Source organism: Salminus brasiliensis, chromosome 6 (genome assembly GCF_030463535.1).
Source record: "Salminus brasiliensis chromosome 6, fSalBra1.hap2, whole genome shotgun sequence".
NCBI lineage: Eukaryota > Metazoa > Chordata > Actinopteri > Characiformes > Bryconidae > Salminus > Salminus brasiliensis.
Window position 1 is genome coordinate 14,147,168 of NC_132883.1, and position 115,951 is coordinate 14,263,118.

The 115,951-nt window shown below is 40.2% G+C and overlaps 4 protein-coding genes across 6 annotated transcripts; 1 reads left to right on the top strand and 3 right to left on the bottom strand.

Moving 5' to 3' along the window:
• Window positions 1-1,600: 1,600 nt before the first annotated feature.
• ampd2b (adenosine monophosphate deaminase 2b) lies at window positions 1,601-33,301 on the bottom strand. The gene is made up of 18 exons (XM_072681757.1): window positions 33,014-33,301; window positions 14,719-14,840; window positions 12,917-13,047; window positions 11,704-11,772; window positions 11,496-11,604; window positions 10,088-10,274; window positions 9,521-9,662; window positions 9,243-9,332; window positions 8,866-8,995; window positions 8,388-8,582; window positions 8,119-8,250; window positions 7,445-7,608; window positions 6,759-6,885; window positions 6,246-6,409; window positions 5,285-5,405; window positions 4,406-4,579; window positions 3,649-3,759; window positions 1,601-2,779 (listed from the first exon to the last, which is right to left on the bottom strand). Exons 1-18 carry the CDS (start codon window positions 33,096-33,098, stop codon window positions 2,564-2,566), a joined length of 2,469 nt encoding a protein of 822 aa, XP_072537858.1. The 5' UTR covers window positions 33,099-33,301; the 3' UTR covers window positions 1,601-2,563.
• A 7,250-nt stretch (window positions 33,302-40,551) lies between these two features.
• Window positions 40,552-47,993, top strand: gnat2 (guanine nucleotide binding protein (G protein), alpha transducing activity polypeptide 2). The gene is made up of 9 exons (XM_072681761.1): window positions 40,552-40,669; window positions 43,145-43,187; window positions 43,774-43,915; window positions 44,691-44,848; window positions 45,154-45,282; window positions 45,591-45,720; window positions 46,056-46,209; window positions 46,512-46,725; window positions 47,198-47,993. The coding sequence occupies exons 1-8, from the start codon at window positions 40,552-40,554 to the stop codon at window positions 46,700-46,702; spliced, it is 1,065 nt and encodes a 354-aa protein (XP_072537862.1). The 3' UTR covers window positions 46,703-46,725; window positions 47,198-47,993.
• Window positions 47,127-70,333, bottom strand: gnai3 (guanine nucleotide binding protein (G protein), alpha inhibiting activity polypeptide 3). Of its 3 annotated transcripts, XM_072681760.1 has the most exons (9): window positions 69,624-70,333; window positions 59,444-59,486; window positions 59,164-59,305; window positions 58,892-59,049; window positions 54,590-54,718; window positions 54,337-54,466; window positions 52,834-52,987; window positions 52,017-52,229; window positions 47,127-50,468 (listed from the first exon to the last, which is right to left on the bottom strand). In XM_072681760.1, the coding sequence occupies exons 1-8, from the start codon at window positions 69,739-69,741 to the stop codon at window positions 52,039-52,041; spliced, it is 1,065 nt and encodes a 354-aa protein (XP_072537861.1). In that variant the 5' UTR covers window positions 69,742-70,333; the 3' UTR covers window positions 47,127-50,468; window positions 52,017-52,038. The 3 variants fall into 3 exon arrangements, with proteins under 3 accessions (XP_072537861.1, XP_072537859.1, XP_072537860.1); XM_072681758.1 differs by having other exon boundaries at window positions 54,337-54,718; XM_072681759.1 differs by having other exon boundaries at window positions 47,127-50,508; window positions 54,337-54,718.
• Window positions 70,334-79,160: 8,827 nt separating this feature from the next.
• On the bottom strand, window positions 79,161-90,844 carry gpr61 (G protein-coupled receptor 61). The gene is made up of 3 exons (XM_072681762.1): window positions 90,575-90,844; window positions 90,098-90,330; window positions 79,161-83,657 (listed from the first exon to the last, which is right to left on the bottom strand). Exon 3 carries the CDS (start codon window positions 83,415-83,417, stop codon window positions 82,035-82,037), a length of 1,383 nt encoding a protein of 460 aa, XP_072537863.1. The 5' UTR covers window positions 83,418-83,657; window positions 90,098-90,330; window positions 90,575-90,844; the 3' UTR covers window positions 79,161-82,034.
• Window positions 90,845-115,951: the final 25,107 nt, after the last annotated feature.

Consider the following 115,951-nt stretch of genomic DNA (forward strand, 5'->3'; position numbering starts at 1 on the left):
CTGTTCAATAATGGTCAGCAGAAAAGCATCTCAGAAGGCACAACACATTCAACCTTGAGGGGATTGGGATACAACAGCAGAAGACCTCGTCAGGTTCCTCTTCTGTCAGGCAAGAACAGAAAGCTGAGGCTGCACAGGGTATATGCTCACCAGACTGAATAAAACCTAGCCTGGACTGTTGAATCCCAGTTTCTGCTGAGTCACTCAGGAGGTCAAGATAGAGATTGACTCCAACCGCATGAATCACTGACCCAACCTGCCTTGTGTCAACAGTCCAGGCTGGTGGTGACGCCTCAAACATTTGAGGCTGTTTTGAGGATGCCCTGCTTAGTATTAGTGTAGTGATCTCAATATATGTATATTAGGATTTCTAGGATATAGCTAAATCACATAGTAGCACCAATCTATTAAAACGTTAAATTGCGTTTATCACAACAATATTCTGTGATTAATTATGATTAATGCTTGTTAAAATTTTGGGCAGGAGAACAAATAAATGTACCTAATAAACTGGCTAATGAACTTTAGCCTCAAGTATGATGAAACCCAGACAAAATAGAGTAAAGGCTTCAACAACTTTTTAAGAGATATATGGATAATCAGTCATTGGGCTGGATTAAGCCAGCTAAGAAAGGAGCAGCTGTGTGTGTGTGTTTGAGAGGGGGGTAAAATGAGGGAGGGGTAAGGGAATAAGAGTAAGTTATGAAATTAATAAGTTTATGCTTTTATTTACTTTAATCTAATACAGTATACATATCATGTGTGTGTGTGTGTGTGTGTGTGTGTGTGTGTGTGTGTGTGTATGCAGTTACCCAAGCTGGGTGTGTCTCACTATGCACACATGCATTTGAAAATGCTCCATTTTTCAGTGCAACAAGAGCAGAGGAAGCCTAATCCCATCCACATCTACCTTAACCGCACCTTACACAGGCATGAACATTGAACTCTCAGCAGGGGGTTCAGAAGTAGAAGTTTAAACTGGGTGTTTAAATCATGTTCTGAGAGGCATGTAAAGATGACTTTGTAGATTTGTCAAAACGTCGGCCTAAATAACTGGTTAAGATGCAAACAGTCATTCAGAGTGGTTTAATGAGAAATGATTTCTTCTAAAGAAACATGCGGAGTCAGAATTCCTCTCAGTGGAGGTGATAGGACCAGCAAGAAGAGTGAATAAAGGAGCAACATTCATGGCTGAGGTACCCATAAGCAAGACCTAGCCCTTTTGGGTCATTTTAGATCAGAGATACGTGTAATGTGTCCCTCTGCTGGCCTTAGTGGGGAGTCCATGCACAAGGGCTGGGCTCCGACCCTCACCTGAGGATCAGCTCAAGTGCAGTTGATTTACTGGACTAATTAGAACTCCACCCCTGTTTTGTGTGCTAGTGTGGAGTCTGCATGCCTGTGTTTTGAGCCCTCCCTGTCCTGACGTTGTGTTTTGTCTTAGCCCAAATAAAAACCTTTTGCACATGCAGCCTGCCTCCACCACTTCTTCACAGTACAATGACAGCTCAACTACTAAATTATGCATAAATGTAGACAAATAGCTTTAATTCCCCTTCAAGTACACTTTTCTGAACTGATAAATGACAAAGGGTCAAGAAACATCTCAAAATTCTTTAATAATGAGATAACAGACCAGAGAAAAATAAACTTCTCATCTGATATGAACTTCTGATTTGCAATAAATAACAATGCAATGACAATTAACCAAGTACACACACATATACAAAAAGACCTGATTAGGTAAATCCACCAATAAAACATACATAATACAGTAAAACAGTAAATCCAATAATAAACGTTGGGCACTAGCAGGTCAAACCAAGATAGGAATACAACACACATTTAGAAACGAAAGATGAGGGAGGTTGAAATCACAGACACAGTGCAGAATAGCAGCCTTGCAGCATGGAGCGTTTTCCATCCCAGCCATTTTTCATTACAAGTGTCAGTGATGCACTTTAATATGTCCATGATCTATTACTTAAGTCTCTGTTCAAGCTCTAGTCAGGAGTTGCTATAATGATAATGCAGTAAACAAGGACTTGAGCAATAGCAACAACACAAAACTGTGCCAAAACTGCAAAAACGTACATTTGCCATGCTTGCTGGAAGTCAATTTGGAAGAAGTTCTTGGGCCATGGTGTAGGTTTGGCAATTCCTGACTGGAGCTTTAAATTATATGTGCAAAAGTCTAGTCTGATCACTAGTTGTCGACACTATGAGGCGTATAACCTTAGGAATAGCATTTCTGCAGGTAATACAGATGCTAGGTTCAGCTATGTAATTCCCAAGTCCAAGTGAGTTCCACACTGAGAATAGTAATGCTCTGCATTTACTAATTTAAAATGCACACATTATTTCCATAAGAATGGCATACATTCCATCAGCACAATTTTATCTTTCAGTTTACCTGCTTTTGGTAATAACCATTGATGTACTATATTTATATGGAAATGTAGTACACGCTGAATCAAATTAACTCAATACATCACTTTTTTGCCATTCTTTGCGTTCATTCAATCTGTCTTTCTAACACCCAAAAGGATCATCTCTAACGTGCTTACTGTTCACTCAGCACTGCGCTCATGCACAGGGAGCCTTCCTCCTCGATAGTCTCCAGCTCCTCGCTCCTAACTGCCTGAGTGATCAGATTCAGCTCCTCACACATGGTCTCGAAGCGGTACGCCACACGGATGTCTGGCACGTTGGTCCGGCGAATGTCATTGCTTTCCTGGCCTTCTTTGATGTAGCTGGGCCCCAACCAGTAACTCTTCATCTAATCAGAGAGGAGAAGCAAATCACACGTTCTAGATTATACACATATACACTGATCAGCCATAATATTAGTACCTACTGGTGAAGTGTGAAACATTGACATCATCTATAAGGGTGTCTGTCAATGGGTGGGATATATTAGGCAGCAAGTAAACAGTCAGTTCTTGAAGGAGGTGTGTTAAATGCATAGAATCTTTGACACTTTGACAAGAACTAAAGAATGGAAAACTACTCTTGATATCACTGAATAATGAGAACTCAGTACATGGAAGGGACAAACCATGAACCTTAAACACGGTTATCTCCTCATTGAATAGAAACATAACCTTATATTAAATTATATATCAAAAAAGATCTTAAAAGTAAATGCATTCTGCACCTCTACCATAATGTGATTTGATGCGAGTATGTGAATAATCCAGAGTATATAATACTAATTCATGCACAGAAGCTAGTTAGCCACATTAGCACCTCCAAAGTTGGGTGAATTTGATTTATTGCCAAATTATAGTTTTAAAATGTAAGCCAACAGGCTTAGGCTACTTCACCCTGTGTTTATCTGTTGTTCCCAAACTGAGCTGCAATGCTCTGTACATTTATTTTTTGAACTTTGTTCAAATTCTCAGCTAATCAGTAGTTCAGTAAGTCAGCAGGGAAAGATGATGAAGACAAGATGATGCAGTCACCCGGACTGACGACCAGATATATAGAGGAATATATAGAGCTGCATATGCCACACGCCATGACATACTGCACATAGTAGCTTATTGTGCAGTCACCATTATTATATGCACTCTTGGCTTAGGCTGTGGGAGTGATAAATGTAGATAAATGTAGAGTGTGTGTGACTCTGTCTGAATGGGTTAGCACCTTGTGGGAGAAACCACTCATAAGGACGCTGTTTCTGGCCAGTTCACACATATCGCATGAGCTAAGCTTCCACACTTGAGCAGCTATACTGTACTCCTCCATTAGTGGCTCCTGAAACACACAACCACACACACATTTTTTTGTTTACAATGATGTAACATGGTAAATAGAAAGCTGTTTAGATCTCATGCCCACACATTTCAAGTTCACAGTATCTAATATTCAGTGACTCTTTGCTGAACTATTGGGCGATTATAAATCCTGTTAACTGCAACTGCTTAATTACATGAAATGGAACGAACAGCTCCCTGATCCACTTTGGCCATCAATTATTTTACTTTTCTGAGTGCTAGGCAGCTGCTTAGAGGAGCCCATGGCTGCCAATTGCTGAGACAAATTTGAAGAGAATCTTTTAAATCATCTCAAAGCTTTGAAATCACCTGACCTTTACAAACTGTGAAAAAGCCAAAGCCCTAACAACGGACTTTCTCAGAGTGCCCAGACTTCTGTATGATGCTCCTTCACTTTTCAACTCTGGATTTGTATAAAACAGAAATAATACACTAATCATTTCATCTTTAACTTCATGCCTTTGGAGATCAGTTCAGCTTCTACTCACTTAACTAATGACAACTGCTCCAAGAATACTGCTGTATTATTCGTTGAAACTGTATCTGCACTGAAGACACAGAAACCAAAGTCACCAGGAACAAGCTTACTCTATGTCAAGGTGGAAATAGCTGTTGGAAGTGCTCACCTTTGTGAAGTGGAACTGAAGAGGGTCATCAGTAGATAAGGAGACCATGAGGCCTCTAGACAGGTACTCGGGCAGCGGGTTACGGTGGTAGCTGAGAAACAGGCTGTTGTTGCTGAGAGGTGACATGGCAATGCCGATTTGAGCCAGGTAATACAGATACTGCAACACTGGAGCCTATAGAGAAACACACACATGCATGTCAGTAATGCTGACTACAGACAGGAGAAAAGAATATTTAAGGGTTTATAGGAGAGGTAAATAACTATCTATGAAGGTAGGTTTGAAGGTTATGTATTGTTGCTGCTGCACACAAAAACATTGTATGGAAACTTTACAGGAGAAGGAAAAACATTAATTTTGGAGCATTTCTATTGGTCCATGCATAATAAAAAAAGAAACTGACAGATTCAAATTATGTCAAAAAGCGAGAAGGGGCAAGAATGGAGATATGTCAACAAGTCAGTCAACAAGTGTTGGTATTTTTATATTACCTGCACAAAAAATTAAATGTAATATTTAATATGGCTGAATTTCTATTTAGTTGCACACAACTGTAAGCAAATCTTGCACATTATGCGATGGGTTTCAAACATAAATTTGTTTTTCTTAGAGCAGTTTTTGCACCCTTTGTGGGCTGTACATGGTACCTTTTTATATGCTGGCTTTTTCGGCCATACATTTTTTTCCACCCAGGCTTTTTTATGCAAATTTTTTAAAATTCACATTAAACAAATGAATAGTATTCAAATCAATACAGCATATACTATGGGAGCATATACTAACAGAGTTTGAGGTTGAAGTGTTGACCCACTGCTCAGGGTTAGCACAAGTAGCGTTGACATTTCCAAGTCCTATAAGTCGAAAAAGTTTATTCCATACCTTTCTGAGCAGCAGGCCATGGGAGATGTTCTCTGAGAGCATGAAGCCAGACACCAGGTGGTGAATGGGTCCTGCCTCGCCACAGTGCGGCCTAAGCACAAAGGTGTTGAAGTTCCTTTTCCTATGAGAAAAGGTGGGTAGTTTTGTGAACTCCATCAAAAGAATCTATATACACACACTGTTGCATTCCAAATGATTTAACCCCCATTGCAAATTAGATTTATTAGCAAAATGTACAAACTTTAGCTGTTTGAAACAAACCAATCTAACAAGAACAATTGAAATATCTCAACACATCTAATATAAAAAGTGTCATCTCCAAACTCAACACTAAATAATTCTGTAACATCCTTTTTTAAATCCCATCAAAAGTTTTGGTGATTGTGATGGTCACTCCTGAACCTTCTAGGACTTCTAAAACCACACCATTTTGAGGTGTACTCAGGATACCTGTCCTGTTGGAAGGACCAGCTTCCTCACAGAGGACATGACTTTTCACCTGATACTTGATTGAATGCATCTTGCCCTCCAAATGCTGCAAGTGTCCAGTGCCAGAGGAATTTTTTGAAGAGAGCACTTGTTCTAATAGCTGTTTTAAGCAATTTAAGTTGATTCTATTTGATTGGATTGTTGTAAACTAAGCTAAAGGTGTGTCTGCATATGCAAATGAAACAGATTTTTCACCATTTTGTTTGGCTCATTCATTCAAAAGTATTCATGCAATGGTAACCATTATTTTGCAAATTGTGTAAAAAAAGAATCCTGATTTATCCTGACTTAAATATACAGAAAGTAATATGATTGCTACCCTGCTGTCACTAGCTGTTAATAGCCTCAACATCATATATTTACCTCAAACATGTCTTGGCTGACCCACTACAGTACATCTGAGGAAACTGCAAATTAGACTAGAATTACCCCTTTACCAGCCCTTCTGACAATCAGTACATCAGAGTCTTACCTGCGCAGGTGGTTAAGGACAGTCATATTGGCATACATGTAATAAAGATAGTAGGAGTAAGGTGGATTATCCTCCTCTATCCAGTTCACAGGTAAAGGACTGTCCAGGTTAAAGATGTGCTGCTCTGGTTTGGACTCGTCATCCACACTGTCAAACCCAACCACCTGATGGACACAGCAGTAGTTAGTCACAGAACACAGGGCTTTGTTAGTGAAAAAGAGTGGTCCTCATCAGTGTTATGCCCGCAGCATCACTGATGAAGCTGCATGAGATCAGTGGTAATTTCTGCCATGACAAATTACCAAGGAGTAAAACACATATTCTACACTGCTTTGTTGCAGGGGGACATTCGAAATAGAATTCAGTTAATTTGCTGGTCATTTTATAACATGCTTTATAAAATCAACCATCAATATTGTTTTTTTAGGACCAGTAGGAATTGCATCTGATTGGACAATGTCTGATCTGTGCTAATGTACAAAGTAGATTTTTGTCAGGAGAGGCCATACTTACGTGTTGAAGGTAAAGGTGCAGGTCTGGGTGGCTGTTTGGGTTGATTGTGACTTCAAACAGAGGCATGAATATGTTCTCCAGCATCTCCTGGAAATTGCTGAGCTGTTTCTTGGTGTGGTAGACATCGCTGTAGAGAAGGAATACGGCCAACACTCATATTATGAAAAATAACAATAAAACACATGATTTGTACTCCTTATTATTTGCAGCTACTTATGGACACATTCAACCTCATCTATGGTCATTCAAGGATCTTATTTAGAAAAGGCAATGACTTGACATAGAACTACAACAAATAAAAAAAAAACTGTCTGACCATATTAATCTCACATCACACATGCATCTAGTGGTCCGCTCTTGGAATAAACTTGACCCCGGTCATGTTGGCAACTGTTTTAAATGTTCTCAACTTGTAAATTATTTTGTGGACAGCTAATTTCTAAGTGTTCTCAAATACATCTACAGCCTTCTTTCTGGAGGCCTCATAGAGCTCTTTGGATGGATTGTTCCTTTGAAAATGTCCCTGTGTTTAAATATGTTAAAAAAGATTTTCAAATGGTGTCCTAGCTTTTCACATGACTGTATATGAGTGTAAGGACCTGAAGTGCAGACTCATATCTGGAGCATTTTTATAAGATTTTATAGGGTCAAATGAAAAAGTAGGAGTACTCTGTGTGAACACTCACAATAGCCGAGGCACCTGGACGAGCCAGCGGACATTGTCGGAGTAGACCTGGTGTTTGACGGCCCACTGGGCAAGTTTATCCCATTCGTCTCTGGAGCGGCCATAAATGGAGAGACGCAGCTCAACGTTCTGATATTTACTTTCCTCAAGGTCTGCCATCACCTCCTACATGCACCGACATGTCATGGTCAGTAGAGGGAGACATGCAATGGTTCAGACAGATTGCATGTAACACAACCAGGTATGAAAACATCACATCAGACAGACTATTTATGTTGTTTGCTAATGCTGCAACTTGTTGGTGGACACAGGGATCAGAACTGCCTATTTCCTATTGGAAGGTACACATAAATATTTGTGGACACCTCTTCTAATACATACATTCAGCTATTTTACGTGCACTCATTGCTGACACAGATGTCTGTGCTTGTCTAGTCCTTGTAGAGAAGCATTGCCAATAGAACATGAACCTATTGACACCATGCTTAATTCCAGATGTGGGCTAGACAGGTATAAAAACCCTCAGCATTAAGCTGTGGATCAGTGGAAAGTGTATATTTATTACATTTAATTTGTACAGTTTTTATCATAGTCTTTATACACAGATTTCAGTCCATTAAAGAATACTTTTTTAAAAGAAACAAAACAACTAAAGTGTTTAACTACAACACATACCTTGATAATGTGTCCAAAGTATTTCCCTTCAATATGGTTGTCTGTTTTTATAAAGATCTCTCGAAGGATGGACTCTCCAATGGGGTTGTATTTGGCATTGAATTTGTCAAAGCGATGGAAAGTGTTGCGATCCTGTGCAGACAAAAATGATCCAAACAATTGAGAACTGAGATTAGCCTTGTGTCTTTCCACTTTCCATTGTACTTTAACTAGTTCATGTAAGAAGCCTTTATTAAATCAGCACTGAGGACAGTTAAGGAGCTCCTTACTGCATGCATGTCCAGGGTGTCCACACTGAGGTCAAAAGCTGTGAGGTTCATGCTCTCAAAAACTTCCATAAGTGTCTGTTCTCTTCCTTTCTCCACGTGGACAATCTCCTTAGGGCACTTCTTCATGGCCCTCTTAATAAAGCGTAGCAGGTGCTTTTGATTCATGCAAGATGAAGCATGGATATGTGTGTCCACCTGAGGAAAAAAAAAACAAAAACAGGGTACAATGGTACAATGATATGGTGAGTATGACAGCTAAGTCTCCTATAATGTATATGGCTCAGACACCTCTTCTTAATCTATGATACATACAAATAACCATGCACTGTACACTGTACCCTGCAAAACTAGCTTTAAAGGTACAGTAAAAGAGCAATGGCGGTAACTGTATACTACATAGCCTTTAGGTGACATATAACAAGTTACAGCCGAATGTGTGGTGCATGTGTTATTAAGACTGAAAGATAGAGAATGTTACCTTGCGTATGTTGTAGAAGTCTCTGTGAGGAACTTGCTTCTGTGCTGCTAACTCCTTCATCTCATTTAAGAGAATGTGCATCTGAAACTTTGAGCTCAGGTACTGTAGACGACGGTAGCAGAACGATTTCCTGTTGGGAAATCCCATGGACGACAAGCCACAATAAAACATAAACACCAGAAAATCTGGAGTGTCATCATCAAAGAGATGTTTCAGTTTTCTTAAAACACACAATTAATAGAAATAATGAATGCATATTTGTGATTTAAACTTCATATTTAGGCTTAGTTCTGAAAATTGTTCATGATTGGAATATTTCAGAATGCAGCTGTGTGCTTCTCACACACAATATTTAAACTGGTCTGTGCATCACTTACACAGGTCCATTAATGATGAGGGCCATCATGACGTTCATGTCAGCGATGTACTCCTGCAGGTCAGGATAGGGTAGATCCAGCTCTGTGGCCCTGGCAGATAGAACAGGAAGGGGTTTTAACAGGACAATTTTTTTTACACTATTTGTGTCCTAAAGAATAATTTCCAGAATATTTGCAGTTGGAATGTGGACCATGTTGTAGGGAGTATACTGTGGTGTGTGTTTTACTGACAGCTTTCAAAAGGTGAAAGTGTACAAAGCAGTAGGAGGATTTCTCACTTTTCCATGTTGCTTTTGTGAGTGTACACATGCACAACACCGTTCAACATCTTGCAGCTGTAGCCAATGTCTGGAGGAAGGCTAGAGAAGTTTAGGCTCTCATATGGGTGTGTCTTTGACACTGGCGGGTGAACCGAGGCATCTAAGGAAAAAAAAATGACAATACATTTTCTTGTTTCCTTACACAACATGTCACTTACTTAAAGGCCTATACTGTGTATATTTCTTGGATTCTATTTGTTTCTTTAGTTAGTCCACATATACTGTTTGTGTGATTTTTATGCACCAAAATTACATGTAATTCTTTTCATGTGACTGGGTGGCCTCTCTAGAGAGGACGGGTCGAATTTTTCTTGACTCTGCATGGCTGAGTCAGATTTGCAACATGATTTGAGAATGGTAACTGGTCATCCATGACTACACCAAGGCTTCGTACTTCTGTACTGTAGATGGAGTGACCAGTGAGTTGTCAATGGGATTTAAATAATATAGACACTTCACACTTCAGTCATCATTATTTCAACACATTTCATTATTACTCAACAAAAAGTAAAATATTCCTGTTACCTGCGGTGACAGCAGTTTCAGGCACCTCCTCAAACACGTTAAGGTCCAGTTGCCTGTCCCCCAGCTCCTGCAGGTACCTTGCCGTGGTCCTGCAGAAACTCTGCAAGGACAGAGCCATGTACTTCTCTCTGATGAACAGCGCCTTCACCACACACTTAGCAGCATCCAGCAGGTCTGTGAAGGGAACCTGGATGAGGGGTAAGAATGAAGATGAAGTTACATCATTGTATCCTTTATAATAGGATAAAGGCACCTTATCAGCTTCTGCTAATGTTTTCTCGGGTAACATTTTATTTTGATGGTCCACTGAATAGGCTTCATAAATACCCTAAACCTTACACCTACTCAAAGGGGAAGATTTTTCTAAATTTCTACTTGATTCAATTGGTTTGTGTTATATTTAATGCTTCTTATGGAAAATAGTGGTAAAAAAGCTGTTCTTTGGGATATTTAGAATAGAAAATAGAAATACAGTGAAATCAATGTCTTTATCCATTCATAACCATTTCATGTAATACCTTTCTCTAATGCAGCTTTTAGAGGCATTAAATGTTTAGGATGTGCTATCACCACCACTATGAACAATTCGGACTCTAGTTTCTTTAGAACGGCACATTTCACATCAGACCACCCTAAATGATTTTGTTTTACTTTCAAGATAATTAGTTTATTATCCATTTGGATCCTAAGGGACCTGTATGTGGCCTGCACTTCAATCCACCACTCTCATAACTTATATACATATTGCTTTCACAGTAGGCACTGAATAATTATTACTGAATAATGAGCCTATAATAATAAGAAGAAGAATTTAAGGAGTAAACAATTTGAGCATGTATGGATCGCATTTACATTATATGTCAAAATGTTTGTGAACACCCCTTTTAAAGAATGCATTCGGCTACTTTAAGCTGCACCCATTGCTGACACAGATGTGCAAATGCACACACACACACAGCTTGTCTAGTCCCTGTAGAGAAGTACAGACACAGAATAGGACTCTGTGGAGCAGATAAACATGAACCTATTGGCCCCATGCCTAATGCCAAGTGTGGTCTAGAGCGGTATAAAGGGCCCCGGCATTGTTCTCTGGAATGATGGATGGTGCTCAATCCAATACTTTTGTGATGTGTTGGGAAGTCGGGGATGATGTGGGGTGGTGATCATTTATGCAATCAAATCCTCACAGCAATGTAGATTTCTACAGCAAAATAGAAGGTAGAACACTTTTCCAACAAATGCAGGATAAAATCTTTTTTTAATACCTTTGATTTCAAAAGAAACTACAAATGAGCAGGTGTCCAGGTACTTTTGTCTATATATTGTGTGTCTCGTGAGCACCAAAATACAGTGTGAGTGCTTTATCTTTTTCATCAAGCACGAAGTATGAAGCTTTTCTCTCACTCACTCCACATTTCTCTTCTCCAGAGATGGTGACTCTCTGGTACTCTCGCTCTGGTATGAGCTCTCGTTCCGGGTACATATCTGTGGGGACCTGGCTCTGCTCCTTCAGGTACCTGAATAAACACAAAGGGGAAAAAGGGAATTTCTCAACAGATTTCAAGACACTTCTGCGTCAAGTGTGCTCGCTAGTCAAGCAGAAGTAGCAAACTCACTCCAGATCCGTGGCACTGTCAGTCTTCATAAACTCTTGCTTGGCTCTGAGAAGAATGTCAGGCTCAAACCTGTGGGTGATAAAAGGGGATGTGACTTCAGAAGGGAACGATTGAGTTCAACTCAGCACTGAAAACAGATAAGCTAGAGTACTGATGTTTTAATAGGCTTGAAGAAGACTTGAATTAATGGATGAATCAATAACGGTAACACTGTGAACTGCGGTACTTACGACGGATGCATCCAGTACACGGTCAAAATAGCTCTTTCATTCATGTGGGTTAAAGAAAGTCACCGGATGCGGATCAACAGACAATCGGACAGGCTTGACTCATAGATGCCTACCTAGACTTAGACAAGTTAGCTAACAGGCTAAACATCATGAATATAAATAATCGAAATCGCTAAACCTTTTATGTCTATGAAACTACGTCCCACGTTTATGTCCCAGTAGTTAATAACTCTGTATTTTGCGCATCCAAACATTATGGAAACATGTGCACAGAGAGCAGCTGGACGGTACTGTGTGTATTACTGACATTCAGACGGCTGACTGTTAACGTCTGCCTAGGTTGTTTTCAGTCAGTGGCACGCCTGTGCTTTTCATTGCTAAGATAACAATACGCCAGAAATGTACCTGAACACACCTCATTTCGCCCATCAGTGTAGATATATTCGCAAGCACCTTTGCTATATAAACGAAGCAGACGAAGGGCGTGGAAATGGACTGTAGGATAGCAATGAGCATCCAGACGCGCCTTGCGTAGGGTGTAAGATAGGGTCCCTAGTGACGGATGCATCAGTCCTTCACTAGTTTACATAAAAACGATGATTAATAATCGCACATTGATTAATGCATTGCAATTCCCAAAATCACAAAATGGAATTTCACTGAAAGTTATGAGATATGAGCTATGTAATGTATATAAGTTCACATGCTCTCCGATATATAGTCAAGTATTTTTCACAGTGACTGTCGTTGTCCCATACAATCCATACCCATTTGCTGACACTCATTTCCAGAGTGACTTACATTTGAATTCTGTTACACAGGTAGGGGAATGTCCTACCCAAGACCTCTCATTGGTGTAGTGGGGTGTGCCTGTTTATTTGTATATCTTGTGCATTTGTTAGTGAACCAGTGTTGCTGATGAGGAGCAGTGGTATGTGTGTGTGTGTGTGTGAGAGAGAGAGTCATGGGACGCAGTGCTTTACTTCACATCTTGGCTGATCTGTCTCTCCAGTCTCTGTCTGCGCTCCTCCAGCTGCTCTATAGGGCTGTCCTCTGGAAACTCATACGGAGCACTGCGCATTTCACTCTCCGCCAGGCTGCGCGAGAACAGCTCCTACACACAAACACGCACACACACATTCACACATAAACAAACACAGGCACGATGTGGCGATAAAACGTTCACATACAAACAAATACACACCTGATTGTATACGATTACGTCTCAAATGAGGTCTTTTATGGTAGTGTTTATCGGAATGAGTCTTTCATGAATAGACATTTGCCAGTCAAAAGTTCAGGGACATCATACATTTTTATATTTTAAGAAAATTTGGAGTTTTTTGGCAGCTTGCAAAGGCTATTGAGATTTATTCTGAGAAAATCAATGTCACGTGTAAATATTTGTGCTAGAGATGCACTGATTGCAATTTTCTTGGCCAATTCCATTTTCCTGAAGTCTGACCTACAAATTCGATTTTTGTCTGATAGCATATATTAAACTTCTCCTATTAAATATAAATAACTTTTCTTAACGGTAAAGGTTTCAATTCTCAAATTATTTATTATTTATTATTTTATTAGACAAACCTATTTACAAACCAACTAAAAAGTGAGGCCAGCTTGTAGTAGGCCAGGACACTGGATCGAACAATTCTGGTATCACAATGTTTAAGACCTATTGCCTATTTCCTCTTGTGTGTCTGGGCTAGAGTAATATATCAAGCTTCTAAAACCTACAAAAACGGCATCCAGTTCTATAAATGTCATCAATTTGCTTGAAACAGCTTTAGTCTTTTTTTATTCCTGAAGAAATATAAAGAGCCTGCTGGCTTGTGGTTAACTCTGAGCTCTTGCTAGCTTTATCGTCTTTGCTAGCCTCTTCAGATTGGGCATATTCAGTGAGGCAATGGTGTTTTTCATTTTTTGCTGCAAATATTTTGGCAGTTTTTTATTCATGACTTACTTTGGTTGTGCAGGTATTGCAAATTGCGAGCTTGTTTTCGTCTTCACTCACTGTGAAGAACTTACTTGCTTACTACATGTTTTGTGTACGTGCGTGTGTGTGAGAATGGCTGTGCCTGTGTCACTGTCGCATTAAGTGAACCGGAGTCGGATATTTGAGACTGGTCATAGCTGATGAACCTGAAAATTGTCATATTCTGGTCACTGATATCTTAAATTTGTGCCAATCTTATGCTGCATTCAAATCCAAGTTCAAGTTCCCAAGCTGAGGTGACCTTTAACCTTTTATTGTGGCGGAGAAGAAGACAGAATCTGTATCGGATAGTTCATAATTCTGTATTTCTTTAACAGTGTTAAAATGGTTGTTCATGCACATTATCATAATCTGTAGTCTATGTGTGTTTATTCGCTACATAACACTGCTATTTATCATTGTATCCAGAGCAAATGGACTACTCTGAAGGCACAGTGGGTTTTTTTATGTTGCTCCAACAACACGGCATTCAATTTATGTGACATGCTCATAATTCTGACTTCACAAGTAGCATGTGAACGCAGCATAAGAGTCAGCCCTGCCCTGAGAATACTGCTGAATTCCATGCATTTCATCTCTCATCAGCATTCAAAAAAGATTCTCATAACATCCCAAAAGGATACAATCAAAAACAATGGAAATTAAGCTGAACATTGTAAAATACATCCAGTAGTTCTAGTAAACAGTCAATTAATGCCAACTCTATGCTAACTCTTGAAGGAAATGCAAATGAAAAATCACATCATAAATGAACCCCAAACTAAGTAAGCAAGCTGTGGTTATCACCTCTGCGATTTCTTTGTATTTGCCATCCATGGAGGTCCGCAGGTCAATAGGTCCGTGCTTAGAAACCGGGATACCAGGCAAGGAATACTGGGATGTTAGGAGATGACGACCACCACGCAGATCTACCAGAACGAGAGAGAGAAAGAGAGAGAGAGAGAGAGAGAGAGAGAGAGAGAGAGAGAGAGAGCAAAAACAGTTGGGAACATTTTTCTGATTTATGTTTCATGGTATGACAAACATGTGCAGAACAGAAATGTCCCTGTTTTTGTGGAGATTCCTGTTGTTCCAGGAATGAGAAAGTGGACAAAAAGGAATGAGTGAGACACTGCAGGCTAGCCAAAGATCAACAGCTGCTTGTGTCTTCAACACAATGGAGCATTTGGGTGGAAGAACACTGTGTGTGTGTATGTGTGTTTATGTGTGTGTGAAAACCGACCACAATCTCTAACTGGCCCGACAGCTCCAATTCTGAGAATCATGCCTTAGGAAGAGAAAAACATCTGAACAGACACTTAAAGCCAATTAGCCAATTATCTAGGAACTCACAAATAAAACAAAACTACACCGATCAGCCATAACATTCAACCCACCTGCCTAATATTGTGTAGGCCCCCTCATGGCCCTTTACGGCCTTGCTTTGTTGTGCTATATGTGAGCATTCCCGACGGTTTAGCCTTCACTGCCCAAGAGCATCAGTGAACCCTTGGCACCCATTACTCTGTCACTGGTTCATACAGGAACACCTCACAAGACCTACCTGATGTTTTGGAGATGCTCTGACCCAGTCGTGCTCTTGTCAAAGGGGCTTAGATTCTTACGCATGTCATTTTTCCTGCTTCTAACATATCATGCCAGATATGGACATTCTACCCCTAGGTGCCACTTAACATGTAACTCATATCACTTTACTTCACACCTTTTTAGAGCCTAAATTTCATGATTTAAGAGATTTCTGCCAACATTTCTGTCTCTGTGAAAGCACTGCCTCGCAGTGCTTTCACTAGAGTATAGTGCTGCTCAATATGCATTGTTTGATAATCGGTTCCACAGTATAGACCCTTCATCCCAATACGGCTATCACAGGCACCTGCAATATGCCAATAACATTCTTTTTTTCTGTGTTCTGTGAGCATCCCGGCCAATCACAGATGCTCCCATTAAATTTAATAAACCGCAAACAGCAATATGGTACCTGGTTCTACATCGTTCACCTGAGCGTGAACTTTTCCTCACCCTTCTGATCTTTGCCTTGGCTTCCACTGCTCTGCTGTGTGATATCAGCCTTCATACACTGTACTGCATAATCAACTATTCATGGGGCTCATGAATATTACAGCAGCCCGCTCTTGCCCCCGTGCCACGGAGACACAGGAGCTGCTGCCCACCAGCCAACACACACTCAAACGCGTAATTACGATGGATAAACAGATGAGATAGAGGAGGAACGCTCAGGCAATGACATGAAGTCACATGAAGACACACCATTTTAAACCATTTGTTTGGTCCATAACACAGTGAGAGGTGATCCACTGCACGGCTAACTACCCCGGCACTAAACTTGACACTGCTGTTTATTTTTATTATGGGCAATTTCTTCTGTCTAAATGTATTTCCTGCAGCTTAGAGTTAAGCGACTGTATTGTTGTTAGCTACTTGGAAAATAGCGGACTGCAGAATGAGCCGTTGTGGGAGGGGGAAGATTATTTTCTTTTTACTAGATTTAGTATTTAGTTTATTTTAACTAAGATGTGTGTGCACTTTATACAGATGTATTAGCTCTCCATTAGTTCAAAGTACTTTCAAAAAATGTAATAAAGCGTTGTCTAGATAGCTAGCTGGTAGCTGGTTTCGGATGGTCTAAACTGGTCCTTGATGATAACACACACTATATTGATAATCTAGCTGCTTATTAAACATAGTGTAGGTTGTCGAGCTTGGTCACGCTGGTCAACCAGCTTAGCTGTGCTGATCACCCAGCTTGGTCTTGCTTGCTTGCCTGCTCAAAAGCTAAGGTGGTAAACCGGCTTGACCATCTTGAGCTCGCCAGACTGTTTTTACAGTCATTCTTACATTAGCTCTTCATGTTAGCAAGACAATAAATTAGCTTCTCTGTTCTGTCTTGTCGTGATGCTGGAAGTGGGAGGTGTCCTCGTCATCACCAGGGGGGAGAGGGAGGGTCACCCAGAGAAAGTGAGGCTAATTATGCTGTCTTAAGTCCTATTCGTATGGGATTAGTTTAACATGAGGAGGTGGAGTAATGACACTTCACTACAGGACATCTGTACAGGTAAGGTAAGGTGCACGTATTTGTCACTGTATTATGTACAGCAAAACGTGTCCTCTGCATTTAACCCATCTGTGGTAGTGAACACACACACACTAGTGAACTAGGGGCAGTGAGTACACACACAGTGGGTAGCCAACTCCAGCGCCCGGGGTGCAGAGAGGGTAAAGGGCCACGCTTGCAACGGTGGCAGTTTGCCGAGCCCGGGAATCGAACCCACAACCCACAATACAGTGGCAGTGGTGGCTCAGCGGTTAAAGCGCCGGGCTATCGATAAATAGCCCGGCGCTCTAACCGCTGAGCCACTACTGCCACTGTGCAGTTTATGAACACTATGAACAAATGTATAAATAATATAATCCGGAGGTTCTTTTTATGTCTTGTTTTACAGAAGATAAAATGTGCTGAAATATTTACTGGCGCTGGAGTATGGCTGATATATCACAGAGAAATGACACTACTCCACCTCCCGGTGTAAAACTTATCTCATCCACAAAGGTCTTTAGACCTGTATACACATGGTCACTTTATGTGATTACTATATGGATTGTGCCCTGATAACATTTTAGCCACATGCATTTACACTTGGCAGTCGAATGTGTCTCTGGTTAGTCAGACTAAAATCTGATCACGGTGTGAGACGGAATATGCAAATTTCCCTGTTGTATGGCCATTGTTACTGTGTTTCAGTTGTATTGGGAGGGTTTTGGTTGCCGAATGCATCTGGAAGAGATGGATGCTTTCTCTCATGACATATTGTTCAAAACTTGTATCAAAACAAATAAAAAGAGAAAAGGTGGTATAATAAATGGTATCAATAAGGCTCTGAGTTTTTATACGCCACGCTTATCCTCTTCTAACTGTGACTTTGCCACCCACTTTTATACGTTGACCATCCAGTAGTATAATTCTTAATCTGTGTGTGTTAATCCTGCTCTGCAATCCTGCTGTATGGTTCTGCATGGCCAGTGCTGGCTCAACCAGATTAAAGCAAACTACTTGGACTATCATCGTCAAAACCAGTCACTGCACTGAGCAATAGATAGAAAGGTCAGTAGCAAATAATGGTGTTACAGCAGGGTGAATCAGAGCAGTTACAGAGACACAAGGACAGTAAAACACAATCTCAAGCAACTGCTGTGCAATTTAGCAGTTTGCCGAAATCCTCCTACATGTTAAGTAGGAGCTACATGTTAAGTTCTTCAGTACTAAGTAGATCTCCACTTTTGAACAGTTTTTGTATTTGCATATTTATATAATCTGCTTTTGGAAATAGGCCCTGGCATGAATAAGCATTGGTCATGTAGATGGAGAAAGTTTTGCCCGTTTGTATTTCTTTGGTTGGAAGTGGGTGGGACAATATTGGGAGATTCGTGGAAGCAGTCAAAATTAGGGCATTACCAGGAATGACTGGCCCATTGCACTGAGTTAACAGTTGGACACAGCTTTATCATAATAACAAATGTTATCTGTAATCATTCTGTCCTGAAAAATACACGCTTAAAGAAAAAAGCCTTCTGCTGTGGGACTGTTTGTGCTGCCATCGCTTCACCACTGATGAAGATCATGCAGTCTAAAGCACCCTCACAAGTCTGATTAGAGTTTTTTAAAGCTGTTGACTCTTTCCCCACATGTGATGTTGGATACTTTGAAATATAAAGTCATATCTTTAGGATCATTGAGAATTTAAATACTTGCAATTGAGCTGACAAGCCTTTAGGGCACATTTCATTTCTTTGCTCTCATACTTGTCTGATAGACAAAGCTATAGCATTTACATTTACAGCTTTTAGCAAAAAAAAAACGAATTCCATAACTTATGTAACTACGTAGTTTTAATGTCCACAGTACAAAGTTTATTAATAACAGAATAATAAGCCTAGATTTTACAGGGTTAGGGGCATATCATGTCTGACTGAACAGATAACCACTAACCCTTGATCCACCACACAAATCACAGGCAGCTAGTGCTAAATTTGGCTCTTTTTGAGTGGCACCCTGGTCAAATTTGGTGCATTATTGAGAGGAATGGTTCGGTCAGTTATGCTAAATCTGTCAAGTTGAATAGTCACTGATTATCATTCCTCAAATGGCATGAATTGGTGACTGCTAGTTTCCATTCATCATGAGGAACATATTGCTATATTATTATATATTTACTGCTATTTCATAATTTAGCATTAATGCTGAAACATTTTTTTTTTACTACAGGGTACTTATGTCAGCAAAATTACACACTATGCAAGTTAATCACAGAAAATGTATGTCCATTAGCATACATTAACTAACAGTACAGCTACAGTGCATAACAGCTGTTTCGCAGCAACATATAAATAGCTTCAATTAAATCTACTGCAGCAATGTGTTGTTGAGATTTTCAGAAAAGCTTGATGACCAGACTCATTGTCAGGCGGCTCCATGTTAATGCTACAGTTTTGCTCGCTGATTTAATTGAACGTGATTAACGGTGGGGTTATGAGGACAGCGCTTAGCTAGTTAAATGAGTGGGCTGACGCTATGGGCAGATGGAGAGGATAATTATGACGATGGTGGTCAGAGTACATGAGGAGACAGGAGCACAGCAGGTGAGCGCAGATTCTCCCTCACGATCTTTCTCTCTTTCTTACTATCTTGCCCTCCCATTCTGCTCTCTGCGCTAGCATTTTCATATGCCACTATAAGCTAAATGTGTTATTAGTTAACGCAGGCCTATTATTACACTTCAGTACGCTCTCATATTATTATATCACTCCCTGGGACATGGAGCAGAAGGGAGTAAGATAAGAATATGTCTGTATGTGTAGGCTATATGTTAGTGTCTGTGTGTGTGTGTGTGTGTGTGTGTGTGTGTGTGTGTGGACCAGCTGCAGTGGGCCAGTGCTGGGTTAGCCTAACGCCACAGACAGATGAGCCTGCTGGGTTATGTCTAATCTCTTAATGGCTGCTATATTTGGAGCCATGGCCTCCATGGTTACGCAACACCCATCCCTTTCACACACAAGATCACCACACAAAAGCCAGAAATGAAAACACACTTCACTCACTGTGACTAAGCTGGCACCATACTATAAACATGAACAATGGGGACCACAAAAATGGAGTTACTCCAGCTCAGGTTAAAAGAAGAAGTTCAGAATGGTGGCCTATAGTGTCATAGGCCATCTTCTTTTTAAACAGCATACAAATGTTTAGGCAGTGCATGTCCAGTCAACCCTGAGCATCATCTAAAAAAAAGCCAAGGAGGAAAGGATTCATAACAACAGTAGAAACCTTCTGGATGTTGTATAGAACCATCTATAAAGGTATCACACCAATGCGAAGAATTCATTAATTCATCCAAATGGTTTCTTAAATTGCCATGGGTCTGTATAGAACCATTGCCCTTTGTAAAACAAAAACTCTTAAAAAGCCCTATAAAGATTGTACAGTCTGAATTAAGTTATTCTGACTCTCCAAATGCCAAAGGCCCTTGGAAAGATTATGGTTTCATTAGCCTTGCTGACCTGCTCTTGCCATGCTAGCAGATGCAGTCCACAGTTTTAAGAGTGAAGTCAAAGATCAGGCTGGCTCCTTACATAGCATTGTACTGTCGTAGCTAAGGATGAAAATCTCTGCACAGGAAAGAGAACTTAGCCTAAACTCCTCACAGCCCATTTATTAAAGTGATATAGTTTGCCCCAAAAGCCAGTTTTCCAGTAAGTTGCTCAGTGAATACATGTTTGCTGTACCAAGTTTGCTTTTCAATTGAACCTAATGTAGCTCACAAATAATAGCAAAAAAAAAAAAAAAAGCAAAATGTTTCATTGCTCAAAACACAATTAGCATAGCCTAGCTAAAACAATCCATTTAGCATAAACACTGCATTTGGCAAAATTAAAGAGGAATTATAATTTTTTTTTCAATCTTATTGTAAGAATTATTCACAGCTCTGGTAATAGGAAGCAGGCATGTGAATTGTTTAATTCCTATAAATAGGGTGATCAGACTCTTTTCTTGGACTTTTCCCTCTTTTTTTGGATGTGAAAAGAAATTGTTTGGATATTCGCGTTAATTTCCCGTCTGCATTTGCTTCTACAGACTTTTACACCTTTTAATACAAGTCCCGCTTCTTACTGCCACTATTGGTCTACTCACATCTACATGCAATCATTAGTCAAACTGCTTCCCACCACAGCCGATTGGCTACATCCAAAAATAATATGAGTGTAAATAAACACGATCAGTTTACCTTTGCCCGACTTTTTAATTAGTTAGTTGATTTAGCAATCAAGGCTATTTATTAGCTTTGGTTCATAAGTAAATGTTTATGTATGGATATTGCATGAGTTCAGATATATTTAACTCCTCTTACCCTCTCTCTCTCTCTCTCTCTCACACACACACACACACACACACACACACACACACACACACACACTGCCCCGGTTCTACAACTTAGACCTACTTCTTTTTTAAGGGTTAGGAAACCCAGGTCAAGCCTTGATTCAGTGTAGAAGCTGTGATCAGATTCTTCCCCTGTCTAGACAGACTCTAGTTTCAAACAGGCTCTGGATCAGCGCTTACACTATAAACCCCACAATGGCATCCTGAGGGTAACAGGGCGTTGGTAGTGTACCGTCATTCTGAATAAGTCTGTGCATCATTGCAGTGCCGCAGTCACTTAGTCACAGTGTTGCACTGTGTATTCTCCCACATAATGGAAAAAAGATATTACTCAAATGCTGCAACAAGGATGATGACCCTAGGCCCTATTTCCAGACCTGATGATGAGGGTGCTTAACTATAGGATTTCAGTGCCTTCTCTGTGAGAACAAAAATAGGGCCTATAGCCTGTGGTCCTCAAATCCTTCCTATAATAAGACCACAAGGCCTACACCCTATTTCTGCTCGGGTCAAGAAAACATCAATGGTCCTCTGATTAAGAATTTCCCAGTTCAAACATATTGTTTATGCAATGTTCTGAACAAAACTATCAAAACACAAGTAATCAGGTTTATAAAGGGCACCATTTCATACGGCCACATACACAGTGGCTTACCATCCGGCTTTGATGTGTTTACTGATGTTCCAGGCTGTCTGACCTCAGAGAATGTTACTGAAGGCCACAGGTGACTTTGGTTGCTAAAAGTGTCTCATTGATTCCTTGCACTCCAATTTATCATCAGCATAGGATGACAATTGGCTTCTCTGTTTCACCATAAAACACAAACAAACCCCCCAAAGGTGTCATTGTGGAAAAAAACTGCCCCCTGCACCTGCCCTATGGCTTAGCTCAGCCCAGGAGGATGCAGACAGCTTGTGATGAATGTGTAGGCAGGGACGACATGAGAAGGTGCCCTGTGGTGAACAAAGAAAATCCAAAGCCGATACGTTTTGATGGATGTACATTTTTCCTCTGAATGTCACTGGATCCTCTGAATTACCAGGTTGCTACCGGGTCGAACTGAGAATTTAGCTGCATGTGAGCTATCACTGCTTTGCATTGTAGTGACATTATTACTCAAATAGACCAGCAAGCTTTGGTGATCAGATTTTGTAGGTTTATATAAAATAGTTAGTAGGTACAAGTAGGTGTTAATAAATCCTTAAACAAATGATATATTTTTTTGTTTTTACCTTACCCCGAAAGTAGCTGATTACTTTGCAGCCTACAATGACTGAGAAACTCTTGGCTAATAACCTTTCTACCTTCTAGACCTTAAACATTTATTGGACCAGAGGGGTTTCAAAGCTTTTCACTAAAGCAGCTATGTGTATGTTTAAAAAATAAAAATTATAATTATAATTATAAATATACATATTTATATAAATTTAATACCTAAGATAAGTATTGCTAACCTGAATATATTACATGAGCATATATGTGCATGAACTTCCACACACAAGGTGCATTTTGACTGGCCATGCCCGCCATTAATTTCAGTGGCCTTTGGTGGTTTGGAGCTTGAGAGTGCCTTTCCAGAGCCTGATGATAAATTCACATGCCTTATGTTTGGACTGTACAACCTTGATGAGTAAAACACACACCTTTCCTATTTGCATACTGGGTGTGTCTTTCCCCTCTTACTTACAGCCAGAGTGTAGTAATTCCCCCAAGGCTACCTTCCCTTATGCATTAAGTTGTAATCTAGTACAATATGTTGTACTTGTTTGGCCTCAATGTTGACGGCTGTAAGAGCTAGTTACTACTTTCTTTGCTATCGAGGTGGGCTGTATGCACTTATGTGGAATCATGCCATCACCATTTGTGAAGATGGAGACATGTCATTGTGAATATTATGTCTATGATATAACTTGGCTAAAAACAAGTAAAACTAATAGTGTATATGTGGGCAGGGAGTTTATTTTATATATATTTTTATATTTTATTTTAGTACTGGCCAAATGTAGTTGTGTTTTTGTTACACAAGGGTTTTGTGTAGTTCCAAAAAGATATTTTCATGTTGAAAAGACACAATTTAGCTGTGTGTAACCACTGTCCACGATTACATTATTTTTTTTTGAGTGTATATCATCATCTCTTCTAACATTTTCGCACATCATGAAGGCTTTTATACAAATTATCCAACACATTAATCTGAATGAAAAGAAGGCCTATAATTTTGCATACATTGTGCATAATGCTTAAAGTTTCAGCACCTCCAACTTAAACCCTGGTTCTGCTTCCCTGAATAGAGGAAGCATTGCAGTTCCCGAAATGCAAACATTTTATGGGCAAGCTGTGAACATAATTAAATACTTCACAATCGCTCAACACATCTGGGACTGTACATCTGGCAAGTGCTATAAAATCTATTATTTTCTTATCTGAAACCACACACACACACACACAAGATAGCACTTTATCACTTTCCCCTCATTGTCATTCTTTGTTAGTGCTCTCTACTCTGCTGTCACACATGATCAACTGATTGCCTTTTAATACACACATAACTCTACTTCACTTCACAGAATAGAAAGAGCAATGCTGTGGACAATCTATACACATTACTATGAAGTACTCCCTCTGTCTCTCTCTCTCTCTCTCTCTCTCTCTCTCACACACACACACACACACACACACATCTAGTTGTCTCCCAGGGGAAGAGCATGAGCTGACAGTATCACAGCTGAGGGCTTAGAGAAAAACAGAAAAGGGGGAGAGAGCATAGCGGGATAAGCAGAGAGAGGGAGAAAGAGAGAGAGGCTGCTGGAGAGGAGCCATCTCCTTTAGGCCTGAATGACCCCAAGATGGGCTACGTTAGTCGCTCAGGGAAGGCTACTGTTTCTCTCTCTTTACACATTGTAACTTGAGGGAGAGGGGAGAGCAAGAGAGGGGGGAGAGAGAGAGATAGCGAGAGAGGGAACCATATACCACATTAGACATCCAATCTAAAACCAACACACCACAAAAGACACCTGCAACAAAAGACATTTCACCTCACACACACATACACACGTTCATCACTGAATGTGTCCCTCATCCATCCGTCCATACATACATACAGTAAACACAGCTGATGGGACCGATGCACTCCACTCCCCCCTCTCTCCTCTTCCTGCTTCCTGCCAGCTGTCTCAGGCAGCCTCTGTCGTCCCCCTTCTCATTTAAATATCCTGACACACAGCCGGACTGTACCACCTGAACACCGGGCCAGGGGGGGAGCTGGTCAGCATCTTTAGTCAGAATGGCCTTTGTTGCTGCCTCAGTCCCCCCTCCTCCATCCTTCATCTCCTTAATGCATTCTCTGCTGACTGCAGTGCATGTGAAAATGCTGGCGGTTGTGTTTTGATACACACACACACATCAGGTTATTTTGTACCTCTGATCCGATCCGAGTCTCTTAATGCTGAGTATCAGCCGATACCAGTTTAGATCAGATGAGCTGCTGATTAATACTGAAGTAAAATCACTTTATTTCTAGTGACGGTTTCTAGAATGAGACTTTCTGGACTGATTGGTTTAGTTTAGTAGAGACCTTTCTTAAACTGGCTGTTTTATAGTGTGTTTCATATCTTATAATCCAGTCTGACTCATCTCTCTGACCAATCAGCTCCCAGTTCCTTTAAAGCACTGCAGTCAGATCACTTTTCATATGTGTGTGTGTGTGTGTGTATGTGTGCAGTGGAACACACTCTGGACTGATATCCGTGGTTGTTTGTCGATTACTGATGTTTAATAACTGTTTTATAGTGGGTAAACAAGCTGTGATTGGGTTTCCATAGCGTGGGTGTATTTGCATTAGCACTGACCTCTATTCTGAGTGCGCTCTTCAGAGCTGGTTCAAAACAAAAGAAAACAAAAGTTTCTGCGTGTTTCCGCTAATGTTCCACTGTAAAATAGTTCCACACTGCAGACTCTTTTATATACCTTTTAAGAACGTCCGCACTGCTGCCATCTGGAAATAATGTTCATTAATAAAGCCTTAAAGACACCAGATGTTGCTCAAACAAAGAATCGGAACTGATTTGGGTTTAAAATCGCTGATACTCAATCCATTAAACAATGCCTGGATCAGCCCCAATCCCAATTCACTAGATCAGATCAAATCAACTTCTGTGTAAATGTGACTGTAGTAACAAAGGTGAATGGCTTCAGCTATGAATGCTAATAAGAGATCGTTCTTATGTAGGCGTAAAATAGTATGTGTAATTGTCCTGGACTGTCACCATATGGATGTTGCAGTTCGGTGCGTGCAGAATGCATTAATGAACGTAATAGGGAACCACATTTCAGCAGTTCCACCCAGAATCCTTAAGATGTTCGCAAGTTAGCAACATGTCATGCTGAGCTTATCTCCAGCTGATTGCCGTCTGACTATGGCGAGTGCAAACGACGCACCGGAGATAGACTCAACTGCTTCTTTCGAATCAGCAGAGGGTTTTTATTTGAGAGGGCTGAACTATGACCTATGCAAGAGTCTGTGTATACTGTTTACATGTTACTGCTTTGCTCACTACGGATTGTACACACTGTCTCAGGGGGGACTATGCGACACTATGTGAAACAAACTTAGCGGTACTGAACCGAGGTGTGAACCAAAGTCATGTCATTTTGTAGTCAGTGATAATGCCATTGACTACAAAATGGTTTTGACAATGAGAAAAATGAAGCAATTTTTTCAATCTCTTGAGCTGTCAGGTTCATAAGTATTTGGACACACTTTTTGTAATTTGGCCTTTGTGCAACACAGTGAATTTGAAATGAAGCAATCTAGATGTGATTGAAGTGTGGACTTTCAGCTTTGAGTCAATGGATTTGCTTGATGTCTAGAACCCATGAGCATCACTAAATGCTGAGTTTCCTCCCTTGAGATGCTTTGCCAGACCAGTACTGCATCCACCTTCAGCTGCTGCTTGAATGTGGGTCCTTCGGCCTTCCGTTTTGTCTATGGTAAGTGAAAAGCATGCTTATTTGGGTTGAGGTCAAGTGAGTGACTCAGGCTTTCCTCAGCCTTTCCATTTCTTTGCCTTAAGAAGCACTTGGGTTGGTTTTGCAGTATGTTTGAGTAAATGTGCAATTGTACTGTGAAGTATCATCAGTGTTGCAGCATTTGACAGAATCTAATTTGACAAAACTGCCAATCAGTCAATTGTCCAAATACTTTTCAGACTATGAAAATGGAGGGACTGTGTAAAAACAGGCGTAATCCCAGTTAAATGGTTAATGCAGTATTTTTTCCAATTCCTTACATTAAAGCTGAGAGTCTACACTTGTGCCAGACTGCACTGCTCAGGGGTTCTCAGTGGCTCTGGGGTCATTTAGAAGGATTGTATGTAACCATGTAACCTAGAAGGTATTTCTGCTCTTACACTATATACACTATGTGTCCAACTGTTTGTGGACACCCCTTCTAATAAATGCATTTAGCTGCTTTTAAGCTGACACAGATGTGCAGATGCACACACACAGCTTGTCTAGTCCATGTAGAAAAGTACTGCCAATAGAATAGGACTCTCTGGAGCAGATAAACATGAACCTACTGGGACCATGCCTATTGCCAGATGTGGGCTAGAGGGGTAAAAAGCCCACCAACATTGTGTTGTGGAGCAGTGGAACAGTGTTCTCTGGAATGATGGTGCTCTATCTAATACTTTTAGAATGAGTTGGGCAGTTGGAGATGGGGTGAGGTGCTTACTCCAACAAGAGCAGTGTCCCTATACTTTTGTCCATATAGTGTATGAATGAATAATGAATAATATGAATAAGTAAATGAATGAATAATGATGTGCTCACACCTTTTAGTAGGAGTTCAAAGAGAAGGCCTTTTAAGAGAAAGTCCATCTCCTGTTCAGAAGATCTGAAGATGTCTAATCAGCGAGAACAATAGGCATTGTATCCCTCGTATCTCAAAAATAAGCAGGCTCAGATACAGACAACAAGCAGACATAGAATATGCACTCATCTCCCTGGAGAGCAAACACTTTTATCTGCTCTAGTTAACCTGTAGCTGATGCCTGGTCTACTAAGAAGGCCGTGCTTCTGCACTGAATGCTGAACAGTCCAAAAAAGTAGTGGAGATTGAGCATTCTCTGTGGTACAGGGCCTTTGCCTTTCTCACGATAAAAGTATCTGTTTTTTAAAACTTTTGCCTGATTGCTTCAATGCTCAGCTTTCTGTGTTTCATTTACACTGTAAATAAGATTGTTAAAGGTCCCATTTCATAAAAATGCACATCTTTCTGGGAAATTAAACAGTGCAAATTCACTGCCCACTTCACACATGCCATATGAAAGCTAAGCTGTGACAACGGGACATTTTCAATTCACTGGAAAACTGAATTACAAAAAGCCCAGACTATTCAGCCCACTGCCGTTTAGCCCCTTTCATTTACACCGAAGTTATTAGGAGTGTTTCAGCCAAGATACAGGGCAATATAGTGCAGCCAATCACAGTGGAGGTCATTTACATACCCACATCAGTCTTAAAGGCACAGTAAAACAAACAAAAACAGCCTAAGTAATAAAAAGAGGTTGGAAAAAACAACAATATGTCCAAATGTTTGTGGACACCCCTTGTAATGAGTGCATTCTGCTACTTTAACTTATGAATGCCTTATGATTGAACTGTGTTCTATGGAACGATGGTCCTCCATCCAGTACTTTTAGGATGAGTTGTGGAGTTGGGGACGAGGTGGGGTGGTGATCATCCAGCATTCTTACCTCACTACCACTCTAGCTGCTCCAAAGTCTGGACAGTAGAGACAGTTGAAGAGTAGGTGTCCTGAAACTTTTGTCAATTTAGTGTTCTTTGGGATTTCACCAAATTAATGTGGATCCACACCCACTGTGGCTGAGGAACATCCATCCAAAAGTCTTTTTCCAAGCCTTTTTCAGATTATTTATACTTTTCCACCTAATTTTATTACTTCACTTTAGTTGCAAAGTTAATAGCATGTTGTGAGGAACTGCTACCTAGATGTTCACATACAATATATCTAGTATATAGTTTAAAAAAAATGAAATAAAAAATAACAAAATTAAACTTGAACTAGCAGCATAATTCCCTGTTTAAGGCAATGGCTCTTATAATGCACAGTTTACACAGTGTCAGTGTTTCCAGCCTGTCTATAACCCCACCTAGTGGATATCAACATATATCTTATCCACACAAGCAAAGTCCAGTTCATTGAGATCTTATAGAACCAGTTCCTCTATGAGAAACCCACCAGATCCCAACAATAAGAATTTTCACATTTTATTTTGTTGTGTTTAGGATTAGAGAAAAGCACGGCTTTATGCAGTACAAATTTAGAAAATTTAGAAATGTCAGTTAAAGACAAGGTGGGTATCTGCAAAGCATCTGCTGTTGACCACCTAATTAAAGTGTCACCAAAAAAAGAGTTCTTATCTATACACAATAAATGATGGTTCTTTATTAGGTTCCTACCTTGTGTGGATCGCCAAGGGGTTTAGTTTGCACAGGAGAATGTGAACTGCTAGATACTATGATGAGAGGCCAACCTTTGAAGCAGAACCGTTATGAAATCTCCCGGGAGATTGCGAGAAAGAGACCCAGAGACAGCCTTTAAAAAGTCCACTCCTCCAGCACTGCGGCAGAACCGACAGAGGAGGAGCCTGCTCAGTCATTCCCACAGGGGTCAAAGTCTAAAGGTCAGCAATAAATGAAAAATCATTGAACTGTTATACATGGAGACTGGATGATATGTCCACTGGCTCTCCTAAAGTTCTAGGATCTGATGTTCACGCCAAAGCTCTGATCTTAGCAGCCACAAAAAGCGGTAGCTGGCTGGTCTCACATTAAAGCACTGTAATGAGATTTGTGGTTATAAGAGAGGAAGTATCACATCCAGTCCTACAAACAACAGGTTAGGATTGTAAAGCTGAAGGACCATAACCAAAGCCTTCTGTGGTTCACTATCCTGCGTAGAGAATAAAAGGCAAAGTTCAGGCTGTAGGCCACACTGGCTTAGGAAATTAATTACTGAATTGTTTATTATTTGAGTTACTTTGATTGAGGGAGTGGAATGTTTGAATGTCCATATAATAAATAAGCTACATCAGAGCTACAGGGAAGTTGATTACGACACTGTTTGTTGGACAGGGACAAGCTATTGATTAGTTACAGTTGGTCCACCTAATACCTATGATAGCATTGTTGAGGTTTTACAAAAGTGACATTAAAGGAAATCTCTCTCTATATCTCTATTCTGCTAAAGTGCACTAAAGCGTACTTGTAGCCACACTAATAATTAATGCACCTAAAAAGTGTACAAAACTGTACAAAAATAGAACAAAAGCCTAACTTTGTGTTACGTGTTCTTAACTGTGCTAACATGGAACTATTTTACATAAAGTAGAATTTAAACATACCACAGAATATGTATTTAAATCCATATTTTACATACTGTAAACTTAAAGTGAAAATTTAAGGCTGCGTTATTAAGTATAATAGAGTATCAGAAACATGCTAAAATATACATATAATATCATTAAGACACTCTTGTCACTTCAAGTTTATTTAAGATTAGCATCTTTTTTAACACTGATGGCATAATTCTGCTTTAGTGCATGAGTGATCCGTTCAGCATTCAGCCAACATGCAACCACAGTTGCTATTACAGCCTTCAACACTAAGGCAAGGCACCTACAACAGTAGATAGATTCAAAGAGAAAATATAGGGGAAGGTAGCTTGGGGCGAGTAGCTTCACACTGATGGTGAGTGAAGAGGGAAAGACACAGCCTATATGCAAATAAGTTGTGCCAGGAGCCAATGGGAAAGCTGTGAGTTTTACTTAAATAGGTTGTATTCTACACCCAAACCCTACTGTATATTACTGTCCCAGCACAGCTGACTCAGTTACTGGACTTCTTGATAAACATTGTTATGAAAGAAATGATTAAATCCAACATCAGGGCAGTTTATTATTTGTGTGTGTGCTGTTTTTAAGCTTGCATGACCCAATTACTGTCCGTTTACTAATGGCAACTGAATAAACTTTACTATTACAAGTTGATTTAACATTTAACTCAAAAGATCTGTACAAATGATCACAAATGTTCACCCAACTTAAACCAGAAACAACTTTTGGGATTACAGTATATTTACATTTTTATATTTATGTGACATTTGTGCTTTAAGTGAATTACAGTAGTATCTGTTTTTATTACACTTTGCAAAAATGTACAAACATCTATTTAAGAAAAAAAGTATTTAAGTAGTATATGAAATTAAATTGAATTTAACTAAAGGTATACTTCATAGTAATTTATTTATTAAATGTATATATATATATATATATATTTATTTATTTATTTTTTATTTATTTATTTTTTTTTTAATATATAAATTATATATTTTGAAAGTGCAATCAAAGTCTACTTGCAGACATTTGATGGAAGCATAATATTAATGTAGGCATGGTCTAGAGTTTACAAAGCCCCATCAACATTGAGCTGTGGAGCAGTGGAACTCTGCTGTCTGGAATGATAATGCTTCATTCAATACTTTTGGGATGAGTTGGGGAGTTGGGGATGGGGCGATAAATGCAATTAAATTCTCCAAAATTCAGTAGAAATCCCACCTCCCTGGAAGGTAGAGACAGTTACTCCAACAAAAGCAGGATAAACTCTTTTTTATTTTCAAATACCCTTGATTTCAGGAGGAAACAAGCAGAATGAGCAGGTGTCCTAATACTTTTGTCCATGTTATGTATCTTGACTACACCTGAGGTGTCTGCTGGACAACTAATTTCAAATAAACAGCTTTAACAGTCAAATGCAAGTATTAAATTCGTAGCTGTGTGTGTGTGGGGGGGGGGGGGGGGGGTGCACTTGGACAGCACAGCGCAGCAGCAGATTGGTGTCTACTGAAAGGAACCATTTTGTCCACCTTGTTCCTCTTTTTAGCCCTGTGATTCACTTTGCCTTTGGTCTGTAGACAGTTGCGGGGCCATTAAGCTGTCAGGCTTGCTGTGCTGTAATCACACACTCGGGAGGAACCTCCTACGCAGTAATCAGCTCCTCATTGTTGATTGTCCAGTGGGCGTTGATTTATTTAGTATCTCTAAACAGTTGCAGTAAGAATTAGCATCTATGTTTCTTTGTTTATTATATTTGAGGAAGTCTTTGATGAGAACCTTTGTCTTGTTCTCTCGCAGAATGGCCTGCAGAGTTACAGTTCAGCAGTTTCATTTTCTCTAATGCCAAAGAAAGGCAATTTGCTCAGCATCCCCACCACTCCTAATCAGTTATGGAGCTGAACCTTTCGAATCAGCGGCTTTAGACTTTCCTCAAGTACAAAACGCAGCCGCCTTCCGTTTCATCATGGCTTAGATAATCACTCCACCTCTTCACCAGCACTGCGGCGTGTTCAGATAATTCACGCCTGGGGACTGCAGACAGCATCGCTCACGAATGCGAATGCGGCCAGACCAGTGTTTATAATCCTTAATCAGGGAGGAGAATGACTCTCATAGCACATCTCTAGTTTTTTTAGAGCAAGGGCAATAGTTACTGCATTGTGGGCACAGGCTTGTATGCTTGTAATCTGGTAAATCTTTGGATATTTGATACCTAACTGGTGTAAGAAGCTTTAAAGACAGAACAACTGCAGTCATCACTCTTCTCTTTTAGGGAGGGGATGTTGTCATGTTGTGTAAACCTTATTTAATGCTCACTTGATGAGATTAAGCTTTATAGTGGTGCAGTCACATATCTCCAAAAATGGCAACTTTACAGGGGAGGAAAAAACCTTCTTAGCTTTGAATGGAAGTCAAAGTGTAACATTTTTTGGATTTCTATTGGTCCATTTATCATGACATTCTGACACATTGTAAAAAGCTGACAAAACTGAAAAGGTTCTGTGGTTTGTGTGTGTAAAAAACTGCCAAATATAAGGTTTACTCCACCAGGTAAGGCTTTACACTGTGTTATCAATGGCAATCTGAGGACCCTACAAGTATATCATGTGTGATAAACCTGTGGTTCCAGCAATTACATTAACCAAGACAGTGTGCTCAGAGAGGTCGACATCGTGATTTTGTGTAAAACACATCACCACCAGAAAAGGTGCAGATAAAAACAGGCACAGTCAAATCCTGTTACATTACCACCGGGGGCTGCCCACCATGTGCAACAATTAGCCACAGCTCTCTCGGGAAAAGATTTACAACATACTGAGGTATGCGTCTGACTTGCTTGCATGTTTACTTGATTATGTTGCCCGTCCCCTCTGCAGATACAGTGCAGGGAACGTGCACTAATGGGGCCAGATGTCAATTTGCTCTCAGTATTGCCTATTTTCCCCCCTAATCAACAGGTCTGCTCTCTGTAATGCTACATAACTACATAGACAGGGCCTGCTGTGGGTTTCTCAGCACACAGCACCTTTCCACGCTTACTTACTCTACATCCTGATGTGCCAAAATGAAACTCAGTTTTGTATTTAGAAGCTGTTTCCATTCATTCATGCCTCCTATATGAAATGCATGTCCAGAAAGCCATGCAGCAGTGCCACAAGCAATGCCAATAAACCCCTCTATATACAAACGGTCAGCCGTCAATCTTACCTGCACTGGCGGTGTACTGCAGGCTGCCCCTCTTTCTGAAGGGGGACGTGGGTTTCTGTTTACCTGGGGGCAGTTTCGACGACATTGCTGCCCTGTGTTTGTACGGAGAATGCCGAGATGTTGGTCAGCAGGCACAGAGGAATCCTCAGTGGGAGAGGGATGGAAGGAAGCAGAGAGAGAGAGAGAGAGAGAGAGAGAGAGAGGTAGAGTAAGAGACAGAGAGAATAAGAGAGAGAGAGTCTGCAGGGGATTTCAATGCAGTAAGGGGGTGGAGGGGGGTGTTCCACAATGAGAGAGTCCCCCCATTCTAGGGTTGTGGAGGGGCATTGGCTCCTCCCCCGCCTCTCTTTACCCACTCAAAGGCTGGCGCACGCTGCAGGCATGCTGTCACTCCCCTGTTTCCTTGGCAACCACTGAATCAGGTTATACAAACCTCCCTGAATTAGAACGCTGCTGATGGTATTAGTGGGTAGTAGTGGGCGCACTAGCTTTTGAGCAGTAGGTACATGAGAGTGTTGCACGAAAGTGCCACGGTTGACAGCAGCACTCTTGGTGACACCAGCGACAGCGCGGTGACGCGAGAGAAGACGTGACACTGAACATTTTCCTCACAGCGAGAGCTCAGGAGACAGGACGCTGGCACAGAGCTGACCGCACAAATTAGTCAGGCCTAGAAGAGATGGTCTCAGTTTGCAACCGACAAGAACTGCAACTAGTCTGCCAGACTGGCTGGTTTTGTACACAGGCAGACAGCCATGGCTGAGTGTATTCCTAGACTTTTAGCATATGCATAGATTACATAAGAAGGAGAAGATTTTCATGAACCATCTTCAAAGCTTTCACCTGATAAATACGTACCTACCTTCTAGCAAATGGTAAAACACAATGGTGTCTGTGTTTTACCAGGATATGGTGTCAGGAGGATATGGAGACTGGAGAGCAGCAGATCACCTCCAGACTTCACTAGTTATGGGAATATAGGTTGCTTTGTGAACTAGGCTTGTGTGCAAGTGTCAACAGAAGGGGAGCTTAAGCTCAGCCCACGATAAGGCAAACGCCAGGGGAGCAAATGAAAATCCACTCTAGGTTTAGAAAAAAATGTGTAGACAAAAGCAAGCACAGCTAAATGAGCCTGTTACATTGCCCACAACAGTTAGCCACAGCTCTTTCGGGAACAGATTTACAACATATTAAACCCAGTCCACCAGTGGAAGCCCTTGTTAAAGTTGGTGAAATGGTAAAACACAATGGTGTCTTTGGGGAGATATGCTGTCGTTGATACCGGAGAGCAGCAGATCACCTCCAGACTCCAGCCAATTAAGGGAATATAGGTTGCTTTGTGAACTAGGCTTGTGATCGTGGCAGCAAAAGGGGAGCTTAAGCTCAGCCCATGATAAGGGGAGCAAATAAGGATCCACACTAGGTTAAAAGCTAACACTAGTCAACCTGTCAACTAGTCAATCTCCTCTGTCCATCACCAGTTCCCTCAAAAACAAACCGGACTACCTCAGCTGACCATCAAACTGGAGCTAAACACACATCAGGAAGGAAAGTACTGACTTCTTTTTTCATGAGTAGGACTTGGTGAAAAAGCCAAATCTAGGGAAGCGAGTGGGGGCAAAGTTAAACCCTGCCTAATAACCTTGCTGCAATCTCTTCAGCATTTTAACTATGAATGGAAGTAAGTGTAGCACATTTGGTTTACACATCAAAAAGCTGCTCTGTTTTATTCCAGTAGTGATATTGCATTGGCTGGTTGGATTTTGACATGACTAGAAGAACACTGACAACCAGGTCTTTTTGAGCTTGTTCGGGGGATCAGAGACATGCAGATGCCAGCACATATAGAATCTCTCCGGTTGTTTTCAGCTAGAGGGCTGAACAAAAGCATTATTCTCACTACTGTCTGATTGGACAGCCAGTGGCAGTAACAGTGACTGGCTGAAAAAAAAAAAAAAAAAAAAAAAACATGCTCGTGCTGAGAGCATGAGAATTAGCATTCAACCCCAGGAACCAGAGGGGGAATGCGGCTCGCCAGGCATTGTGAAGACAACCAGGCACTTACAGTTCTTCTGATAGCTGGGATGACACTTGCTTTCTTTGACTTCATGCCATGAGCTGAGAAACCTTTAAATGTCTTAAATGAGCAGAAGATGTATGAAGATATATGATAATATGAAGTGTAGTGTAAATGTACATGGAAACAAGACATTGTTCAAACAGTGACGCTATCAGTTACAGACACCTTCCTCCCAAGGTTCACACACCGAGGAGCACATTTGGGTTGATATAAGAGGTAGGCAGTGCTGCTGACGATGTGGCTCCCTCTTGTGGAAGGTAGAAAGAGAAAGAAATTTAGAGAGAGAAAGGCAGTGTGTGTGTGTGTGTGTGTGTGTGTGTGAGAGAGAGAGAGAGAGAGGGAGAGAGGCTTGAGACCGCTTATAAATCTGCATAATCAATGGCTTTAATGAATCTGCTCATATCCCATTCAAAGTTATGGCGTTAATTAGGGCAGCTTCTGCTGGTTAGCGAGGTCTACTGTATTTCACTTCTGAGGTGCACAGTCATTAAATGATAACACTAAACTATTGAAATATTTTTGAGGTATAAAAATGATTTCTTATGAAACATTGTACAGTCAGAGACATCTATAATAAAAGTGAATGTGTTCTTCAATAATGAATCTGTGGAGTTCAGGATGTTCTGTGTTAAGTTATTTTTTTTAAAAGCTGTTTTTTAAAAACTTTTTAAAGGCCGTTTGTGGACACACTCGGGTAAAGTACAAGTGAACATATTAATAATAAAATAAAATCATTTTAAAAAGTAAATGTGCAAACAAATTGAAGATTTTTCTTAGTTTGGTGTGTGATGTGGTGGTGTGTGATGTGGTGGTGTGTGATGTGGTGGTGTGTGGTGTGGTACTAATCCTTGGTACAAAGATCAAGTGGCATGGTTGTGACCATAATCATTTTACAGTGACATCAATTTGGACAAATTATTAAATAAAAACAATACATTCAAATGCATGAAAACGGTTCTACTTATCTACTATGTGCTGTAATTACATACAGTAATTGTACTTCACTACTGTACCTAAGAATTATTGTGAAAGATTTGTACATTAACAGAGTATTATTTCAACTGAATACTTGTACTTTACTCAATTACTTTATTTGAATACTTGAGTACTTTACTTGAGTATCCACAGTACAAGTAGTACAAGTATTTCATACTTAATACTTGAGTAAAGCAAAAAAAAGTTATGGTATAGTAACAAGGTATATTTTTGTTCCACCCATGGACAAACAGAAAAGAGGGACTAACATATTCATATTCATCTTCATGATCATATTTTTACTTCAGAGAAACTCTTACGTTAACGTATTAAAACGTACTCCAGTATTAAAAGCACATTCTGTGTGAGGTGTGGTGTGTTGACTAATGGATGGCGATACAGTAGCATAGCTGTAACAGTAGCATTATTCAGTTCTACACTTAAGAATTTTTTAAAAAGTTACATTTAGTTTAAAATAAACTTTTAAAAATGAAAAAATGCACTAGATGGAAAAAAAAAGGTTTTGGGACACCTGCCCATCCCCCCTGCTGTTTCTTCTGAAATCAAGGGGATTAAAACAGAGTTTATTCTGCTTTTGTTGCAGTAGCTGTCTCTACTGCCCAGGGAAGACTTTCTGCTAGACTTTCTACCACTTAGACTGGACATGTAATGTAAGTAATTAAAATGTGCATGAGAAATAAGATAAACATGGCCTTTGAAATTTGTGCAAATAAAAAGGAAGTGCAAATTATCTGTGAGAAACATTTCTTTTGGATATTACATTAATATTTGAGTATTTTCTCAATGTTTGATTAAAGTACAAATCCATAATAATACTTCAATACAACAAAATCCAAGCATTTTCAATTTCTGGATATTTTATTGCTCTTCTGTAGATGCTGTGTGGATGATCAGATCTTTAACTAACATTAACTCACATTCACCTAAATATCTAGTAAATGTAGCAGAACTGTAAATGAAATATAATGGGTTCTATTATACCAAACTCTAAAACTTCTTGTCACCTTAACTTCTACATTAAAAAAACTAAATCCTACACCTAACCCTGTTTAGAGTTTCAGCAGGTAGTTTGTAAACAACTGTTCATATGATTGTTCTTAAATGCAATTCTCAAAAAATCTAAAGAAATTCTCAAATATTCTATAGTTTAATATATAGTAATATATAACAATATATTACTATAACATATGATACATATATATATATATATATATATATATAATATATATTCTAATATAGAGTTGTTGCTTTTTTCTTAAGACACTTGGTACCGTTTTCTTATTTTATATCCTTTTTAACATCGTCTTTTTGCTGCAATTTAAAGTTTACGAACAATACAATTTTCCAGTATTCAGTTAAATCCTATGACACAAGTCTGAGGCTATCATAAGTTTAAGAAAGTACCTGTTGGTCCTAAGTAAAATTTCCTTAAGTGACAAGAAATAACTAAAACCTCTTAGGAATTACAACTTATCGAACAAATTATCATAAGAATTCTTTCGTAAGACACTTTTGTGAATCCGGACCCTGGTTTCTTTATTAAGCATCATTGGAAATGCAGCTTCAGAGAAGCACTATAGGCCATCCTTCACCTGCCTAGCATCTAAGAGAGCAAACACACTTCTAGAAAGTCCTGGATCTCAGCTGATCTAAAATAGTGCAATGTTCTGGAGCTGAACTGTTACACAGATTGTCCAATATTTACGTCCTGCAACCTCCCTTTCTCCGGTTCTCCGAGCTCCAGCGTCTTGCCTATATTCTGATCTAATGCAAGGAAGGGAAGCAAAGAACCATCTGCCATCATAATTAGCCTCTTTGGCTCTTCCTTCCTCTATATGGGACTCGGCAGATAATCTCGTCAACAGCTCAGCAGCTGCGGTGTGGTGCAAGAGGCGGGGCTGGGACAGAGAAACCTTAACAAGATTGGCTGTGAGGGAGAGAAGGAGACCATGGTTCGTTTGCTATATTCCTCTCCGGAGCATTTAGGGATTTGAGTCTCCTGCAAGCTGTCACAAGCAATAAGACTATCTGCTTACAGAAAGTGACGTGGCTTTAAATCTCGCTCTCGGAGCAAGTCGCCACCCACGGGAGGAGGGGAGGTGACTCTGAACTACAGAGGGAAGGGTATCTCGACAGCTACGGCTGTCGTAATTGATGTAGATAAAGGGAATCTGTAACCTGAGTTAATTTGCTCTTCTACTCTCTGCATGTGGTCAGTGTCTGCTCTTCTTTCTTTTGGCCTCAGATGACAATCACTTTAGAGACTCTCCAATCAGAGCTTTACCTCCCTGCACACTTTGCAGAGGTTTTGAAGGATTATATCAATATCCCATGTTGAATGAGACGACCAGTCTCTTCATCTTCATCTTTATAAGGCTGTTGAACACAATATTTTGAGAAATTGATCATCTTACAAGCAACAATATTGATTGAAAGTGGTTTAAGTGGTTTAAAGGCACTTCTGTTTATTTAAAAATAAAGTTTTTTAATATTGGGATTGCTCATTCTCACTTCAAGAAGGTTTCAAAACTAATGTTTTAAAACTAATGTTTTAGGGTTTTCATCAAATATCTAAAACTAAATAAATATGTAAGTTTTTGGTTTTAGTTTATTACTATTTTGTTAGATATCATTAAAGTATTATTAGATTATTAGAAACAATGAGTTATCTACATATAGCCACAATGAAATATTCACTAATTATTATGAAGACTATTTTTTTTTTGGTATTCTAAGACCTTGTGACAGACAGGGGCCCGAAATATATATTAATGGAGCATTTTGGGGAGTGTCTGTGGGAATTTTTGCCGATTCATCCAAAAGAGCACTTGTGAGGTCGGAAACTGATGTTGGATGACGGAGCCTGGCTTGCAATCTTCATTGTAGTTCATCCCAAAGATGCTCCAGTCCCAAAGTTCTTTCACACCAGACTCACCCAACCATGTTTTTCACCTTTATTACAATACCAGGCTGGAATTCAGTGAGCTCTTTAGAATGACTCTTGCACTGATGTTTGGCAAAGAGCTTGATTTTATGCACCTGCGGCAATGGGACTGAATGAATCACGCACCTCTTGATCAAGTGAGTTTGATGATTAAGAGGTGTCACACAATATATATATATATATATATATATATATATATATATATATATATATATGGATGTAGTTCATGACCACACTCTGTTCTCAACATACTTAGATCACTTCCAGAAAAGCTTACAGTTGTAGTAGGATTTTTCTGTGACTTCTTGACTTGTCAATGATTTTGTAACTGAACAATTTCCTTAAGTGCTCTATAACAGCTTTTATAAACAATTTCAGTAAGATGCAAGAAGCCTCTTGCTATAAATAACTTCACTTTCAACCAATAGCCAGGTCAGCCTCTAAATGTTGGTCTAGGTACTGTAATCCTGTCAGTGAGAGAAAACCCACTAACCTCCAGGCCCTTATCCATTTACCTTCAATTTACAAGGTTACATAACACATGAATCTAATGCCTTGCAGGAAGTGTATATATTTAAAGGGGGTAGTGGTGGTGGTGGTGGGGCTCATAACCTCCCTCACACACAACATACCTTTCATCCCTTTACCTTGATCCCTTTCTGAAGCCAAACGGCTGTGGTTTTCTAATTGAGGTAATCACGTTTTTGTTAATTGATTAATAGAACAGCACTTATTATGGCACAAATCTACAGTGAGGTATATCTCTGAGGAGTCTCTGTATTTATTGCTGTCTTTCTTCTAAAGTGGGAAGTAAGGCATAATCGTCTTTACCTCTTTGCCACCATATTGGTCAAGCAAATCTGTTAATTAAGGTCAAAGCTTTCTTCTTCTCAACTTCAGAAACCCACACTTATAATACACAAAAGAAGAGAACATCGTGGCAATGCACTTGCATGACCTTAGGAAGTCAGGGTTGTGTCTGACGAAAGTGTAGATCTGACATAATTGGATTCAGAGCTCTGTGCATATGTCCAGTGATAGATGAAAAGCCATCTTTCCGCAGTCATCTTTCTATGGCCTACAAAACCAAACACCAGCCATCTAACATGTCAGACGTGCACGGGCCCAGTAAGTATCACTGATACAAGGCACCCTGGTTTTTCTTATTTTAAAACCTTCACACATGCCCTCGTTAGCCAAGCTAATTGGATTGGCTGGTTCACACAGGAAGATTGGTAAAACCCTCCCCAATCCCAAACTAAGGCATTAGGCTTGACAGGGAGGAATTAGAGGATAGACCTGCAGTTCGCTTTTGGCGTTTCAGCACTCTCCATCTGATTGTTCATCCTTGAGGAGAGTCAGCCTTACCTAAAGCAGGTTTACGGACACTTCGCACAACCCTCCCTCGGCCAGGAGATCAGGAGCCCACCTAATCAAATCCATATCGCCGAGCGCAGGGGAAGCCGGCAAAATTTCTGACCTTCTGGAGTTTGACAGGGAAGGGGAAGAGGAAGAAATATGGGTAGCGGAGCAAGTGCTGAGGATAAGGAACTGGCCAAGAGGTCCAAAGAGCTGGAAAAGCAGCTCCAAGAGGATGCAGATAAGGAGGCAAAGACTGTCAAGCTCCTGTTGCTGGGTAAGTGCTCCACACTTGGAACAGCTGAGCAAGACTGTCATTTGATGTCCATTAGGACTGTGATTAGCAATTCTCTTGTGAAGTCACTGCTGTGAGAGATCAGACACTTTCTGAACATCAATAGCTGACAGATCTTTCAAAAGCATCATATACCATCTGAACGCTTGCAGAAAAGATGTACAATGGTGCATTTCAGACTGAAGAAGCACAAACTCAACTCAACTGAAAGATGTTGGACTAAATGAATCCATCCATGCCAGCACAAACCCACAAATCGTACTTCTGAATAATGTCAAATTCCAGAATTTTCACTGGAGAACCACCAGGAACAAGCATATATTAGTCTTGGCTTAATCAGGATCTTGACGACCAGCCAAAGATGCACCGGTGGCACAGATTGAGGCTTAAACAATTCGTAAGCGGTGCGATCTGCTTTCAGTAAGGATTTCGTACAACCAGATGTCATCTAATTTTCACATATTTTTATTCCCATTTGGCATTTTGAAAGAGAAAGAGAGAGAGGATCTGTAACAAGCATGGATATTTCATGAGAATCACATGACTCACATATCACTCACAACATTGATGCCCATGGTGAATCTGTTCCTCTAACACACGGTGTTACACATATTGCTTTATACAATACAAATGACTGCAATTAAAAGGAAAGCAGGCTGATGTATTACCCACCTGCAATATTTCATAACTCTATCAGAAGATTAAAGGCTTTTAGGATATTAGGGGATTTATAGAGGATAAATCTTGTGTAACCAGAGAGAAGATGCATAGTGGCTAATAAGAGTAGGAGCTCAACCGAATACTTAGGCTAATTATACTTGGAGTGAAATTCAAGCACATGTTTGCTAAACTAAACTGCTGACAGTTATTATAATGATTAATATACACTCCCTGTATTACTCTAAGTTATAGCTGGCATTCTATTCGAGTTCACCTAAAGCTGTGCAATTATTCATTTTTGAGAAATGAATACTTGCTCTATGCAGGGATTGGTGGTTTCACAATTTTTGATTTGTTCACATCTGCGTCTTCACAAATACTCCACACTGATGTCCGCTTAAAAGATTGCAACCTGAAGGGCCATGGCACTCTGTCAGTGAGAACAGAATCCGATTACTCTGATGATTTAAGCCAGGATCCTCTTAAGCTTCCGTTTAGCCGGTCTCGCAGAAGCCCGGTGTAAACCAGGAGACCGGTGGCGGTCTATCGCTCATAATTACGACTCTGTCATGTTGTATATTAACAAATCGGTCAGTGCAATGACTATGGTTTGTTGCAAACAAGAAAAGAACAGAGTGTATGGAGAGCTGCTTCCTTTCTGGAACTGTAATCCTGAAGACAACTTCAATGCAAGAGTCTGCATTCGAAACGAAAAACAACACTTAGTATCATTAGTGTTATAAAAGGACGGCAGTACACTGGGCATGAAGCCATTGGGACAGGATTTACCTGGTGTTTCCCTATATGCCATTTTACCCCTATAATCCCTGTGTTGGGATTCATTTCACTGTGACTGTGCTTTTATTGACTGCCTTGTAACTGTCAAACCCTTGCCATGATATAAACAGTACAACATCTATAGCACTTCACTTGCAAAAAATAGAGAGACAGAGCTTGGAAGAAAAGTTTCCAGCATTTGCGAGCGTCAATTCATGTAAACATCTTAAATGACGAAATTGAGTCTTGCAGACGTAACACAAGTTTCATCATGTAACCATCTGTGCATCAGCTAAATTCAAACTAGGCCTTTCCAGTGTCAGACTTCAGCACTTCCAGATAAATAATCATCTAGAGCAATACGACCATATAGGTAAACAGGTTTAACATTCAATACTTGATCCTGTGCTTTCCTTCCTTCCTGTGCTTTCTGTGTCATAAAGTTACAGCAACAGTAACAGGTCTCAGAGTGTGAAAGTCAAGCAGTGTGAAGCCATTCCCCAGCTAATCTGGACAGTGAACTAAGCCGGTGAGCAATCACTGCGCTAGCAGCGATGACGCAGTTCCACTTAGCATATCACCAAGGCTACCGTTCCCTGAAGAAGCCGTTTGAGAGTGACAGTTGCCCAGAAGATGCTGGAATCCCGCCCCTGACCTGGCCCGACAGAGGCACCCAAAAAAATCAGAAAGTCAGTGATCTCCTGAGAGGCTTTCGGTACAACAAATCCAATTAGGTTATTTAATAAGCAGGTTAGCGAGTCTTCCTCCTGACCTAAACATCACTGACTATCCATAGGTGCTTCCTTTCAAGGCTTAACGGACAATTAATAATGACCTAAATATGGCCGTCATTGTCATCTGAACATCCATGAAGAATGAAATGGAAAGACTGTGTGTTTGGGTGCAAAAAATGATTCCAGTGTTTATTAAAAACACTACTACAATCAACAGTTCTGTCAAAGCCTTTAAGATGTCAGAAGGTCATGACTTCTCATTGTCTAACACTTTTTCTGCATGCAGGTGCTGGTGAGTCAGGGAAAAGTACCATTGTAAAGCAGATGAAGTGAGTACTACACTAAAGATGCTAAATATGACAAATTTGACTTATTGTCTTATTATATACTATGGTTTTCATTTATGGCATGTATTACATATATGACACCTATTACACTCCATAATTATACACCCATCTCACAATGCAGATTCCGTGATACATATTTTCACCACCACTAGACAGCCAGACAGCAGTTAATAAGTCATTAATACCCAGCCAACATGCTCACATGAGTGGAATGTGGGCTAGGTGGTTTCCAGGTGGGCATGTTTAGGTGTTTGTACATGATCTTTTACTGGGACCCAGTTGGGCTTCCCAAACTTCCCAATGTTACTGCCCACCCCCCATCTAGGTCATGTATGCAGTATACAACCCAGATGGGGGCCCATGTTTAACCCCTCCTGGTCCCATTATTGACCCGGGGGGGCATCCATATGTGGAGCCAACGTGGAACCCAAGACCTGGTTCCCAGTTGGGCTACCCATACAGGCCCCGCATGTTTTGCTTGTGCTAGGTAGCATACAAAACCATGAAATACTGAGCTGGAATGAAACTGTTCATGGGGAAACTCAAACTACGATTGGCTCTTCTACAGAATTCTGCATCAAGGTGGTTATACGCCAGAAGAACAATTGGCATTTAAAGCCATCATCTATGGTAACATTCTGCAGTCAGCTCTGGCCCTCATTCGAGGCATGGAGATGCTGGGCATCAACTATGGAGCACCATCATCGCAGGTTTGCATCTGAACTCAAACACATATATAAGATACAGTTTAATGAATAACCCAATGCACACAACCACAGTGTCACTAAACACACAAGAAATGGTGACTTCAAAAATGGAATGGAAAATGGAAAATTATTTAATTCCAAATGATTGTGGATCATTTCTCTCAGTTTATTATCATAATATGTGCTCACAATGTAAAAGACATCTGGTGCGAACTGAGGACCAGAGTGCAGTACAGATGGGTAATTTCCCTGCTCCTGCACACCAACTCCATTTTACATTTACAGTTAAGACATTTGACTGACGCTCTCATCCAGAGCCACTTACGTTCAAATCCTCTTACACAGGAGGTCGGCACATGTAATGTTAGGTGTCTTGTCTTATTGGTGTTCAGTAGTGTGCTTGACCGCCCAGTCTGGCAGTTCCAAACCCTGTCTGCCATGGGGAAGGTGGTGTTTATACCCCCTGCACTACACCAACTGCTAAATCAGGATATTAGTGAATCAGTTGGTTCAGGTATGTTTAAGCAGGAAAATCACCCAGTGGTGCTGGAATCTGGCCCAAAATGGAAACAATTGGCTGTAATATATTAGAGATGACAGGGACACAGTGCCACAGGGTTGCAAGACTCTCAAGTAGGCAAATGCATTAGAATATAACATTAAGAACAACAATAATAATGAGAATACAACTTTATAATACATATAACTTGTAAAAAATCTCGCAGGCAACAACTTCATAGATCCTAATACAAGTTTCCCCTTCCCTCTCGTTGTGCAGGAAGATGGTCAGAAGCTGCAGAACCTGGCAGACTCCACTGAGGACGGTTCCCTGCCCCCTGAGCTGGCGGATGTCATCAAGAGGCTGTGGAAGGACACAGGGGTGCAGGCTGCCTTTGAGAGAGCAGCTGAGTTCCAGCTCAACGACTCAGCCGGCTAGTAAGTACAGTATGATATTGAACAATCTATTCCACTTTGGCACTGTTGGCCTTGTATCCTATGTGTCCTTCAGTCCACTGCGCATAAGACTAAAACGTGTCAAAGTAGTAAAGGGAAGTAAACTGCTTACATGTTTTAATAGCTCAAACAAACATACTGATGCTCACAGCTTTGTCTATTCCATTCGGACATCACACATAACTGGCCAACTCCTAACCACATGACCTCTGATGATATCTTTACTTTCCTCAGTTTTTGACATCAGTGTTGTGGGACAAATGCTAACCAAGATGTCCATTTGACAGCTACCTGAGTGACATGGAACGAATCTGCAACTCTGACTACCTTCCCACAGAGCAGGATGTGCTAAGGTCTCGAGTCAAGACCACCGGTATCATTGAGGAGCAGTTCTCCTGCAAAGAGCTGTATTTCAGGTAGGCCAGGCATATAAAGGGTGAAGATTTAATGCAGTAGTTCCAAAACCAGGTCCTGGCATAATGCTGCCCTGACCATTTTAGTGCTTTTCAATTACAACAACTTTTTCTCAGGACAGGCTTGTTAATTAGCTCATTTCGAGGATCAAGTGTCTAAGAGCAGGAGAGGCACCAGAAAATGTAGATCAAGGCTATTTCAGGACCAGGATTGGGGACTACTGTTTTAACATCATTCAAATGATATTGTGGTAGCTGGTCCCTTCCAGAAGTTGTATTTACGCACTGACATAATGCCCTTTTTATTCCAGGATGTTCGATGTGGGTGGGCAGAGGTCAGAGAGAAAGAAATGGATCCACTGCTTCGAGGGTGTGACCTGCATTATCTTCTGTGGAGCTCTGAGCGCTTATGACATGGTGTTGGTAGAGGATGACGAAGTGGTGAGTACATTTTAAAAAGGTCAGAATTCAAACAATACACAATGTGAACCAAAAAAAGGAAGAATAGCTGAGGACATCCTTCTGAAGGTAATCTCTTTCTGAGAGATGATTAAGGAGGGCCTGTGCAGTCCCTCCTCTAACATCGAGCGGTTATCGCTATTGTTTCTGTGAAAAATTAAATCACAGAGGACAGTCTAGGCCACTGAAAGTGGCTTACTAGAAGAGTAAGGGCCAAAGCCAATTGAACCTGTTTTGACATGTTGTATCTGTGAGGTTGAACAGAATGATTCACGACTCATTTCTGCCCCATCATTTCTCTTTTTATCGATTTGCAGAACCGCATGCATGAGAGCCTCCATCTATTCAACAGTATCTGCAACCACCGGTTCTTTGCAATGACCTCCATTGTGCTTTTCCTCAACAAGAAGGATCTCTTTGAGGAGAAGATCAAGAAAGTCCACCTCAGCATCTGCTTCCCAGACTACGATGGCAAGTACAGGCCTTTGTTTAATGATCTTTTGACATAGTATTAGGGTGGGATGTAATGATTAGGGTGGGCTGTAATGATAAGCCCCATTTGGGAAGCCCAACTGGGTCCCACTGACAACACATGTACAAACCCACTCAGAGACCATGCTCACCTGGAACCCACCTAGCCCATGTTCCACCCATGTGAACCCCTACATGAGCATATTGGCTGGGACATTGGTAGAAGGTACGAGCCAGGGTGAAACACAGCTATTGAGTCATGGTCAATCATGCCTAATGAACCAACAACTCTTCCCATGCAGGTCCAAACACATACGATGATGCCAGCAACTACATCAAGAGTCAGTTTCAGGAGTTGAACATGAAGAAAGGCGTAAAAGAAATCTACGCCCACTTGACCTGTGCCACCGACACAAAGAACGTCGAAATTGTGTTCAATGCCGTGACAGACATTATCATCAAAGAAAACCTTAAGGACTGTGGTCTGTTCTAAACCAATAAAGGCCACTTTTTAAGGCAAGTTCATCTTCTTGCAAAGAAAACTTTTTCAACAAATTACAACATTTACAAATTAGGTTTACTACCATTCAACCATTCAAGGGTATGTAATCAAGGCATTTAACCAGTTTGTTGAAGATGCATATACAAAACCAGATGTGATGCTACTGCTTTACATCAAATTGTGTTGATGAAATCTTAAAGCAGAAAAGTTCTGTAAACAGATATTCACAGTATTTTATTTAGCATGCAAGAACATCTTAAACTACCTTCCTGGTGTCTATGTCTTTGTAAATATACAGCGCAAACGTCTTCCTGAAAATAATACCAGCAATTATTCATAAGAAATGTGATTCCAAGCATTTGAATGGCAGTGTAATGAAAAGTAACGAATCTCTATAAACAGACACTGCCTTTAAATGGTTTATTCATTCAGTCAAACAGTGAATCACATATAAACATCTCTCCCATTTCTGTCATGTTCTTCTAGAACTTCCTCCCAACCCCTTCGTCCTTGACCTGAATGACTGACATTGTGCGGGTGATTTTGCCAAGGCAGGAACAGAGGACTCACAGACGGCATGACAGTGACCTCGACTTTAGAGGCCCCCAGAGGTCGGATGCCCCTCCCAGCTAAATGATATTCACATCATTATCATCATCATCATCATCCACATCCCCAATATCTTCATCATCACTTTACTGGACCTGCAAGTCAAGAGTGTAGAGCTAACAAATATAAAAAAATCTGTAAAATTTGAAAAATTCTGTAAAAAAAACTGCTTTCAAAGTGACTGTGAGGGGCATCTGCAAAAGAACAGGAAAACAAGCTGGTTTGAAGTTGAAGCTGCTGGTACAGACTGCGAGTAGATGCTTTCCTCTGTTTTAGTGTCAAAACCTGTAGCACTGACTGCCAGATCATTTTTCATTCATGTGTCAAGGACATAAAATGCAAATTTTACCCAATTTAACCACAGCCATATAGCAATGAGACACCTTTCTATGGCAACACCACTTGGACTAGCTTTATAAGATGGTTTGTTTATGTAATGTACAGTCTAGGGTTTCAATTTCTTTTTGAGAAGGCTGAGAAAGTTAAACCTGCATGTATGATAACTCAGATTACAAATCAATTGCATGATATACGATGTGATTTTTTTTCCCATAATAAAATTACTAGGGGAGTGTATTTTGTAAATAAGAATAGCAGAGTTAATCTCTATTTCAGAGAAGATTCCATATAAATATATTTGAAGAAACTATATATTTATGAAATTCAGTAAAGACAAATACTCTAGTGGCCTGTTGCTTTGCTCTGAATCTGAGGATTAAATCTGGGGAGATGTTCTGGACTATAAATATAGGAACATGAAATAAAGACTTGCATCAATTCCACTGGTTGTTGGTGTTATCTTATTAAACAATGCAATAAACTCATGTGATGTGTGCTTTACAAAGAAACCTCTTAACAGTGCTGTTTACTGGATGACCACCCAAAGGTTTAATAGACCTAGATAACTAGCATTGAATTGTCCACTTTTTTTGTCAAATCAAGACACAATATCAGTGTATTAGGAGTTTTCATTTTATTAAAAAGGATTTCAAAACATTAATGGATCACTAGGTATGCCTGTCTATCCTACAGCATCACCATCGCCTGCACCTGAAACCGTTGTGTCTTTTAGGACACCAGGGAATTTCCCTCACTTTCCCCACCAAAAACATCTTCAAGACTTTCAAGTCAAGAATTTCCACATTCCACATGTTACAGGTATACAGCATAGCACACCAAGATAACCGCCATAGACCAGGCACAATATCATCCCCCATTTAGCCGATACCATCTCCTCAGAATGTATAAATGACATGCACATGTCAGGTTAGGTCATTAAAGTCATTTTTAAAAACACTGGTTCATCTAAATGCTTTACGCTTTTTGTTTTTTCATTCACTATCCAGAAAAAAAAGCTTGTGACAAAGCTTTGGAGTTTGTGAGTCAGTGTTTTAATAGATATTAGTGGTGCATGGTGGAAGAAGAAAACCAACCTCAACCCAAAAGCACTTTGTTTAAAACTGTTTTTAAGCAGAAAGGGGCAAAGTGCTGTGCACAGAACAGAAGCAGAACAGCAGCTCAACAGAAAACAACTGGAAATCCACCTGTGAAAATGGGACATGTGTTTCCAAAGATGGAGAATCATACCTTTTTACACACTGCATTGTACTGTGGATTTGGCTTGTGGCAAGAAAATGAACCTGTTCTATGCAGAAGGCAAGCTACAGGCTTAATCGAAAAACATGACAGAACATGTTACCCATATTACCCAGTTAAAACAGGTACAAATTACAAAACAGCTCTTGGTGTTTAGTCAGTATTACAAGACAAAAATCCACAGGATTAAATGAAGTACATACAATAAAAAGACCTTAAAGGAGAATTACAGCTTTTCATAACACTAAATCAGTGAATATGAGAATGTTAACTGCTCAGTCAGGTAAAAACATCACTTCTTAAATCTAGCTTTGTTGTGACAAGCTATGACTGAATAGTAGGGCTTTCATATCTCTATGACAATCCGTTTTTGTATTTTTAGTTTTTGTATTTTATATAATGGGTGATAACTGCTGTTTGTAGCATGTTTAGACAGTTTTGTAAGAGAAGCAATTATATAAAAAGGTCATGACTATCTACATAAGTTAAACACATCTGAAGTACTGTTAAAAGCTCAGGTGTATTATAAAGGGCCCAGTAGTTTATAAAGGAAAATAGAAGAACCATAGAATTGTAAGGAAATAGAAGAACCATAGAATATCAAGCAGTGAATGCAATTTTTGCCTCCATGCAAGTGTCACAATTATGTTCTACATTATTTACTACAATGTGCTCAATCTTCTCACTGAAGTCCCAGTACCATGCAGTCTTGAATTTATTATTTAACAATCCTTTATATATATATATATATATATATAAACACCCACCAAAACAACATATGTTGTTATGAAGTGGTCCGTTTCTATTTTGTGAAAAGAAAATGGAAAAAAAGGAAAATAAGCAAAAGTATTTTAGCGACAGCTTCCTTTTTTGCAGTTCCAATGGTTGCTGTGATGACTTAAAAGTCAAAAGAAGACTTTGTTTTGTTTTTTGTTTTTAACTAATGTTACTTACATGATGAAATAACTGGATGCAAAACATTAATATCAATATCCTATATTGATATTCAAATATACATATAAAAGTTGTGAAAAGATAAGATAGGAAACGTGTGCTCTCACAGTAATGTAGCGGATGATTATCAAATATTCCTCTTTTGACAAAGAGTTGATGCATCTCAAGGAAAATGTGCTTCCAAGACGGTAACAGTCTAACAGATGTTAACATGTTAGAAGTCGATGCCATCCCTTCGTTTGGATTTTAGTCAATGTGTGCATAGAACTACTTCATATACTGTAATACCCAGAGGAAATTCCATGGCTGGAGTGGACCTGGAACTGTACTTAAAACATAGACAAGAAAATATTCATCCTTCTTGACCTCACTACGTTGCATCTGGCAATTAAAGAAAGACGACTGACAGGACTGCCAATAGCGGAGTGTTTAAAAGAGTCTCTCTGAAATGCACAGGAAAAACTAAGATGTATACACAGCACGATAGCAGCAGTCTGTAGCTAGTCATCGTTCCCCATTGACTGGAGTCCACTACAGGCAGCACCAGTGATCTCCATCCAGTCAGGCACGCTCCCATTAGTCCCACTGTGTTCAGTGACTACAATAACGAAAGGAGAAGAGAGACCATCATTCGGATTCTGTAAGCAAAAATCTGATGTCAGATGTCACAGTTCGGTTCACACCACGGTTTGGACTTGGTTTCTTTACATTTCAGACATCAATCCGCTCAAGCTAAGCTAAGAATGGCGTGCTGCTAACACTGCTTACAGCTCACAGCTAACTCCCAAACCTCCTATCCACTTTTACTCAGTATACTGTTCTTTTACTCAACAATAAATTAATATTTAAAAAAAAATAACGTTCTGTAATTAGATCCATTCAGCACTAATCTTCAGTGTGATCACATTAAAATAGTTCAGTAATAACTTGTTTTTCCCTCGTCACACATTAAAGATGGTCGAGCAAGCATCACCTGAAACACTCTCTCTACCATTTAAGATGATCTTAATACTGTGGTAAAGCTGCTGAGAAACTGAGCTGGGGTCATTCGGCTTCTCTGTATCTGATCACCCTTACAATCAGCATTCCTTTGACTGGTCATTTCACAGAAACAAATCAGTGACAGACCAGTTCTTGAGTGGAACTTTCGCTTGTAAAATTTGGTTTGGTATTATATTCAGCAATTTTTGTAAACACTTTCAGGCTACTCGAACCGTTTATTCTCTGTATGACATGCACCTAACTGTGGTGCCTGCACTGTACCACTGCACCTCTATCTGTAAAGTATTTTTACATGATACAAAGCTGTTTAACAATAAGAATGAAGGGATAATATGACATATCCAGAATGTTTGAAATACGAAATATTATAAATTCAGCCTAGATAATTACATTATACTGTTTATCATTTTGTCATTTATTTATGAACTATATGGTATATATGGTAATATTTACAAGTGCATTGTATTAGTGCACTGTATAACTGAATTACTGTATACTGTGTATATACATACAATGCAATGGTAGTGCATATGGATCACAAACACTCTTGTCCCTCACTAGTACACACCCAACACACTCACTCACAGATAAAGCTTATTACTTTTTTACTATTATTATTATCATTGGTAACAATGATGTATGCCATGGTCTGGGACATATTACAGAGTAAGCCCTCAAAGATGATGTGTTGGATGCAGTGGAAACTTTAGTTTGAGCTTTGAGACAATGTTCATTATATTACACATCAGCAGCCTGTGTGCTTGACCAATACTGTTGAGTTACTAAGAGTTGTACCACCTGGCACCAAATACACAGCATCAGCAGATTCCCATGTAGTCAGCTTACTTTTGTATGAATTAATAATTCATGTTAATCATCAATCCCTTAAAATCTAGGTTAATTATTTAGTACTTGCTATCCATTATTCATACTAATAGGCATGTGCATAAATTTAGGTACCTTAGAGTATATAGAGATATTCCAGTATTACAGTAAATGCTGGTTGTAAAGTAAAATTGCAAACTTGCTCATTTTTCTGATGGTATGCAAGCTTAATACGAACATTTACTTATTTATTGTCAGCAATAAATTGCTATTGCTACAATAACTACACCGAACCCACCGAGTTAAGTATGAGGCCTACCTTGGCACTGAAACCCGATGCTTTAGTAGAGTCCACACTCAATTAAGTTGTTCTTGATGATGACATCAGTGACTGCATCAAAGACAAACTGCACATTCTTGGTGTCCGTGGCGCAGGTAAAGTGGGTGTAGATCTCCTTGGTGTCCTTCCGCCTGTTCAGATCCTCAAACTGGCACTGGATATAAGCTGCTGCCTCCTCGTACGTGTTGGAACCTGAGCAGAGAAACCCAGGAGATCCCAGTGAGTGTCATCAGTGAGGACGCTAAGCATGAAGAACTCCTAACGCTTTGAAATTAGTGTCATTTCTGAAGAAACCACTATTTCTGGAAAACAACAAGTAATGACATACAATATTTAAGAGCTCAGCCATGGCAAATGGCCAAAGAAAAGACAACTCTGAAATATCTGCTTCAGATTTCTGGTTTCTGGTGCTTTCTGGTGGTGCCTTCTTCTGCACAGCCAACGTTTGCTCAGTTAGAAAAGCAGCAGGAGCCCACTGCTTGAATTATCTGTGGTTCTTCCTTGTCCTGACAGTTTATTTAAAAGTACACTCAAGAGAAGTAAACTGCAATAAATCTTTGATGTTTACAAAGATGGAGTGAAACGCTAAACCATCCCCAAGGAGAAACGCAGCAAGTATGAGCTTCCATTCTAGGATGAAGGATGATGACTAGCAGACACAAACAGACATTTTTCCACAGCATGGAGCAGCCCCATGATCTGCCATATACCGGTACACTGTTAAGACATGAGGGCGGATATTTACCCTCTGCTTTATTAAAGGCACTTATTTGAAAGTTACCCAGGCTTATCTCACCAGAATACTCAGGATAACAGATAGTAAGAGGACTTCTCTTGATCTTCTCCTCAAACAGGTCCTTCTTATTGAGGAAGAGGATGATGGAGGTGTCTGTGAACCACTTGTTGTTACAGATGCTGTCAAAAAGCTTCATGCTCTCATGCATACGGTTCTGTGGGCCAACAAGAGAGAAAGAGAGGGCAATGTTTCTGTAAAACCCAAGATAGATGAGTTTTTCATATCATGCATTACATGCAGGGGTTAAAACATACTAACAACTGCTCTTTGCTTACTTCATTCTTTTGCCATAAACTGAATGTTGGACTCATAGCCTACATTTATTTAAATGGTATCAACATAATGTTCATGGGAAATATTAGTAATAGGAAAAGGTGACACAGAAGGCCTGACACGGTGCTGTTTATGTGCAAGATTGCCTCCTACACTGCTAAGACAACCTCTGCAGTGGATTCACTGCAGCAGCAAATCACTCTGTGCATTCCTAATGATCAAAATTCTAAGTTACATAATAGCACAGCACTAAGTCTAAAATTAAACCTCATCATTATTAAAACACCAGTCAAATAACTATGGAAAAGTTCATCTTAGACTTGTGACTTATAGCTTTAATATCTAGATCATATCATATCAAGGGTTAACATATATTTAAGTTACGCTATTTGCTATAAATATTGCTAATAAAACGTAAAAACTTTAAAATAATATATATTTTTTAATTCCTACCTATTAGTCTTACGAAATCAGTGCCACAGCCATAGTGCTTTAAAAAAGCTATTGTACTGCATTTGAAGCAAAGTAACTCGACTTGTGGATTAAGCCAAGTCAAGTCTAAGGTACAGTATATGTCCACATGTTTGTGGACACCCCTTCTAATGAGTGCATTTAGCTAATTTAGGCTGCACGTATTGCTGACACAGATGTGCAAATTCACACACCGCTTGTCTAGTTCCTGTGGAGTAAGAGGAGTATTGCCCATGGAGTAGGACACTTGAGCAGATAAACATGAACCACAATAAAGCCCCCCAGCATTGAGGTGTGGAGCAGTGTTCTCTGAAATGATGCTGCTCCATCCAATACTTATGGGATGAGTTGGGGAGTTGGGATGAGGTCCAACATCCTGACCCCACTAACACGCTTGTAAATATCGTAGAAAGCCTTTCCTGGACAGTAGAGACAGTCCAACAAAGCAGAGTGAGCTATTTTTTTAATACTGTTGATTTCAGAAGAATAAATGAGGAATAAATAAGAAGGTCACAGACTGAAGACCCAACTCTTCTGAGAGTACTTGAGCGAAGTGTAGTGTTGAGTATTCTGGTCTCCATATTGACTTGTGTTTAGTAGTGTCTAAGCTTAGAGGTATCTTTGAATTCTAGTCTATTCAAACTAGCTGAGGTTATTCTTGAGTAAACAGCGAAGCACTTTTGTAAGTCGCTCTGGCGCTGGATAAGAGCTTCTGCTAAATGCCATGAATGTAAATGTAAATGATTGAAATGTCTGTACCATCTCCTCATCCTCGGCCAGCACCAGGTCATAGTCACTCAGTGCCACACAGAAAATGATGGCCGTAACACCCTCAAAGCAGTGAATCCACTTCTTCCTTTCAGAACGCTGGCCACCTACGTCAAACATCCTGTTCACACACACACACAAACAAACGTAGACTTGTATGACCACCAGTGAACAATGTACAAGAGTTACTAAATGTATTAAAAGGCATGAAGGCTCAGGAAGGACCTGTGAAGTATTAACTAACTTGAAATAGAGCTCTTTAAAGGTAAAGTGCGTCTCGACGATGCCAGTAGTTTTGACTCGCGTCCTCAGGACATCTTGCTGCGTGGGCATGTAGCCCTGCTGAGATATCCTCTCCAGATCGTTCAGATAACTAAGGAAGAAATAAATCTGGATTACAGCATTAATCACACTTAGAAATCTTACAAAATACATATTATGTAATGTCTAAAATGACAACATGCAACTTCACATTAAAATTGAGACCTATTGTTAATCGACCATGATGGTACATTTGTTCAAAAATAAATAAATAAGAATGGTTAGATAAAACTACAAAATTAGGGATGACATTTTTCTAAAAAATGAGAAAGGAAAGAAAAAGAAGAGAGCACAAAAGACTGAATGATAACAGTGCATCAATGGATTGAACTGAATGGATTAGTCTGGCATAAATCAAAATATTCTCTTCCTCTAGCTGTTAAAACTATAAGATACTTGAGGATCTATTGGAGGTTCTTCAGTTTGAAACTGTGGAACCTTTCAAGGAACCCTTTTCTTCTAAAATCCTTTTCTTGAAGGTTCCTCAAAGCACCTTTAGGGGTTGCTCCTCAGTTTCAAATGGAAGAACCACCAAAGGTTCCTCAAGGAACTTCTCACTTTCAACAGTGTAGTCAGGCAGCCAAGTTGGTTTGCTTCTGAAGTTTTGCCCAGAATATATGAAGCTTATAACCCGCCAGCAATACGCAGTCTGACTAATTGCCATGGAGTCGTGTTGGGCATTTAAACAGTGACACAGTTTTTTGTAATTTTGTCTCTGTGCACTACCTCAGTAACTAAAAAAACTCTTGGGCTGTTTTCATGGTATGTTTTGGGTTATTATCTGTACTGTATCTGTACTGTAAAGCTCCTTCCAAACTTCTGAATCTGAGAAAGAATAGCTCTGTACGCTTCAGAATTCATGCTTCAAGAACCTCGTTCTAGAATAGAATGTTGCTGATTTGGCTTCTCCTAAAGTTTCAGCTCTCTTTCATATATTCTCTTTTTGTGTTTTGTTTTCAGCCTAATGAAGGCCTCCTTTACTTGCATCAACATCTCTTTGGACTTGGGGTAGGCAGTATAATGATATTTTATTGATATTGTGATACATTTTGTTATCCTGTTACATATTGTGAAATTGTCTTCAAATATCAAGACATAGTATTTTATACATTATCTCCCACCCCTTGGACTACTTATTACGTTTTCCCATGTACAGCCACCAAATACATATTCAGAATACAATATTCAGAAGATAGATTTGTAATGAATGATCAGTAAATTGTTTAATTCCTTTTAAAATGTGCACAAATTGAGGGAATATGTAAAAATGGCTGTAATTCCAGTAGTCACTGTCCTTTTCCAAATACTTTTGGATCCGACTATGAGGAAAAACAATTGATTGCTTACTTTTTAAGATTATAGTACTGCTCTTAAGAGGCAAAACATTTCGTAGCACACCAATTTACCAGCACACAGTGGAATATAATAGTTTTATTATTCCAAAAAAGGCATGGGAAAACTGTTTAGTGTCAGATAAGTAATGCAGGCTTCCTCTTCAGGGGAGCTAATGAATCAACATAGCTAACCTGTACAGTGTTAGATGCTAATCAGGACTTGTTGTCTTCTACACAAGGAATTTACTCCTTTGTTGGTCAAATAAATCTACATGTTACCCATTTCTGAGTTAACATCTAACTAACATCAGCTACACTGGTTACATCCATGTTGTCTCTGCCTTTTCAGTTACATGCATAACACCATGACAACATGCTTACAGTAAGGCACTTGTGTATCATAGTGTGATACGATACACATATTATTGCAAATCAGAAAAAATAGAATAACTTTGTAGAAAGCCTGTAGTAGAAAGCCTTCCCTGGACAGTAAAGACAGTTCAAAATAAACTATTCATCACTCTTGATTTTAGACAAAACAATGAATGAGCAGGTGTCCCAATACTTTTGTCCATATAAGTCCATATAATGTCAGAAACCACTTAAGAAAGCGAATGAGAATGAGATTACTTAACAATTTAACCCAGTTTGAAAGTGTGAAGATTTAGACATTAGGTTTGCCTGAGCAGGTAGGTTCAATGTTTTCATGATATCCATAGTATCCATAGTTCCAAAAGAGAAAGTGGGAATGAAAACACAGAGTGAAGAAGACTGAAAGAGAAAAGAGAGGGAGAGTAAAGCAATGGGGATAGGCTACTTGTCTTCCAAACGATGACATGACTCCTAATCTCACCAGTCACCACAGACCAATGCTCTGCTTGTACGATGCCAACATAAAGACCTGCTGTTCACAACAGGAACATTCCTAGCATCTGCTCCTGTGGCACATAACAGCTCTCTGAGATGAACTTGGTGTGTAAATGTAAAAGAATGTATGAATTCATTCAGTGGTTACAACTGTTCTCCTCTGATTATTATTACTGGAAACACTACCGGCCATTTCAAAGCCAAAAAAGAGCAAGGAGGGCAAGAAGAAACCGAACCAAGTCGAACTGGAATGGTGAGGACAGCAATGGAAAAGAGAAAAGGCCTGGTATGCAGCTGGGAAAGCTCTCTTCTTCCTGTAAAACAGCTAGCTGGATCCTCCCAAACTAAACCCTGTAAACCGCTGCTCTTGGGACTCCGATGAACAAGACAGATCTTGTCTTAGTCGACCTGAGCGACTCTGTATCGACTGCAGAGTTGTGTCTCAACTTGACAGGAAAATAAAAGGACAAAAAAAAAAAAAAAAAATCAGCAATGTTTCCATTCACCAATTATTCTCTCAAGACAGGCGCTGGTCTAAGTAGCAGCTACTGAATCAGCAGAGATCATATTTGTCACGTCCATGTATAGGTTATGTTTTTCTCATACAATGTGAATTTAAACATACACAGACTTCCTTGTTTATGAACACAGTGTAGCTCTAAAGTAGGGCTGAGAAGTAGCTGAAAATATTTTTTTTTATTTCTTATGTATTGATAGTTATTGATACATAGATACTTCTAGATATTGATAGCAACTTATTTTTGGAAAAGGTCTATAACAGCAAGAGAGCTACTACTGGCAGAAACACAATATACACCCTCACTTAGTTACATTCATATGCTGGAAATGCATTCACGTAAAAGAAAGCAGCCAGCTGAAACAGGGAGGTCAGCATATAGTATTTTAATAATAATATTTTTTGTTAACTGTCAGTGGAACAAAGAGCCATTTGGGAGCGGAAACAGTTGGCTCTTACTGGTGAAATGAGCTGCCTGTTCGGACACACTGAAAAGAGACAGAACACCCAACGCTAGCTGTGTGAGTGAGCAGCTGCTTTCCACTGAAGTTACCTTAGTTCTCAGTACAAACTCACATAAAACCCTGTCTGTTAGCCACTGTCTAATGGCTGACTTTTCCAGCCCTCTTTGTAGCCAGTTTAGCTGTCAGTGCACAAACTCAGCATAATTGGCTTTAATTTGAAGGGATGGTGTTAGTTAGTTTAATACCACTACAAATACATAGCTGAGCTCGGGTTCTGAGATGACGCTGTGCAGCACACAGGTGCAGATTTCTGTTCACGGCTGTGAGACTGCAACAAAGAAGGCAACATACGCAACAAGCGTCTTATCAGACTCTTATCTGACCCATAAGACTGGAAAGTTATGTCAGTTTGCTATTTACAGGGAGCTGGGAACTAAATTCAGACCTGGACTTTTGTCCATATTAGCCCTCTCCTACTGCCCGGTGTCACTTAAGGCCCTTAAGTGAAGAGCTGTTGGCACATAGGGGTAGAGATAAACATCCTCCATTTCTCATTAGCCTATTAGGGATTGTCCCAGTTCTCATGATGGCCAGAACATCCCAGTTTACCTGGCTAGTTTGGCTTCTTGTGTAGTATTCTGTTTTTCCAGATGCACTATTGAAAACAATCTGTGGGTTACTGAAAAGTGGTGGGTTAGTCAGGTCAACATTAGTTCTCACACTGGTGCTCCTAATTCAGAATTCTGCTCAGATTTTTTTTTTTATGAGGAGTAAATGAGGACATTTTACTTGTACTGTGGAGCCCTGTAAGTTCTATACATGTATAATGAAAATATTATCCAATTATTTTTACTTTCACACCAGCATCACTACCTGATGTACTGTTTCATTGCCCAGGCCTACTCTAAAGGAAGGGACATTTGTCCACCCCAGATTAGGATCTCTTCATCACATGGATCACTGGATATTGTTTCAAATGAAAGCACAATAAAGGGTCTTCTTTTTGTTTGTTTTTATATGTTCGGAAGAGTATGTGCTCTTACTAGGCGGCAGAGTCGTTGAGCTGGTATTCTCTGGACCTGGCAAAGCAGCTCTGGACTCCCCCATCCTTCCATAGCCTGCGGATGACCCCTGCCAGCTCAGGGGTCATGACCCCTTCCTCCGCTGTCCCGGCCAGCACAAACAACTGACGGGCGTCGTCCTGAAGATCAAATGGAAAGCGTCAGAAAGCAGCATGGTTGCTTAGGTCGCACTAATGAACTAAATATGCTGAAGAACACCATGGCAGGCTCCTGTTTCAAAGCAGGAAACTCACTGCTCTCGTTGGATCACCAAAGTCGATCTTTAAACGTCCCATGGCTCTGATGATGGCGATGATAGACTGGATAGTGTTGCTATACACTACCACTTTGTACTGCTTGCATTCTTCTTCTGAGTAGCCATCTTCATGGATGATCCTGCAACGAACCCAATTATGTTATGGTTAGATGAATATTATAAGCATAAGAAGACTAACTGTAATCAATTAATACATATTCTTACTTTGTTATTTATTTGTTATTAATTATTTACAAAAAAAAAAAAAAGTCACTCACTTCATCTGCTTAACTATTGTGCTTTTCCCTGATTCTCCAGCACCTGGGGGAAAAAAACAACAAGAAGCAGTTTGTCACACAAAGGATTGGCAATCTAATTTGTAAATACAATATATCCCTCCAGCCCCAGATCACATGCTCAGGGTAAGCTCTGCTGAGAATGAATAGGATCTTTCAACTCAAGTCTCCGACATCACAAGCCCAGCGTGAGCAGGAGAATGAGGTGGTCTATTTTGGGTTGTGATTGCCATTCGCAGAGATTAAATGCCAGGCAGATGAAAGGTTCTTCTGATGTTGGTATCCTGAACCCCCCATTGCTCCTGAGGATATGACAGAGATAGGGCGCACTGTACATGGATCTTTTAATACCAGGTCTAATGACTCACTCTGAAAGGCAATTTAATATTTAGATATTTAGTCTGGAGGAGAAAAAAAAGAGATATGTGATGTATAAACAAGCTTGTAGTAAACTGATTTTTGATTCTGTAGACCTGCACAATATGGACAAGTTAATAGAGTAATTATGTGAGAAAACTTATGCAAAATGACTAGAATGGCAGAACCCATTTTTCTCTTTGCAGATGACGTGGATTTATAGTATATAGATTGAAGGCAATACATCAGAATCTGGGCTTTTATTTCCTGATATTTACATCCAGATGTGTTAAACAGCAAAGTGCATTTGGTGTCAGACTACCTAATTTGAAGCTGAGCAGACTTACTGGAGCAGAAAGTCTTAAAGTAAATGAAGGTTTGCCTTGCTGGCAATAACTGTATCAAGCCGGCGATCCGCTGATATCACAAAACCAAATCATGCTTTTCCAGGCTTATAAAACATGAGCCTGGTTTTCTATTTTGAACAGAAACAGCTTTATGAGAAGGGAACAGCAACTTTATTAGAAGACTTATAAACTTATGCACGCTATTAGACAGGCAAGGCATGGAGGGGGTTTAGCTTCTATAATTAAGCTCAGTTATAACAGCACTTTTGGAGCCTGCAACTTTGAAGATTTTTACTTTCTACAGTGCTTTTAATAACGGTATATGGACCTCCTACCAATAATGCTTATTGTCAGGTAGAATTCCCTGAACTAATGAATCTTTGCTGGGAATTTTCAACTGCATGTAGATAATCCCTTAAGCATTAGAAATATTCAATAGCCTAATGCTACAGCACTCATTAGAATCTTAAAGATAGAGGACCCACAATTTTGGTCCTAACTAAGGGCTGATAAGTGTGAAAACATTTTCACAGAAGACATTTTTGCAAAGAACAAAACAGATTTTACCATAAACACAAAAAGAATTAAAATCGATAGTCTTAATGTTTTGCTTAAAAGTAAGTTAACATGCCACTCAACATTTAACCATCTAGAAGCTGCAATGAGTTTCCGAGATAAAATAGCACCAATCAGAGAAAACATAATTCAGACACCCATAAACCGTAATGGCATCTTTCTCACGTACAAGTAATCAGTAACTTGAAACCATTGCAAGTCAACTAAATTCTCCCACATGTGAAAGATGGTTTACCTGCACATGTAATAATGTGCTAAATACTGTAAACTGTTCTTTGTCAATGGGCGTTGTCCCAGATGCTTTTGAAACAGCTTGGTAAAGCCGTTGATGAAAGAGTAGCCTATACCCTATGGTACTTACTCATTATAGACCTATCTCCCATTTTTAGGTACGTAAAGATGTAGAGAAATTAGTTTTTAAACTAAACTAATACTGGATACTTCTACTGGATTATTATTTTATTTAATGATCTACTGGAAACATCAGACCAATCAGAACAATTCATCAAACCACAGCCTTTTTAAGGTTCAGTTTCTGCCCTTTTTATCCCAGACTAATGCAGAAAAACTCAATTTAGGCATTTCTAACAATCAGGACTGATCGATTACAACACTCTTTACAGAGGGCTTGCTAAGAAAACTATATACCCACTTTACCTTTGAAATGAGCGTATATCCGTAAGCGTGATCTTAGATCATCAAACACGGGTTTTCTATCCAAACCCATGGGTACATTCCTCAAAACGTGCAGAGGCAATATTAGTAATCACATGCTTCTAAGCCTCTGGAACCCAACAGTTTAAGCTAGGCAGTGACACATTAAATAAACATATTTTTAACTTGTCTTTTACTTGCCGATTTAACCTGATTTTATTTTGTGTGATTTTTAATTAGTGTTACTTGTTTTATTACAGTCATACATTCTATTTATTCGAAGACAATTTAATGTATAAAATGTCTCTGTTTCTGTGTATGAATGTATGATGTACGAAACCTTGTGGAATCTTCCTATACAGAGGTGAAATGCACGCTATGTACTTTATGGCCCAACTCTATTTGCCTGGTATGTAAAGTCCATGATAACAGTCCATCCACTCACAATGTACTTATAGCATGTCATACTGAAGTGTATACTAGCTAATGTACATTGGAAATGTACACAGCAATATAAAGTGAAAGCCTGCGTGTTCCAGGATGGCCATGCAAGGCTACCAGAAAGCATTAATAAATCATATCTACGGAGTGACTCTCTTTGCCCCCTCCTCACTCCCCTTAGAATCGCAGTCCGAATTACTTATTCATAGAAGCACATGGCATTACCTTGACATATAGCGCTTGCTTTAAAGTGCCCCAGAATGGAAAACTGTGTTTATCTTGGCTGAGTTGAATAATGAGAGCTCAATACATGGTAGTTACATATCATAAACCTCAAACACTGCTGTTACTTTACTAAAGACACTTCGGTACAGGCAAAATGGAGTTAGAAAACAAAGCTAGTTTTCAACATCCAAAAATGGTTTTCATTTTTACTGTCCCCAAAATTTACATACACTCAACCAACCAGCAAAAGCCCTAATTGTCCTATGCCAAGCTGGTGAAGCGGTAAAACGCAATGACCACTTTGGGGGAAATGCGGTGTTGTTGATTTGTTGTTGACTTGTACATAGGTTTCGGAGACAATCTTTCCACGGAATGTGCATGACTAGCACTAAAGAGCATACACACCACTGCTAAATATCAGAAAAAGGATTGCTGCAAGAACCATGCCTCATGACCGAAGCTTTTCCAGATGGCACTGTAAAGCCTGGTCCACACTACATGTTTCTCAGGCAAATTTCCCAATTGGAAACGATTTACTGGTGAATCGGAAGAGATTGTCACGCAAATAATCTAGTAAGCTAGCAGTTAATCCAAAACCTTCCGAACGAGCTCCCAAGCTGATCGGTGGCTCCAATATTTTCAAACATTCAATTATAAGCGAATTCTCCAGAGTGAGATAATCTGCAACAGACCATAGAGGCCTAGTTAAAAACGGCAAAGAGAGCAAACCCTTGTCATGTGCCATGGACTCTGGGAATGGAAGCTCACTCGTAGAGCTCTGCGAAACACATGAGTGTCTCTACAATGTGTCAAACAAAAACTACCATAACACGACGGACAAAGACAGAAGCTGGGCTGAGATTGCGACTGTAATTTTGGCACTTTTCTTAACATATATAAGCACTGACATCAAGGGCAGACAGGTGCACAGTTTCCATATCCATGTTTGCATGCACGTGAAAGATCACACTGGTTCAGGTGAGATTTGGAGTGTGGGAGATTATTTCAGGTCGTTGATTTTGATTTGCAACCCTGTTAGGGTTTCAAAATAACAACATGTGTAAATCTGAGGCAAAAACACAGGATTGACAGCAACACAAGTATGACATGTCAACTCAAGAGAGAAAAGCCCACTAAACAATATATGGAATAAAGGATAATAAGTTCAAAAGTATTAAAAGTAATAAAAAACTGATGGAGCTAAGAGGAAAAAAAAAATTACCATATGTAGCCATATATAGCCAACAGAGTAGACATATATACACTAACTATTATGTACAGAACGTTACAGATAGTATAAACATTTACAAAAGATGAATATCTGTACAGCTGTCCGGTCATTTTCTGACCCAACCAATATTTGTTTACATGTACAGTGACATAAAATACTTAACAAATGCTTTCAATGGAACCTTTAACAGCGTCACGTAAGACATTTCTGCACTGGCACAACTTAGCAACGTGGCTGTTTCACTGAGCCTTATTTTGTACAGAATGAAAGATGAACACTGGGACTCTGGATTGAGGACTCATGTGGAAAATTCCTCTGTGAGAGCCTACACCACAAACACGCTGTCCACTAAGTACAGCTAACTCAGTGCCATATCTGATGAAGAACTGGCCCAAATCAAATGTCGTGGGTTATTTGAGGCTAAATTTAAAGAAAGTACAGGAGATATGTTTAATAAAAAAGAAAATTCATCAATCAGAAATAGTAAAAAAAATGAACAGAATGTTGTGACACAATAAAAGAAAAATATTCATTGCAGTGGATTCAGTATTCAGTGCAGCTTGTTTTAACAGAGATTTGTCCTGTTTTTAAGCAAATCAAATAACTAGAGCCTAGATGACTTTAGGTGCTGTCACTCAAGCCATTTTAACTGTGCTGCACCATGTACACTACCTGCACCATGTGTTCAGATACAAGACACAAATATACACTATTTGTCCAAATGTTTGTGGTCCCCCTTCTATTGAATGCATTACGCTACTTTAAGTTACACCTGTTGCTGACACAGATGTACACATTGTAACGGTCACTTTAAGGTGGGGTACAGTGCGCATGTGCATGGAGAGTTTGGAGGAAAACGCGGGAGAGTGTGTGCGTATGGTGAACTGTGCTGGGTTGTAGCCTGGGTTCTCCAGCTGGTGTTGTCTGGGAAGTTGTGACGAGCGAAGTCGAGGTGCTCTCATTGCTCATTAAACTCTGAAACCCCTGCACGACGTGTTCCCTGCGTGTCTCTTAATAGAGCTAAGTATTCACCTCTCCACGAGAGCACCCACCTAACACCATACTTCCAGTTGTTACAACATGCATACAAACAGCTTGTCTAGTCCCTATAGAGTAGCACTGCCAAAAAAAACAGGACTTTTTTGAGCAGATAAATTCGAACCTATTGCCAGACGTGGGCTAGAGGAGTATAACCCATACCCCAATCATTGAGCTGTGGAGCAGTGGAACTTTTCTCAGGAATGATGATGCTCTGAATGATGATGTCCATATCAGTTTGATCAATGGTTTAGCAATATATTTAATCAATCATGAGCATTATAGCCATGACACAATGATTTTTACAGAACTTAGGAAGCATGGATTTATTAACTTTATTAAAATTATGTATTTACCTTGCCAGAACATGCTAGATGCATACCATTAACCTCAAACACTGTTGTGTCCTCTTTCAAAAGTTTTTTGGGGTTTATTCTCCCAAAATTGATATTACTGCCCATTAGTGAAAGCTTTTCAAGGCACAACGTGGAAACAGCTGCTTCAGGAATATAAGAATATCTAAGAAGACACCAAAGAATTGTATAATGCATTAGTTTAGAGAATAATTAAAATGAAAAATTGGTTTTAAACAAACCAATATATTGACAGAAATGATCAATATATTGATATATACTGATATAAATGACTGAAAACCTTGATCCCTAACTAGGTCCAAGTGTTCTTCAAAAGTAAAGATAGCTAGAATAGAGGCTTATGTTTTTTACATCAAGGATCATCTAAAGCCCACTCAACTGAGGTCACACTGACTAGTGTATTACACTGCGAAAGTTTTCCATCACCCACTCTATGCTGGAATATGATCTAGGCCTGAGTCTAAGCAAATCATTAGGCACTCTACCTACATTTTTCATGGAAAGTAACCACATGAGGGTATAACCTGAATCAGAAATAAAAGAGAATGTAATATGAGCTATATATAGAGCCATCCCAGGACTCAGATGGGCCGCTGCACATGCTGTTTCGGCGCGTACCTCTGGGCCAAAAATGCTATTCCAAGTTCTATTATGGAGTTCTTTTTTTTAGCATAAACTTGTGGGAGGAAAAATCCCTTGCTGGTTCAGCTACACTGATGACAAAGTATTTGTGAGACTGTTTAAGCAAACCACTCCAAACCTATTATACTAGATTATGCAAATTCCACATCCAAGCAGCGGAGAAACTACATTTAGTATATGGTATATGAAGGATTGTGAAGAGCTGGGACACCAAGCATCGAACCTTTGAAAGTAGCAGTTTAGAACATCAGGTAAAGTCAGCTATCTTTAAGTAATTGGTGGCTAGTGTCCTGCTCATAACACACAGGCACGCATCGGAGGTCCCTTACTGTGAGTGAGCGCCCTGGTCACAGTACATTAATTTCCATAAACATCTGTGAATGGTTTAAATGGGCGTGTGAATAGCCTCGTAGCCCCTGTAATTACATGGTGAGCAGCAGTGGCATTTGCATTGCGGTTTAGGCCCCTGTTATTATAGAGATCAGCTGAGGAATTCAGCCCAGTTTGATTTACAGAGCGCTATTACAGTGGAGAGATCTACAGGGCAGCCCAGTAGACCCCTAGGGCTGGACAGAGGTAGGCCTAATATCCTCCTATGAACCATGAGAGAGCAATATCCTTCTCTAAACCATGGTACTACAGACTGAACAAAACGTTGATGCTATATCCATCCTCCTTTTGCAAGCAGGCAGTGTTTTGACGTGTCTAACGTACCTTTTGTTTTCCGCATTACATGGACTGTGTGTATAGTACAGCTGACAAACGCAGACTAAAGCAAAAACACAGCAAGAGGTTATGTGTTACTGTGTGCACATACAGGCATATATACATATATATATAAACCAAAGACAACTTCAAAATATGTGATTAATTGAAGGCGTGCTCAATTTAAGTTAATAATAATAATAAGCAATTATTTTCACAGTTTATTGCAATTTATTTAGAGTAGCTGCTACTGTTGATCAGCAACCAACAGACCGTTGAAGTAGGACAAGGACATATACTGGATAGGATTCAAAATAAGGAATACTCAATAGGTTGTGGCATTGAAGTGATGATTGATTAGTTTTAATGGACCCAAAGTATGTCAAGAAAACATGCCACCACCTCCACCAGCCTGGACTTTTGGGTCCATGGATTCATGCTGTTACCACCAAATTCTGACCCTACCACCTGCGTGCCTCAGCACAAATCGAGACTCGTTACACCAGGCCACATTTTCCAGTCTTCCACTGGCAGCTGACAGACCCCACACGGTCTTCTATCTTAAGGTTTGATTTCTGCTCTCCGCAACTGTACGGACTGGTTGTCTAAGTTACAGTAGCCTTTCTTTCAGTCTGAACCACCTGACCTCTCTCATCTGTTCTGCAGACGTTTCTGTCTGTAGAACTGCCACTCACTGAAATCCAGGTGAGATCAGCAGTCCTAGAAATACTCAACCAGCCTGCCTGGCACCAACAACAATGCAACACTCAAAATCAATAAGATTACATTTTATTTGTCATTCTGATGATTGATGAGGACATTAAGCTTACCTTATCTGCATGATTTTCTTTACTGTACCTCTTCCACATAACTGTCTGATTAGATAACTGCATGGATGAGTAGGAGTAGTGGTCTTCCTAATAGAGCGATGGATGAGTGTATATATTAGCCCTAAAGGCACAGTGACAAAAACAACCCATTTAATTCTGAGAAAGAAAGGGAGCTTTGAAAATGGTCATGTAAAAATAAAACCCACACAAACATTATAAGTGAACCTCGAGGGGAAAATGTAGGACATAGGCACAAACAAAATAATAAAAAAGCGAAATAATTGATGTGCTTCTCGGTGGGCCGCTTTTGCTGCAGTGCCCAAAAACAGACTTTCTCCGATTTTTCCACAGATGTTTAACATAACATGGAAAACATGCACTTCTGTTTCAGAAATTAAACACACCTTAAACCAAAGAATACTCCTCGAAAATGTATGCGTCCAGCATCAGCACTTGAAAAGCAATGAGTTAGCTAAGCAGGGGTAGTGGGTTGTAATGAGGAGGGGAAAAAAAATCATTTGAATTCTTTCGAAAAGCTGGATGTGGCTGCAAACCGCCCCGCAAACTGAGCACGGCACATTAATTCCAGTCCAGCGGTAAGACTGAAGCAGCAGCAGCAATGGGCCTGAAACTGCTGATGTCAGGAGAGCGATAGAGAGCACAAAAGAAAGAGAGAAACACTCCACAAGAATTGTGAGAATGAGCCTATTCCCATAACTAACACCAAAGAATATCAAGAACGGATCCTAAGCTGACAGTTATATCACAGACATGGTCACTGCTAGCAGTGCCTTGCTGTTGTCAACAGAGATTAGCGAGTGTTAACGGTGTTTAAACAACACAGCAGCGTCAAATAAAGAATTAGACTGCAACTGAAATGGCCCACAAAGCAATGGCCGTTCCTCTAGAGAGCTGATCTCGAGCCAGCTAGGCTCGGCTCCTCTGGATAAACGTTTGGACAGTACTTTCCACATAGGCTTTCATTTATGAATCACTTTCTGGGCTAAACGGGGAGTGCAATATTGGGCTCATTGAAAAGCTCACCCTGCTTCCAGCACATGAGCAGTCTCATGTATTCAGAGCATAAGCCAAGTGCCCTGACATGCTCCAATAAGCTGCACAGTTTAAACTAGAGCCAAAGAGCTGAAAAAAGGCCCACAATGTCCCCGTTTTGGGGTTTTTTTGTTTTTGTTTTTTGACCAAAGGGTGAATCCGGAGCTGCTCAGTATTACAGAAGTGTTCAACTTTGATCCAGAAATGATAACTTTGCATCCAGGATAAATGAATAAGTTCTTGTCTTGAATCTGGGCCGCAAGCAAACAACCAAAGGGCGCCAGAGCAGAGAATGGGACAATGCATTACTAAGAACAGCCAGCACTGTGATAAATACACAGGATCATAAACACTGAGTAGCTCCTGCAAGGTAGGTAATCTGTACATAGTCTGCATACCACAGGAAGAAGAATGCAGTTTCAAGCTGCTCACAACATGTCTCAGTCGAAGATATGCTTCTAGTGGCAAAAAGGTTTGGTTCAACAATGAAACGTCACATATATAAGACTGACTATGGACACAATCCACTGTAATGAAGGGACGCAACTGCCAACCATTGTCTTGACCTCCTGCAACCATGTTTGGTTATTTTGGGCCTTGAAAATACTTGAAGTAGGACTTTTCATGTGTTTCTTGCAGTGTTGCAAAAAAAGAACACTGGAGGTCATCATAACTTACAAAAGGGTCTTTGTGAAAGTACAGATTTCCAAAGAAGATACCTCAAAAAAGCAACATAACCAGTCCAACTCATGACCTGTTCGTTTTTTTGTTGTTGAAATACTGCCTCTGCAGTTTGACTCCAGAAATATTCCCAACATTTTGCTAAAATTCAATATTATATGACTTTTTTGCACCAACATGTCCAGCCTCTACTTTTATCTTTTAGTGAGTTTATACCGTTCACAGTGAAGGTGGAAACAGTGAGTTCTGAACACTCTCACAGAGCCGGCCTTAGACCAAAGCCTCAGTCAAATAAACAGAGAACGCTGATTCTGGTCCTGCCCGTCTTCTAACCTTCCAGTTAACCAAGCAAAAGAAGCCCTGCTACTTTGTGGTTCTCCAAATTATGGAGTGTGGCTTCACAGGCAGCCCTTTATTGTAATTTCGGCAGAGCAAGCTACGTCTACCCTTGAGAACACTACAGCTGGCATTAGTTTGAACACTGAACAGTATATATATATATATATATATATATATATATATATCTCAGAGATCTGGTGACATCAACAGGGATGGGAAAAAGCAAGCACTACTTGCCTCCAACTGCCCCGTTCACTCTCATACACCACTTTCACTTGCTCAAAGGCTGTTATACAGACTGTTCAATTACCAACGGTCCAGTTAACTTTATCTATTCTAATGGGCTACTGACCCAGCAGCTCGCCCATTCATTCAGAAAGTGGGCCTCTGCCATCCTCCTATGTAAATACCCAGTCAAATGCATGGCAGAAGTTCAGCATTCTGCTCTGCAGTGCAGTTCCCCATTAAAAAGGCCCGCTGACTGTCACCAACGATAATCCCCCCCTTCTGCCTGCTACTCCAGACATTCAGTAGTGACCATCAGTGGCTGGACACGACTGCCATTGTCCGTTAACTAAACATATTTAAGGCACATTTGCGCCAGCGCCTTAACTTAAGTATGGACATGGTTATAGCTGAAACACACACACACACACACGTCGCACTTACCGAGCAACAGTAGTTTCACTTCTCGGGATGCCTTCTCTCCATCTTCCCGCAGATTGCGATCAATGGCTTTACTCCTCTCCACCGCCGCCTTGTCCTCCGCGCTTAACGTGCAGCCCATGTTTCAGCCAGCCAGCCAGCCAGCCGCCTGCTCTGCGTGGCTCGGTGTGAGGTAAAACGCGAACCGACACTGGGAGCAGAAAGCGCGATGCGGCGCCAACCTCGCCTGCTGGTTTTTGCAGAATAGCAAAGCGTGTCACCGAGGGGGGAAAAGGCGTTGGCACGGCTCCTCACATGAGATGGAAAGCGAGGCGACGAGCTGCCATACAGCAGCAGCAGCAGCAGCAGCAGCAGTGAAACACACCACCAGCCGCCTGCCTAAACGTCTACACGCACCTCTAACAAGCGCGGGGCTCCAGCGTCCACCTCGACGGGCAGCTCCAGGGAAGTCGCATGTGTTTGCTGTTTGGAGGAAATCCAGCAGCCCAGCTGGATGAAAAAGTGGCCAATGCTGCGGCTCAGCTCTTACAACAACTACAGCGCGCGCCGGGAAAGAGCTGAACGCTCAAACGAGGCTATGTGCTTTACATGCACGCGATACAAAAAAATAATAAAAAGGCTCTGCACGGTTGCGAGCACGCTGCGCGGAATTGCTACAGAAAGTTGGTTGTACGCAGCAGCTCGCCTTCAGATCGCGCGCTCCGTCCACGATCGGTGGCCGCTTGGAAAAATGCAGAAATGCGTGAGGAAAACCTTCTTTCACCGAATGCTGGGAAATGTAGTTTCCGCTGGGACCGAGCGCCACCGCTGTGTTCGTCTTTCAGACCCGCAGTTTTATCCACGAGACACTAGTTTGGTGTTCTTGATCATTTTAGAAGCTGCAAGAAACTCAAAAGTTTCCATTTCAGTTTTGTCTTATATTTAAATGACAGAACACATAAAAAAAAAAAAATATATATATATATATATATATATATATATATATATATATATATATGTAAAAATAATAATAAATTTATTTAATTTCAATAAAAGCTGTGAAATAACTATAACTATGTGTGCATTTATGTACAGTTATATCTGCTTATATATGCTGAGCTTTCCTAACCAATTCTGGCTGATCTGTGGCAAAAAGCAGTGTTCAATAGTTTTGTAATTCATATTATTTCATATTACATATAGCATTACATAGCATTTCATATTACATAATATCATTCAGTATTAATACAGAAATAAAGAGAACAGGAACTATGACGTATCATCCACTTTGATGAACTCCAGTGTATTATAGAGGTTTCTGACCAGAGTTGTCTCCCCACAGGCTTGATATGTCTCGGCCCAGTGCAAAATCCATCTATAGAGAGTAAAACCCTCAGTTTCTCAAAATGAACATTTTCTGAAGCCCTGAGTGAAGCTGAATTGACCCCCACCCTCATATTTCTCTTACTACACAGTGCAAAGGAAGGAATATTCCGAATCCATGAACAAGCAACCTGATACTTTTCAGTACAGAGTGGAGGTAAAGATCACACCACTGTTAGAAGGTTACATGCCCCTGCCTTTTTATGACTCCAGACACTGATGGAATTAAGCTGTCTTCTGCTAATTATGGGTGAAGTCTAGGTCATTTACTCTCTTCTTAGAAACTTTGAAAAAATATGTTTCTTCCCTAAGCTGAATTGGGACAGGGTTGAATTTACCTGGGGTAATTTAGCTTTCAACATTTCCATCCAGGCCAGTCTCAGTCCTTCTCCTCCACTGAGAAAATTACACACTAAATTACCAACAGGTTTTTACTGAACTCAGCAGAGGCCTGATCCAGGCCTTCAGTCCTGTCTGGATTCATTTCAGGCACATTTGACCTTGCATTGGGGAAAAAAATAGTTTTTGCAAATGCTGTATGTCATATTTACGTCGCCTTCACGTCATGTCGCCTTTGACCAATCCGTGCAGTGAGCACACGCCCCCAGAGATGGGGTGGGCAGCTGGGGAGCAGGGAGGGTTAAGGCCCTGGCTCAAGGGTCCATAGCCTGGGTATCAAACCCACAACCCTGTCATCAACCACTGAGCCACGGAGCATTGCTGTGAGGATTTGATTGCATTCAGCAACTAGACTGTTCGTGAGGTCAGGATGTTGGATGATCACCACTCTACCTCATCCCCAACTCATCCCACAAGTATTGGATGGAGCATCAACCATCATTTCAGAGAAGAAAGTCTTGTTCTATTAGTAGTACTTCTCTACAGGCTCTCCAGACAAGCTGTGCAACTTAAAAGTAGCTACATGCATTCATTATAAATATTTGGACATAATGTGTATTTACTAATGGAAAACTCACATTTTTAAGGAGCACCGATGTTTCAAATGAGTTATATTTTAACATTTCAGTCTAAACTCTTTTGTAATGGTTTACTTTTATCTGTATGCAGAAAACACATGAGTACATGCCACTGTTGCTTTTTCACTGCTCGCCTGTTTCTCATACCACGCTCCTTGCTCTTTCTGCAGCAAACAGAGAGGGGAAAAAAGTTTTCCCAGGGTATGTTCATCTTTGTTTCCGACCAAAAATACTTCAAATGAAATCACATCATACCTCCGAGCTGCAAAGTCATAAGTAGGAACTCATGTCTCTGAGCACGCTCCTGTCTGAAACACAATAAACGCTGCCAACTCAGGCAGTTTTCGAGGGCAGGAAGGTACCAAGCCGCGTCTGCTAACACACCTTCATCTTGTCAATTTGTATCCCTTGCTGAATTACATGCATTACATACATTGCATGCCCGCTGGGGTCCCCTTTACCTGCGTCAGACCAGCTGCCACCTACCAGTCCGACCAGCAGACCCGCCCCCCTCACCACCACCCATGCCAGAACAGCGGCACACCCTCCTACCACTGCTTACCTGCATAATGACCATGTTAAAACCTAAATAGACTCTTAACTATCTGCCACTATTAATATTACCACTATTAATAAATAGGCTTGCTCCCTAGGGGTCTTAGATACCATAAGGGGGAAGCTGGTTTATAATTCAGCATATTGCTATTATAATTTATAATTTTTCTTTTCTTAAAAACTAAATGCATTCATCAAAAAGGGGTGTCCACAAACATTTGGACATATTGTGGATTTACTAATGGGAAACTTTGCACCGTTTACCTTAAATAGTGCAAAAGTTACACTCTGGTTCCCCTACAGGCGTCTGTATGTAACTGCTGCACCATTTCATGTGGAATGGAAATTCCATAGCCAACCACAGGCTCATTCAAACACTTAGGCTGTGGTGTTTGCAGGAGGGCCACAGATGTTCATGTCTAAGATTTGTTAATCCATCATCGGGTGCATATGTCAAAAACAAGAAAAAACATTAGAACAGTACATGCTGTTCACTTAGTTGAGTTGTTAAATATGGGGGTAGCACAGTGGTGCTGCAGGTACAGTGTGTGTTGCACAGCTCCAAGTGCCTCGGGGGTTGTGGGTTCGATCCTCACTCTTGTTACTTGTCTGTGAGGAGTTTGGTGTGTTCAGCACTCCTCTGGTGCTCAGATCCCCTCCTACCTCCTCTAAAAACACATGGCATGTGACCTGGCTATGATAAATTGTCCCCAGTGTGTGTGTGTGTGTGGTACCCAACGATGGAGCGGCATCCTGTGCAGGTTTTTTTTTTGCTTTGTACCCAATGCTGTCGGGAAGGCTCCATATCCACTGTGACCCTGACCAGGAAGAAGCTGGCTAAATAAGAAGATATGGTGGCTAAATATAATGAAGGGACATCTTGAAAAATATGCCACTGTTACAAGCTAGGTTTATATAAACATCTAAATTTTGAATAAACTTCACTGCAATTTACCCTAAAATTGCATTTCATAACACATACACACACACACACACACACACAGATATTGTGGCCACCGTGACCCACACAAACACTGGGTCAAGTGACTCACATGTTCGACTGAACAGCCACAGGTGAGTGGAATTAGGGCGGTGTGGTGCTGTGGGCATTACGCACAGCCACAATATATGTCCAGTATTAAATATAGAAAATTATTAATTATTAATTATTAAGCTTAAATGAAATTCACTTCATGCAGAAGGCTGCAGATAATCACATACGTGCTACTGGATAATACTTCTGATTGAGAAGAGAAAATAAAAGCATTGCTTCAAGCGTTGGATGGATGCTTGTTAGACATTGCTGTCATGATGGCTTGCCAATGGTGTACAACCCCTCAGTTTCCAACTCTAAGTAGCAGACAACACCCGATTGCTTCTGATGCTTAATGCTTATGATTACTGTAATGTCATGCTCTTCAGAGATATGAAATTCAGCGAGATTCAGTTGGTTCTCTTCTAGCTACGTAACAGGGATATATAAATATCCTCTCCACACTAAGCTCGCTATCTAATCCATACACCACAGCTAATTTAGGGACCACTCATATTTTTAAAAGTTTTAACTTCACGGATGACTTTACTTATCCTGTTTGTCTAAATGCACTGGAATCGTGGCGCAAGATTACTGTTAGCTAGCTAAAGTTAATGTTACTAGCTGATGACATCTTAAGCGACATCAGCTTAAGTGTATTTTAAAATTCATGTAAATTTATTGAACGTATAAAGCTTATCAGTCTGAGTAAGAGTGACTCGTTGTTCTAGGTAGGTTCTAATGAGCACGTTCTAGAACAATAACAATGTATAATAACTAAACAATTTAGCTGCCATAGGCTAGCTATAATGGTAAGAGATGAATGCCGTTGGTTTAGGCTTGCGCCACTGATCCGTTCATTTTTCAATTTGAAACGAGAGCGTGTGCGCGAGAGCTGAACCACAAAGCCATTACATGCCTGCTAGCTAGCTAATTAGGGGTTCGATTTCCAGTCCTTGGGTAAGACTCCTAACACCACATTGGCCTACCTCTGTAATACGAATAACCATGTCAGTCACTCTGGATAAGAGCTTCAGCTAAATGCCATAAATGTAAATGTAAATCTAATAAACTACAACCACCACTCACACCCTCTGTGTTTCAGTTACCCCTCATGCAAACCATGTCCTTGCCCTCCGAGAAAAATACGTCCGGTTTGCACTTGAAAGCGGGTCGGTATATGCTGTGTCAAATACAGACCTGTTAAACCTCACAAACTCACCCTGTGCATCATTAGTGGAGGAAATCCAGTTACATTCCAGCTGGTTTTCTATTCCACAGATAGTACTGCATAAGACCTAACAGGGATTGGCTACCTTACAGTTGACATTTGTGATGGAGACAAAAAGGGGTCACGGGTCATTTTGAAAAGCTGTTAGGGACATGTCCACATCATCCCTACAGTACTTTGGACAGTATTTGGGAGGAGCCCACAATGGGCTTTGTTTAGGGCTCTCAAAAGAAACTCCACCTCGGGAGGTACTTCATTGCTGTCATGCAAGGATTTGTCTCCAAAATGGTCAATTTGCAGAAGACATAAGATTCAAAGATACAGGTTCTTTGAGGGACAGGGGCAAATTGTATGAAAGAGCCTTATTTTTTGTCAAAACAGCTATTTAAAATGACCACTTTACCACTTTCACACACAAAGGCCTAGTCAATGTCTGACTTGCCAGTTTCTGCAGGAGGCCTGACAGACTCGACCTTGCGGTTGACAGTAGAACTGGTGTACGCATCCTGGTGGGTTGAGATGCATGTTTTTCTTATTATTTTTCTGTGATTGTAACACTATGAAGCTATATAGAATGTTTTTGCAGTGTTTTGCAGTGTTTGCTGATGAGTTTGCTGATGAGCTGTGAATGCTGTAAGCGTAAACAGTACGAGTACTGATTGCGATGACGTATACCATGTTGATTACATTCCGTCATGATGAACGGTACAGGAAGTAGCCTACTGCAAATGGTCTCTACATATACCCTACATGCAAACAGTCCCTCTGCCGGAGAAATGTCGCGCAGGATAGGTTACCATGGCAACACCAAGTTCCTCTATGGTTAGAAATAAATCCATGCTCCACTGTTCAGCTGAGGCTGGATGTGTCTAGCCTGCCCGTGCGGCTGCTAGAATGGGATGAAATTTTTACATTTCTTTTAATATTGATGAAGGTTTTTGATAGTTAAAGGCAAGGTAAAGGTTTTATTAACCTGCACGATTGGGAACTGTTGAAGGGAGCATCTGAATCTTGTTAGGATTTCTGGTATGTGAGAGTGGGTGAACACACACAGTATACACACACAGTAAAGTTCGGACACCTCTGGTTAAATGACATGTTTCAATGATTTTCTAAGTAAAAATAGGTAAAACTACCCCAACGCAATGGAAACAAATGTAAATATAATATTTTAATGCAAATTGTAGAACACCCTCTCTGTGTATTCACTGTGCTGAAGGTATTGAAATAAAAAATACACAAGTAAAATGAAGCGTACATAATTATATTATGCTATTTACACCAGGTGGAATTGCAGATAGTATATGCAGGTTAAAAGTAACACTAAGTGTAAATGACATTGTGCTATTTACTCTATATCTACATAGAATAAGCTTACCAGTTAGAGTAAATACTGCAGTTGACATATAGGTTATATGCCAATTACCTAAAATTACATGCAGTTCCACAACATGCTTTTTATATAGCTTCCCTATTCTGATTTAGTCATAATAATATACCTTCAGTAATATCAGTCCACAATACCCAACAATAGGATTGGGATTGACAGCTTCCTTCCCCTCATTAGCAGAGGTTTAAAAAGGCACAGAGAAACTGTACATTTCAAATATGCCAAATTTTACTTGTGGAAATCTAAGAAAGGATATAGGGGTTGTCACAAAGCAGTGAGCAAGCCAAAAGCGACAGTGGCAAGAAAAAATCTCACTGAGCGCTGGGGGACCCATCCGCCTCTGGTCTGAACTATTTATAAATGATTGACAAAAAGTCACCAAACCACCTATACTGTTGAACTGCTCAGGTGTACAACATATTCTTAATCATAACATAATAACCATGGTGTAGTATAGCTTAATATAGTCATGGCAGTGATGGTAAGAGTAATGGGAGTAATGATAGTTAATAGTGGTACAGGTTCTCATAAGGACTTCTGCCTCGTTCGGTTCATGTGTTTGGTTCTCATGTGTTTCACTTAGGATCTGGGGGTACAGGGGGTACGCTTAGTTCGAGGCCGAGTATTGCATGTTTGAGGCAGCCCTAGAGGGTCCCATTACTGCCCACAGTGTGTTAAGGCCAGCTTCTGATCTACGTCCTCATTCATGAGCAGGCCACACATTGGATCCATCTCTGTGAGTGTCCGTCCCTCTGTGACTGGCCTAGCACGTCATGACAATTGTATTCATTTTTGTGTGGATTTTTATTCAAATGTATTTTTTAAAAATTAAACACAGTTCGATTAAGGAAGGCGTGTGTTCTGACATTTTTTTTCAAATAACACACAGTTTGAAGTTTTAGTGGTTGAGACTAGGGGTGCTGCTGGGGATTTTGGGGCCCATGAAAATATATTAGACTGGGCCCCACAACCATAATTCTGACAAATTATTCAGTAAACTTACAGTAACAGTAAAAAACAGTAAAAAAAAAAAAAAAAAAAAGGGCTCCTGACAGTCACAGGCCCTTAGAAACATCCTAACTTTCTCAACCACACAATCACAATCAAATGGCGGGGGTCCCAAATGGCGCTCCTGGTTGTGCTGCAAATCATTGAATCATTGTCCTCCACAACAGGACTGAAACTTTACTGAGAAAGAAAGGAGAACTATAGTTTAAGGCACTCTTAGCAAATGTATTATGAATGACATAAATCAACAGGGTCAATAGTTTGCCAAATCAAGCTTTTAACTGATGTATTGTATGTGTGTGTGTGTGTGTGTGCGTGTGTGTGGAAATCCAACTAAAAAGCCTCTCACTTCTGATTCTAAATGCTGTAATAGCATGTCGGAAAACTTCAGAATCCTATCTTACACATTGCTTTTTTAGTCATAATGGACAGTGGTTGTCATCACTCTGTTCCTTCTCAGGCTCCTAAAAAGCTGATCTGTCCTCTTCTGATCTTTCACCTTCCTGCTCAACCATCTGGCTCTTCTCCACCTCATGTCCTGAAAGCTCTAAATCTAACTCCCATTCCAAACCCAGAGTAAAATCCTATCTGCCTCACTCAGCCCTCTGTTTCCTGAAGTATAGAAATTAGTCAAAAATGGGAGTTAGTAAGCTAACCACTGCTGTCTGCTGTCCACTACTAGTTTCACTAGAAAAAAAAAATTCAGAACGTTTAGTAATTTGAAGTGAAGACTCTGAAAGAAAATGTTTAAATAGTTGATTACTCACCTGCCTTCACAGCCATTAAAAACTGTGAAACTGTAACGCCCGACATTTTGGAAAGAAAGTCCATGTGGCCTGCTAGCCAAACGCCTACAACTGTGGCATCACTTGGAGGGTTCTCTGTAGAGGATCTGTATAGTCATATATGTATAGTCACTGTCCAATGTAAAATATGTATCTCCAAAATAGTGACTTTACAGGACAAGCCAAAAATGTTCTAAACTTTCATTGGAAGTTGTTGAAGAATGTAAAATTAAGAGTTTATTCATTTAGAGCATTTCTATTCTATTGAGTCATTTAGAGCATTTCTATTGGTCCATTCATCCAGACCTATTTTACACAGTTCACAGAGCAGCTACAGGGTTCTAAAATAGACAATAAATGGAGATACAGTACATGGTTTTCATTGGAATATATTCTTTGCCTTGTACTACACTGTGCAGGTGACTCTATCCATCTCCTTTGGAAAACCTGTTGTAGCCTACATAGTTCTTATATTCATATTTAAAAAGAGTAACCTATTTACTAGACTGTATTGTATCTAACTAAAACATACAAAAATGTAATGTGCATGTTCATTTTTAGGTGTGAGGAAATAAACTAAACATCCTCATGTCCAAAGTAGAATTCCATTAAAGTGGAATATTTTCTACCAGAATTTCTTTTCAGTTGGCCTAAGCAGTGTCAGAGAAGCAGTTGTTCCCGCTTGTTCTTTTTAGACGCTGTCAAATCAGTAGCAGCAGCAGTTTTCCAGTACTGAATCAATTCTGAAAATGACTCACAAAGCTCAGCGAACACCTTTATCCCCCGGCTCAACTGAAAGGTCAGAGTGTTTGAACTTCACCACTAGGAGCCTCCCTCTCACCTACTCGCCTACCAAACATCAAAGCACAGAAATGTGAGTCAGTCTTTGCCAGCATGTGTGTGGGGTGGCAGTGGGGGAATAATTCTGTCCCTGCACTTAAACACCCTCATTATAACATTGAGAATCATCTTAACTTTAACCATCCCTTTTTAAAGTGAAGTTTAGCCATTTGTTGCCATTGCAATTTATGTATTTACTTTCTTTCTTTCTTTCTGTCTGGAAGCAAAATCCTAACCCCTTATGAACTACAGAAGTCACATTATTTAATAACAGGTCTGAATCTTGTAATATATATATATATATATATATATATATATATATATATATATATGGACATAATAATGACACCAAATGGCCTCAATAGCTTTATTGCAATAAAAACATTCAGTAGAAAAGTTTGTCTGTTATAATACAGTATAAGACTTACAGGATGCACAGGATGTAGCATAAAGTTCTGTTGCAGCAGGACAAGAGAGGAATGTAGGCTACTTACTGTAGCATAGCGTGATTAACTTTGCATTTCTGTTGTTAAATTACAGAGTTAGAAAACTAGCTGCTGAATTCCAAATATCCCCTGAAGCTAAAGAAAAAGAAAGAAAATGAAAAGGAGAAAGAAATAACACTGCAGTGTCCCCAAATTCAGTATATTTGAAAACAATATTATGTTTAATACAGTATCTTCTCTGTGATCATTTTGTTTTTATTTTTACTGTTTAAGCATTTTTCTTTAGCATCAAACCAATAGGAGGCATTACAAGCATGATAGAGCATTTGAGTGGGTCTGTTTTTTTTAAGAAAAACAGAAAAGTTCAAAATTCAGTACGTCATCGTATAAGAGTTTTCACAATTAATGCAAAGTTGACTTTTTTTGGGGTAAATTAAACATTTGGTAATGTGACAGATTGCTCATACAGTGTTTTGATATAATGAAGGCTACAGTTACACATAGGATTAGTGTTCCAGTGAGTTCCACTTTTTTTTCTAAGACCATTAAAAAAGGCCCAACTGCAAAAGAACAGAGAGCCCTGCTGTGGGATTTCACGGGAAAACCAGGAATCTCGTGTCTCAGGCTTCTGTAAAACTTTCTGCTGTATTTGTAATATTAATGGGCCCACGTCATAGATGTTCCACAAATGTTCCACACTTTTTATTTTTTACACACAGTTTCTAGTTTATTATGCAAGTACGGTCAGTTCTAAAACAATTTATCCACTACACAGCCTATTCTGTCTGTTCATCACCACTTGTCCATTTTGAAGCTATAAGGAACGTTTCCGTCTGGACGGCTTTTTCCAATGAGGCAAAATATGGGGCAGGCAACCTGTCTTACAGACAGAGCAACAAAAACATCTAATTTTAAAGCTGTTTCATTCTAAGAGCTAAAGAAAGAATGGAAAAAAAACAGTCTATGTAGTGTTTGACTGGACATAAATAGGACATAAATATTCAAATAAATAGAAGGATACAATACAAGTAAGGAATTCCTTCAGACTCTTGTAAATCTGTTTCTGACATTCTTCGAGGTGGCAGAGCTCAGGAGACGTGAAATGTTATTATCCAGTTTACCAGTAAAGGAGGGCAAAAGAAGCTATGGACATGTATCAGTAATGCCTTTATTGTGTGCTGTAGCCACAACAAGTTGAGTCTGCTTATGGCAAAACACAACAGTTCTGTACTTTAGGGAGCGGAATAGGGTTTACCCTTAAACAACAGCACATTTATAGTGGGAAGTGTCTATTTGCAATCACAAGAACTGCCACCTCTCTAGTGCAAACCAAGCTACAGTACTGCTCACCTTATGAGACTGTTAAGACGTTGACATTTGATTATCCAATATCAGAGTTTTCCCGAAGCAAGCTGATGGCAGCCCAGATATCAGCAGTAAATTATCTCTTTAATCTGTTTTTTGGGTTTTTTTTTCTCCATGGCACAATACTCCTTAAACGTCTTACCAGTTGTATTGCATGTATTCAATCCAAATGGTCTTCTTTATTCATTAGGTATGTTTATATCATATTATCACATCATGTCTCATTAGCTTTAGTTCATTTGTGTATTCCCTCTTTTCCTTTCCTAGAAGAACTTAAGACAAATCCCTCAAAAGACATAAACTCCAAAAAATGTAATTATGCCACACATTTCCATTCAAACATAGCAGTACCAGCATTTAAGGACCTATTTAACTCAATGTAAAATGCACCTGTAATTAAAGTTGATATTTTTTAGCAACCCGATTCCCCGTTTCTTTGAGTGTAGTGCCTGCTAAGTAACCAAAGAACTTTGTGAATGAACTTTTCCACAGATTAGCATAGTGAGGTATTGATATTGAATAGAAAAGATGCTATAAACTCACCCATTTAGATATGCCAAGAATCAGGGCTAAATATTGCAACTGGTATAAAAGAGATGGCAAGATATTCCGCTTTGCCTACAGGGAAAAGCAACAGCTGCATTGCGTTATGAGCGTGGGTGGAGGGCCAAAATGAACTGACTCTTTGATATCAGTTGTTATAAAGCTAAATAAGATCTTAGAGCACATCTGTAGTGACCAGTGTTCACAGCTGCCCCAATGTGACCCTTTTATCTGATTGTTCCACTGTTCTGATCATCAGGTGCTTCATAAAGCTCAGAGCCTGGGGGGGGAGTACGCTGTGCTAACCATGTCACAAGGTGTGGAAAGCGTGACTTGATAGGCTGCAGCGATGTTTATTTTTTTCTTGTTACAAAGAGTGGCCCTCTCTAAACAGCCAATGGAGTGAACTTCATAGATGTTTATCCATTAGAACATTTGGAATCATCATGCATTGATGCTTCCATGAGAATCAATATCTGGCTCTTCCAATACACCAAAACACCGGCAAGGAAATATCAAGTTACAAGCCACCTTTGATAGCCACACAGGTAGGCCTAGACTCCTAATGCCACATTTAATTTAATTCATCAACAATGGCTGAACAATCCTGTAACAGACAACCTCTCACGCTCTCGTTATTGGTGGGTCAATAAATAAAGCATTAGTAAATAGGCGCATTGATGAGATTATTTGTTCACCAGTCGATCATCGACGTTAATCTTCCGTAGTTCTACCGTAGAAAACACTTTCCATAGAGTTGAATTCTTCAAAACCAAACTTCTTCATACAAATTGTTGGGCAGAGTATCAAAAAGAATGAACAAAAAACATGGCAACATGTAAAAAGATAAATAAAATATATATTATACATCTTTAAACATTAACCCTGCAGCTCAGGTTTCGCTTTGATGATACAGTTGTCCGATATTTTGAGGTCATTCAGCTGTTGCTGCTCAATGAACTCCGAAGTCTCTTCTATGATCTGTCCGGGAATGTGGAAGTCGGCAGAAGGCCCGCGATGGGCAGAGAGAGTGTCGTCGTCCTCCTGGTGGGGGACGGATGTGCTGTGGGAGTTCCTGGGCCCGAGGTTGCAGCCCGTGCCCTGGAGGAACTGCAGGAAGTTCTCTTCAATAGAAGCCTCCCTGCTGGGCAGCTGCTCCTCCTCGTGTGGCCGCCCCCACTTAAAGATGCAGGCCATGTTTCTCGCCAGTTCTTCCCTGATCTGCCGGTTCAGGCAGCCATAAAAAATGGGGTTGGAGGTGAAACAGAAATAGCCAATCCAGGTGACCACATCTTCTAGTTGAGCCAGGGAGCCAGGCGACGAGGATATGATGGCAGAGTAGAGGTGGAAAGAGAAGTAAGGAAGCCAACAGCCTAAGAACTGACCCCCCACAGCCACCAGCACGACGGCAGCCTTGCCCCCACCGAAAATCCTCTGTGGCGTGTTCCGTGTCCCTCCGAGACTGGCTGCTGTGCTGGAACGGCTACTCAGAGATTCTGAGCGTGGTCGTGGAGTTTCTACCCAAGTAGGTACGGGACCTTGCTGCATTGCTGCCACTCTGGCCACCTTGAACATGTTACAGTACACCACCAAGATTATGAGGACTGGACAAAGGAAGTATATGAGTGTAAAGAGGATCATAAACACTAAGCGGTGGGACCCCCGGTTCATCAGATGCAAAGAGCAGCATCGCGGTTCTAGGACCAGGTTCGTTCGTGCTTCGTCCCTCTGCAGTGTCCATCCCAGTAAGGGAAGAGCAGACATGAGCATGGCTTTGATCCATATGCCAACAAGAACCGAAACCACCAGCCCCACGGTCATTTTCACCTCATAGCGCATGGGATGCACCACGTAGTAGTAACGCTCCACATTGATGGCTGAGATGGTGAGGATGGCTGCGCTAATGAGCCCCACGCTCAGACAGAGGTATGCCTGGCAGACGGCTTCGTTAAAGAAGGCTTTTTCTGTTAGCATTCCCAGAGGCATCAGCACCAGAGCAGCTAGAAGATCCACCAGGCACAGGTGGAAGACGAAGACGAATTTGTGCAGGCGTGGAGCCCTGGCGATGACTGCCATGATGGCCAAGTTGCCCACCACAGCCAGAATGTCCATCAGGACCATAGAACAGAGGGCCAGCATCTGGAGCAAAGCACCATCACTGGGTGGGATCACTCCTGAGCCATTGGCCTGGGTGGAGTTTGGCTGCCATTGGCTGGCATGGGAAAGGTTCCACAGAGTGCGGGGGGAAGCAGTGGGATCCATGAGAGGACAGGATGAGGATAATGGGCAGAAATTATATTCATGGGCTTATCACCCATCCTCTCTTTCCAAAGAGCAGCCAAACTGCAGGGCTTAGGGGGGTCTGTATAATTAGTATAACGGCACTTTATGTAGATGTAGCATATAGCTTCAACAGTGCCATACACTCATTCTCCTCAAATCCAAGCAAGTCCCCATGCTTGAACTGACTCCATCCTACTCTTCTGGTCAGATATGTTGTGTCTGTTGAATGAGAGAGGACAAAATTGTGTCAAAGAAACAAATTTATGACCATTTTCTCTATGCATATATTGTTGGAACAAAACCTAGATTCTCCAAAATTTAATGAAAATGATTCAGAAACATTTCGTTTGCTTCATTCACCATGAAATCTTTGTATAATGTGGCTTATTTAAAGGCAAAAAAGGTTTTGATCGTATAGCAACATCACTTTAATTATATACACTTTAATTAAAATATTTTAAGTGATTAATCAACTTTATTTGGAAACTTTTAGAAATAACTCTCAAATAAATCTTTTTTATGTACAGCTGTTTTGTATTTGCTAGAGATCACACTTGAAAACCTGAGAACCAGGAAGAGTACAAACATTAATATAAGAAAAGAGCAGGGCACAATCTTTTAAGCAGTCTGGTTCTTGCCTAATTTGAGTTTAACAGAATTTAAGAAAGATGAATCCTTTTTTTTATTCAACCAACCTAAACATTTACTTTGTTTCCAGCACCAAGCATTCATCGACAATTCAGGCAAAAGTAGCATGAGTGTAAATGTTACCCCCGCATGGGGCCAGTTCAGTGTTGTACTGTTCCAGGCACAGGCTGACTACGGTTCTCCATTTGTTGTATCGCTAAATCAGGACCAGCAAGTGCACGGCGCCTCATAATAATTATGCAACAGTTTCGTTCTCTAGTCTTGCATTACAACTACAAGGCTAGCGCTATCTAACTTACTGAAGCTGTAATTCATCTGCTAGCACTGTGTAATTTGCATGCAAAATCACACTTGTCTCAAACCACCTTTTATAGATGTAGTATGCCAAATAATTTTGGTATCCACTTAACCAAGTCTGTCTGAAATGAACTCAATGGGGTTTGACGTGCGTATGTGACAACTTCAGCATTCAGGTAGCACTATTGTAGCCACACTAGCAATACTGGACAAGGTCTGTAACGATGTTGGACAAGGCCGCTGTGCTAATGCTGCGGTAATGATGTCGGATGACTAAAGTATGCTAAACTTTATTATGCCACAGTGCACTAAAGCGTACCTGACGCCACACTGATGATCAGTGCACTACTTATTAGTACAAGAATACTATATTTATAACTGAGTATTTCTAAAACTGCTGATCTCCTGGGATTAGCAGGGACAACAGTCTTTAGAATTTTCTCAGAATGGTGCAGTAGGCCTATATGAGTTTTGTTGCTGACCATGTGCATCCCTTCATGGCCACAGTTTACCCATCCTTCTAATGGCTACTTCCAGCATGAGGATGCACTGTGTCACAAAGCAAACGTCGCCTTAAACTGGTTTCATGAACATGACAATAAGCTCAGTGTTCTTCAGTGGCCTTCTCAGTCACATGGATCAGAATCCACTAGAACACATTTGAGACACGACCCAATATCAGTATAGTGTTCTTTATGAAGATCTCAGTGAGTGTGTAAGTGTGAATTCTGTGACTCACACACAACTCAGAAATCAGTGATGACAACAGCTACTTTCATGGTACAAAAATAATATTTTTGGATGAATCCTGAGAAAGGTACACACAGTGTTGCTGTCAGAATATGACAAGTTTGACTACGAACTTGTTTAACTACACATACCTGTTACATTTTAGTTTGTGCCCTTCTTACAAACCTTGGCTCTGCGGAACACATGTGACCGACTATTTCAAATGTGATTACGCTGCAGCTTTTGAACTGGATTTTCTACTGGGACCTGACCAACTCGCCTAAACTCCTGAGACTTCACTGCAGATCTGATTACATCATTACCTGCTGCCTGCATTCTGTCCTGATGCTTACAGTCCCACACTCTACATGTGTAACCTTTTTGTACTCGACTGAAACGAGAAGAGAGAGGGACAGAAAAGAAGGTGGTTCACTCACCAAAACTGCCAGGCTCATGGGCAATGTGGTCAACGACGTGACCAGAGCTCAGGGAGATTTTTCGGCTAATCTGGATGTAAGGCTTTCTTTGTTTGTAGATATGGGAACTGTATTACAGCCTGAGGCCAAAGGTCACATTGATCTAGAGATTAATTGATAATGACTATGTGTGTACATGTGCTCCCTGGCAGTCTTAGTGACAGAACGTACTGCACTTTGGCGGAAGATGATTATTATATTACATCAAAATACAGGTACCGGTACCACTATGTGTTGGAAGTAATTAAGACTCGTAGTAATGTCGATAATCCTGCTCTGCCATTAGTTTTTCAAGTAATAATCTGTGGGCTCCAGATTATATATAATATATAATATTTATCGTCCAGCACAATTCTATTAGTTAAGACTATTAATACTATTAAAATGCATAAAAAATAAATAAAAATGTTCTGTCTTTATATATGGATTCTGTCTGATTTCTCTAGGCAAAAAGCTAAGACTAGGCAACTGGCTTTTATCATCAATTCTGTTCTTTGCATTGTCCACTTCCTTTGAAAAACAAACTGGACTACATCAACGGAAGCTAAACACACAATATTATTGTTTTACCTGTCAGACTCAAGACTCAGGAAAGCCAATCCTGGGACGCAAGTAGAGACAAGGTTAAAAGCTAACTGGCTACAATCTCTTCTGCTTGTTAACAAGACATTGCGCTGAGAGGACACAATGAGGACAGCCATGTTATCCAGTAAAACAATTACAGTAGTTTTGTTGCAGTATTAAAACTATGCCATAATATGTGGGTTTAGCTAGCCTTCGCCAGTGCTGTAAATCACCCAAAACAAACAAAGCTTGTCTTTTTTTCATTAAAAGAGCATGTGTTTTCCATTCCGAGGCATGATAACTGGGTGGTGAATAGGGTTTGTTAATCCACATCGGAGCATTTTTTCTTTTTTTTTTGCATTCTTTGTTACTTTTGCTAATTCAAACTGAACCATCCAGTCATATCGTGATATACAATATCACTATATGGAATTTATTTCATACTGCCCAGGACTAGCTTTCAATTTGTACAAGAAAGTGAAAGAGCATTTGCAGCAAAGTGGAGCAGCGTCTGTAGTTAAGTGGACACCTTTTTGAGGAAACTCTGTAGTTCAATCATAGGCTAATGGCGAAAGCACTACCCAGCTAGACAGCCATCTTGACCCACTTTGGGCTTGAAAAGATGGGCACTAACCCATTACGTTCACATTTACTGCACAACGACTTGCGCACTGTGACTGTGAGTCCTCAAAGCACCGATTCCTTAAAGGTGATTAGTGGTGAAAAGTGGACCGGCCTCCATCAGCTCGAGTCAACCTGCTGTAGTGCATTTTTGCTCTTATGTGACACAGAAAGCACACAGCAGTACATCGTTGTTATATAAAAGAACAGCTTCTTCTAAATCAAAATACAAAAGAAACCTCCTTCGCTGTCTTTTACCTGAGGCTCGAGCTTTAGCGGCCTCGTAAAGCATGTGCACCACAGCCCAGAGAAAAATAGGGCTCATCACAAGAACCCCCCCGATAATTGGTGCGTAATAGCAGACAATTCTGGAGGCCCTTCTGAGCTGGATTTCTTCAGCCTGGCTATAGTGCTCTACACAAAATGCACTCAATCCATCAAAGATATATTTAATGCAATCTATAATAATATCTATAATAAAAAACTGTAGAAACTAACCATAGAGGTGTTTTTAATGTTGTATGTTGATATGGAAATTGTGCCTTATCCTTATAACTTATAACCTTATAACTATCAACATGGTCGGCTGATTTTATATATATTATGAATACGCCATATGGACAAATGTATTGGGATACCTACACATTACACCTACAGGATCTTTTATGACATCCCTTTTTAAATCAATCCATAGGCCATAAAGTTGGTCCCCCTTTGCGGCTCTAGGCATGAACTTAGTGATCCCACTCTGTAACTTTCACTGATTATGGAATATCTAGGAGGAAAGAAATTTCACCAACTGACTTGTTGCAACATTGGCTTGTTATTATAGTACCATGTTGGAATTCAGTGAGCTCTTTAGAACCATCCATTTTGGCTAGATGCTTGGTCTTATACACCTGAGGCAATGGGACTGAATGAAACACTTGAATTCAATGATTAAGTGGTGTGTCCCAATACTTTTGTCCATTAAGTGTATCAGACATCAGCCATGACATGTTTCATCTCCAAATATTGCTTCTTTAGTGTTGCTAATAAACACTACAAGTCAATAGTCACTAAAACATATAATATATATTATGTATAATATCTAATATTTTTATGCATTACTTATGGTAACTATATATATATATATATATATATATATATATATATATATATATATATATATATATATATATGCAAAATGTAAAAATGAAAACTGCATCAGAACAAAGCTTGTGTGTTTCTGCGCTCTGTCTCTCTGAGCAAGTAAGAATGTCCCCGCCTGCCAACTGAGTAACATATGACTCTATAATATGCACATGACTCAGTAGTTACTGCAGTGAAAACCAGCCCTGTTGTTCAACAACTTCTTTACCCCTTTCTTTTTCCTCACCCCCACCCCCCAGAGAAGAGCCATGCCAATCGCTGTCAATACAGTAGTGCATATGTTTATGTGTTTTTCCTCATCACAAACAGGGGGGGGCTGTCATCTGGAGAGCGATCATGAGGATCTGAAGCCTGAACTTTTTAACTTCAACGTTTGAATGTTGCATCCACTATCTATTGCATCAGTGTTTCCCATCACTGGCTATGTACTGAGAAATCCTGCATGATTTAGAGTTCTCCTGCCAGAACACACCCATTTCAACTCAGAAAGCCCTCTTAATTAGCTTCTTACGCTTCCTAAATAGATCCTGGACTGCACGTTCAACCTACAGTTCTCTGAAAAACACATGTTCTAGAGATCTCACATTGTACCCACATATCATTACATCTCAACTACAAACATATAAACATATTTTATTATTTTATTTTATTTTATTTAATGTTCTGCTAGTGGTTCTTCCAGTCTCTTTAAAGAGACATCCATTGAAAGGTTCTGCAAGTGGTTCTTCTACAGAATCGCTCTAAAGAACCCTTTTTCACACCTTTATTTTGAAGGGAGTGGTAGAAACAGGGGTGTTAGAGCAAGGGAAATGTTACAACATGAAGGGCACGATTGGAAACCGCTGCTCTGAGCACTTCTACTGGCCAAATTCCTCTAAAGAGACATCCACTAAAGGTTCTGCAAGTGGTTCTTCTTTGCTGCACAAAACCCTTTTTGGCACCTCTATTTTTAAAGAAGGGGTCGAAACAGGTGTGTTAGAGCAGGGAAAACAATTTGCAGGGCAGGGTTGGGAACCAGTGCTCCAACTACTTCTACTGTCCCTGTCCCTTAAAAGAGGCATCACTTGAAAGGGTCTGCAAGTACCCTTTTTTAGGCAGCTTCATTTTTAATGGAATGGCCAAACAGGTATGTTAAAACAGGCGATATGCAGGGCAGGATTGGGAACCACAGGCTCCAAACACTTCTACTGTCCCAATCCATGTTCTGCAAGTGGATCTCCTATACAGTCCACAGAACCCTTTTTGCACTTCTATTTTTTAAGGATGTGGTGAAAACAGGTGTGATAGAGTGGGGAAATGTTGTAATATGCAGGGCAGGGTTGGGAACTACTGCTCCACACACTTATTTTGTCCCCATCCCCTTGTAGAGGCATCCATTAAAAGGTTCTGCAAGTGGTTCTTCTGCGGAATCGCTCTGAAGAACTCTTTTCCACAGCTTTATTAGGGAAAATGTTGCAATATGCAGAGCAGGTGTTGAGAACTGCTGCTCCAGCCGCTGCTGCCCCAAACCCTTTTAAGTGACTTCCATTGAAAGGTTCTGCAAGTAGTGGTTCTATACAATCACTTATCAGATTTTTTTGGCACTTTTATTCTTAAAGGTCGAAACAGGTGTGTTACCATCACAGAAAACATGGGATATGTTTGCATTATGTTAGAAACCACTGCTCCACACGCTTCTTCTGTCCCTGTCCCCTTCTAGAGTCATCCATTAAAAGGTTTTGCAAGTGGTTCTTCTAAGCAACTGCTCTGAAGAACCCTTTTAGACCCTTTTATTTTTAAAGGAGTGGTCGAAACAGGTGTGATCGACCAGGGAAAATGTTGCAATATGCCGGGCAGGGTTGGGAACCCGTGCTCCAAACACTTCTATGGTTCCAGTCTACGCTGAACTGCAAGACAATTCGTGGAAAACCCTGTTCATCAGTTATGTCTTCAAGACTCGTCATAAAGCCTTGACTGTTTTGTCTATTTTGCTGCACACGCAGACTTATAGCACTTCAATGCAAATGTGGGACTTAGCATGTTTACATCAGTGTGGTCACATGAAGCCTGTTCCACAACAAGACTAAGCAAATCTCCTTGCACAGACACAGACACACACATACACACACACATACACACAGCCAGCAAAAAAAAAGTGCTCCAGAGCAAAAGTTCAGAGGAGTTTCAGATTACCTTGCTATGACTGTGCAAAAGCTGGCCGGAGCCTTGTGAAACAGGTGAGCCTCCGGACGAGCGTGGATCATTCGCCCCGTCTAGCAGACCCGCTGCAGGTTGATGAAAGAGCTGGAAGGGGTGGGGGTGGTGGTGGTGGTGGGCAGCGGGGGAGGACGTGCCTTCTCAGCCTCCAGAGGGTTGCTATGGTGTAGAGGTCCAAGAGGCTGGATCTTCTTCAAAAGCTCCTAATGCTAGCGGCGCACAACAATGGAGAGAGAGAGAGAGAGAGAGAGAGAGAGAGAGAGAGAGAGAGAGAGAATGAGAGAGAGAGAATGAGAGAGAGCGAGAGCCCGACTCCTCTTCTCACCTGGCCCTTTCATCTCTGCCCTCCCCGTTCGCTCGCTCGCCCACCCACCCACACACGCGTGTGCACATACACTCTCTCTCTCACACACACACACACACACACACACACACACACGCTCACACACTTACATTCCGCCGATCCTCCGCTCTCAGCTCTGCTCAAGGCAGGTCCAGGTGGTCAGGTTGCTGCTTGAGCGGATGGAAGGGAGCAAGCAAACGCTCTCTAGCACACACCCACAGTCTCTCTCCCTCTTTCTCTCTCTCTCTCTCTCTCTCTCTCTCTCTCTCACACACACACACACACACATACACACACAGTCGCTCTAGCTCCTTTTCTCACACACTCACACCCGCACGCACACACACACATCCACACATAAGCATGTGCTCTCGCTCACACGCACACAGGGCAACTGCAGAACAGTGTGGAGAGTGGAGACAGGGATGCAGGGAGGCAGGCAGGCGGCTTTTCGCTCAGCACAGGGTCCTAGTGCCCCTCCTCGATATGCCCAAAGACCCACACAGAGAGAAACACACACACACACACATAGGGGCATGTCCTCAAGGGGTCAAATAGGCTCTCCGTGGGAAAGGTGCAAAAAAGACCAACCCTGGAAATTAACACTTTTTTTCCCCAAAGTTAAATAGCTCTAAGCCACAGCTTGGTAGCCAGACACGATCCAGACAAATCCTTCAAAAGCCTGTTCACAAGGAGCAGCTTATTTGTGGTTATGGAGAGGGAAAGGGAGAGGGAAATAAAAAAGAAAAAAAAAACACACACACACACAACAACAACAACAGGTATGCTAATTAAGGACCTTATTTGGTATGAACAGTGAATCAGGCCCGGACAGCATCTCTCAGAACAGGATAGATGAGCAGGCCGTTTATCCGGATCCATCTGCATCACACATCTGAAAGAGTGCTTAACAGATTTTGCTGTGAATGAATAGACGCTTTTTTCTTGGCTGTAGTCGGGCAGGATTCACAGATCAGTGTCTTGTGAGATCTGGCGTTAGTAAGGTCAAATGTGTAGATAACATGCCTTTTTAAAGAAATTAAGGGTCTTAACATTTCCTGACCCAGATGCAGTACACTGAGTGTACAATGGGTTCTGTATAGTGTCAAACAAAGGTTCTTTACTTAGAACAAGAAAGATGCTATATAGTAACAGCTCTTTTCTATAGAAAAGACATTTAAATATTGAACATATTTATATATAATCTTATATAAAATATTATTTTATAAATATTTAAATATTTTATATATTTTTTATTTAGCTGTCATGGTTGCATATCATTAATCTCATTTAAAAACAACAACATTTTTGACATAATCAGGCTGTTTCATTTACAATCTATCCAAACTGATGATGATAAATGGACCAATAGAAATGCTCCAAAATGACCCGCAATAAAATCGTTTTACATTGACTTCAATGGAAAGTTAAGATGTTTTTTCCCCATCTTCTGCAAAGTTGCCATTTTGGAGATTATATGTCACATTTTTCCCTTTTTCTTCCAATTTGGTACTGTCAATTAATTCCTCGTCTGATACATGCAAAGCCAGCCACCACCTCTTTTTTTAAACTGCTGTCACACCTGGTCCCCAGCTTTGCCACACCAGCTAATAGACACCAGCGAGATACAAGCCAGATACAACTGTTGTCTCTCCTATAGAACCACTGAAGAGGCCCTCTTTAAGGGTGTAGACAAAAGTAGTTAGCAGGTATTAATTTGATCCTAAAATATAGTTTAATAGTTTGTATGGCTCTCATTCTTCTGAACAGCATTCTCAGAAGACATTTGGGCTGGAGTTTGGGGTGGCTTTGTGGTTAAGTTTTCATGGTTTTATATATAAGCAGAGGCACTGCCAGGGATTTTGTGGCCCACAACTCCAGCAATTCTGCCAAAATACTCAATACATTGAGTCACATGGCCTTAGAATCTTCCTCGAGTAGGTGCACAAAGAACCTTGAATAACTGTTTAACCATGAAATGTCCCATGTTTTAATAACCAGAGTTTTGTAGAAAATAGGACTTGCACAGAGGATTCATATACCAGAAGTATCAGCAAATTAAGTAATTAATGACAGGATAATACCTTTACTTTTATTTATAGAGAAGAGCATCACTTATTCTCCATCTTAGAAGATTTAAGGTATTCTATTGGCTACTGCAGTGGTTTTCCAAGTGCAGGAATAGCATGACACAATCATATCAACATGGACCAGAATCTCAAAATAGTGTTTCCAACAAAGGCTGTTTTAAGAGCAAATCCATTATCCAGAATTAGTATTAGTGTTTCTAATAAAGTGCTCAGTGTGTGTGTGTGTGTGTGTGTGTGTGTGTGTGTGTGTGTGTTTGTTTGTTTGTTTGTTTGTTTGTTTGTTTGTGTAATTAAATGACTTTTCACAGTTCATCTATTGATTGATTATTGGTTTATATTAATAGCAAACTATCCCACTAGGATCGTTTTGGTGGATTGGTGGATTAGGATTTCTGCCTGTACATGTATTTCTCTTGGCCCCTAAATCATTTGTTTCATTATGGACTAAAGGTATGAAAGTTACAAAGCTAAATTGCTTACAGTAGCCTTAACCAATAGCTGAGAGTGTTTAATAAAAGCAAGGCCATTGGCATTGCCACAATACTGAAAGATGATTCAGGGTGAAGGTTTCCATGAGAAAAATATTCCCCAAAACATCACAATATTAGAGTTGTGGTATATGACTAGCACCAAAATAATTAGCATACATCAAAATGCAACATTTAGACTCAGCTGGAACCTGTGGAATAACTTTAACTGTTAAGTAGTAGAGTAAGATGCTGTTTGTCCTATTTGAAGGCCGTCTGAATGCTGCAAAAGTGCAGCTTGGTGGTCCTCATGTGTAAGAGAGGCCAGTTGGAGTGTTTGACATTTGCTCATGAGTGAGTCGTGCCATTGGGGCAGAGTGATGTGGCACGCTCCAGCCAGGGGGTGTGAAGAGTGGATCATCTGGCAGTGATACATCTCCTCTCTTCCTCACCACTGCTCCGCTCCTCCAGGGGGAAATTCATTAGTGCTGATCCTCCTTCGCGACGGACAACAAGGACACCATGATTGAGGCCCGCTTACAAACGAGGGCAGCACTGATTTATCAGCAGATTAACACCGGGCTCCATCTAAAGGCCCGTGGAACTTTGTTGATTTGTCATTAAAGAAAGAGGCTAATTTACTGCAAAAATGTCACCGTTTTAGCCCAAATGCAGTCAAAAACATGCCTGGTGTCTTTAGCTTAAACCTTTAGGTTTGTGCTGGAGCTTCAAGGCTAATGTAGTGAGCAAGTAATGATCTATGTAAACTATGATCTAAGCAAACTTGGGATATCAAACAGCTTCAGCTGCAAGAAATACTAAGTAAACCATTTGTACATATTTGGATTTCAGCATTTATTAGTCCTCAAACCTGGCCTGTTTGTCATCAATTATAGACAAACACAATTTAACAAAACTAAGAGCACAAACAGTTGTACTGTTCACACTTTCATTGAGCACATTGAGTAAACATGCAGGCTAGAAAAAAGTAAGTGCAGGCTAGAAAAAGCAAGTGAATATGAACGATTGTGGTAAAATGGCAAAAGCGTGGATTCCCCAGAAGACGTTTCAAAGGCGTGACGCTGAAAAAGGCCAAACAAAAAACTGCTTGTCATTGTATATCGAACTTCCAGAAGGCCCAAAGTGACCTTTTGTGGAATAGAACTGGTGACACCAATTGATTTATTGGTCTGTCATTTGTGTAGGCAGTTCAGTTGGTAAAATCCTAACCAACTGGGGAGCTACTTGTTTGTACCTAGATACCACTAATTACCAAAAAAATCTGATTTGACCATTTTTCATTAGGCATTTCACAGTTTTAACCCTTTTAAAATGTATCAATAGAATAATACAAGTGTTGTTGTATGTTTAGGTCAAATGCTTGCTCTCACACTCCCTTATCCACTGATTGAAGAACATGAATTTAGCCTTTTTTTAGCTGTACATTGCTCAAGAGACTAACTTTACTGACTTTTACTGTCTTATTCACATTGGACCACTTTAGTGATGTGACACTGTCCTACTGTGCCAATGATGAGCTACTAGTAGGTTTTTATACATCATATTTTAAATTATATTGGACATGAACAGTATTTTATAGCATACAAGTTCTAACAGTCAACTTTCCTTTAATGACAGTCACCCCACATCCCTTCAAGAGACTGAGTTTAAAAATTTGACATGAAATGTTTAACACCAACACCACTCATTCCTCCTTGAGTGTGTGTGTGTGTGTGTGTGCTGAAGGTGTTGAATAAAGACAGAAATAGCACATACTTGCTCACCCCAGCAGCGCCAATCATGGAAGAGGCAAAATACAATGGTCTCCATGACAACCCAGGAGACCATAGACTCTAAGCTGCCACTGAGAAATAACAGTTCAACCATCTCCCTGTGCAACCGCCGCTTATAAGAGACTATAAACGTAGCAAGACAAACCCAAAAATAAACACACACTCACACACACATAAACACTGTGAGAGAGAAATATGACTCATACTATATCAGAGGCGTGAAGCGACGGGCTATTGATGCAATACTGATTCCTATCAGTTTCTCTAATTTTATTTAAAAAAGAAAAAAGAAAAAAGAATATATATATATATATATATATATATATATATATATATATATATATATATTAATTTAAGATATATAAATATATATATATTTAAAAAGTAGAATATTTTTCAGTCTTATTAGAGCATAATAATAAAAAGCACTAATTTCCTCCAATGTAAGCACTTAAATAAAGTGCACTTGCCCCATCTCCACTTTCTCTTATTACATTTCCCTACATCCTAGTCGGCTGCTCAGCTTCCATATGACCATAGGGGGGCGCTGGTACATCAGCCCTCAAAGGTGCTACAGGGACCGAGTCCTTTAGAGATCACAGAACACAATGACTTGTTTTGGCTAAATGTACTCATCATGGGCAGGCAGACACATTGCAGCCTCTCTTTTCTCATTTTGCAATAAATGAATGAATCCAAAGCTCTGGATAATATTAATTTGTGTTTCCGAGTGATTCTTTAAAAGCTTGTCTATCACAGTATTGAAAAGTCGCAGCAGTCTTTATAAGGGCCTTTTATAATGAAACAGAGACAGAGGTCAGTCAGTAATGATAAATCAATGACTGTTGGTCAAAACATCAGTACACTAATGTTAACTTTCAGCAATTTGATCTATTTTTGAAATTTTAAATTTTTAAAAGTACAAGAATGACATGCACTAACCGGCTGGTTTACAACACTGGTGAAAGCTCACAGAAGCCATATATTATATCATAGACTTAACACTGTAACAAAACACTGTGGCTAATTATTCCTGGATAGGAGTCTTACTGGATAGTGTTGCTGGCCCCTCGTTGTGTCTGCTCAGCATTACGTGCTTCTAGCAGGATGGAGAGATTGTAGCCAGGTTAGCTTGTAGCCTTGACCCCACTCGCTTCCCCAGTTTAATTGAGTCTTGCGTCTTACTGGTAAAAATATAAACCTGTACTTTCCACCTGACATAAGTTTAGCTGCAGCTTTAAAGGGAGTTTTGGAGAGAAGAGATGGTAAAAGCTCCCAGTTTGTTTCCCCCAGCTTTCACTTTTTCCATAACTAGTGTGTGGAAGTGATGTGTTGCTCTCTAGTATCAACAACACAATATTCTTTGATACCCTTTGCTGTCACACTTTACTGTTTCACAAGTTTTACCAGGGCTCTTGCTAGATGGCTGGGAGCATGTACATTGAATAGGAGTAAATATATATTTACTCCCTTAAAATGATCCTGGTGTGTTTTGAATAGGGCTGTTTTCCAGCCCTGTTTGAGTTATGGAGGACTTTCTTCTGAAAGAGGACATAACAGTGTTGGCGGTTCATGGTAGGTCTGAACTCATTAATCAACCACACCTAGGAAAATACAACTTGACATTCAAGGCTTACAATGAACAGTATTGGAATATCCCAACAAAAGACTATTTCACATTTGGTTGCTAATGCAAAGCACTACTTTTCTATAGTATCCCTCGTGATTTTTTGCCTGTAGTCATTTCTATAACCCCAACACGAAATAAGGCATGTGATATTCCAGTATGGTTGTGAACTGTATGATATTTTTGTCATACAGTACATTAATTCACTATCTGTGTATTCCAGCATAACTATCAGTCTTGAAGCCCCCAGCGGGGCAGTATTGCTGGCCTCCACACAAACAGGGCAAACTTAACCTCAACCATACTTTTCATCAAACAATGGACACAACTGTCTGGAGGCTGTGCTAAATATGGTCACAGTCCAAGAGGCCTAGACACTGTTAAGGCCTACTACCAACTTTCATTCGATCAAATTTCAGTCAATAGTGGTTCTTCTTAATGACAGAATATATGAGATTAATTTGCTTTAATTATGACATTTACAAAGTATGTCTAAATCACTTCATATTCCAGTAATCAAGTAATCTAGTGAATTTGCAAAGTTTGCTTTGCACTGATAATACAGTAAATTTACCTGTCATTGCCACTCCGGGCTGAAACACAACCTCTGCACTGGGTAACTTTGGTGTAACGCTTTGTAACCCGAGTCATATTCCTATAAAAACCTGTAATTTGACTTTCCAGTGTTAGTCTACTTGCTTTTTCCACTACCAGTGCCAGTCCGTTTCTCTCAGACTGTCAACAAATGCACATATCCAATGATATCCCATATCCGATTTGCATTTCCTGCAGTGGTGTAAAAGTGAATGACACTCTGCAGCTATAGGGGGGTTTTGTTGGAGCAAAACAAATCCTATTTCTCACCCAGTGCTGCTTTAAAAAGGCTGTGGGGGATTCTCAATAAAAGTACGTCAAGTTGGGACTGGTGTATTTGGTAGTGCCCACATGGCAAGTTCGACTCACAAGGACAGGAGGACACTGTATGGTAATTTTGCAATTGGAATAGCATCGTGGTGCATAACGCTTTCTGGGATATTTGGATGTGCCAAGTCACGTCCTGATGCATCTTCGATAACATGGGTAAAGTTTTGCATGGAACAGTTCTTGGGCTGCGATGACTGATGAGAATCGATAGCTAGCTGAGTTGATATTTGATGGTCTCTGAAACCGTATCACCAGGGCAAAAGAACGCCTTGTGTTGTCGTTATCCATTAGCATTTTATTTCATGTTTTTTTTCAAGTTATAGAGTTTACTTGATTCATCAATAAACAGATCCCAGAAGCCATTCTCAAACCAAGTGCCATTAGAAGTCCATTAGAAGTCTCTGTTTCCTGCATTTTGAGTGCACTGCTGTGGGGTTTCTGTGGCTGATGCTGAAGGCTTTTTCTCCTCTGTAACAGTGTGGAGAGCAGCTCCAGTCTCTGACCCACTTACAGCTTCTGCGGCAGAGAGAGATGTGACTGAGTCAGTGAACAGCATTTCAACACACACACACACACACACCCAGCACAGCACTCAACCTCCTAGCTCTCCCTAGGGTATAAAATCTTGTAACCATGTTAGTTACTTCTTATCTTAACTTTCCTCTCATCCCTCTAACTCCAGCTTTAGGAGTGTAACAATACACAAATCTGATATGTGGATTTTTTTTGCATGGATACAATAAAAAAAAAATTATACAGAAGTAAAAAAAAAAATGGCATCATTTGTTTTGGCTTTTTTATTGCTGCTAGTCAGAGTGCAGTGTCAAAATGAGGCTGCAGCCCCTGAAAAAAAATAGCCAAATTTAATATTAGGAGAACAGCTGGGTTTCAGAAGCATCAAAGAGGAGCTTTGTGTCTCTTTGACCACGTTGACACCTAGTCACTTGCATCTTGAGTATCAGGATTATATCTGGATAAGGCTAGGCCGCATAAAAATGCAAGTGTAAACACACCCAAGACTCATTTAAACCACATACAGATCCGGTCACTCAGACCACTTCAGGAGGTGGTTTGAGACTTATCCAGGTAAAATCCTGACATGTAAGAGCCATGAAGTGACCAGGTGTAAACATGGTCATGTTATAGCAGTGTAAAAGCATCCGTCTCTCCAGGACACATTCAACAACCGAAATCCCTCCCAGTACAACCAAAGCACCAGTAATAACTGCTGTGCAAGGATCGAATTTGCATATTCCATCCCACACAGCAATCAGATTTCAGTCTGACCAACCAGAGACGTATTTGACTATCAAGTGTAAATGCATGTGGCTAAAAAAGAAAAAGAGGGACATCATGGTGTGTGTTTTTGTTAATGTTTACATTCACAGCATTTGGCTGAGTCTCTTATGCAGAGGGAATTACGCTATACAGGTAGGCGAATGTAGTGTTTGGCGTTTTGCCTAAGGACCCTTACTGGTGTAGAGTGGTGTGTTTGTCTAGCTGGGAAATTAAATCCTAAACTATTACATTGCATGAGTTGTTACCCACTACACTACACAAACCTATTTTTTATTATTTTTTTTTTTTGCAACAGCAGACACCATTATAGTTTTTGCCACAGTCCAAAAAATACCATAAAATCGAATGGAATTTGATTTATCAGAATGCGAAATGTTTAGCAAACCACATAGAAAAAAAAGACCAGTATTATTATGCGTAACACTCCTATCCTGCCTGCTCTCAACAGCCTGCTCAGTGATTCATCACCCCTTTAACACAGGAACAAAATATTCCCTTACAAGCTAACAGCACAACAAATCCTCCCTCCTGCCTTACCTGTGTGGTAAAGACTAGGAAGTCATTTATATCAGCACAGATGTTCCTGTTCACAGAATTAGTGTGTAAATAAAGACCAGTGATTAAAAGAACTGGAACGACACACAGTGTGATACTGAACAGTTACTATTACTAGAAGTTGCCTTGTCTAGCCTTTTTAGTGTAGCCTGGAAACAAAAAGGCAAAGAAATAGGAATCATTAACTGATCACATCTGCAGCTACACTATATGTCCGAATGTTTGTGGACACCTCTTCTAATGAATGTATTGAACTACTTTAAGACTAGACAGCTTGTCTAGTCCTTGTACAGAAGCATTGCCACTAGAGTATGACTCTCTGGAGCAGACAAACATTAACCTATTGCCACCATGCCTAGTACTATAAACCCTTAAGATTATCCAACCCTGACCCTACCAACACTCTTGTTGCTGAATGTGGTTCTTCAAGATCTAGTAGAGACAGTTAATTCAAAAAGCATGATCATTTCTTTTTTAAATAGCCTTGTTTTCAGAAGAAACAATGAATGATCAGGTGCCCCAATACCTTATTGTGTATGTCTGACACTGCCTGCTCAGACTTAAAACAGTAGGCCTATGTCACATGCCTCAGAAAGCGTGTATCTACATTGCTATAGTCTCAACTGCAATTGGCGATTTCCGAACTTGCCACCAGTGTATGATAATGTGGTAGGAGGCTGTAAGAGGCAGGAAAATTTCTCCAGCTTCTAAGTGGAGCTATAGAACTGAGAGCCATGACTGAGTTCAAAGGATGAAACGGGGCGGCGGTGTGGTGAGGAAGCTTTCTTATGGGCATGAGAGCAGAGATGGAATTTAAAGGATTGGAGAAGGAGAGTTTAGGCATATTCCTCCACGAAAAAAAAAAAAAAAAGTTCTTTCAGAACTCCACTTTAATTTTGTCTTTTTGGTTTTCCTGAACAGCATTAATATTTCTGAAACAGGGTAAATGTTTATTCATGAAATGAAATCGTTGTAGAGTTGGAAAAGGTAGGCAGAGCTAGCATAACCAACAGTGTTACGATGACCATAATTTGGTTGCTAAAAAAGCTTAAAATAGGCCCAAGTTGTAGGACCATGGCAGTGTGTGAGGTAGTAGGTTAAATATCTCTAAAACTAAGAAACTATATTAATAACCATTTCCACATAATCATTTTCTCAATTAAATTAACTATTAAAAAATATCTTACAAGTAAAATAATAATTTAAACCTTTTAGATCTTTTTTTTACATTTTAATTACATTTCAAGCCAATGTAAAAAAAAAAAAAATTAACAAATATCTCATTAACATCAAAATGTCAGGTAAAGTCAAACGTTGTGTTTACATTTGCGTTTAAGTATATTTAGGCTGTGGCCAATCAGCTGTGGTGTTAAGCAGTTTGACCAATGGTTGATGTAAACAGAGGTACATGTAGACCAATAGTGGTGGGTAAAAGGCGGGACTTAAACAGTTTGACCAATGGTTGATATAAATGCAGGTACGCATAGACCAATAGTGGTGTGGAAAAGGCGGGACTCAAGCAGTTTGGCCAATGGTTGCATTCCAACGCAGGCACATGTAGACTAATAGTGGCGATAAGAAAGCGGGGCTTAAACGGCGAGTTAAAGCTGTAAACGCAGTCATGGAATACTTGCGAAACCCCGATATATCCCAAAAAGAGGGCTCTTTTCCCTCGTTTTCGGGAAAAAGATGGATATTCATGAACCTTTTTTTTAATATAGCTATATGTCAACATACCGTCTAATGTAGAAATGTTCGCTTTGTAAGTATCCAGTTAATGCTAGCTAGGTATTTTAGTCCCAGCAGCGCAATACAATTCATGCTCAACTCATAGCAGCATGTATCTTTTTACTTTGTAGGTGTTGTAGTAACTACTTAAAACAAATTGAATTTTTCTGGCACTAGAACAAGATTTTGAATATTTTTGCCAGCGCCTATTAGCCAGTTAGCTATCTTTGAGAGAATTTGAGAGACATTTCTAGCTATCTTAAATAAAAAAAAAAAAAAAAACTAATCAAAACATAATAATACATGTTTTGTATGATGTGGCAAAATACAATACCACTTGTAGGTCAAAACCCTACGATCCACTTTCAGCATGGTGACTGACTATGTGAGAGTATGTGGGACACACTGCATGACATCCCTGGTCACAGCACTGGTCGTGGTCGTACTGTGCGCTGTTTTGCTGTGCTGCTGCAGAAAAGCATAAGTGCTTCACTCTCTGCTGCCAGCTTCACGAAATTGGACGCTATTTTGTCCGCCCACAGAGATAATGATTGCAAATTAGTCGCAAAGGAGCAAACATGAGCCTAATGTGAAGCCTATGACACCGCTGCTTTCTGCTTAACGCTAGCTAGCTTGCAAGTGAGCTACATCTAAATGTATGTACGGCTGCTATGTGACGATGAGCATTTATCGACACTATCTGCAACACTACATGCTCATGCCCTTTTTAGGGCCTTTATGGGGCCCTAAGCACATTTTCATTTGGGGGGCCCCCCCATACCACCACCTCAGAACCAGATGCTTCATCATTCCATAGGCTACACAGTGTGTGTAACGTACCCACTATCAGTAGCATATCTGCATTTGCTTAACAGTGGCAGCAGCCAACAGCAGGAACTGATTAACCTGCCAACTATGAAAATAAATGAATAAGAAAATGCTTTTATCTGTGTAATACAATTTCGTTTTGCTACTCAATATTCTTTTTTAAAAATTATATATTTTCATCATGATTTCTTGGTGCTCTTGGGGGCCCCCTGGTGGCTTTTGGGCCTCTGATGTTCAGCAGCTATTAGTTAAATCTACAAAGTTCTCTTTCACAGCATTTCCAATTAATTGTAGCTACAAACATATAAAAGCTTTAAAGGTAAAATAAATGTACAGGGTGTTTGGGATGATAGATGATAGAGATGAGGGTCTGCCCTGACAGAAGGGCACCAGCAGACTTCTGAAGTAGGCACTGGATTTAATTAGGTAATTGGGTATTGATGATGCAGGACAGATTGAATTGAATGAGCACAACAGTATTGTTGGAAGAGAAAACTGGTAGAGGACTTCAGAGATGTAATTTAATTTTAAACTGATTGCTAAATAACCTACATGTTTTATGCCATCAGACTCTGCTGGGTGTTTCTTGTGTGTGTTTGTAGGGAGTGCTGGCGCAATCCGTTTTTTGATAATCCTGGTGTTGACGCATCATTGTAACAATTATTTAGTCGTTTCTGGCTCCAGGCCGGTTGCGTTCATTCAAAGCTACAGTCTGAGGCAAGAGCAGAGGAGAAAACACCTGAGGGGAAAACACACAGGCATCACCACACGGCCTCGTGTCCACAGTAGGTATCAAGCATCCTTCATTAACCAGTGGTAGGAAGCTTTGTAAATCTGTAGTTCTTCTAGCTCTCTTCTTCACTCTTCTTAAAGCGTTAAATTCCACTGCCTGCTACCTTCTACTGAATTTTCTTGTGAATACCTGACTGAGAGAAAAGATTAAGGCTAGAATCTGTACAAGATATTGCACATACTGCAATACTATAGTAACTACTGTGCATGTGCACATTGCACTAATGATGTGTAAACCATATATTGTGCCAAATATGGCCATAATATGCCCTAATATGGCCCATTTAAGGCCACAAGGTCCGTAATCCATTCAACTGTTTAATACTCACAAAACTGCCGCAATACGTAAGCAAGAGAATAGTGCATTCTGGCTTTGCACATAAGAATGTAATCTCTAGTATTAAATTGAATGGTTGGAGGTTTTAGTGTTGCAGTCCTAGACAGAGTGTAAAAAAACACTGGCTTGTCATTCACTTGCACCATTTTGGCATTTGGAAGGAGGAAAAAAAGAAAACTGCAGTATGAGCCAATTGCTCTAAATAGAGCACCATTCCAAAACAAGGGGGTGGTGGATTTACACCACTCCAGAGCAGATTCCACCATTCAAATGTAAAACCCAACAGTTATCAATGAAAGCGCGGACGAGGCGCGTGTGTGTGCACGAGTAGGCGTGCTGTGTATTTGGTTTGTTTACTGGCCTCAAGCTCTCCTAGACCGTGTTCATCTCCGGGGAGTTAAAATGGCGCCATTAGGTGAAAAAAAAAAAGAAAAAAAAAAAGATGTTAGTGGACCATGTTTGAGAGCACGGCGGTGAGAGGACGAGCTCGCCTCTCTTCTAGCTGATGACAGTAATGGAGAGAAGATAAGAGGTATGGCCATTAGTCCTCCTGGGCTCTGGGCCCGAGATTCAGCGGCTTTAACCCAAACCCCAAAAGCCTTGAAAGCTGAGCATGATGAGAACATTTGCTGTGATTCACAGCAGAGATGACAGACGGGCTGTGCTGGACAAACACACTTCCCAGCTAATGCTGTCTCAGCTGAGGTGTGATGCAGCACTGGGTCATTTTGGTTTGGCTTGACACGAATGAACTCACCGGAAGATGCTAGCAGGAAGGGGGGGGGTAGTGACAATATAGTTATGTTCTAAGAGAAACAACTTTCTTAAAGTATCTATCGATACTTTCGGGCTATTGATAACAGGGTTGTGGGTTTGATTCCCGGGCTCTGCAAGCTGCCACTGTTGGGCCTTTGAGCAAAGCAAGGCCCTTTACCCTCTCTGCTCCCTGGGCGCTGGAGTTGGCTCTGGGTGTGTGTGTACTCACTGCCCCTAGTTCACTAGTGTGTGTGTGTGTTCACTACCACAGATGGGTTAAATGTGGAGGACACATTTCGCTGTACATAATACAGTGATAAATACGTGCACCTTTACACTACTGGCATGAATACATACAGTATTCACAACCAGATCCATGAAAGAAGCATGTCACCAGAACAGTAATATTACAGGATTTTACACAAATATGACTTGGGATATGCATCTTAAATATCAGGACTATATCTGGATAAGGCCCAAGACGCATTTAAACCAGATACGAGTCCAGTCACTCAAACTAGTTCAGGTTGTGGTCTGAGATGCATTTGAGCTGCACGTTATGGCAATGTAAACACACATGTCTCTCCAAGACCCATTCGACAAACAAACCCCCTCCCAGTACAACACAAACAACTGTAATAACTGCTGTGCAATGAGTGAATTTGCATATTCGAATGAACTTGCCGGAAGATGCTTGCAGAAAGGGGGAGGGGGGGTAGTGACAATATAGTTATGTTCTAAGAGAAACAACTTGGGTTCGATTCCCGGGCTCTGCAAGCTGCCACTGTTGGGCCTTTGAGCAAAGCAAGGCCCTTTACCCTCTCTGCTCCCTGGGCGCTGGAGTTGGCTCTGGGTGTGTGTGTACTCACTGCCCCTAGTTCACTAGTGTGTGTGTGTGTTCACTACCACAGATGGGTTAAATGGCATAGTACAGTGATAAATGAGTGCACCTTTACACTACTGGCATGAATACATACAGTATTCATAACCATTTCCATGAAAGAAGCATGTCACTCGGGATATGCATCTTAAATATCAGGACTATATCTGGATAAGTGATTTCAAAGCTATTTGGAGGTAAAATTGCTAAATAATGTTGCTTTAACTCCAGCACTGTCACCTAGGGGGAACCCATGTTCTCAAATATGCAAACTGAATTAGTACATCTTATTTCAAATAGAAATGAATAAATGCAAATTCCACTTTCTGAATGTAGGGGGAGCCCAGGAGCAAGAACCTGCAATGCTCTGCTTTAATAATAACAAACTTTGCCTGCCTAATGGGGACAAGGTTTAGGGTGCTGTAAAACAAATATTATGCAGACCATTAGCGTAGGGGGGTGCTGACTGACTTTTTCAGAATCATTGCAGTTGCTATGTCCTTCTATTATAAAGATCTGCCTGAGATGTGACATTGCACTGCGGCATGCATTGCCCTTCAGACGGGAGCAGCCTGGTACATGGGCTTTTATACACTCTAGAGTCAGTGTGACTAATGAGCAGGTCAGGAGAGGCCAAGACATGCCCTCAGGCCACTGGTGCATCAATAACCAGACTCGGCAGCTCCACAAAGCAGAGACCCAGCACATTCTCCCGACGGAAGGCAAACCAACACAGAGCCTCGAGGCTGGTAACTGTCATCTCAGACAGGTCATTTAGAACACAGTAAGGTAGTCAGGAGATATACACTCACAGTAAAACATACATAACAAGCTGTCCCAGTCAGTTAGAAATACAAGGGATTTACTGTATGCTGTAAGGAACTTTAATCGAGGACAGAGGTATTATTTTAAGTCTAGGACTATTATCTAACACTATAAGGGGAAGCATGGATAGAGGTAATAGAAGTGGGCATATTTCAAAGGGAGCCAAACAGCACATCATTGTGCCCTCTGCTAGAAAATCAATCTGGAAAAGCAACGAGGGCAAAGCTTGGCTTAAGACTTGGCTGATGAACTGAGCTCTCGGCACAAAGACTCAAGGCCACTGGCAGCCTTTTGAAAAGTCTGGAATACATCATCACCTGAACAGCAGCGCTGCTTTATTGTGCAGCGGTGGCTACTGTTGCCTACTGTGCATGTTTTCTTAGATGTGGTGGGCGGCTTATTAGTGAAACGTTTAGTCAAACTATTCTTTATTGAGAATTCAGGTCCTTATATGGGGCATTAAGCGAGAATTGGAATTTCTTGCTCCTGAACGTCCCCTAAAGTCGGGAAGTGTAGTTTGTCCCTCCCGACTAAAGCAACCACTAACGGTTGTGCTTTTTACGTAAACTTCTGGACAAGCTGAGAGATGTAGAACCGTCACTGTCCAACCAGACAATGGTCTTAAGCCTACCTCAAAGTCCACCAAGGCTTAGTGGGATTTGAAGAAGGCGAATGTTAGAGTACTGGAGGCCACTGCCCATAAGGAATGGACTAAGATTCCTAAGGAACACTTCCAGAAGCTGGTGCCTGGCTATGCATCACTTTTGCAGCAGGTCATAATAACAAAAGGCTGCTCTACTAAGCACTAAAGACGCTTGTCTTTCTGTTGTATCTGCTTTGGTAATTTTTATCATTAATGTTTAAAACAGTCTGGCCAGAGGAGGATGGGTCCCCCTTGTGAGTCTTGGTTCCTCCCAAGGTTTCTTCCTCCAGCTCTGAGGGAGTTTTTCCTTGCCACTGTCGCCGCTGGCTTGCTCACGGGGGTCTTTGACGCTTCATGTTATTCCTTCTTTCTTCTCTGTCTCTGTTCTTTATTAAGTACTAATTATGTAAAGTTGCTTTGTGACGAGAACAGTTGTAAAAAGCGCTGTACAAATAAATTTGACTTGACTTGACTTGACTTGTCATGAAGGGGTTGAACAATTTGGAGACTGTAGACGTCATTAAAAGTGGCATTTTGTGTTGAATTTGGGGAAAGCACTTGTTCTATTAGTTGTGTACTATCGGATTATTACAAGCAGTTTAAAATGTTGTAAAATGTGCTATGGGGGTGAATCATTTGGAGTGCAACTGTAACCAGGCCTGCCACGATAATTACCTTATCGACGTATTGTACAATACATGGACATGACCTTTACCATTTTGTCCTTTGTGTTTACATACATGTTTTGTAGCAGAGATGTTGATTTTAAGCAGGTGCGCTAAGGCTGTGGTGGGCGAGTCTGTAGTGGCGTCACGGACAGGTTTCGGGCCATCACACTGTCTTTAAGATCGAGCAATGCCCATTAACATGAACAAGCCGGTTTTAAAAAAAGTGTTTTAAAGTTTTATTTATAAGTTTTTACATGTATGCTCTTTAAAAAAGCGTAATCAAATTACAAAGAGCATCTAAAAATGACAGTAATATTGTTTATCGCAAATATTTCTAGGACAATATAGCTATTATAGCTATCTAAAAAAAATTTAAATGATTGTGACAGGCCTAACTGTAGCTCTATCCCAGCCTTTGTATGCCTTCACATGTTTGACAGAAATGGCGTTAGCTGACATGCTGTGTTTGTGAACAGGGCTTATACCACATCAATAATAAAGGAAGGTACAAGTTGAACATGTGATGTATCTTGTGTTCACAGTTTGACATTTGCAGGGCTGCACAGTGTATTCAGGTGGAGGGAAAACTGCTTTCTCAGTAGCGCACACACACACACACACTTACATAGCCTCTGTTATGAAAAGGTTGCTATGAGGTGAATGCCTTGTGCTATGTTATGAAACTGTCCTTTGATGGCATTGCTGATTGTGATTTTATTACTTTTTAGTCTCTGTTGTGCTTCCATTGGCTCTCAGGAACTATAAACATTTATGGTGAATTAAGTTTTAATGAGGTTTGTAGGCCACAGTGTGTGGTCTTATATGCTAATACAGCTTAGAATGGCATTAGGATATTTACATTAAAATAGCACTGTGCTTGTCACACTTTTCCACACACCTCTCTTAATCCTTTATGTGTGTGTGTGAGGAGAATTGTGGTTCAGGGCAGGGCAGTGGTATTAACCTCAGGCAGATGTTGGCAGGTTAATAATAACACTAGGGTTACCAGGAGTCGCAGAAACCAGCTGTTTCCTCTCATGGTACTTGGACACACTGCTGACTTAAACCCCAAACGGCAGCACCCTTTAAAGGAAGATACTGTACTACATGCAAACAGTGATTAGTTGTGTAATGGTACATGTATGATGATTTGCCATCTCCACCGCACACATGATGTAATCTGGCTGCGAAATGACTTGCACTTTGTGATTAGAGGATTTAACGGAAGCTTGTTTACTGTACCATTATAAAGCGTAAAAAGGGGATTTTGCTATGCAATATTTCTGATTGCCTCCAGACAGCAGTGCAGATTCCTACATGTTATTACTGTAAGAGTATTTCTAATCTAGTTCTTTCCCAAGCAGTGCATTTGGATAGTAATCCCCTCGAATATCTCCCCAGCAAAGTTCATGCAGCTTTTCGTTGGATGTATGCGTCACTCAGCCATAACATTAAAACCACTCACCTCATATTGTGTAGGTCCCTCTATTGCTGACCTTGTTGCTGTTAACTTGTTGTTCTTTTGGTAGGTACTGACCACTGCGTACCAGGAACACCCAACAAGACCTGAAGTTTTGGTGATGCTCGTACCTAGTCGTCTAGCCATCACAGTTTGGCCTTTGTCAGAGTCACCCAGATCCTTACACCTTACGCCCATTTGTACTGCTTCCAACACATCAACCGACTGTTCACTTTCTGCCTTATATAGAAAACCAGAAAAGATAGATGGATAATCATTGTCATTTGCTTCTCCTGGTGGCACATTATGCATAACTGAATTGTTCTTGGGTTTTTGTTTTTTTTTAAAGAAAGATTTTGTAAATAATGTCACTATATTTCAAAACATAGCAAAAAGTGCTGTTTTCTATCCAGAAGTGCTACACAATGGACTATTGAAGCAGAAAAGTGAAAGGGCCCTGTGTGTATATTCATAAACTTCCTCTTGCACAGAATGTCTAAGTAGTCCAGGGCAGCAGACGAGATTAATGGAGAAAGCTCTCTCCGCAGAGGATGCTGCTAAGTCCCTTAAATCACACCACAAGGCCCTGCGGCCGAGCACGAGATTACTGCAGATGACTCTGGTCTTTCACCAGTGCCCTGAAACAAATCTGTTTAATTTATTCTTTATTGCATTAGGGCCAGATGTGAGGTTGTTGTCTGTCCTGTTTTGCTTAGCTTCCTGTGACAAATGGGAGATTTTGTAAGTAAAGTGAAAAGTAATCTTGTCAATAAATGAAAAGCTATTATTGTTATTACTATTATTATTGTATATTAGAGTTGTGAAGAGCATTGGCAGTTAGATTCGATGCATATGTTTGAATGTGTTATACAGATACAGGAAATAAATGATCTATTTTTTCTCGCTTAGGTATGCAGACTGTTCCCTAAATCCATAAATCCGACATGTCCAGTCTAATGATTATGTCAAAGAACTCTACCTAAAAACACAACATTCTCCCTAAACAATCTGCATCCGGATTACGTAAGCTCGGCTAGCAGCCCAGGGACAGATTGTGCCCTTCTCCTGAGCTCTGAGCGGATTCTTTTGGGAATAGATTTTTAAGGACACTGAGGAATGCTGACATTAAAGTTATGAGTGTGGCTTAAGGGCAGATGCCTCAGCATGTGAATTTGGATCAGACAGACAGTAGTTTGAATTTTACATTTTAAACAGAGTACCTGAAAACATTGCATTTTACTCTAACATAAACATATGCAAATTATTCACCCCAACCATTACCACCACCATCAATATTGCAATGCTAGGTTTATTAGCAAGATTTACAATCGCCCAGCTGTTTGCAATAAACCAATCAAACAAGATCAATTTAAATATCTTAACACGATTAATAGAACGAGTGCTTTCTCCACATTCAACACAAAATGCCTCTTTTAATCATGATAAAAGTTCCTTTTGTTATTATGACCTGCTGCAAATGTGATGCAGTGTTCCTGAGAAGTCTTAGCCCACTGCATGAGCAATAGCCTTCTTCAAACCGCCTACTTCAAATCCCACCAAAGACTTTCTATGTGGTTCAAGTTCAGTTCAAGCGACTGTGATGGCTACTCTAGAATCCACAACTGACTTTCCTGATACGTTTTTGAAGCCATCTTATTATATTATTATATATTATTATTTCATTTGAAGTGTTTCTATTTGATGGCCAGGTTTCAAAATGATGAAGACTGTCAATAAATATATCAATAGAGCACAGACATCTCTAATCTGCAAAATAAGAACAAAGGAAATGGACCTTTCACCTGCCCTCCAAAAGTACAGGACTCATCACACCCTTTGGAGTATTACTGCACTACTTGTGTAATTATCTTACAGCTGCACCGTACAAATCACCCCTAACGAGAGCATTAAGTGGTTTATCATTAGTTTGTATGTAATGATCAATAACGCCTTGGCTGACAGTTTGCTTTGTCGGCTTTGCAGCTGCCCAGACTAACAGCCAGCTTGGCATCAATTACGGCAGTGATGTGTGCTGTGAGAGAGGACAGCGAATACTCATGATCTCTCTTGTATAGGTTTTATATCAATTGTATTACTTTTTATAATAATAATAATAATACAACAACTGTTTCATGATTAATAGCTAATAACTGCTTGAATGATGGCAGCTACTCAAACAGTAAGCTACGATTGCCAAAGCGGCTTAATTCTCACAGTAGACAAAGCTTGCTGGAACCTGGAAGACCAGCTTGGCCCGACACCTGCTTCCAACAGCTTGACAAGCTTGACAGTGACCGTGTTACAGGGTTGAATAATATTTAGAAATTTTGTGAACTTTATTTTTTGTACTTTAAATAGTCAAATATGATGTCAGTCAATAGGGACATGTCAAAGTGGTCAAGAGTTAATGAATTAACTAGCCATTAATGAACATTTAACTTAGTATTAATTAGCATTTAGTATTATATATATATATATATATATATATATATATTTAATAATGTGAGTCAAGAAGAACTGTGTAGATCCAGGGCTCCTAATGATGTTGGAACGATGACAAATCGTAATCTAGGACTGCCACAAAGAGATGTGTAATAAACGTGTGCTTTAAAATGTCAACATATTCTAAATGATTAAGAAGCAACATAATTTGTATTAAGATATTTTTAAAAGCAAGGTGTGCCTAAACATTTGGTCGAAATAGCCATTAGCAGAGGGGGTAGCACAGAGGAAAAAGGCTCATTACATAACTGAATTTGCCAAGTCATTAGCTGAAGGGGTGAAGCAGAAGAGCACAGGCTTGAATAACATTACAAGAAAAGCATCTGGAGGTTCAGAATGGATGCTGTCGGGCATCTGGTGAACTCCAGGCCAGAGCCCATCTGTTTTGGCCTGTGTGTGGCAGCTGGGGAGCGAGCATGCAGATTACAGCAAGAGGAGAGAAGTAGTAAGTGAAGGAATGAGAAGACTGAGTTGGCTGATTCCAGATCTTAAGTTCAGCAGGTTTGTGCCATTATTGTCTCTGCTTTTACTTTACATGACTGACTCACACGTTAGTCAAAAGCTCCAGGTAGTGCCTTTGAGGGTCTGTAATGAGACTAAATACTTGCTTTGTATGAGTGGGAGATGGTCAGGTATTCACAATGCTGAATGTTCCATTATCTGAAAATGATAAAAAAAAAACAACAACATGCATTTAAAAAAACTTCTTTGGGATGGTTTATTTTATATAAACAGATTTGTATTTGGGTAAAAATGTTTCCATAGAAGCAAGTTCACATTTTCTGTTTTCACATACCTGTATGTTTCTGGCCTTATGCTGCTTATCTAACAGCACAATGTATTATGCACTATTGAGAAGTATCCATGTTTAGAGAGTATTTTTCAGTACTTTTGTCTTATTTCTGTACCTGGAACTTATTTTCAATGTCCTTTCTCAAAATAACAAACATTTGTTTTCTCATCATCTTGAGAGAAGTTGTTTTTTATATATGTTTTCTTAAGGAAAGGTGTGTTAATGAGAATACAAAAGAAAATTAAGTTGTGATCATAATATTATAACTTTTGTTGGCTTAAGATCAAAAGAAAAATACATTTTTACAAAACAGGATTACAGAAAAACATAATGAACTTTGTATGTTACAGTGCTTGTTGGGGTGTTACTGGCAGAATTTGAAGCCCAGCAACTAGAAGTCTTCTTCTTGGAAGCCGAGGGCTGCTACAATTAGAGAGTGAAGTGGCATCAACTAATCATGTGAGTGGGTAGTGTAACTAGATTTCAGTCAAGAAATGGACAACGGTCATGGAAAACAGAGGCAGCTGTAGAGAAATACATGTTAATGTTACTGTTAAAAGCTTCAGATTAATACATGGAAGTTTAAAAAGTTAGAGAGGATGCTCGGGATGCAGGATTCAGCAGAATTGCTGAAGAGTTGCAGAATTGCCCATCTTTACAGTAAAGTTGCAGATGCTCCAGTTCCATTTTAGCACTTCTTGGGCACAAACAATATGTAATGCTTCCATTTACTGTAAACACTCACTCTGACAAAATCACTGTGCCTTATTTACCAGCCCTGAAATGAGAACACATGCTAAAGGGTCACTGGGCCTTGTTTCAGGTTCCCCTGTGTGCATCTTAAGTAGATTGACTCCTCGTCTACCCTTTCCCATTCGCGTCACATGGATAAATAAATGAACACTGAAATTAAAGAGATGTCCAGGAAGGAATGCAATGAGACATTGGACCTCCAGGGACCCAAATCATCAGGTAGGCCTGTCCTGGTGGATCTATTTTTTTATGTAATACATCCGATTTCTGAAATATCACAAAGTGCACAGTATTACGGATACACATTACTGTACACGGTGAGCATAGCAGAAGTTTACAGAGTCTGGACATTTTCTTAAGCAACTTCACGAGGAGCTGCTGGGATGTTTTTCCAAGAGGCTAAGAGCACTCCTATATGCTGTGACCTTGTGGACGAATTTTAAATTACTATTATTAATTTTTATTTTTCATTTTTAACTTTTTGATTTGGAAGTCAACTTTCTTGCACTTCTAAAATTATATATTGACACACAGGCTAACAGGTGGTTAGCCTGTTTAGCCTGTTTAGGCTGGTTAGCCTTGGTCTGTCTCTGTTTTGCCCTGCCATGTGCCCAGTAGCACACGGCTCTAGTGGTTTTTGTCTCCGCCCAAGCCCCGCCTTGTCATCAGTGTTCCCACCTGTGTCTCCTCTGTAGCCCTGCCCTCTTGTTAGTCTCAGGTGTTGCTTGTTGGTCTTTGTATAAGTATACCCTTTGTTCCAGTGTTTGTTCGTGGTATGTTAGCTTGGCCTATTTGTTTCCCAATGCTTATTTTGTTCTCCAGCTTGTCTCTTTGTATCCTGTTTTGCTTTGTTTGGTTTTGTGTTAAAGTACCTGCACTTACCAAGCTTCATATCCGTGACAGTGACAAGTCTGATATATTAATGTATACAATAGTTCTCATTTTTGAATAAGATAAGATTTTATCACTAATTTCTAGACTGAATAATCATATAATAATATTGTATTATCACTGTCATGAGTATAATATTATCACTACCAACCTCTTATACTCTATATAAGAGATCTACCTGCTCATTCATTGTTTATTCCTTAATCAAGTATTGAGTATTAAAAAAAAAGTTCATCTTTATTTATATATCTTTATCTGTGCATTTTGGAGCATTGCTGTGAATATTTGATTGCACTCAGCAAGAAGCATGTTAGCAAGGTCATGATGTTGGATGATCACCTAATTAACTCATACCAGAAGAATTGGATGCTTTATACCCTTCTAGGATACGCCTGGCATTGGGCATGGTCCATTGCTGTTGCCTGCTTGTGTTCTTACCCCTGCTTGTGGTTTGTATGATACTTTGGATGTACTGTACCTCTAATAAAACCACTCTGCACACCACCACACCTACAACATAATCAATGAGAAACAGTAGATATATTGCTTGGATTTAGATATTGCTTTGCTTTCACTTTTCAAGATGTAATTTTAGAGTTATTAAAAAAAAACATTTTTGGAAACATCTTAAGCATTTAATCATAAACCTTTGAATCAAGGGCCCTGAGTGGTCCCGCGCTGTCACTATGATTAGAGGATCACTGGTTCGAATGCCGCGCATGCTGCAAGCTATTGGCAACGGAGGCCCTGAGAGCGCACAATTGGGGCTCTCTTCCCACAATCGCTGCATTGCTAGCCATCGCTGGCGACTGCAAAATCTAGTGCTTCTAGTTCTGAGATTTTTTTTCCAGTTTATCAGATTATTGATTGAGGACCATGATAAAACCATCAGCTTGCACCTGTTTGAGGTGTGATTAGAATCACTGTGTGTTATTTGAACCCCCTCCCACCACCACCACCACAATTTAATTGTTGTACGATTGTACCTTAAATACCTATAGTACTTGACTAATTATGCACCACTTTGCCCTCAAAAACAGCCACATGCTAGCAATCTACACATGAGAGCATAAAGTTAACATGCAGGGCACGTGGTCATTTTTCTCAACATTGACATGTAGTTGAAGAGTGGATGTACCTCGCATGGTGGGGGCGAGGAAGGTTGGGAGGACTTCATTAAGCTGATGGAGCGCTGCAGCGCTGGCATGAGTGATGTGCTCTTCTGTCTCTCCATGATCATAAATCTCCTTTTAGTGGCAGCTGCTTCCTTATTAAAATCTCTCCAGCTCAGGTCAGAAGATGACTGAGCCGTTCCTTTGCACCAAATCTTGATAGAAAGTTATCAGGAGATACTCTCATAAAATTGCAGCTTGATGGAGATGTGAGCATAGGTGTATGTTTTTTTTGTTGGATCTCTGTAGTCTGTAAAATACCCCTCCTCAGCTTCATAAGAAAGCCTACCCTGCACAGTAGAGACAGTTACTCCAACAACAGCAAGACAAACTCTTCTCTAATACCATTGATTTCTGGAAAAACAACGAATGAGCAGGTGTCCAAAACTTTTGTCCATATAGTGTAGCTTTAACATGCTCATGTACCTTTCTAGATGAAGGAATACACAAGTGCATGACTTCATGTTGTCGTTTGTCATTTGTCATGTGATCATTTAACAGGTTTTGGCAGCTGGTTTGAGACCTTATAATTCATCTCTTACCAACCAACATCAGTGGAAGCTACGAGGTTGGAAACCTCTAATCTTGCATGACCATAATTTACCAACAGCCATAGAAAACACAACTGCTCAATGCAGAGAGCTTCCTCTGCAGAGGGACAGACGATCAGGTCATTAGGGGCCTATCAAGGGAAATGTCTATTTTCGTACCAGCTTCCAGTGGCAATTGACCTTGTCTGTGTTTGAGACTAAAATGTGGCTTCCCAAAGAGAAGGCAGCTTTTAGTAAATACGCACTACCATGGTGCCTTTGAAGCTGGATGGCGAGACTAAAGACCACCTCTTACCTGCGATCAAAGCTCTAGGAGTCAGAGCAGGTGCAGAGCTCTGTTCTCCCAGATAAATTCCAGCCCTTAGCAGTGGATGCAGATGACAGTGCATGAAGGTGTGATTGGGAATAGCATACTGGGAACAGAAGCCTAACTGGAGCTGCTCTATCTGGAAAATCTGTAGTACCTTATTGCTGTCGCTTAGTCTTTGTTGTTTATGATGGATCTAATACACATCTGAATGGACTCAACAATAGGCATTTTAAGCCTATAAACCACGCGTTTGCTGTTCCAACCCTGGCTATCTAGTCCCAGCCCTGTCTAGTGCGCCCCCAAGTGATAAAATACTGATGATAAAATATTGAGAATGGGTGGCACCCTTCTAAATGGTTGTGCTCCCATTTGTGGCAGTGACTACGTATGAAGCACAACGTTTTGTAACTGGTGTCTTTTTACCCTGTGTACTCCCCCCTCCCCGCCTTGGCATGCTTATTTTCCACACCCACTAACTTAAGTATTGGGACACCTGCTCATTCATTCATTCATTCATTCATCCATTCAAGTTTATTCAAATAAGTCAATCTTGCTTACTAGTGTAACTGTAACTGTCTCTACTGTCCAAGGTTTTCTATTCGATTTAGATTTGACTGCATTCAGTGACAAGATCATTATGGAGATCAGGATGGTGGATGATGCCCACCCCACCTCATCCCAAACTCCCCAACTCATCCCGAAAGTATTGGATGGAGCACCATCATACCAGAGAACACAGTTACACTGCTCCACAGCTCAGTGCTCAATGCTTTATACCCCTGTAGTCCAGGCCAGGCATTGCCATGCATGGTGCCAACTGGTTCATGATTACCTGCTCCACAGT

Excerpts from the sequence above, each read along its gene's own strand:
- ampd2b (XM_072681757.1), bottom strand. The coding sequence starts at position 33,098 with ATGTCGTCGAAACTGCCCCCAGGTAAACAGAAACCCACGTCCCCCTTC. Across the intron at positions 11,605-11,703 it reads GACAGTGCCACGGATCTGGA|GTACCTGAAGGAGCAGAGCC; the intron begins GTGAGTTTGCTA and ends GTGTTTATTCAG. Across the intron at positions 6,410-6,758 it reads TGCACCTTTACCTTCAACAC|GTGGTTGGGTTTGACAGTGT; the intron begins GTAAGTATGGCC and ends TGTGTCCATCAG.
- gnat2 (XM_072681761.1), top strand. The coding sequence starts at position 40,552 with ATGGGTAGCGGAGCAAGTGCTGAGGATAAGGAACTGGCCAAGAGGTCC. Across the intron at positions 44,849-45,153 it reads CTCAACGACTCAGCCGGCTA|CTACCTGAGTGACATGGAAC; the intron begins GTAAGTACAGTA and ends TCCATTTGACAG. Across the intron at positions 46,210-46,511 it reads CTGCTTCCCAGACTACGATG|GTCCAAACACATACGATGAT; the intron begins GCAAGTACAGGC and ends CTTCCCATGCAG.
- gnai3 (XM_072681758.1), bottom strand. The coding sequence starts at position 69,741 with ATGGGCTGCACGTTAAGCGCGGAGGACAAGGCGGCGGTGGAGAGGAGT. Across the intron at positions 59,306-59,443 it reads ACAATAGTTAAGCAGATGAA|GATCATCCATGAAGATGGCT; the intron begins GTGAGTGACTTT and ends GGTTCGTTGCAG. Across the intron at positions 52,230-52,833 it reads CTGTTATCCTGAGTATTCTG|GTTCCAACACGTACGAGGAG; the intron begins GTGAGATAAGCC and ends TTCTCTGCTCAG.
- gpr61 (XM_072681762.1), bottom strand. The coding sequence starts at position 83,417 with ATGGATCCCACTGCTTCCCCCCGCACTCTGTGGAACCTTTCCCATGCC.